Source organism: Mya arenaria, chromosome 15 (assembly GCF_026914265.1).
Source record: "Mya arenaria isolate MELC-2E11 chromosome 15, ASM2691426v1".
Taxonomy (NCBI): Eukaryota; Metazoa; Mollusca; class Bivalvia; order Myida; family Myidae; genus Mya; species Mya arenaria.
In genome coordinates, this window is record NC_069136.1 from 6,593,657 (window position 1) to 6,737,835 (window position 144,179).

At 37.1% G+C, this 144,179-nt stretch overlaps 8 protein-coding genes across 12 annotated transcripts in view; 5 read left to right on the plus strand and 3 right to left on the minus strand.

Annotated features, from left to right (window-relative positions):
* The first annotated feature begins 18,678 nt into the window (after nt 1-18,678).
* LOC128220615 (uncharacterized) lies at nt 18,679-31,779 on the plus strand. Its single transcript, XM_052929082.1, has 11 exons — nt 18,679-18,764; nt 22,286-23,494; nt 24,047-24,160; nt 24,666-24,779; nt 25,029-25,114; nt 25,524-25,580; nt 27,064-27,157; nt 27,884-27,984; nt 29,073-29,141; nt 31,000-31,135; nt 31,676-31,779. The coding sequence occupies exons 1-11, from the start codon at nt 18,707-18,709 to the stop codon at nt 31,678-31,680; spliced, it is 2,043 nt and encodes a 680-aa protein (XP_052785042.1). The 5' UTR covers nt 18,679-18,706; the 3' UTR covers nt 31,681-31,779.
* A 372-nt stretch (nt 31,780-32,151) lies between these two features.
* Nucleotides 32,152-40,416, minus strand: LOC128219568 (uncharacterized). Of its 2 annotated transcripts, XM_052927391.1 has the most exons (8): nt 40,293-40,416; nt 39,790-39,902; nt 38,243-38,330; nt 37,899-37,952; nt 34,284-34,427; nt 33,849-33,878; nt 33,624-33,713; nt 32,152-32,895 (listed from the first exon to the last, which is right to left on the minus strand). In XM_052927391.1, the coding sequence occupies exons 1-8, from the start codon at nt 40,303-40,305 to the stop codon at nt 32,882-32,884; spliced, it is 546 nt and encodes a 181-aa protein (XP_052783351.1). In that variant the 5' UTR covers nt 40,306-40,416; the 3' UTR covers nt 32,152-32,881. The 2 variants fall into 2 exon arrangements, with proteins under 2 accessions (XP_052783351.1, XP_052783349.1); XM_052927389.1 differs by lacking the exons at nt 32,152-32,895; nt 33,624-33,713; nt 33,849-33,878; nt 34,284-34,427 and adding exons at nt 35,632-36,215; nt 36,431-37,517.
* Nucleotides 40,417-44,672: 4,256 nt separating this feature from the next.
* Nucleotides 44,673-58,769, plus strand: LOC128220494 (phospholipid scramblase 1-like). Of its 2 annotated transcripts, none has more exons than XM_052928915.1 (8): nt 44,673-44,783; nt 50,823-50,924; nt 51,198-51,359; nt 51,808-51,885; nt 52,540-52,679; nt 53,282-53,446; nt 53,953-54,114; nt 55,627-58,769. In XM_052928915.1, the coding sequence occupies exons 2-8, from the start codon at nt 50,843-50,845 to the stop codon at nt 55,690-55,692; spliced, it is 855 nt and encodes a 284-aa protein (XP_052784875.1). In that variant the 5' UTR covers nt 44,673-44,783; nt 50,823-50,842; the 3' UTR covers nt 55,693-58,769. The 2 variants fall into 2 exon arrangements, with proteins under 2 accessions (XP_052784875.1, XP_052784876.1); XM_052928916.1 differs by lacking the exon at nt 44,673-44,783 and adding an exon at nt 49,299-49,435.
* A 15,794-nt stretch (nt 58,770-74,563) lies between these two features.
* On the minus strand, nt 74,564-79,010 carry LOC128218711 (uncharacterized). Its single transcript, XM_052926388.1, has 4 exons — nt 78,887-79,010; nt 77,408-77,478; nt 77,105-77,241; nt 74,564-75,652 (listed from the first exon to the last, which is right to left on the minus strand). The coding sequence occupies exons 1-4, from the start codon at nt 78,954-78,956 to the stop codon at nt 75,589-75,591; spliced, it is 342 nt and encodes a 113-aa protein (XP_052782348.1). The 5' UTR covers nt 78,957-79,010; the 3' UTR covers nt 74,564-75,588.
* A 2,475-nt stretch (nt 79,011-81,485) lies between these two features.
* On the minus strand, nt 81,486-82,682 carry LOC128220125 (uncharacterized). Its single transcript, XM_052928390.1, has one exon. The coding sequence runs from the start codon at nt 82,680-82,682 to the stop codon at nt 81,486-81,488; it is 1,197 nt and encodes a 398-aa protein (XP_052784350.1).
* A 7,318-nt stretch (nt 82,683-90,000) lies between these two features.
* LOC128220459 (acetylcholine receptor subunit beta-like) lies at nt 90,001-92,264 on the plus strand. Its single transcript, XM_052928867.1, has one exon. It carries the CDS (start codon nt 90,282-90,284, stop codon nt 91,536-91,538), a length of 1,257 nt encoding a protein of 418 aa, XP_052784827.1. The 5' UTR covers nt 90,001-90,281; the 3' UTR covers nt 91,539-92,264.
* Nucleotides 92,265-94,236: 1,972 nt separating this feature from the next.
* LOC128220077 (receptor for retinol uptake stra6-like) overlaps nt 94,237-144,179 on the plus strand; it is a 58,462-nt gene continuing 8,519 nt past the window's right edge. Inside the window, exons 1-11 of one of the 3 annotated variants that reach the window (XM_052928332.1) lie at nt 94,237-94,374; nt 132,860-133,047; nt 134,159-134,219; nt 134,693-134,778; nt 135,813-135,946; nt 136,618-136,781; nt 137,411-137,634; nt 140,591-140,673; nt 142,191-142,252; nt 143,388-143,559; nt 143,976-144,051. In XM_052928332.1, coding sequence (XP_052784292.1) covers nt 132,980-133,047; nt 134,159-134,219; nt 134,693-134,778; nt 135,813-135,946; nt 136,618-136,781; nt 137,411-137,634; nt 140,591-140,673; nt 142,191-142,252; nt 143,388-143,559; nt 143,976-144,051 — 1,130 coding nt within the window. In that variant the 5' untranslated portion in view covers nt 94,237-94,374; nt 132,860-132,979. Of the gene's footprint in view, nt 94,375-117,061; nt 117,199-129,906; nt 129,999-132,859; nt 133,048-134,158; nt 134,220-134,692; nt 134,779-135,812; nt 135,947-136,617; nt 136,782-137,410; nt 137,635-140,590; nt 140,674-142,190; nt 142,253-143,387; nt 143,560-143,975; nt 144,052-144,179 lie in introns of those variants that run through there. The other 2 variants (XM_052928331.1, XM_052928333.1) reach the window with 2 other exon arrangements.
* LOC128220127 (acetylcholine receptor subunit beta-like) lies at nt 106,260-107,411 on the plus strand. The gene has a single exon (XM_052928392.1). The coding sequence runs from the start codon at nt 106,260-106,262 to the stop codon at nt 107,409-107,411; it is 1,152 nt and encodes a 383-aa protein (XP_052784352.1).

Sequence of the window (144,179 nt, forward strand, 5' to 3'; positions counted from 1 at the left end):
CAATAAAAGCATAGTAAACAGATTTATCTAGATGGCCACAGGGTTTATAAACGATGCATGACTTGTTTCCGTCTAAGTAGACAATAGCAAAAAGATACTGATATTGTACTTTATCTTTCGAGACTGAATAAAAGGGGGCTTAGTCAAGGTCTGGCTGATTGAACAACAATGAATGCAGAATTTGCGTTTCCAAACTTTTCCTTTTTCAAATCGGAACAAAAGTATCTTCAGAAGCCCAACTATCAGACAAACTTTTACAAACTTATATCTTACAAAAAACATACATACCAGACATATTGTGCAAAATCTCTTTAATGTATTGTAACACTATCATATCCATATTTTTATTGTATGAAAAAGAATATACTCCTAGATTGTTACAGTTAAGTATTCAACTGCTTCGTGAATATGCTGCGTTCTAGTTGGTATGAGAAAATGCAATTGCCTTGTTACGTTGAACCCATCATTTGTTTCATAAGCGGTTGTATAAACAGTTCATTCCCTTACATTTCAGAGTGTAAACTTGCTAGTAATTATTTATTTGAAATGTCAACAATGGTGCTTCTTGAATTTCAGTTGATATATTATATAACGCAATAGAAATGCCTTGTATTCCGCCACATATCTGTCTTGTGTTTTCGTTTTCGTGCAAGGTCGATCCCATGTTGGCTAAATATTTAGAATTAAAATAAAGTATTTATTTCATTTATGATGTTTCAACAATCACTACGCGATGCATATTTTTGTCATATCTGTTCAAGTTTGGTCTTTGCATGGCACCCTTTGTCAGTATATTTATAGAAACCTAGAAAATATTCACTCAAAATAAAATATTTTTCACTGGCAAAAAAACCACTAGTCTATTTGTCACATGTTTAAAATGTTGCTTATGTCAGAAAATTGTAAATAAGTGATATTTATTAGTATGTTGGAATTTCACTGTAAAATGTGTATGTATTGTTTAAACTCTTCAGAAATGGAAGAATAAAATAAATAGAAAAGATATATATGGTTATTAACGGCGTTGTATTTACAGTTCATTTCTCGGCTGTCTCGATGCTAAATGCAATTTCCTGTTGCGAGACCCGTGTCGTGGCTTGACGACCGACTTTTCAATTAGTATTCCAGTGATTTGAACCAATCTATGTGTATTTACAATCACAGGGGTTTACAACGCCATTGTCAACGGATTAATTCAGATTCAGATACTGTGCTCCAAGGTATGGCAATTACCACTAAAGTTATTGGTCCAGTGATTTAAACCAATGTTTGTGTATTTACAATGCCATTGGTCAACACATTAATTCAGATACTGTGTTCCAAGGTATGACGATTACAATAATAATTATTGGTCCAGTGGTTTGAATCAATGTATGTGTCGGTATATAAGGACATTTTAAACTCATTTGGGTACTTGTAAACTTATCACCTTAAACCAAATACTTAGCAACCATACTGATAAGAAAATAATGATGTTCAAAAAGTTTTATCATACGTTGGTTTATTTATTTTTATGTATGAGATATGCTGAGGGAAATAGCGACGAAATTGCGAAGCTGGTCATGGACTACCACGAGTTTTGTCCTCACACAGACACGTGTAACTTTTCCGCTTCCATTAGACAATGGGAAACTGGTATGATGCCTTGCTGCGGAATATGTGATTGTGAGAACTGTGAAAACAATTGCTGTCCCGATGCTATAAACATTACCGTTACAGATGAAAAAATGGAACAAATTAAAAACGACGAAAAAACGTGCGTGTTTGCCCAAGTTCGAATATTTGACCAAGGAAAAACTAACGGGATGTCTTTTATGATGTTGAGTAGGTGTCCTAACGGTTTTAATGATTCGGCTATCGTTAAGAAATGTGAGCGTGAATATGACGAATTTGAGTTTGAAGGCAATGCACCAAACCTATTGTTTTGGAACCCAGTAACTTCGTTACAAACAAATGACACATACAAAAACGCATTCTGTGCTATATGTCACGAAGTAGATATAAACAGCTTACGTAACTGGCCAATTGCACTTGCCTGCAAAACAGGTAACAGAGTAGTTCCGAAAATCACACATGTTCAACACATTTCTCATGTATTGGAAAAAAGCGATGGCTGTAACATCATTTTCAACCCAAGACCTGATGTCCAACTCCCTCAGCGTTGCGAAAGTGGAATAGACCGTTGCAATATCACTGGAAAATGGACACACTACGACAGATTCACCGAAAAGGCATGCATGTCTTATAAATCTATTTATAATAATACATTCAAGAACATACACTGTGCATTGTGTAACGGGATTAACGGAATAAATGGAACTGAGATGTGTGAAAGACCTGTATTTGGTTCTTCGTATTCGTATCTAGCGTACTTGGATTTCAATGACCTTGAAAAGGACGGACCACAAGGAGGAGAGCAGTGCTCTGCTGGGACTGTCTTTGATCCGTATCAGGTAAACTTTCAACTAAATCATGGCACCATCATATCATCATCATCATCATCATCATCATCATCATCATCATCATCATCATTATCATCATCATAATCATCATCATCATTGTCATCATCTATATCGCCTTTATCATCATCATCATCATCATCGTCATCGTCATCGTCGTCGTCGTCGTCGTCGTCGTCGTCATCATCATCATCATCATTATCATCATCATCATTATCATCATCATCATTATCATCATCATCATTTAGTACAATTTAGATATATATTGATATATTAATATGTTTTGTAAATGAACTCATAATTTGCACTACCGAGTATTCCTGTTGTTTTTAGCGTTAATATGTTTTTAATATTATCTAATGATTTGCTCTACTGAGATTCCCAATATCTTTGCATTTGATTGACAGAAAAGATGCAGATCGTTCATATGTCCCCAAACTTGGAGACCGAAAAACGATTGTTGCGAGCCGGCCATTCCGATTGAGCAAAATGTGGGCGGATTCACAACGTGTTTCGATGTGGCGTTTACCGTTAAACCTTCTGAAGGCGTCGATAAGCCATCCATGTCTACCTGAATGTATTTTGCCGGTGAATTTCTTCGAGTTGACACTTTCAACAGGTTGAACGTTCTGAACAATGAATATCATAATGATTCGATTCACATTGAATTGAACGAATTCGCATCTTTCCTTAAGCTTAATTCAAATATAAGTGATCTTTTAGAAGACATGACCAAATCGACAGACCCGGTTTTCCATAGTCATATATCTTATTTGGGTGTTAGAATTAAACTACGCGTTCACTACAGAGATTCTGTTTTTGAAAGCATTTTTGCGAGTGTCAAAAATGCCTTTATCAATTTTAAATCATTGGACCACATGGAAGTCGTTTTTCAGGAATTGTTAAAAGATAACTTTAATAATGGTTTGCATAGAATAAGGAGGCCAAACGCCGAACAACAGGAACATATCCCCAATCTAAATGCATCGAAACTAATCAAAGACAAATTAACAGTCAGCTTTAATGACATGACAGATGGAAGTGTTATTGTCCCCATGGAAATGTTGAAACAAGTAGACAATTGTTCACCGTTCATTAACATTTACCCGAAGGGAGATTGTCCTTTACTAGCAATTCCTGTTGGGAGTGTGCGCAAGTCACGTGGTAATGCCAACAAGTGGTTAGAAGTTGAAATCAATGATTTTCTGATGCATTTTGAAACGTGGATACTATCATTTGATGGCAGAAGTGTGTATGTTTGCTGGTTCGACTATCTGGACAATATGGAGGAAATGCAAGGTTACTATGGCAATAGAAAACAGCAAGAAACACAACTAGAAAACGAAATGTGGGTTCTTACCGTCGTATGCCTCTGTGTCTCACTGATATCTTTAGTCATTACATTCATCGTGTACTGTTTGATCCCTTCTTTACGATCTCTTCCAGGCTTGAACAACATGGCTCTTGTTGGGTTTTTGTTTCTTTCACAAACCCTTTCCCTCATAAATAGTGTAACAGATGTCACTAACACTCATCTTTGCTCGGCAATCGGCCTAATTCTCCATTGGTCGCTTGTGAGTGGGTTTGCCTGGATGTTTGTGTGCACATTTCACATGTTAAAAGTTTTTGTAAGAATCAGAGATAAATCTGTCTCTATGCACAAAGTTTGCAAGTTTGTTAAATATTTCATATTTGCAGAAACTGTCTCTACAAGTATCGTAGTGATATCCATTGTCTCTTCATACATCCACACACGTTCAATGGGTTACGGTGGAAAGCCATGTTACCTACAAGGACCAGAAAACATTCTATGTTTTGTAGGCATCCCATTGGCCGTAGCTGTTGTCTTGAACATTACAATGTTCTTTTATGTTGTTTTCAAGGTATTAAAAATGCCAAATATGGCAAAGAGCAGTAGCACACATAACCGTAACTTTATTGTAATATTTGCAAAGCTATCAACGCTCACAGGCATTTCGTGGGTGTTTGGGTTTTTATACGAATTTACGGCAAGTCAGTTGTGTGCTTACTTGTTTATCATCTTGAACGCAGGACAGGGTGTGTTTGTAATGCTGTCCTTTGTTGTGAACGAGCGTGTGTACACGGGACTCCGGGCTGTATGCGGGAACAGCGTCTACACAACTAGCAGCCACCTAAAGCAAGTACATTATAATACCAACACACACACTGACTCCCATTCACATTCTAATACCACCACGCATATTAGCCGCCAAGCACATTCTTATACCACCAAGCATACTGACTCCCAAACACATGCTAATACCGCAACCCATACTGATTGTCAAGCACATTCGAATACCACCACGCATACTGACTGTCAAACACATAACACTACCACCAAGCAAACTGACTCCCAAACACATTCTAATACCACCCCGCATACTAATTGCCAAGCGCATTCTAATTCTAACACGCATTCTGACCGTAAAGTACATTCTAATACCACCACGCATTCTGACCGTTAAGCACATTCCAATATCACCACGCATTCTGACCGTTAAGCACATCCTAATACCACCACGCATTCTGACCGTTAAGCGCTTTCTAATACCACCACGCATTCTGACCGTTAAGCACATTCTAATACCACCACGCATTCTGACCGGTAAGCGTATTCTAATACCACCACGCATTCTGACCGGTAAGCGTATTCTAATACCACGACGCATTCTGACCGTTAAGCACATTCTAATACCACCACGCATTCTGACCGGTAAGCGTATTCTAATACCACCACGCTTTCTTACCGTTTAGCACATTCTAATACTACCACGCATTCTGACCAATAAGCGCATTCTCATAACACCAAACATACTCCCCGCCAGAAGATTCTAACACCACCTTGCATACTCACCGCCAGTGACATTTTAATACCACAACGCGTACTGACCCCAGCTCCAATTTAATATCACCACGCAAACTGACCACCAGTCCCATTCTAATACCACCACGCAAACTGACCACCAGTCCCATTCTAATACCACCACGCATACTGACCACCAGTCTCATTCTAATACCACCACGCATACTGACCACAAGTTCCATTCTAACACCACCATGCGTACTGACCACCAGACCCATTATAATACCACCATGCGCACTGACCACCAGTCTCATTCTAATACCACCACGCATACTGACTACAAGTTGCATTCTAACACCACCATGCGTACTGACCACCAGACCCATTATAATACCACCATGCGCACTGACCACCAGTCTCATTCTAATACCACCACGCATACTGACTACAAGTTGCATTCTAACACCACCATGCGTACTGACCACCAGACCCATTATAATACCACCATGCGCACTGACCACCAGTCTCATTCTAATACCACCACGCATACTGACCACAAGTTCCATTATAACACCACCATGCGTACTGACCACCAGACCCATTATAATACCACCATGCGCACTGACCACCAGTCTCATTCTAATACCACCACGCATACTGACTACAAGTTGCATTCTAACACCACCATGCGTACTGACCACCAGACCCATTATAATACAACCATGCGCACTGACCACCAGTCTCATTATAATACCACCAAGCGCACTGACCACCAGTCTCATTTTATTACCACCACGCATACTGACCACCAGACCCATTATAATACCACCATGCGCACTGACCACCAGACCCATTATAATACCACCATGCGCACTGACCACCAGTCTCATTCTAACACCACCACGCATACTGACCACAAGTTCCATTCTAACACCACCATGCGTACTGACCACCAGACCCATTATAATACCACCATGCGCACTGACCACCAGTCTCATTCAAATACCACCACGCATACTGACCACCAGTCTCATTCTAATACCACCACGCATACTGACCACCAGTCTCATTCTAATACCACCACGCATACTGACCACCAGTCTCATTCTAATACCACCACGCGTACTGACCACCAGTCCCATTCTAATACCACCACGCATACTGACCACCAGTCTCATTCTAATACCACCACGCATACTGACCACCAGTCTCATTCTAATACCACCACGCATACTGACCACCAGTCTCATTCTAATACCACCACGCGTACTGACCACAAGTTGCATTCTAACACCACCATGCGTACTGACCACCAGTCCCATTCTAATACCACCACGCATACTGACCACCAGTCTCATTCTAATACCACCACGCGTACTGACCACAAGTTGCATTCTAACACCACCATGCGTACTGACCACCAGTCCCATTCTAATACCACCACGCATACTGACCACCAGTCTCATTCTAATACCACCACGCATACTGACCACAAGTTGCATTCTAACACCACCATGCGTACTGACCACCAGTCCCATTCTAATACCACCATGCGCACTGACCACCAGTCTCATTCTAATACCACCACGCATACTGACCACAAGTTGCATTCTAACACCACCATGCGTACTGACCACCAGACACATTATAATACCACCATGCGTACTGACCACCAGTCCCATTCTAATACCACCATGCATACTGACCACCAGTCTCATTCTAATACCACCACGCATACTGACCACCAGTCTCATTCTAATACCACCACGCGTACTGACCACAAGTTGCATTCTAACACCACCATGCGTACTGACCACCAGTCCCATTCTAATACCACCACGCATACTGACCACCAGTCTCATTCTAATACCACCACGCATACTGACCACAAGTTGCATTCTAACACCACCATGCGTACTGACCACCAGTCCCATTTATATACCACCACGCGGACTTACCACAAGTCTCATTAACCTCAGTTTAAAAAAAACCTGCAAAAATGTATTTGTTTCGCTGGAACTCTTTTGTGCGTAGTGAAAATAATTCGCGTACAGATGTTTGATGGTTTGTGGTTGCCATAGATATGCGCGTAGTGATATAAAATATGTAGATAGTCAAATCGTTCTTTAAATAATTCTGAGGAGAGTACAGCATTATCTCTTGAATGCAGCGTGAACACTTTTTATGGTGCCATTATCAAGCGATAAATAATTGATTTACATTTTAAATATTACACAAGACAAGGTTTCCATGATACTACAGACGACGATCTTCAACAAGGGCGGTAATTGTGTTATGGCAATAAAAAGGAATTCCATTTTCAATACTGGCCGAATTTCAATTCACTCAAATATAGAGGAAAATAATGAAATATGACACTTAGATGATTTCAGTTTACGACTAAGATAGACTAAGATCTATATTGAAATCTTGACGCTGTGAGTATTAAATGACTGTGTGTTGGTGAAGGATAGAAGACTGGCTAAGTTTGGATAATTACATGAGAATCTAGAATCAGTGTGCCTGAATACATGTACTAATGTACTCGTATTGGTTTCTTTGAACTTTGAGGATTATGTAAAATTTGTCCATTTTGTTTTTTTCATGGACTAGTGCATCGTTGTTGTATTTTGTATTCGTAATAAAATTGCCTGTGATGCTATGTCGTTGTTTACATTACTTTATATATCTTCACATGAATAAATACAGTAAAAAAGGTCTCAAATGGTGATGTTTGCAGGTTTTCTCAGCACCCCTGACCAGCACACCCTTTCCGCAGCCCCAATTTTCTTTTTTTTCCGACGTGGGTGATTTTTTTAAAATTATTTTATTAATTTATTAATACCCAAATTTATAAGTAGATTTTTGTTATAATATTTAAATCAACCTTATATGCAGGCCCCCTTTATTGCAGATACATCAGGTGGCGGCACCAGGATATGCCGTTAGAGGGGGCATACATTAGGGGTATAACCTTTTTACTTGCGCCCCACCATCAGAACCTTTTTTTAAGTCTACTCCGTCAAGAACATTTTTACTAAGTTCTTGCCCGAAAGGGTACATTTTGGGCGGTATTTAATCCTTTTTTTCTTTTATATTGAAGTAAAAGTTAACTTAGACGAATTAAGGGGGCGCGCCCCGGGTGCCCCTCAGCTCCCGTTCCACTAATCATATTAATGCACATAATATACCAAAAAATATATAAACTATATACAAGCTAAATACAAAATATTTGTTTAATAATTTTAAAATATTTAGTCAATAAAAATGTCTATGGACTAGATCTTAAAAAAAATACTTCTAAAAAAATATTGACCCAAACAATAATAATTGCGAACATAAAAATATATACCATCGGAGACATGGTGAAAAATACTTGTTCAATACACTATTGATATCAGTATATTTTATGCAGTTGAATTTATGTGAGGTAAAAACATTTGGTATAATTTGCATGGTGGGAAATCGGGTTTATTGCAACAAGGAATTATTGACTAGCTGAATTTAATATGGCAGCTTCCATGATTACAAAGTGATTCCAGGAAACCATATCACAGTGGCTTTTATTAGTCCATCTAACCATAATAAACCAGTTAAACTAGCCAAATTGATGGTTTTATTTAAGGAATGAATTGCGGGGTTGATGTCATTATCGGGGTATGATCGCAATTAGGCTGGTCTAAGTGTGTCCGAAGGGCTCCACGCGTACTTTGACCAGCCCAATTGCGTTCATATCCCCGATAATGACATCAACCCCGCAAATCATTCCTTATATTTACACCAATAGTTCATTATTTCATTCAAGAAACGTTAAAAAATACTTTATTTCATTTAGGATAACCTTTCAGTAATCCTGTTTTACCCATTCTGTAAATAGAACGACCCGACTGTAACCGGAAACATTTTTTCAAATGACGTCACAATAACGCGGGAAAAGATGAACCACTTGAAATCACTTTTAAACGTAAAATTGAAACCCTTTTGGCAACAATACATTTGAAATATATTAACTTAACACTTTCTAAAATATTGATTTATATTTTACGGGACCTACTGACACAATACAAACAATATCAAGATCAAGATTACCAAAAGACGTTAAAAATTGGTACAAGTAGCTCCCTTGCCTGGCGCTTGGCATTTAAAGGGTAGTGCTTGGAAAAGTGGTGTACTCAGTACTGGTTTAACCCAGGAAAGTTGTACCCCGTGTATTGGTGCTTTACACCGAGCACGTAAAAGAACCAAGGGGTCTCTTCGAAAAAGAGCTAGGGTATCGCACCCGGACTTCCTTGTATCCCACCACTGTCTCTTCAGCGTGCTGTCCCTTCAGCAAAAACAAAGGACCCCGTTGGAAATAAGTGCTTGCACTTTCACGGGTTATCCTTGACCGCAAGGTCTGAAGAAATACATACATACAAGAATTTACATGTATATTGTTATGCGATGAATTGCGATCCGAACATATCCGAAGATGTTGCGTTCATCGATTGATAAACGCAATTGCCGAAAGGCAATTCATTTAAGGAATGGATGTTGAGGTGTAAATATATCGTTGTAAACTGATTCGCATTTTCCAATGTTTGATGAACAGGTAAATGGAATTTCACTCAAATTTATTCCAATTACCAGGAATGATAATGCGATAACCTCGTATCAAACCTCTTAACCGTTTATACAATATTAATCAGTGTAATTGTTAATAGCTTACAGGCTAATTGCTGGCGAGCATTTAATTCACATGACAGTTCTGGTACCGATCCAATATGTCGTATAAACATTTACCATACATATATTAAGCGAGCTATCATTTTAAGAAGGATTTTGTGAAACAAATATATGCATCAATTGTTCTTGAATATTAATGAAAACATGGGATTTCATAAAACTCATAGTTTGTTTTTGTTTTATTTACTCAACGCGCTACAATATCCTGTGAGCACCGATGGCAATTTTACAGAAAATGTTGTCACAGACTTTCTCACGCTTTGTCCCCATTCAGAAATATGCACAGACTCATCGAATAACGGTGAACATCGTTACGTGCGACCCGGCGGACTTACGCCGTGCTGCGGACCGTGCTTGTGCCGGAACTGCGACAAGGACTGCTGTCCGGGTGTGTCCACATCGCCAATAACCGAAGAAGAGATAGAAGGGATCAGAAATCGTACTGTGGAATGCGTATATCCCCAAGTGCGTTTATTCAATACATTTAAGTACAATGCAAATCCTGTTGAAATGGTAGTGCGGTGCCATGAAGGCTACAACGACAACGCAGTGAAGACAAAATGTGAGACGAATTATAACGATAATTATTTAAGTTCCGATTTCAAGCGACTTCACAATTATATTCCAATAAGTTTAAACATGAATCAGACTGTGTTTAAAAACTCTCATTGTGCGAAATGTCATGGTATCTCAGAAGCAAATATGATCAACTGGAAAGCGGTCATTGTGTGCACTCGAAAGTCCAAAATAACACCACACATAGGACGAATGGAAGACATTCCTAAACTACTTGATGATGATTTTTGCAATGTAATATTTGAACCCGAGAATCAATCCGCTAAAAGTTCTCTAACAAAATGCGAATTTGGAATCTCTCGGTGTAACCAGACGGGTGAATGGATCACCTACGACAGTTTCTTGGAACAAGCGTGCTTGTCCTACACCGCAATATACAGGAACCAGTACAAGAACATCCACTGTGCTCTTTGTAACACTCACGGGAGAGCAGATGTGCTAGAAACTTGCAAAGTAGGATCGCGATTTGACAGTTTAATATCTTTTATTGCGGTGCTAGATTTCAGAGACCTCGAGAAAAGCTCAAGCTATGACAATGGGCGTAAATGTATGCGTGGGCACGTTTATGACAGATATCAGGTAATATTATGTTATATTAGGTTAACATATCGAGGGGTGAAAGCGAAAAGGTTATATCTGCTTCTTTATTTAATGTCACTTAGAACCTTTTCGCATTCACCCCTCGATATATTCATCAGTAAAATAAATTCTGAGTTCCAAATCAAACGTCAGCATGATCATGACAGGGCCACAATTTCAACGACGTCATTTCCGAAATAACGTTACGTGCGCATACAAATTGGCAGGTTTTTCTAAAAAAAAGTGTAATTCATATATCTATATATGTGTTAATAAATGACTTTTAACTCCAACTTTTGGCATAAAATAAAAAAAGATAAAATTGTTTGGTTCAGTGTAAAATAGCAATACATAAAGTGAATATTGAATTGGGGTTGATATAATTTGAGTTGTTTTGATTGACTGATTGATAAATTGATTAAATAATTGATTGAATTATTGATTTAATAATAAAAAAAGTTGTTTTTTCAATCACTTCTTCAATTATTCACTGAATGTGTATGTTTTATTCAATTTGGATTTAAAGTGATTTAAGTTATTTATTCGTATTTTTATATTTCAGAACACATGTCACCAGCTGATGTGTCCTAAAAGCTACTACCTGTCTGGAGACGAATGCCGTGCAATAGTTGGAGCAGATAACTTTTTAAGATCAGAAAACGCGAAACGCAGTATAGAGATCACATTCAGAGTACAATCTAAGACAGGTTCAATGTTTTCTCTTGCAGGATTGGAATATATTTCTAAAGTGTATGTTAACAATGACTTACATAATAAATTCAATTTCCCGCATCTTACCAGCATAGCTAGAGAGTTTAGACTGTGCAGTTTCAAGTCCATAATAAAGCTATTTAAAAATATAAATGATACCCTAAACGAATTGAAACAGACAAACAGTTCGCTAAGTGAGTATGTTAACTATGTTGGATTTCAACTTCAGTTTGATGTTACTGATTTGGTAAATTTTAGGACGTTAATTGAGTACGTTTCTTCAACATTCACGTCTTTAAATACACTGTTCAAGTATTTTCAAGTGGTATACCAAGATTTAGATGTCACTGACTTTAAAGACACGAAAAATATAGTTGGAAATGACATAGACATGACTTTAAAAGTGTTAGCATTAAATATTTCCGAGTATGAACACCGTTTATTACTTAACAGCTTTGATGGTGCCAATGATCAAGTTGTTATACCTGTATTAAGAGAGTCCGCTCAGAGTATATGCCTCCCGTCTGTGAATGTATTTCCGACCGGGATGTGTCCGATCGTTGCGCTCCCTTATGCGAATGCAACATTAGCGGAATACGATCCTGGAATTGACATAGCAATTATGGATAAAACCATTCATTTTTATCGTTGGTTTTTGTCGAGCGATGGTCAGCAAGTTTATGTTTGCTGTGAAGATTATTTCCACCAAACGGAATATTTTCAAGGTAACCTGAAGGATGACAAGGGCGTAAACGGCATTGATAATTTAACTATTGTTGTTCTGTCACTTTCTCTGGGCTCTCTGTCGATCACGTTTATGGTATTCTGTCTTTTACCCTCGCTTCGAAACCTCCCCGGATTGAATAACATGGCTCTTGTAGTGTCGTTGTTTTTCTCTAATTTCCTAGTTCTTATAAACGCTCTTACCGCTGTGCGCAACACTGTTTTATGTCAAATTATAGGCTTATTACTGCACTGGACCATAATATGTAGTTTTTCATGGATGTTTTTATGTACCTATCACATGATGAAAGTCTTTCTAACGATAACTGACTATTTCGCTTTCAAGAAACGAAATATACAGTTTCGTAAATATATTCTGTTTGCAATAACTGCATCAACATGTTTGATACTGACGCAAATCCTTGCATCCTTCTTGCGAACAGAGACCATCGGCTATGGAGGAAGGCCTTGTTATATAGTCAAGCCTAAAAGTATTCTTTATTATGTAGCAATTCCTGCTGGTATTGTGGTCATTGTAAATATTGCAATGTTTGGGAGCGTTGTCTACAGAGTTAGCTCCCTGCCTGAGATAGAGAAAGGAAGCAGTAACCATGACCGTAACAATCTGACCATCTTTGTCAAGCTCTCTACCATAACTGGCATGACCTGGATCTTTGGTTTCCTCTACCAGCTCATTGAGTTCGACCTGTTCGCCTACCTGTTTGTAATACTGACCGCTGGTCAAGGTGTATTCATTATGATCTCCTTTGTAATGAACGAACGTGTGTTCCGTGGGCTTTGCGTTTTAGCTGGTAAGCATGATAATGCAACTTCTTCAGCACAAACAACGCTAACTCCCAAGTCGAATGGTAAGCATGCTTCGCTATTCAAACGGAATTAATGCATTCGGGTCTCACGTATGTGAATTTGAAACCAAGGTGAAATTGACTGAGGCACAGCTGATGTCGAAACGATTTTCTGCCTCCTAGTCAACAAATGTTCAATATATATTAAGGCTACTTTTATTTCATTTGTACTTTCGGTGAAAATTATGTTATTTTCACTGCTGTTATGTCAAATCTTTGTCATTTTGTTTTTGAAAGTAGTATGTCCTCTGATAGAAGATGTAAATAGTATACATAGCTTTATCATATGCCTTCTTGTGTATTAAAGAAATTTAGCATCGCGAATCATATCGCGAGCTGTAAGCGCCCAGTTGACGTAGGACATTCGATCGGGGGTATTGTTTGGTCTTTTTTAGTTTGAATAATCGTCCCCTTTACTTTTTGGACCGTTTTATATATGTAATCATACAATAGATAATAAGTTATGTATTTATGCATTGTATTGCGCATATCATTTGTATGTATTGTATTGCGCATATCACTTATATGCATTGTATTGCGCATATCATTTGTATGCATTGCATTGCGCATATCATTTGTATGCATTGTTTTGAGCATATCATTTGTATGCATTGTATTGTGCATATCACTTATATGCATTGTATTGCGCATATCATTTGCATGCATTGTTTTGCGCATATCATTTATATGCATTGTATTGAACATATCATTTATGCATTGTATTGCGCATATCATTTGTATGCATTGTTTTGCGCATATCATTTGTATACATTGTATTGCGCATATCATTTATATGCATTGTATTGCGCATATCATTTGTATTGGGCATATCATTTGTATGCATTCTATTGCGCATATCATTTATATGCATTGTATTGCGCATATCATTTGTATGCATTGTATTGCACATATCATTTGTATGCATTGTGTTGGGCATATCATTTGTATGCATTGTAGTGCGCATATCATTTGTATGCATTGTGTTGGGCATATCATTTGTATGCATTGTATTGCGCATTTCATTTGTATGCATTGTATTGCGCATATAATTTATATGCATTGTTGTGCGCATATAATTTGTATGCATTGTATTGCACATATCATTTATATGCATTATTTTGTGCTTATCGTTTGTACATTGTATTGCACATGTCATTTGTAATACCTTATATAGTGTAGTAATAAAGTAAACAACTGTTGTGGTTTAAGATGTCAAAACTATTCATAAGTTTATCACATGTTTTCTGTCGTTTGTTTCAGTGTGTGGTCGTAATAAATTTCACCTCGTTAACACCAAACGTAAATATTTTACTCATGGCTACGCCACTCACGAAGTTATAGCGTTTGGTGCTCACTCGGAGAACTATTTTGCGATCTTACACTAAAACAAACAATTTCCCAATTTCTCTCTTTATTTTATAGACGTTGACCTAATATGTATAAAGTGATAAATGTATGACAATTTTAACTAACTAATGTGATTCGAGTAAGAATAGTACTATAATGAATCTAAATAATTTCCTTAAGCTCCCTATATTTTGTTACAGGTTGGTCAAGTGTTTGACTTACTGTATACTAGTTAGGAGCTATCTTTTAAGAAAGAAATGTTGTAGCTATAGTTTTACTATATATCTTCAAAAAGTAAAATAATGGACTACATCAATCTTCAATTGTCAGATATTGAACTTAGATATCGTAACTTAATTGATACAATATCATATGCAAATATAAAGTATCTGATTCTAAATATATGTGCACATAGGAAATTTATTTTACTCGAAATTCCTATTATTCTATCTAATTGTTTAACCTTAATTGACAATTGTTTACTTTGTATGAAATATGAATTGTTTCATCTGTAAGTGTATGTTCTGTAATGTATTTGTTCACATGGGCCTTGGCCTTCTGTATGTTATGTAAATAAATATTGAATCATTATGTTAATTTATATGCGGACAATGGAAATTAAAGGGCTGCATGGATATTTTTAGGCTGTTGGCCGGTAGGCCTGCTTACTTTTATAACCGTATCTCGGAAATTACAATCGGCAGATCGACATTACATTTTAACTCTTGACGAATTGATGCGAGCACGGGCGTATCAACCCCAGCGCTGTCAAAGCTACGGTGGTAAACGACCTAACTTACATAAATATTTACATCTAAATTACCCACATGTAGTTACTTATCTGCTCTCAGAGCTACGGACTGCGTTCTGCATATTAAGTAGCTTGCTAAAAGTAACACTGTAATGGAGTATTCATAATATGTTATGCGGTCAATACAGGGGAACTAGATACTATCGGTTAAATATAGGGCGTATTTGTTGGTAATAAACTGGTTTCGGTTTATATCGGTTTCACGAACTGTGTATTTGTTATTACAGTTACAAATAAAACCAAAATCAGTTTAATCATTTTTTTAATGAAAACCAAAACCGGTTTTTGATACTATCGAAACCCCCACTTGAGGCGGTTTCATCGGTTCGTTCCATCCGAAAACTAGTTTACTTTGAAAACAACATGGCGGAAAGTGATCAACCACGTTTGTTGAAACTCGATCTTTTTTATAACAGTGCCTTACAATGGGCAATTGAGCTAAATGAAAAAGGTAATATCATTAATTAGAAATAATGGCTACATGCAGTAGCTCCGCCATGTTGTTCAAACTGTATACTGCTTTGAAACAGCTGAAACCATTGAAACCAAAACTGAAACTGGTTTGGTATCAACAAAAACGCCCATAGAATTCGGACAGGTTTATTCCCCGCAAATAACCCCGGAGAGCTCGTTAAAACCCGGGTAAAATGGAACGTATTGAAGATGCATTTAAATGCTTATCTGGCGTAGGATATCAAACTAAAATCTTTTTAATGAAATTATAATATTTTTTGGTGATTGTAGTTTGTAAAATAGCCTAAATCGGCTCTTACTTGACATTTTTTATTAAGATTGTAAGTATGTACTTACAAAAAATAAATGTGTAACATCAAACCATTTACTTGTGCAAGTACATACTAACAAACTTTAACCATTACTAAATGCATATTATACATTTAACCATTAAAATCAAAGCGCGTAAAGCGATGACAGGCTTTCGACCTGCAACAATTTGTGAGCATAGTCCCGTATGGCTAATGGAACGGAGAGTATGCAAAGATTTTTCTGTATGTCGTAGTAATTTCAGCCAATAGTCTTGAGCATGTTGCATATGCATATTTGTAAACCACTGATAAAAATATGTTAATTTTGTCCACGAGTGACATAGGTTGAAAGTAATATTAAGTAACATCAATACGTAAAGGGAATAAGTAGTATGTTGGTGATTCGATCCAAGGAAAATGTTGCGCGAGGATCATGTCATTGTAGAAAAAAAACCTTAAACATAAACCTAAGTAACATGTCCGATGCATTATGTTGGACGCATTTGGTTTAGCGGTCATACACTTGTACACGACTCAGTCATGTTTGAAGTGTATAGTAGATTTTACTTAAAAATTTATGTTCCAGATAAGGTTTCATTTGCAATTGAGTACACTAATTCATATAAATTCAAGATTCAGATTCAACACAAAATAGAATCAAATTCTAAACGTTATAGCATTATCTAAGTGAAATTGAAACAATATTAACAATGCTATGACGACTTTCGAATCTTTTAGTAATAAATTTGCACAAATTAAGTTGAAAGAAATAGTTCGCATTTTGCAAGGTCAATGTATTTCATCATGTCTAAAAAAATATTGTCGTTTAAAATACGTTCTACGTTAATCATCAAATACATTACAAACACAGACAGTGAAACTCATCCTCAATATCATCACTACTATATATGGTGCAATGGCGAGTATTATGAGCAATTCTATTGTTACCATAACGCTATGTTTCAATACGTAACTGGTGAGACGTAAGTCTCAATTTAGTAAAAGGTATTCGATACTTTAAAACAAATTTATTCAGATATTCGGCGCATTCAAGAAAAAGTTTTGAAGTACACGAAACGGGGCTGTTACTGATCGAGTTGTACCAAGCTCTTTTAAACTGATTTATGAGTCGTTTATTAAAAATACTAAATAGAACGGTTTCATATCGACACAGCTAGGATAAATCCAGCAACAATTTTACATTACTTACACAATTAGACTTTCCTTTAGTAGAGTCTGCTACAAGACCATTATGTGTTGACTTTAATAGTATCGCTATTGAGTGTTTTACACCAACATTTCATAATTCTTGTATACCTTGTTATATTCATTGGGCATCTACCAAGTTCACCATATATTGACGTTGTCGATGTGACACATCATGTGGGTTGTTTTACATTCAATGATAATTTACAAAACTCTCAATTTCTTTATTCTTTCCAAACCCCCAAGCTTCACAACCATAATTCAAAACTGGTGATACAAATGCGTCAAATAAATGACATATCGTACTTGGTTATAGAGGGTTTTTATAATTTGAAAGAAGAACATTAAGAGTCTTTACGCCTTTTCACACTAGTCTCGTTTGGTTCAGTATAAAACTTCCAGTATATTTAAAACAGTCCCAATGTAATTGTGGTTGTCAACAGCTTTTAAGTTAAAATCATTGTGTGACAACTTTTCAGCATTTTTCGCAGGACCTTGTTTAAACACGACAATCTTACTTTTATCATGGTTAACTTCTTATCTCCAACTTTTACAAAATGAATCTAACATATTAAAATTATTTTGCAAGTCTTCGGGTGAATGCCCCATTTTTTCCATGTCATCTGCATATAACATACATATAAAATACATTTCGTCTAAGGTTATACCCGAATTAACACTATCCATTATAAACAACTCCAGATAGTCCAAAAATAGAGAAAATAATATCGGGTACATATCAAGGTTTTTCATGTTTTGCCACGTACACATAGATTATATAATTTTAACCATAGACCATTTCTATATATATTGTCAAATGCCTTCTTAAAACCTATAATGCACAGGCTAAGCGCTTATTTTCATTAAAAATACTTAATTATAAAGTTTTAATCGACGCGTTTGTGTTCCAGATACAAGTTAAACAAATAGCAAAATGTGCGTCCTTTAAAAACTTAATAGGTGACATATCGTTTGCACTAAGTTAAACTTAGATTATCTTGTTTACTGCACGTACATTGGTCACCTGCAATTTTATCTCAAGTGTGTTCTTTGTAGCGAGTTGAGTCAAACTTATGAAATAATTATTCAGTAATCGTGAAAAGTGTTGTAGAAAAATGCTTCTTCTTTTGTGTTTTCTCGTACCTCTTTTTCTGGGACCCGTCTTTGGACAGTGTAAGTATTTGTTATATTCTGTGTTCTTTTTACATGTAGACTTAATGCACATTCTACAACTAAACATAACCTTTTTGGAAAAACAAAAGCGCATGGGAAATGCCATTTCTAGCCCGCCTACTGCACAAGTTGGACCACTACGGTGTTAGGGGAAACGTCAAGAGATGGGTACAGTCATTCCTAAGAAACCGAAAACAACACTTCGTTCTTGATGGTGCCAAGTCAGGAACAGCAGATGTACTCTCCGGCGTTCCGCAAGGGACAGTCCTTGGTCCTCTGTTGTTTTTAGCCTTCATCAATGACCTCCAGGACGTGATCAAATCATCATCATCTAAGTTATTTGCTGACGACAGTGCAGTCTTTAAGGTGATCGAGAACGACCATGATGCACAACTCCTCCAGGAAGACCTCGCGGCACTGGAAAAGTGGAAAGAAAAGTGGCAAATGAGCTTTAACCCCACTAAGTGTACTGTCATCAGAATCGCCCCTCGTTGTCGAAAAATCATAGACACCAAATACAGTCTCCATGGCCACACACATGAAGTAGTTGACGCCAGCAAATACCCTGGAGTCACCATCACCGAAAGCCTCACCTGGGAGAAGCACATAGTCAACATCACAAGCAAGGCCAACGGGACACTGGGATTTCTACGCAGAAACCTGAGGGAATGAACGCCACCTGTCAAGGAAACTTCATACAAGGCCATGGTCCGCCCCTCACTTGAAAATGCAGCAACCGTCTGGGACCCACACCAGCAAAACCACATCAAAGCCATTGAGCAGGTCCAGCGTAGAGCAGCCCGCTTTGTCTTCAACGACTATTCTACAAAGACCACAGGATGCGTCTCCAACATGATAAAATACCTTAACTGGGAGTCCCTCGAACAGCGTCGAAAACACAGCCGGTTGTCCATGATGTACAAGATGCGCAACAACATTGTCGACATCAACGCAGACAGGTACCTCCAAAGTGGCGATGCCCGAACCAGGGCCAACACCGGCTATTCCAGGAGCGAATAACAGACCAGGTACTGGCAAACTCCTTCTTCCCACGGACAGTGCGTGAATGGAACCTCTTACCAGCTAGCACAGTATCTGCGCCCACCATAGATGCATTCAGGTTGTTCTTAGCGGAGTAACCTGACACTTCTTCACCAGACATGACACTGTATATAGTTTTTAAAAATCTTAACAGTTAAGACACTGTGCGAATTTTAACATTTGAGACACTGTGCGCCACCACCACGCCTAGTCTCGTTGAGCTACTTACGCTCTTTGAAGAGCCCAGCTCAATATATGGAAGAAGAAGAAGAAGTAATGTCATTCCAAGAATGAGACGTTAGAGTTTATTTTAGGCTTGTCCGCGCCGCTCCTATAAGCTGCATTATGGCTTGACCCTATTATTGATCATTCCAAGGAGGAACTGTTAGAGCCTTTTAAGGACTGCCCACGCCTATTGGCTGCATTTTGGCTTGACCCCACCGCCGCCCTCGGGCAGTCAAAAGAGGTTTCTAGAAGCCAATGGGGGATTTGCATTCACCGTCTATATATGGTTAGCCTCAGAGATTTAGCGGATACGTGGTATAGTGGTTACACTATTGACTGTCAATCCAGGGGTCGCAGGTTCGATTCCCTGCCGCACCACTAAATGTATTAATTTTCTTCCGGGGTGGGTTCTAGCGTGACATTGCTATACACTGATCCAGGTTAAAGAACCATGGTAGCTCTTATTAGGGTTACATTCTGTCTGTGCACTATGCTCCATAACCCCTAAAATGAAATACAATCTTATCGGAGCACTCGCTGAAGGGGCCTTGCACGAATGCGAGTATAAATAAGCTTACACACACCCCACAGCGTGATTGTGTAACAACGATTGATAGCGTATAAAACTTTACACAACGCGCGAATAGAAACGAGAGGGTTCAGCCCCGGTATCATGGGTCGACCAGTCTCTGGGTGGATCACTTTAGTTTGGTTACAATAAATCAACCATAGAAAGGCCAAGAGCTTCGCCTTAGTCTAGTATATATCAATAATTACAACATTGCGCATTTGTGCTTAAAAGTCACAATGTGGTTGGATTAAACCACCCATGAAACCCTTATTTTATTTCCCGTTGGAGCAGTTGTGTATACCAGATCATAATGTCATGGCATGGCAAAGTATGTGTCACAAGCAGCGCGCAGAGCTCTGGGGCTGGTAATTGCAAAATAAAAGGCAATTAGGGGAATGACTCTTTATGTTTATTAAAAACTGTTTGACTCGTTGGTATGTCCGGTGATTGCATATGCTGCAGCCATATGGGGAATATAACAATGTTTCTGCATTGATACCATTCATAATAGAGCAATGCGTTTCTACATGGGAATAAGCAAATATACCCCTAGTAATGCCATTGCCGGTGACATGAGTTCGAAGCTAACATCTTGTAGGCAGCTGAAGTGTGTTGTTAGTCAATACTGTGGATTTTCTGAAATGTGTGATACCAGGATTAATAAGGCGGTGTGTTAGCACTGTGATAATAAAGCTGATAGACATTGCAGAATTGAAATTATATTGTGAAACAAATTTTGCATGCACACCAATGTGATCAATTTATACATGTTAACCTTCAAAAAAAGCTCTACTATAAAACGGGTACAAGACAATGTCATGTATAAAAATGTACTAAATTGGATATCATATTTATACTATGTTGGCAGTGTTGGCAGTCGTGAAAATAATAAGTTAAGAACTTTTAAGCTCTAAAACTGAAAATTATGTGAAAATAAATGATGAATTTTAAACATAGTGCTGCTATGGCAAAGTTCAGGTGCGGTGGAGACACCAATTTAACTTGAAACTGGTAGATATGAGAGATTGAATGTATGTGAGAGAATATGCCCCATTTGTAGCAATGCACTTAAAACTGAGTTACAATTCCCCATTCAATGGCCGTACTTTGAGGAAATTAGAAATAATGTGTTTGTAAAAGCATATGCTGTTAAAGCAGGGTTTCAAATGTTAAGTGATGGTAACAAGCGGTATTTTATCCTTTCAAGTGAGAGATTCTGCAAAATCCTGTTTCTTAATTTGTGAAAAAGGTTTAAAATATTTGTATTTTACATATATTGTAAGTTTAACAATTTTTATGATTACTTCATCATCATCATCATCATCATCGTCGTCGTCGTCGTCGTCGTCGTCGTCGTCTTCATCTTCATCATCATCGTCATCATCATCATCATGAGAAAACAATCTCGCTTCTTATCTAAATCTATGACATTTTAATACTATCTATGTGCGTTTGCATTCCCGGACACCATTTGTATCGAAGTGTTTTCGGAAACTATGCAAACATGAATGGTGACCAATACACCGATCGAAAGACAAAACCATGCATTCTTTTTTTTGCTTTACATTTGTGGTCACGTGACTTTTTTGTTCATCACACGTGATTATGTTGAAAACATTGCTGTTGTTTTATTTGATTTAACATAATTTTATGTGTCCCAAAATAGTTTGCATTGCATTTTCAGCTACTTATGGAAGAGAGTTTTACGTTGGATTTGCGGATCATTTTGGCCATGAAAGTGATATAAACCTACAGTTGGACATCGCTGCTAAATCAAACGGAACAATAAACATTACGGACGTATATGAACAAACGAAAACGACATATATTTATACTCGTACTAAAGCCTTTAGTGTGAACTTCAGTCGAAATCGCATTTTATTCTCCAGTGGAGAAAGTAACTTTACCGGACTTTACATAGCATCTACCATGGATATAGCTGTTTACCTGACAAGTTATGACAGATGGATGGAAAGTGCAGACACTTACGCAGCCCTCCCTCTACCCATGCTAGGAAATAGATATTCAGTTGCAAGTTATACGCCTGTAATTTCCAGTTCAATATTCATTGTTATTTCCTCTTCCAATAACACAAAAATAAATATTACACTCCCTGACGGAACATTCAAAACGGAAACTTTGAATGCGATGGAGGTTTACCAAGAAAAATCTGATTTAGATCTAACGGGAACTTTGATAGAGGCAAATAAACCGGTTGCGGCTGTTAGTGGATTGATGTTCTCATACATTAGCAAATTAGGAAACAGTGGGGGAAACGACCATTATATGACCCAGCTTGTACCAGCGCATGTGGAGACTAGTTCTCACGTAATCGTTCCATATATTTACCCACGATGCGAGTTTATCATTCGAATTATTAAAAGTTCAGCGAAACAACCAGTAGATATATGTTTACATTACAATTCATCATCAGATTGTTCCAGTTTGAAAAGGAATGGATGGATGGAATCTCCTATTTTGAATAAAACAATTGTTGTGACAAGTACGGACACCTTTTCTGTCATGCAATACAAAGGTTTATCCGGATTCCTGTCCTATATACCAGGCGTAAACCAATACCTGTCTGAATATGTATTTGTTATACCAACGATATACACATATGCACAGAATAACTACCTTGCCATAATTATACCTGTGGATGAGCAACGAGGTCTTCTACTTGATGACTCTCAGATACCGGCATTGGTTAGTTCGGAAAATGTCCCTCGACCTCTAGACAATTACATTGTGCTAGCACTGCGCATATGGCCGGGTTTTCATCACATCCGACATACTAGAAACGTCAAATTTGGTGTTTTTTGCTACGGCAATAACTACACTGGTACTTATCCACCCTTCGCGTCTTACGGTTTCCCCGCTGGATTTGCAATTGGTAAGATTTATTTTAGTCACTTTCCGCCATAATTGAAATTCCGTCAAATGTTAAGATTAAACATTTTAGCACATTCCATTAAGAAACTGACTACTTTCTCGGGAAGGTCTTGCCGAGACGTCACCATATGTTTTACCAGATATACAAAACGCTACATTGGCCGACCTAGTTGAGACCAGATCAAACACAAGAAAAACTACTCACAGCAGCTATGTATTGCGTTTGCATATGATTTTTTTCTAGAAACGTAATCAAATTAAATAACAATGCAGTTTTGGCACGTGATACGTGAACACCCATACTGGTGGTATTTTGATGTTCCCGAAACTTGGTTCCTTTAAAAGGCAGTAAAAGCGTTGGAGTGGAGTAAATACGAAACTTGTATGCCACTGCAAATAGTTGTAAAGTACAGTATCAAACTGGTGATATTTGGAAAGGTTCTTGTGAAGCTTATCTGTTTGTATTAAAATACCTCTATCGAGCGAATCGAGCTTGTATGTCAAGCTGTTGTATCTCGTAAAATACATTGTCTACAGGAATATAATTATCTAGGTGTAGACGAATGTCAGTCGAATCCCTGTCTCAATGGCGCTACGTGTATTCGTGGCGTCGCCGGATATACATGTTCCTGTCTCGTGGGCTATTCTGGAAATAATTGTGAACATGGTAAGTAGATTGCATTCCATTTAAAAAAAAGTGTTACGACCACCAAACACAACAAAGAATGAGGCACCAACAACACAATTTATTCACTCACAGGTTTTGCAAAAGAAATTAAATACGTAATTCTAAAATTAAACTACCTAAAAGAAAGAATAATGTACAAAGTTCAAACGTTCACGAAATATCTTCACCGATGCTTATATTTTAGTGTCTTCAGTATTAGATCCACATAAAATAATAAAGACACTATATGAACATTTTTTATATCTAAAACACTATTTTTTTTAAAAATAAGTGGAAGAAAAAGTGACTTTGTAGCTGCGTCACTCTTACTTATTTTTGTGAACAAAATCACACGCCAGTTTGTACTTAAACCACAAAACACACTGTTTTGAGTTTACCTTTAGACGAAGAAGACGTCTATTTAATTTTCTTCCACGAAAGAGTGTGCCTGTTTGTTTTCCAGTATAAAAAATGCATTAGGAACGCAAAATGTGTTTTATTATAGACGTAAACGAATGCGAGTCGAATCCTTGTCTTAATGGAGCCACGTGTGGCGATGGAGTCAGCGCATACACATGTACATGTCGACCTGGGTTTCACGGTGTGCATTGTGAACACAGTAAGCGTATTTTGTTTTTAACTTAATTTACTTTAAATAGAAGGTTGGCCTGTATTTTAAATAAAATGGCTATTTTTCGAAATCGATTTCGAAATTGAACACAAGCGCATGCCCTACTGCATATTTTGGAGCCAACGGTAAAAATAGTAGGTATATTGCGTTCGATTTTTTTTTCCTATTGAGCGAATTTGCTCATTTCCTATAATTGTAAACGTGGTTCATGAAACTTTTCACCCAAATTTCCTACAGTGATGCGAAGAAGAATGTGTTTTGCTTGTGACGACATGTCACATCCCGGACTTTGTGACAGAGTTCAAGAATGTGCAAATGGCCAGGTAGGAAAATGTATTTCCGAACAATCTGAGCATAGATAAGCGTACTTTATTGTAAATGTATTTAATTCAATTATCCATTGACATCATTGACATCAATATTAAACGTAGTGAAGGGAATTATTTGTTTAGCATCAATTTGACTAACTGTTTTTATTCGTTCTTACGCGAAAACTCGATATTTTTTCAGGCAAAATAAAGACCGTAAAATGACATATATCAGCCCACTTATTATTTGATTCACATTCAAGTAAAACGGTTTTACTCTTAAAGTTTATTTTCTTGTATTTCTAATTATATTGTCATTTTCTCATGTTCATCAAAATAAGACCTTTATACACTATTTGAATATTGTTTGCGATAGAAACCTTACCAAATACCAAATTAAAGCTTGTCAATGTACACTTTCCAGCAGTGTATGGTACAACGAAGTCACGGGAAATATAGATCCGGTTGTGCTAATTCGAAGGTAATAGGTCATAGATAATTGATTGACACATTTCAGTTTGAATAGTTGTGGAATCTAACTTTGATTTGGGATATAATTTACAAATTTGTATAAAGTTTACGTAAGCAAAAAGAGCATTTCTTTATCCTAATTTCTGTTAAAATATTTCAACGGTTTGCTAGGATTACTTAAGGTATTAAGTTTGTTTTATATTTACAGTGTAATGTGTTTAATATGAAAATTGAAGACGTACAATCAATATGAATTGCATTGACGTTTTATTATATATTTTTTTATTTATTTACTGCTATCTTAAGTATTGTTTTTATCATTTTCGTTTATATGTTACACAGAACACAATCTGTGTTCGGAACAGAATGACGTGACTCAAAGAGCTATTATGGCCAGTGATATATAACCTACAAATTATTTGTAACTAATCACCCTGTTGTGTCCTCTTAACAAAATGTGTCAAGCGGTTCATGCTTTATATCCTAATGTTTCACAGCTGTGTTCGACACTGCATAATGTGTTCCAAGAGAGCTACATATCCTTATCTTTCCTCAGTTGTGTTCGACACCCCATAACTTAGGCGTCGAGAGCTACGGTGTCCTGTTACTGACGATTTATCGTTATCTTTCCTCAGCTGTGTTTGACACCGGATAACTAGGTCTTTGAGAGCTACCGTGTCCAGTTATTTACGAGATATCGTTATCTTGCCTCAGTGGTGTTTGATACCGCATAACTAGGTCTTGAAGAGCTACCGTGTCCAGTTATTTACGAGATTATAAGTATCTTCCATGGCCGAGAGTGTAAGATAGGTTCATTCTGACCCGAGCGTAGGGTGTTTTGCGGAAACGAGGTTTACCGAGTTTCCGCAAAACACCCTGCGCGAGAGTCGGGATGAAACTATCTTACACGAGCGGCTATGGTAGATGCTTTTTCTCCCACCTCAGTTAAACAAAATTATTTAAAAATGTATTTTTTGCTGGAACTCTTTTGTGCTTAGTGAAAATAATTGCGTATGTATATGCGATAGAACGTGGTTGTCATGGATACGCGCGCAGTGATCCAGTTAATGTAATTAGTCAAATCGGTCTTTTTAAATAGTTCTAAGGTAAATGAAGCATTATTTCTTGAATGGTGCGTGAAAACTGTTTTTTGGGGACATTTGAAGCGAGAAATAATTAATTAGCGTTCTAAATATTACCATAAGACAATATTTCCTTGATGCTACTGACGACAGTCTTCTACAAGGGAGGTAATTATAATGTGGTGACCGTTAAAAAGGAGTTCCATACGGGCATTTTATCTTCGCCCGTGGGCAAGATAAGAATATCTAGCATGGTTAAATTATTGGATCTACTTGTCTGAGGTGGGAGAAATCGTTATCTTGCCTCAGTTGTGTTTGACACCACATATCGTGTCATCGGAAAGTTACCTTGTCAGATATTTACAATATACAAGTATTGATTCTTTATGATATATAGTTATATTACCTCAGCTGTGTTCGACACCCCCCAATGTGTCCTCAGAGAGTAACTGTGTCCAATGTTGTGGGGCCGACTATTGTAACAGCCACGGCTGCGGAATGCAAGGTTAACTTTAACTACCTCATAAGACTAATTGCACAGTAAAAATCTAACTACATAAGGTAAACAACATATATTGAATAGAAAATGTGGGTACTATTATAAAACTTATTTTAAACATTTCGATATAAAGCTTGTGGTCTAAACCAGGATTTCTTTGAAATTCAATCCAAAATCCCGTTAAAGGCCTAGTTGAAGACTTCCATAAGTGACCCCCCCCCCCCGAAAAAAAAAACAACCAAAAAAACAACAACTGTGTATAGTACACAACCTCTGTTTATTGATCTTAATGTACTTGCCCTGATCCCTCTTATCAGATCACTGATCTAAGTATTCTGCTATGTAGTTTTGAAAGTTTTATTATAGAAATGGATCCTAAATGGCCCTGAGCCAAAAAACGAATACACAGGAAATCGGCCCCTACTGTGACACCAGTGCAATTAGCAGGAGATGCCCAGCATGCGATTATCATGTCAAACATTCCTTAAACTAGGCCTAGTTAAAGAAATGTTTGGCATGATAATCGCATTTTTTTTTTTTTTTTTTGGGGGGGTCACTTATAGAAGGCTTAAACTAGGCCTTTAAGTATAGTTTTTTTCTATTGTAAATTGGTCCTGGATAGTTAATGCTAAAAAGGAGTATACGCAATATTTTAGTTTCGGGCATTCAAGAACGCCATGTATATTTTTAGCCACCATTGTTTCTTGAACAAATGACTTATAATGAACACAGAGCTTATACCGCGAGAAGACAGAGGGCCTTTTTGTTTCGATTGCAACCACGTGTTATCTGGACAGGAATGTGACTCTGTAAAGCCATGCTTCAAGGACCAGGTCAGTTCAAATACACATTCGTATACACTATAAATATATTCATTAGATTATTTACCTATTGACAGTATTATGTTCACAATAAAATCGGAATACCTTTCAACAGGATCTGTAAGTCTTAGTCTTTTGACACATACGTTGCCTGATTCAAATGCGTGTAGTACCCCGCCCCCTTGACCCCAAATACTGCTTACTGTGTTAGCGAGTCCTGAATATTCAACTGTTTTTTTAAGCCAGTCCTGATACTTTTGAAAATATATCGGTACATAATGAAAACACCAAATTCATAATATCGTGAAATTGACCAGTCGTTAAGGCAATTAATGCAACGTGTCGACATTTGGTATGGGATTTCAGTTCGCCCTTAAGGAAATGCGCCTTGTGCTGTTATTTATTTAATAAAAATAATGTTATAATTAATTAATTTTCAATTGGCCAATTGCTTGACAACTGACGACAGAGCAAATAACGATAACATATATATTTTGCTGGGGACACGAGTGTCCATTGGACACATTTGTAGTTTTGTAATTCTACTGTTTGCAAATAAACTTTGCGAAACGTCTTGTCAATTAATTTTACTAGGGACGTCCGCAATGCAATTTTGCACAGATGATACGGTCAATTTATACCGCACAAAACTAACAGCGTCTGCTAACAGTTAGTTTTCATCTTCAGAGTCCCGCTTGTCACTGATTCGTTCATGTAAACGTTATTAAAAGCTATAATTTAATATACGATTGAAGTTCAACCGTAGGAAACTGTACATGGATGGATACTATGCGAGTCATGAGCTCGGCTCGTCAGCAGTTAATTCCCACGTCAGCATATATGTAAAAACGCTGACGACTGCAGTTGGTTCCTTCGTGTGAGAAAAGAATTGACATACCATACATGCTTCACTTGATTTGAACTACATTGGATGTATAAGGGATGTCTTAAAACCACGATCATTGAATTCCTCAAGAACTTTAATTTCTTTACTCATTTGCAGACAGTGGTATTAAATTCATTTTAAAGGATTTACCAGGATGTAACAATACTTATTATGAAACTTCTTTCTCTAAAAGCTGTTTTATGGATATTTTCAGATATGTGGGATTGAAAGTTTTGACTGGGCTGGCCTCTTCCATTTTAAACTTGGCTGCTTTGACGTGTTGGTGTGTATCAACTTATCTTTATTTTAGATAAGGACTGGCCTGCACTCATTTAAAAAACTCGCTTCATAGGCAGGCATTAAAAGATGTGCAGGTGTTTGTAAGCATTTGAGTAATAAATATATCAATATATGCGTATCATTCTTTACAAAAATGTTTTGTATCTTAAATTAATACAGGTATTACAAAGTTACTGATCGAATTGTACTCGAGCACGCACCAGTATTTGTTTTCACCGTAAATTTGTTGTCTGTTATTATGAACTGAGTTTTCGTATAAACTTTTATACTTGTTAACCTTTCTTGCTAAACTTGAAATATTCTACCTTCTTCCCTATCATATCTCTAAGAATGTCCATATCAACTTCATGGGATTAATCCACATTCGCTCTCCCCCCCTGCTGCTACACCACAATCACTTTTTTTAATTTAGACATTGTCTCTTAGCTCCCTTGACTTGGCGATTTCTTTGTGTTGTTCGCTTGAATCAAATTTCTGACCTATTAGTCTTGCATTTTGCAATTAATTTATCAGCATGTTGGCCTAGAAATAATCAAATGACTCCTCTGATCCTCGTCCATCCAACTTTTTCTTGGCAAGTCTCTGACTGGTTTAACACTGCGCATCAGCATGATCAGGACCGTAGATAACCTAGCCAAATATATGTCAGATTGCGACACAGAATGCATATCTTCTGGTAAACAAGCTTCTTATTCAGATTAATGTAAGTAGATTTGGCATATGCATTGTTGCCAGTCGCTGCACAGAATGGGAGCAATTTCTAATAAGGGTTGTAAGTGAAGCAGCAAGTCGCCAGTACGCTCGCCTTTTATGAACCGTTTCAGAATATCTAGCAATTCGAGATATTGAAACCATAACCTGGCAGTTCTACTTCCCTTCATGTTTAATACCGCATTATGCATTGCCACTTCAACTTGCCTAACTATTTTGTATATTAATACACAGTTCAATTCTACTTCTGCAGCTAACAGGCTATCAAAATCTTAATGCTGCTTTTAGCTGTTGGTTGCTATCAACCCTATCATTTCGACTCTTTGTGTCTGATATAATGCCAGCTATATCTTGGTTTCCATTATCGTTATGTGATGCTGGCCTTTTCATCTTTGAACCCCTTTCACAGCAATGTTTGCCATGTCTTCAGTATCAACTACATCTAATATGTTACCTTAATCTTCACCAGCAGTATCATCTAGCCTCTTACTGAAGTGTGTTTTAGTGTTTATATTCATCAATGTAAAACATGGTGGGACGAAAATGCGACAATGCGCCAATTTGCGGTGAGAAAATGTACCAACTGGCGGGGCGAAAATGAGTCGAGTGGCGGGGCAAAACTGAGCCGGATAATTATTTCGCATTTACCTTGCCATTTGGCAGATGTTCGGTCATTTAGTGTTTTTGCGGTGAAGGTGCGAAAACACGTCAACCAATTTTGGTGCTACTAATAAAGAAGCAGATATTCACTCTTCTATATTTAAGTTAAAACTGTAGATGTTTTTGCATATTAATGTCAATTTTTTATTATTAATGTTACGTTAAAATAATCCATTAAAATGAATTTGCCGGTGCAAAATCAACAAGCTGAGACAAAATCTGAATAAGTTAGGACACACATATCAGTTTACGCTAGCGTAGTTCTCAACCCTGTGCAGTTCTATTTTAATGTAATAGAAAGATAAAACAAAAAAGAACAACTACCAATAACTGTAAAGAAGCGACAAAATATCAGGCACCACTTGTATTTGTTCCAACATTACAGTTTGCAAACGCCCATCAAGCATTATAAAGTAGTCGAAAATGATTTGATTTTATAGCGCAAAAACAACTAACTGTCATTGTTCTAGTGTGGCACACTGGCAGAAAGTCCAGCGTTTGCCGTCGACATGAAGAGGTCAACACCATTTTGTAAATCCTGCTGCACCGAGGACTTTTGCAACAGAAACTGTACGAGGCATTCTCCCAACCACGGTGTAATTATAGGTGAGGTTGAATTCCTTCTCTTGTTTCTTCCACTGGAGTTGCAAGAAATATGGCTTTGATATTATCGAGAATAGTGGTGTCTTTACTTTGCTTTACTGATGATATCTAAAACTTATGGATTTGTACTTTTAAGATTTTGTTTGGTCCGTATTAGTGTATGCTGTAAGTTACCAGCAGGGTGTTGGTGCCTTTGGACATTACATATATTTTACAGTTCGATTTTGGTTTTCTACAAAAAGCCACGATCGTAATCATAAGGCCGAGAAAATTCGCTCCATTTCAAGTAGAGCGTCAGTATTAACTCTAACTTATTCAGTGCTTACTTTTATCTGACCCTCTGACTATCCCCACCCAAGGCCCTGTGTAGTCAATTGTTTAATTAAAAGACATGAGCAAATCAGAATAAATTTCGCTTTTAAAAGTTATGAACACTGTCGTAAACAACCATGTTCACGTTAACAAAGTTGTGAAATATCGGCGCAATGTTATTGCAATATAACGCGGACTTGGACAAAGTATTGTGTGTGTTCTTTATTTCAGGCTAATGGTCAAATGCTCGGACTGAAAATCTTTGGTGGTGCCAGGTGGTGGTAACAATTTAGTTCGAAAAATGTATGATTGTGCTTATAAACAAATAAATACGTTAATGTATCTGGCGTCAATTTGTTATTTTTTCGAACTTTTTCTTTCAAATTTGAAGTAATTTGTATAAAAAACTATTGCGTTATCATTAAATTTTTGTAATTTGAACGCAAGAAGCGAGATTTTACATTTTCTTCGGTGCATCTTTCTTAACAAATCCATCTGGAGAAAAAAGTTGCATCTGTGCATCATTTTTCATTGACTACATAAATATTTTGCTGTATAAAGTACTATACAAATTGAGAAAAAGGTGCGACATTTTAGTAAACAAATATGGCTTTATTTCTTGTACATTTTCAAAAGGCGATGCCATAATAGGATTCTGCAATTTTCAGCTTGTGATATTACACATTAATAAAAAACACAAACTCTGATGAAACCCTTCACCGTGATGCTTTATTGCTTTCTACCTAATACGTTTGGACATTTATTGGGTACGTTCAATTACATTCGGTACCGGTAAAACATAACTAGGTCAAATCAAAATGGCGGTCACAGGTTGTCAACAAATGTTAGTTAAGCTTAATAAACAGTAAAAGGTACCTTCAGAAAAGGAACTGAATTGAAATAATACTACATTTTCTACAACATCATCCATTTTATTGAAAGTCATAATTATTCTAACAGATGCTTATTAGAAGTAAGGTTACTGCACATTTTAAAGGTAAGGTAATGCCAATACCTTTACGTTTATATTCAAAATGATATCAAATCAAGAATCAGAAATGTATATCGACTCCTAAATTGGTTGACACTGCCTCTGTAAAAGCAATAAGCATGCACAATTTTTTTGGCTTGCCGCTGAAAAAATGAACATGTTCAAATGTTTGCATATTTAAAGGATATCAATACCTGCATATATGATAATACTTATTTTTGGCAAACACAACTTGTACAACTTAAGTTGCATACAGGTGTGAAATGTTTTTCGAATTAAATATTTGGAGACATAAAATAATTTTTCAAAATGTTCTTAAATAATCGAATCGCCATTCCCTTGCATCTTAAGAAACTCGACAATGCCATACTACTATGAAATATTCCTAAACTTAGTCCAATTTGTAAGCGTCTAGTCTTGTGCAGGAGTTCACTATCGCTGTCTTCCTACGCCTTTGCCTCTGCAAGAGAAAACACTTTTGAAGCTTTGGTGACAAAATAACAACAATGTTGCATTTTACTAAATATCAAAGAGATAAGTTTCGCCTTTTCCCCTTTCAAAATGGACTCAAGCACTGAAGTGCATGTCTTCTTTTTTAAATCGAGTTAAATAAATAAGCAATATCACCAAGTGTAAACCTATCCGTGGAAATATCTGTGTGTACATGCATTCGTCGCTAGAATTATGATCCTGATGTGTCATGCAATTACCAAAAAAAGATGTTGCTCCAGTGAACATACCTTGTTCATGTAAGACACCTCTGAATATGCGTGTGACAGTGGTTATGCATTATATTGACATTTTTATTTGATATCTTCATAAACTGTACGTAGCAAGGTTTTCTGCCATTCTGATAAAGCAAATATATATGCAATATAGGGTTATTATATATTCTTCTTTTAAGTTAAATCAGAATCTGCCAAAACTAGCCCCGTAGCAAATCGTACGTTAGTACGCTAATACCCACTTTGTTATATACATAGCTGGTTTAACTAACTTTCTTCATAAGAAATGACATTTTAAAAGCACTTTTCGTTTCATGACGTCATTTTATCATCGCACAATGATTCTTACGTGACATCAGCAGAGTAGAATACGGACAAGCGCATTTTGCGATATGAATTCTTGCAGATTTAAGATGCATATACAATAAAATAAATCGTAAAATACTATATAGTATATACCTACCATACATGTCCCATGAGGGAATGTATCTTGTAAAGTTTGTATGTGGTTGCTGTAGTCTATCTCTATAAGCCGGTGGCTGGCTGCTCCACACTGGAAATAACGAATGTGAGTAATAGAGTAATATGCATATAAGAATGTAACATATTTCATACACCAGTATGTATATAGTGTTAACCACATTATCCCTATGTCCTGTTTTTTTTTTTTTGTATTTTAGTCACTTACCATATCTGTTTTTCTTTGCCTTCGGTAACTCTGAAATATTTGCAAATATTGGTAGAAGTTAATGTTTAAAATATATAGAACATTCAACGAGTCAATCATAATGTTCCACCAATTGATTTGGAAAAAACTTCAGTTGAAAGAATTGTTTTTCGCTTTTAAAATTCTTAATCGTCTTCATTTTAAGATATTACTACCTTTGTATCGAAACTGCCAGCTTATAGAATGATTTTCGGTGATAACAGTAATTGCCGGTCGTCTATTGCACGTACTGGTATCTGCACATACAGTCACAATCAGACGTTCACGTTTATCAAAAGGTTTTTATATATAGTATATATTTGTGTGTATTTGTGTTCCATTTACTACAGTAAATATAAATGTGTGTTTATATATAAGGGAATATACATAGAGATTATTCCACTCAGGAGCAATTACCAATGTTCGCTGATTTCCAGCTCAACTGACGTTTGCGGTTTTCACAAGCTCTGTCACAGAATAAGGCGTCGGTGAAGTAGAGTTGTCTGCAGCAAAAATGACAGTAACCCACCTCGTCTGCCTCTCGAGCCGAGTACTGGAGACCTGTGATAGGAATTGGAATACAACGCGTATTTGGCGATGACTGCCCGAAAGTGTTGTACTATTACTGATTGGTAGGTTTGCCATTAATAGTTGGTGACCAGTCTCTTCATATGTTGATCATAATAATTTACTGGTATAATTCGTCACTCTGATATTATAAGAGTAAAGAAGGGCTGTTTAAATGATGATAATACATTAGTTGATTAAATACGGTTCGTTTGTCATTGATATTAACATATCATTAGGACAACATACTGATCCCAAAGTATATTAGACGTGTTTAGAATGTAAGCCACGTGTCAAGGACGTAAGTCGCATGTTAAGGACGTAAATCACATATTAAGGACGTAAGTCACATCTTAAGGAGGTAAGCAACGTGTTAAGGACGTAAATAACAAGTAAAGGAGCTAAGTAGCGTGTTAAGGACGTAAGCCATGTGTTTAGCATGTAAGTCGCGTGCCAAGGACGTCAGCCAATTGTTAAGGATGCAGGTGACGTCTTAATGACGCAAGCCACGAGTTAAGGACGTAAGCCATGTGTTAAGGATGTAGATCAAGTGTTAATGACGTAAGCCATGTGTAAAGGACGTAAGCCATGTGTTAAGGATGCAGGTGACGTGTAAATGACGCAAGCCACGTGTAAAGGACGTAAGCCATTTGTTAAGGATGAAGATCACGTGTTAATGACATAAGACCCGTGTTAAGGACGTACGCCACGTGTTGAGGATATTAGTCACGTTTTAAGGACGTAAGCCACGTGCTAAGGACGTAAGCCACGTGCTAAGGACGTAAGCCGCTAGTTAAGGATTTTAGTCATGTGTAAATGACGTTAACCGCGTGTTAATAAGTCACGTGTTACGGTCGGTAAAGTAAGTAAGTTCTTCTACATTGGGCACGTTACAAGTGCATATCTACTTACCATACATTTGCAGAGTACAATCAAACTCCCTTTTATTTCTGCTTAAGTATGTCACTATCCCATATAAGAGCAGTCTTACAAGTCACGTGTTACGGTCGTTAAATTAAGTAAGATCTTCTACAGTGGGCACGTTACAAGTGCATATCTTTTTACCATACATTTGCAGAGTACAATCAAACTCTGTTTTATTTCAGCTTAAGTATGTCACTATCCCATATAAGAGCAGTCTATTACATGTCCGTCTGTTTATCACAAATAAACAACCAGGAAGTACGTGAAACAACTTTATTTTGTAAAAGACAATTCTATGGAAAACAAAGGACTATTTTCGGGCACGAGGCATCACAAGTACTAAAACAAATTTAAAAGTTTATCAACATTCTCGACGAACAGCGTGTCTTTTAGCATAACGTATGATTTCCAAACGAACTTACTACTCTCGAACCTGTGTTAGCTAGTTTCGAACTTCATTCAACTAGTTACTGTACCATGTTTTGAGGTGTTTTAAGTTCTTCGTCTATATACATGATAGCTCCCATTAATTAACTCCCCTGTCGGAGAAGTACAAGACTTCGGAGCTTAACTATCATGCAGATACAGTACAACACGTCATATCCACGTACTAGCATGCTAGTTGTTTAACCTTGTCCTTGAAACATAGTACGAAACAGTTCTTTCAGATTGTAGGTGCTGTAACTATAACTCAATATCCACAAAATAAAAACAGAATAAGTGTAATTTCCTAACAAATTCAAAAGAGATGGTCAGTTTCTGAACTGTTTTGAGATCTTGGTAATGTTTGATCTAGCCGAATTACGTGACGTTTTTGTTCTGTTCAATACATCACGATCCGTTGTCAGGTCAAGGGTGCTGAAAGAAAACACGGAAAAAAGTTGATAGTTGTTATAACAATGGTATGTTACACTCATACTAGAAGCGAAAAAACAGTACTTGGTTAAATTCCAAGTCTTTCCGAGTGAATCCCTTCAAAACATATAATTGGTGAACGGTACAGTAGAGAAACGCCAAATAAAATAATTGTACAATAGGCCAATACGCGTTAATCCAATATAACGTATTCTTACCTATCAAGAAACGATGCATCCAGATCGCTTCCAAACGATGATCGGCTGTCTCTTCCTCGTTTCTTTACCTCCACCTTCCGTTTAATCGAGCTTAACCGAATCTCTAGTTCGGTTTTACCTGGCACAACGCTGGTAGCCGATCCTTCCCTTTCAATCTCCCGAATCTGGGTCAGTCCCAAACGGTTTGTCATCCTAGGTGTTGGAACTTCGTCTTCTAAAGATTTATTCAGATTACCAGTAGCTGATTGTTCGTGTTTTGGCGGCTCTTCGATAATGGTTGTAGGAACTAACTCCCATTGTGAGTCATTCTTTTCATTGCCGATCAAACGCTTGTCTGCTTTGCGCGCGGATAGTGGAATACTGTCAGTGTCAGATTTGTTGGACCTCGCACTTATCTGTCGTTGCTCTCGTTGGAGTTTAGAGCTTGATATGACAACAGATGCACTTTTAGGCTTTAAAGCTAGTGGTCGCAGTCTCGGGTTTATGGGATTACCGTAACCGGATGAACGAACGTTTTTCTCATAATCGTGTGTCAGCTTCGACTTCTGTCTCTCTTTAGCTTCTTTAATGATATCCAAATCAGTTAAACCCTTTGTTGCCGTGAGTTTTATGCGATCGTTTAGGTTGGTAAGTTTACGCGTCTTCAGATCCTGTTTAATTTTCTTATCGTCTGAACTGATGTTATTGGCTTGAGCCGTCATGGCAGAAGCATCTATGCTTTTGTTTAACAAAGATTTATCGGCTACAGGGATTTTCAAACCATTTTTATGAATAAGGAGCGTCTGTGTTTTTGATTTGTCTATGGATAAATCGCCCTTGGCTTTAGACCGGGGACTTTTCTTAATATCCTTGTACCTTGGTTTTGTTTTAAGGTCTGTTTTAGCTTTGTCAACAGGTTTGATATTTTCATCAGGTTTAAGTTTTTGTTTATCGCTCCCCTTTCTTGTGTTTTCATCGTTATTGGTTTTAACTGTAGTTAGATCGAGTTTAGGTATTGGAAGACTATCAGTCTGAAGGTTTTTATCACTCCTTGGTGTTGTTTGACTACCCTCTGTGGCGGGCGAGGATACGTTTGGATTACCATCAACTGTATGAAACAAATAATTTTATTAGCATTTCTCATTCTGTAAAACTATTATCAAACTATATAACCACATTTTAACAGACCTGAGAATTGCTAGTAAAATCAATTGTCTTTCATACGTTGGCAAGAAAGCGTTTTCGGAAAACTGCATGGGGAGTCATATTCAATGGATTGCATCTGGGGATTAGTTTTGGGTCAATGTTAATACAACACAATAACTTGTTAGCAACACTCTAGCAAAACTCAAATCTGCAAAACATAGTTTTGTAATTAAGTTTGTAACACACATATTTAAACTAGCACGCACATATTATAAAGCAAGCACATGCACTAAGGAACAAACTCATACAAATCACAAACACATGTACGTAAAAATAAACTTACGTCGTCTGTCTCTTTCTGGTGATGGCTTTTCGGTTTCAACCGCTGTGATTACATCTAAAATGAATAAGTGAAGTGTTCCAATATTGTTTAAAGATCCTACAGATATGTTCAGACATGTATTTTCGTGCCTATAAACGTAATTGAATGAATAATAACAATTGGTAGGCACAAGGTACTTAAACAGTTTTGACGACACCACTTGGTCAAAAATGTAAACTAAACGAAAAACAACGACGTCATTACTTCTGATAGTAACGTAAAAGGCACTTATTACACCGTCATAACGACAAAATAGAATCTAGGATTGGCTGCGAATCATTTCACTTATCAAACAGACTATTCACCTTCAAGGAACTTGCGTGAAGGGGCAGTATTATGGGACCTCGGAGACTCGTACTCGCGATCTGCATGGGGCCCTGACGAATGTGCAGGCTGGAATACAGGAACGCAACGGGTTAATAAACATAGTTTAATGATATTTTATATGAGGTCTTGGTTGCCTATTATAAACAACAAATACAGTGAATACAGTAAAGTAGCACATGGATATATACTGCTTAAACACTACACTGAAAACTTCAGGGACACGCGCAGTTGTCAACAAATAAAGTATAGACCTTGTTTAGTGACACAGGGTTAGGGCCGAAGTAACACGCACGCACGCACGCACGCACGCACACACGCACACACACACACACACACACACACACACAAGAAATAGACCACGTGAGATGAATAACAGACCATTAAATGTTAAGTCCGAAACCATTTAAGTTTTGTGAAACCATCGTCTGAAAACTTCACATTTTCGTTGGTGTTCTGGTATAAATATGCATAGTTATTATTTTAAGTATATTTTCAAGAGACCTATATAATTTTAGTGAGGTATTCTTTATATCCAACGTTGCGTATAAATGAAATGCTTAGAAAGAATTAGCCTTAAGTCAAAAGCCGTATCTCCGTTTAAATGTGTACACCGTCATTTGTAATGTAAACCTTTTCGGCACGTCGGTGTTGTGCCTGTCAAGAGCAGGGATCAACCACGTAGCCCAAACCCTGATCTATATCATGTTTAAAGGCTCATTCGAAAAAGGCAAAACGACCATTACATTAGAAACACACAGAATCACAAGACAACAAACTACTCCAGTTACAGTACTAACCCGCTTGAATGCCAGTTTCATCCTCTTGCTGCGGGTGTAGCGAGACTCACAGAATCACAAGACAACAAACTACTCCAGTTACAGTACTAACCCGCTTGAATGCCAGTTTCCTCCTCTTGCTGCGGGTGTAGCGGGACTCACAGAATCACAAGACAACAAACTACTCCAGTTACAGTACTAACCCGCTTGAATGCCAGTTTCCTCCTCTTGCTGCGGGTGTAGCGAGACTCACAGAATCACAAGACAACAAACTACTCCAGTTACAGTACTAACCCGCTTGAATGCCAGTTTCCTCCTCTTGCTGCGGGTGTAGCGGGACTCACAGAATCACAAGACAACAAACTACTCCAGTTACAGTACTAACCCGCTTGAATGCCAGTTTCCTCCTCTTGCTGCGGGTGTAGCGAGACTCACAGAATCACAAGACAACAAACTACTCCAGTTACAGTACTAACCCGCTTGAACGCCAGTTTCCTCCTCTTGCTGCGGGTGTAGCGGGACTCACAGAATCACAAGACAACAAACTACTCCAGTAACAGTACTAACCCGCTTGAACGCCAGTTTCCTCCTCTTGCTGCGGGTGTAGCGGGACTCACAAAATCACAAGACAACAAACTACTCCAGTAACAGTACTAACCCGCTTGAACGCCAGTTTCCTCCTCTTGCTGCGGGTGTAGCGGGACTCACAAAATCACAAGACAACAAACTACTCCAGTTACAGTACTAACCCGCTTGAACGCCAGTTTCCTCCTCTTGCTGCGGGTGTAGCGAGACTCGCAGAAGATACTGCAGAACTTCTTATCCTTCCCGACAAACGTACTGCACCATTTACAAAGAAGATCTGCAACACGTTTACATGTCAAAGACAGTTGTCGGAATGTTTTTTTCCTTGAAAAAGGTTTGTAATAAGTAAGTTATTTAATGTCTGCTAAATCAAATTGATTGCACACATACTAGATTGTATATCTTAGTTTATGATTCACAAAACACTCATTATAAATGAAAATAAATATATATATATATTTATCTTTATTATCATTCAGAGGCTTTTCTCGCTCGTGATGTGTACACGATTTCATTATTCGTTATCACTTTAAGTATTAATTAATGCCTACATAACTACTTACTAGTTAAATTTGGTATGTACTATTGTATCATGACTGATCAGAGCTTTTAAAATATTATATTATCATATATAATTTTTAATAAATTTGTAATTCAACAAACTTACCAGCAGGTCCCATATTATCAACTTGTGTTATAAAACATGCGTTAAATAAACAAAATATTAGATCATTTAAAACTCCGTGAGGTACGGTTGCTAATAAAATCTTAACGGAACATGAACACTCATAGTATCGCGTAGCTCTGCTGGATTTAAGATATCATGTTCTTAATTAAACAAAAGAATAATTGACTATTGTAAAGTTTACTAACTCACTGATTTGCTTGATTAAGCGCAGACTGTTAATTGCTTTTTAATCCTGCCAAATACAACGTGTATCCATTTCAAACACACTGTTTTGTAAAACTTGACAGAATATTAAGTTCATATAATTGAAAATTGCTCATATGTCCGACTTTATTTCATGATCGATGTAATAATGTGCTAGGCATGGCTATTTGGTGATCGATGTAATAGAAAATGTTTCATATGTGCTAGGCATGGCTATTTGGTGATTGATGTGATAGTAAATGTATCATATGTGTGAGGCATGGCTATTTGGTGATCGATGTTACAGTAAATGTTTCATATGTGCTAGGCAAGGCTATTTGGTGATTGATGTGATAGTAAATGTCTCGTATGTGTGATGCATGGCTATTTGGTGATCGATGTTACAGTAAATGTTTCATATGTGCTAGGCAAGGCTATTTGATGATCGATGTGATAGTAAATGTCTCGTATGTGTGATGCATGGCTATTTGGTGATCGATGTAATAGAAAATGTCTCATATGTGCTAGGCATGGCTATTTGATGATCGATGTAATAGAAAATGTCTCATATGTGCGAGGCATGGCTATTTGATGATCGATGTAATAGAAAATGTCTTACATGTGCTAGGCAAGGCTATTTGATGATCGATGTAATAGTAAATGTCTCATATGTGCTAGGCATGGCTATTGGATAATCGATGTCCCATAATTATGAGCGGGGCATGACTATTTGGTGATGGATGTCTCATATGAGCGGGGCATGGCTATTTGATGATGGATGTCTCATATGTGCGGGCATGGCTATTTGATGATCGATGTCTCCTATGTGTGGGGCATGGCTATTAGATGACCGATGTCACCTATGTGCTAGGCATGGCTATTTGTCTCATGTGTGCGGGGCATGGCTATTTGATGATGGATGTTTCATATATGCGGGGCATGGCTATTTGATGATCGATGTCTCCTATGTGCGGGGCATGGCTATTAGTTGACCGATGTCACCTATGAGCGGGGCATGGCTATTTGATGATCGATGTCTGACATGTGCGCGGCAGGGCTTTTTGACGATCGATGTCTCATATGTGCGGGACCTGGCTATTTGGTGACCGATGTCTCATATGGGCGGGGCATGACTATTTGATGATCGATGTCTCATATGTGCTAGGCATGGCTATTTGATGATGGAATTCTCATATGTGTGGGGCATGGCTATTTGATGATCGATGTCTCATATGTGCGGGACATGGCTATTTGATGATCGATGTCTCATATGTGCTAGGCATGGCTATTTGATGATGGAATTCTCATATGTGTGGGGCATGGCTATTTGATGATCGATGTCTCATATGTGCGGGACATGGCTATTTGATGATCGATGTCTCATATGTGCGGGACATGGCTATTTGACGATCGATGTCTCATATGTGCGGGACCTGGCTATTTGGTGACCGATGTCTCATATGGGCGGGGCATGACTATTTGATGATCGATGTCTCATATGTGCTAGGCATGGCTATTTGATGATGGAATTCTCATATGTGTGGGGCATGGCTATTTGATGATCGATGTCTCATATGTGCGGGACATGGCTATTTGATGATCGATGTCTCATTTGTGCGGGACATGGCTATTTGATGATCGATGTCTCATATGTGCGCGGAAAGGCTATCTGATGATGGATGTAATAGAAAATGTCTCTTATGTGCTAGGCAAGGCTTTTTGATGATCGATGTAATAGTAAATGTCTCGTATGTACTAGGCATGGCCGATGTCACCTATGTGCGGGGCATGGCTATTTGATGATCGATGTCTCATATGAGCGGGGCAAGGCTATTTGATGATGGATGTCTCATATGTGCGGGGCATGGCTATTTGATAATAGATGTCTCATATGTGCGGGGCATGGCTATTTGGTGATGGATATCTCATATGTGCGAATCATGGCTATTTGATGATGGATGTCTCATATGAGCGGGGCATGGCTTTTTGATGACCGATGTCTCCAATGTGCGGGGCATGGCTATTTGATGATCGATGTCTCATATGCGCGGGACATGGCTATTTGATGATCGATGTCTCATATGTGCGCGGCATGGCAATTTGATGATCGATGTGATAGTAAATGTCTCGTATGTGTGATGCATGGCTATTTGATGATCGATGTAATAGAAAATGTCTTATATGTGCTAGACATGGCTGTTTGATGATCGATGTAATAGAAAATGTCTTATATGTGCTAGGCAAGGCTATTTGATGATCGAAGTAATAGAAAATGTCTCATATGTGCTAGGCATGGCTATTGGATAATCGATGTCTCATAATTATGAGCGGGGCATGGCTATTTGATGATGGATGTCTCATATGTACGGGGCATGGCTATTTGATGATCGATGTCTCCTATATTTGGGGCATGGCTATTAGATGACCGATGTCACCTATGTGCGAGGCATGGCTATTTGATGATCGATGTCTCATATGTGCGAGGCAGGGCTTTTTGACGATCGATGTCTCATATGTGCGGGACCAGGCTATTTGATGATCGATGTCTCCTATGTTCGGGTCATGGCTATTTGATGATCGATGTGAAAGAGACTACAGAAACAGGCTTATACATAAACCCCAGAACTAAGTCTTAATTGATACGTCGCAAAACTATCACAAATAGCCGAGATCATTACTGTACACAAGATGATACACATGTGTACACAAACGTGCAATTAAAGGCATCGATAGTGTTATTGTTGAATGCTATTATTTTGAAACAATCAGAGACACCACAAAGGAAGTCACTCAGGAAATAATGCACTAGAAACCATTTCCGCCCTCTTTTATTTCAAGAATCAAGAAGCATCTTAAACAAGAAACTAGCTATTACACTACACTGTCCAGTGGACAACATCAAACTGGTCGCACTCGCCTTTCAGCAATGCGTACCGAATTCAATTCCGAGCCTGTGAGCGTAATAATATGTTTGGTGAACATAGAACATTGTAGTTGTTGTCCTTCAGGTACTTTCGTTACCCACAGTACGAGAAAACCCTCTCCAAACACTGGGCGTCATGCTTAAAAGATCATGGTCTAAAGTTTTTGTTCACAGTCGTCATAAACAATAAATTAATCGATGAACAAATTTGACACAGCCTTTGATAATTTAACATGAATTACAATTTGGGCAATGCTATTTCCGCAGAAAAACACATTTGCAATTATGCAATCACTGGGGGATCGAGGACCAATTTTGTTAATAGTACAATGTAAATGTAGAGTTTCAGCTAAAGGGTTATGGAAGAGTGCTGAACCCTGTCCTTTTTGGTAGAATCATTTTGTCCACATGGAAACGAACACGGGCACGCTTTAAATTTAAAGGCCTTCATAGAAATGAATGCTTAAGACTGTCATTTTTTGTTTTGGTTAAAACTTGTATAATTTAAGATATACTAAAACAATAACATTGATTTTGTTCAGTGGCACACGGCTCAATGAGACAACAGACATAAGTTAAGTATGCATTGAAATATATATATAAATATATATATATTACATTCGCACTTGATTTTCTGTAGGATATAAATGTGGTCTATTTTGCATGAACTGGTCTACCTGTCGTGACCTTTTGTAGGCGGAGTTAGCAAGAAAGACCATATAAAACACGAACTAAAAAATCTAATTTTCTTAATAAACGCGAAAATCATGACACCTAAACCAATATAATCACAAAAAAATAAAGTTATGAAAGGGGAACTACAAATACTGCATGAACGCACGACGGAAACTCTCATGAAGTTTTTAGTAACTGACTTTTGAACGGTCAGCGGACCTGGAGTTTACTGACGGGTTGAAAACTCTTCACGGGCCAGCACTAACATGAAGACAATATAAGATAAAGTAATACGAATCAAATATATGTACATATATTTAATAATATTTTCCAGGAAACAAACGATCAATATTTGTACAGTATGCATCACTTGCAAATAAATTATCCAACCGGAGCAACAGTCATACACAGACATATTCATGACATAGCTCGCCTTAGTACACATAAATGTTAAAATCTATGTGTTCACATAATCTATTGTAATAATTTTACCTCATAAAATACTATTTCTAAATAACAAGTTTAAACTAAACTATAAAAAGAGTGGAACATAACCTTTTCTTTGGGTTCAAATATAAATCCTAATGCGCGAGCGTATGTCAAAGTAAACACTTCCGGTTAAAAAGGGTGGAGTACTTTTGCGAAATAGCAGAGTGTAAATAACATAATTTCTCAGTTTTAAAGTGAAGGTAAGCTTGCAATTTCTATCACTAACAACGCATGTCACCCTAAAAAAAGCGGTTTAAACGCATTCTAATGTGTGTTGATAGATTATTATTGTGATTTCGAAAACATTTATCATAAAATATACATTAAACTTGTACAACTGTTGTACGCAAACAACTAATTGGTATCTACTAATCTAGAAATATATTATCTTAGTTGTCACTCAACACTTATTCACTTCCTTTCATCTTATTCAGGGGTCGACACTAACCATTTTCCCAAGGGATCCCGAAGGGACACCAGCATCTGAAATCAGGTGTCCCTTCCTGAAATTAAGAGTCCCCTCCATTTTTTACATTTTTTTCATTAATGAGCCTGTTTTAATATTAAATTGAACATACAAATCCAGTGCCTTTTACTTTTCAATGGTAACAACTTGATGGTTGCATCATTAAGGCATCAAAGTCAGCAGTTTTGGCATCTTTTTGGGCGGTTCTGACACATGAGCAAACTAGTTCACCATAATTATTGTACCGATTATAAAAGTCTGTCACCTCTGACAACATAATTATTGTACCGATTATTGAAGTCCGTCACCTCTGACCTTGTTGATAATGTAAACAACAAAGCGGAAGCGTTAACCTGCATGCGCACTGTGAAATGACCTGTTTATTTATAGATTCATGACATAATTATAGTGAAAAGGTCAGCCATACTTTCACTTTAGTGTGTGCGACGTATATATATTAATATCTTATTTACATGCACTGTCAAGAAAGTTAGGGGGACCCAAATTTAGGTAATTAATTAATGAAACGCTATTTATTTATTGATATTTAGCTTTTATCGGTCAAATTTAAGTGTCCCGACGGAATACCGGACTTTGAAGTTCAGGTGTTCCTCCCGACAAATTGGTGTCCTCGGGATCCCGGGACCCCGTTAGTGTCGAACACTGTTATCAGTTAATTTGCATATAATCGTTTTCATCTTACTGAGTTGCTCTCGTTATAGCACAGAAATGGCTTTCAATTTTTTTCATTTTCTTGTTTAGCAGTTATATATACGTTACCTGATAGACCTGTTCAATTGCTACTTTATTCAGCGCACCAGGTACCAGCAGGCTGTGTACTTGATTTACCCAGGACTTTTTTCAATAAGCAGGCGCTACTTTATGAAAACATCAAGTTACTGTCAACAAATGAAAGAGAAATAGCATAAATTAATGAATACTATATGGCAATCTTCAGCAACAAATATAACACCTTGATAGCATGTGGTTGTTTTTTTATCATCGTTTCCTCATTCTCTTTTGAGACCTGAAGTGGATAATGACGGTGTTCATAACAGCGCTTGTGGGAAGAAATTTTCTGTAATAATTTCTAAAGTTGTGATACCTGTGTTTCCGCATTCTACAGAATAGTTTGCTTGCACAGTCTCATTGAAATATTTGAATGTAATGATTAAACGTTTAATACTGTGCATGAATAAAACTACAATTCAGGTTCTATCTAGTATTTTTAAAATCCGATTGTACTATCGCTAATCGGTTACTTGAGTGGAACCGATTCCGAACACTACTTAGCGGTAGTTAGTCAATCCCACATTGATATTTGACATCACAAAACATCAACAATTACAAAAGTCTACCATTTCCGTTATGAAATCAAGATGTTGATTGCTGGAGATAAACGAGTAATAACTATCTGTAATGGCATTTGATTACAACTGTTTTGATTGGTTCTTAGTTTGCAACAAGGCACAATCCAAATCATCAGCACTGAATATGATTCGGCTTTTGTGTCAAATGATGACGAACTTGAAATTATTTGAAAATGCCAAACCCGAAAAGAAGAGAAAATGCTCTGATATGAAAAAAGTGCCAATTTCAAATTTGACTAAAAGTGAAATGAGTTAAATGAACATTGTAGTGATGCATTAAAATTAAAATATCATAATGGGCAGCAGCTTATATTGTGCTCTTATAAAGGGTAACCAGTCATACTTTGTGCAAGTGAGTCTGAAAAATATTGAAACAACAAGGTGTGAGCAAATAAGTAAAACAAATTTATATTAAGTGAGGTTCTTATCAGTTTCCGCATTGTTTACACCTGAGTAACACAGCATTTGTAATTCTTCAGTCCACTGATAGGCTGCATTGGGTGAAAAAATGTAAACGCTGAAAAAGCAGATACATGTAGTTTTAAATTACAAGTCATGTCCGCAGAGTAAAATGAAAATTAGTATTTTTTCAAGGTGTTTACTGTAGGTCAACAAGGGCACTTTTGATGCACATTGAATGAGCCTTCAAGCATTTGCAACCTTGGGTTAATATTCAACTCATATTGTGTAAGTGTTGTAACTGGTTTCAATAATAATAGTTTGTTATGAATATTTTAGCTGGTATCTTTACTGAAGTGTCAAAATTATGTTTATTTATTATTTTTATACTTATTTATGAAAATTGAAATGACAATATGTCCAATAGCTATCAAATAGCAGCTCTGTCAAACAAAAGGGCACAGCAGAGCATAGTAAAAAGGCAGCAGGGTGCCGAAAAGGCACTCCCCCCTGCTGTTAAGGGCCAGCTGGATCACTGAAGATAAAGACAGACACTGCACAGCTAAGAAGAATGCTTGCAGGAATATTTCCAGGCATGATCATACTATGAAAAATGCCGACAAGAGAATCAAAAGTGATGGCAGTCACATGAAATATGACTAGAGGAACAATGACAGACACTTGAGTGAAGTTAAATACGGTGACAGGAGCACCGTCTGACAGTGGCAGTGACTTTAATTACAAGACAGAAACAAAGACAAACACTAATGCACTAGTCAATCGTAACCTTTCAGGTGGCCCCTGCAGTGTCGGGTGAATGCGGTGGTTTTGGCTTTGCGCAAAATAAAGCGGGGAATGGGCCTTACCTAGGCTCCCTGGGGGCGGGATTTGACCAACAGTTCATCCCCGCAGGGCGGGGATTTTACCCGGGGTTAGCTAGACCGAAAGTAAAAGTCCCCACTATTCCCCGGACCTGGGGGGGACGTGGTTACAATTGACTGGTGCATAAGTGTTAAGTAATATTTTGATAGGAGGTTGATTGACCAGCTGCTAAGTGAAATGGGATGACATGAGCATTGACAGACACAGTAAAGTCACTATAGTCAAATATTAAATGATGATGACAGCACCAACGGGCACGTGAATGACATCGAAAACGACAACAGAAACTCTGAAAGTAACATGAAATACTACGAAAAGAGCACTGAAGACACATCAGAAACAACAGACGACAACTGACAACTATGGACACTGCATAAATACATGTCATAATGGAATCATGTAGTTACAAGAAATACAGTGAAAGATACAATGACAGCGATATAAAAAACGATGACAAGAGCTACTTTGAATACCGAATATTTAATAAAATGTTACTTTATCTCATCTCTTATTTCATGTTTGATCTGTGCTATTTCACTCAAGCGCTTACTTCATTTATGTTAACAAGTGCTTGTATTTTGTTGATGATTCTTACTTCACTTTGTGTTCCATAATCTAATATAAATATTTGGATTTAAATTATTTTATAAGCTTTTCTTTATTATCAGATTTTACATTTATATTTAATATTAATGACTAGCGTTGGTTTGAAGATTTGACTTGATATGCCCTCTTCCCTTTAGCCAAATAATATAGGTTTATTATATAATGTGGTGCGAGGGCTGGGGAGCTCTCCCCTCTTTGAAAATGATGCCATATTGACAATTTATTTGTTTGTGAAACAGAAAGTCAGTTTATTATTTTTTTAAGTTTGCTTGTTTTCTTCTGGAGTTGGAAGACAGCTTGTTCTTAATATTGAATAAAAGGCACCTTAAGCCTCTGCATTTTAAAAACCCTAAATGGTCCGTAATCTTGCATGACAAAAGGGAGATGATTAGATTATATATCATAATATGAGAAGAACAATAGCATTATACTGTCTCATAAGATATTTAAAGTCCAATCCAGAGCCATATCTGTTCATAATTATTTCATTGGTGGTCTGGCATATGTTGCCGCAAAACGCCATTCGTGCAGAACATGTTAAAGTGAAATTTCAATAAACACATTAAAACTCAACTAGCAACATGTGCAGCTTGAGATTGGCAACCTCTCTTATATTACTGTAAGTGCATCGGTTCTAAACAAAATTTGATATTGTATTGTACTATTTTAACTCAAAAAACTGGATTACATGTCTTGAGAATAATAAAAGTCGAGACTTGATTATCTGAATGTGGATTATGGCTTAACCCTAATTTAGAAGTATTATTGAGCACCTTAAAGAATGTGGTTCTTGTAATGTTTGATTAAGGCTGTTAAATGTAGATAATTCAGCTTGAATTAAAAGAAAATCAATACAATTGTTCAGTACATTTTAGCTAAAAAGTAAACACTGTTTTCAATCAATACAATATATTTAACATCACATGTACACTAGTAAAACAAGTTTTCGTCATCTTTTTATAGATCATTGTAATATTAGATTTGATAGAGTCCTTGAATTTAAACTTACAGTTTCTTGTGTACTTGGAGGTTAAATTGATTCAAATACTTGTAAGGAGCCCAAACGAGATTAATTGTAAGGCTTAAACATTCCGTAAAAGTTGGATCCTGAAAATAGATTTAATACAAGGTATGGTATCATTTGTTTTGTCGGTATTTAAATATTATTTGGTGTTTAGTGTAGTGTTTAAAACACGTTGGTTACCATGAGAGTTTTTTGTTAAAGGAACTCTATCAAGGTTTATAGTGTTGAGATCAGGTGGTCCTGTTTAATTAAAGGATCCAAGTTGTAACTTCAAAAATCTTAAATCTCTCCGAACATCACGGAATGCAGTAAGTTTATTACATGTACTTGCATTTTCTAAACTTAGTCTTCAGTTTAGGTACTGGCTTAAGTTTAATTTACTCATATCTATCGCAAAATAACAAAAATGAAACACTTTGATCATTTCAAAATGATTTATTTTCAATTAAAATGCAATAGATTTAAGATTGGCAGATGTCTAAAGATAATATTTAAAGCCTTTTAAAATCAAAACTGCTTCTGCCATATGAATCAAGATCAGGTTTAACATTTATAAGCCTATTTTGGTAATGTTTGAGCAAAACACATCAAAATTATCACCATAAACATTACTGTTGTCATCCAGTATATAAAACACACAATACAATATTAAAACAGAATTTGGTTTATGGAGCAATACACCTTGAAATGATATGCATTTAAAAAACTTATGTGATGAGGAATGATAAAAAAAAGAAGAATTCTTCAATGATTGTGTAACTTCCACATTTCAATGCTGTAGACTGTAGTGATTAATTGTAGCCCTGAGGTAAAGTGGTCAAAATAATCACATCAGCCTACACTCACCGAATGTTTGCCATTCATACTCAAAATCTTAATTTTAGGCAACTATTAATTAATTGCTAGATCCCCCACTCTCTTTTTTCCACCTTCTCTCAGATTTTATTGACTCAAATGAAAAGTTGAGCTAGAATTGTTAGATCTGTCTTTGCGCATTGGTTCAGTATTGTCTGGGAACGGCAATTATTCATACTTATGGTGTCGAGGTATTATATTCGCATGTAAAAAAGGAGAATTGTTATGATCGTGTTTGTCTAGGAACATATGTATATGGTCCATTATGTAAAAAGAAAGAGCATGAATAAATCTTGAAAGGTGAAACAGTCATATAAAAAATAAAATAAAAAATTGTCAAACATCGTGATCGTGGCCTTACTGTTACATACAATGTATGGCACTCCTGGGTATATAAAAGAAATCAATTCAATACCCCCTTGATAGGAATTTGAACTGATTGATATGTAAGTCTTATTTCAATGGGTCAGATATACATGTAGATGTACACGTGTGACTGAAGCATACTTTAATGCATGCTTGGTCTTCTTATCATTTTCTATCCCAAGAACAGTTTTAACTGATCGTGGACAGCTCAGTATAATTGGCAGAGTCATGATTTTATACCTGAAAGATTCAGAAACTTTTTGTGCTTCAGGTTGATCCAGATTGCTTGTTATGGCTGACTATCCCAAGGCGCAGAGTGGGGAAAAGGGTGGGGAGCCTGGTGCCCCTGTTGCTATGCAACCAATGCCTTCAGGTAACATTCAACAGTTTCTTACTTATGATAATGGAATAGAAATTGATTCATTTATTGCTCGTTAACCTTTGTTTCAAAGTGGCACTCAACATTTTCTTTAAGAAATTTACATTCATAAAACTGTTCAATGCTTTGCAGAAGACACTTAATATGTAACTTTTAACATTTGTGAGTAAAAACATTTGTATAAAAAAAATAGTATAAGGTTTTTGTTTGACTTTTTTGTGACCTTCTTTGCTCTTTGCATGTCATGCATTTATTTGTCTCTTGCAGCCCCTCCAGGTACGGCCCCTGTCCCCGGGGCACAAGGAATGGTCCCAGCAGGAGCAGGGTGGATGCCTGCACCTCAGGCCCCAGCCAATTGTCCACCAGGCCTGGAGTATCTGGCACAGGTTGACCAACTGCTTATTAAACAGAAAGTGGAGGGCTTAGAAGGTAAGTGCTGGAGTAGATTTTGTTGTCATTCACTTTACACTTAAGTATAATTTGCCCTTGGTGATTGAGACCTTTTTTGATGCAAAAATCTGTAGAATTGGAGTCAACAACAATAGTGCAATTATGTTTGTCCAGGAATGTCACATTAAAACTCTCGTTTCAATGTTTCAAGCATTCAAAGTTATTAATAATATGTTTACAGTAATGTTTTGGATTATATGAACACGGATTTCAGAGTTTTTAATAACAATACAGACTATTTCACATTTTTTTTTTTTGCTGGATCTTTGATGAAATAATGAAGAAGTATCTTGAAAAGTACATGTATATAAACAGCTTGGCAAACAACTTAAGTAGTGTTCTTAGATGGGCTCAAAACTGTTGGTGTTATACGAGTTAACAAGAATTTGAGAGGCTTATTTTGAAACATCATGTTCTTTCTTTACAGCATTTACTGGTTATGAGACTAACAACAAATATGAGATCCTGAACTCACTAGGACAGAGAGTGTTCTACGCTGTCGAAGGTAAGAGTGGCTTGTCATTGCTTTTTTCCATATAATAGATGCTACATCCCACTTGGCTCTTTTGACAAAGCTATTAAATATATGTGGTCCACAATGAAAATGTAAATGATGTATTAATACAAAGAGGATGAGATGATTCTTTTCTGATCTCCTGTATACACCAAACAGACATGAATTGGGTCTTTACAAAAATTTCCTTGTTTTTCTGCACTCTTTGTGGTATTAAAGTGACATGTTCTTATTTAAATCAATACATAAACATGTATAACAAACATTAAAGTTTTGCTAAACCTTTTACTTCTTACTAAATGATGCATTTATGAAAATATGAATTACTGATAACAAGATTAAAACTGTGTATTTAATGGCTGAAAACGCACAAATATTTAATGACTGGTGAGTCCTAAAAGATGTACAGTCATCAACTATAGTCTCATAAGGTAGAAATATCATGTTATCTGCACCTTTATTTCAAATTACACACAGAATCCTTCATAAGAACCATTGTTTTCGATATTGATTCATCCCTTTCAGTAAATTAATCCAATTGCATTAATTGTAGTACATCTTATTTAGAAGTAGGAGTGCATCTTTAACCAAAGAAACTGCACTTAGCATTTACACATTATATTCTTGAATTTGCATTTTCTACAGATACATGCTGCTGCACAAGAAACTGCTGTGGTCACCACCGACCCTGGGATATCAAAATCCTCAACAACCAGTCTAAGGAGGTGATGCACCTCTCACGGGGCCTCCGATGTAACTGCTGCATGTGTCCTTGCTGTCTACAGGTATGTCTGGCATGTTATAAACTCTATTCATCTGTTCAGTTAGTGTTTACATTCAGTTATGTTTTTCAATTATTTTTTATTTATTTATCTTTTTGACTGAAATCAGGAATTCCACATTTGTCTAGACTTGAACATGAATACTTTAAAAAATATAAAGAAAACATAAAAAAAGATGTCATTAAGTTACTACCTTTAAAAAATACACCAACTCTTCAATACCAAGTTAGTTTTGGTGTCCAAAATTTAGATGAAATACTGAATAAAATAGGGATTTTCTTTTTACATTATGGTTTAAATTCGGAATGGGCCTGACTGCACTCACTTTTAACATGGTAACCAGGATTGCATGTATGGTTGTTAGATGTGCAATATTGTCGACGGAATTTGAAATTCTGAAGCAGTCACAACGTCAAAGGTGTGGTTTTCAAGTATTCTGTTTCAGCTAATAACTAGGAGATACAGTTATAAATAGTGTCAGATTATCTCAATGAACCTAAAGTTCATAATGAAATGAACAGTTAACATGTGTTAGAATTATTCGCAGTATTATCAAAATTACATGTACATTCTTCAGAATTACTAACAAATATTATTTTTTCCAGAAAGTGACAGTGGAGGCACCAGCTGGTCACACTATTGGGTATGTGTCACAGGCGTGGAGCATGTGTAAGCCTCAGTTCAAGATCCAGACAGCAAATGAAGACACAGTGTTGAGAATTAAGGGGCCATGCTGCACGTGGAACCTATGTGGAGAAATCGAATTTGATGTAAGGCTGTTTAAATTATGTTATATGATTATTCTTGGGCTGTTACAAATACACTGACAATAGAATTTGTGACGATTTATTTTAATTTTCAAACAAAAACATTGTCAATGGCAATAGTAATTATTACATGTTGGTTAGTTCTATGTATATAACTGTTTGCTCTGTTTTAATCTGTTATAATATTCATACCATGATATATGTTCTGGTAAAGTCTAGTTGACATTTGGGTTTATAGAAATTTAATGTTTAGTTTTATATTTATAATTTAGTGCTAAAAAGTCCAATACAATTACTCAAGTACATTTCTGCTCCAAAGTTAGTTTTCTTTCAATGTTGATAAAAGGTATTTATTAACACATTCTTTGAGACAATACATTTTAAAACAGTAAAAACATTCAAGATTTGAAATCATACTATACTTGATATACATTTTATAAAATGAGTTGTCCGCTTGAGTATATTTGTGTATTTGGGGGCATGACTTTTATTGCTTCCTTCATCCCTAGGTGTCAACTGCTGACGAGACATCGTTCTGTGGCCGTATTACCAAGCAGTGGTCTGGACTGGCAAAGGAAGCCTTCACAGATGCAGACAACTATGGAATCTCCTTCCCGATTGATCTGGACGTCAATGTTAAGGCCGTTCTCATAGGAGCCGTGTTCCTCATTGTAAGTCTGTGCTTGTTGTTTTGACTCATTTGAGGTTTAAAGGTATTATAGTACTGTATGATTTATTTGTAAGTAGATGAAATTGTTAAAAAAACTTTGAAATTGTATAGCTCTTGCTTAAAGTAAGACATTTGTAAAAGCAACACTACTGCTAGTAAAGCCTATAGTAAGAGGAATATTATATTAAACTTATTTTGTTTAAAGAAATAAAAAAAATTTATTGGCGTCATTGTCTTCATCTGTGTGCAAAAACATAAACCATGATAATAACTGGAAAAATTGAACACAGTGACAGTATACACATGTGTACCAAGGGCTCTAACTCTGACTTTAATAGTTTGAAATTATTCCCCTCGTAAATCAATACCATTCCTACATTCTATACACAAACATTTCCAGCATTAAAAATCATGTTTAAATATAAATCCATTAAGATGATCATGTTCCAAAAAAGCTTTTTCATTGTCATTTGAACGAGGACACTAGTACCAGAAACCATATTCATCTATATCAGAATATTTTTTTAGCTCAGAAAAAAATATTGCTGCAAAGTTTACACAGCCAATGTCAATTAAAATATGATGCATGTGAACAATTTAGGATTTATGACATTTTATGCTTTTTTGCTGTAGGACCACAGTAATGCATTTGAGCAAATTTTATGATCTTGGTCCTTTCCTCGCTTGCCCTACTGTGTTCATACAGCACAAATGCAAGAAAAAAACGCCCTCAAAACTTATATTTACAAATAATTAAATACAAATAAAAATTAGCAGTATCTTCTGCCAATGAGTATTTAAAAAAAAAGTAACTGAAAACATATGTTTGAATAAAGAATAGCTGATTTTTGTAATGTTTTATATCATTGGTTAAATAATGTTGCCCTAATCCAATCAGAGCGCAATATTGAAATAAACAATTTAGGAATGAATTGCGGGGTTGATGTCATTATCTGGGTATGAACATTATTGGGCTTGTCAAAGTGTGTGGAGTTTGAAGGACTCCACGCTTACTTTGACCAGCCCAATTGCATTCATATCCCCGATAATTACATCAATCCTGCAATTCATTACTATATTTACACCAATAGTTCATTATTTCATTCAATAATTGTTAAAAAAATACTTCATTTCATTTAAGAAAACCTTTCAGTAATCCTTTCTTAACCATTCTGTAAATAGAACAACCTGATTGTAACCGGAAACATTTTTTCAATTGACGTCACAATTATGTGTGTAAAGATCAACCAGATTTGCGATTGATTGATAAATGCAATTACAGAAAGGCAGTTCAATTAAGGAGTGGAAGTTGAGGTGTAAATATTGAGGTCATAACTCCTTGCATGTTATACAATATGAACGTTAAGTTTTATCTATACAAAGGTCTAGGCAATATGAATAATAGATCCGTTTTTGTGTACCATGTTATAAAACTTCCTATCTTGCTGTTAGAATATACAAATATTTCTAAAGGTATCGAAGCTTGAAGATTTTTGACTTATATCTATTACAGGACTTCATGTACTTTGAGAACAACACGAAGAAAGACAAGGACAAGATAAGCAAGGCTGTTCACTAAGGGAGACAAATGATTAGAAAACTTCAGTACAAGGGAGGAAACCCATGAACTCTGTATTCTAAGGGATGTGATTTTACACTCCTCCCTGCTTTGAAAATGGTTTATATCACCGCTGAGGTTGAGTTTTTGACTATCATTCTGGGGCCAGTAAAGTTTATAAATGTGCTTGCACATCTTTCAGATGTACTTTCAAGTTCACTGAAAGTGTGGCTATAATACTATGAATAACAGACATTCAAGTTTAAATTTTAAAAGAAACTCAAAGAAGTATTTTTGCCTGTGGATTTTTACAATTATTAAATATTTAAGGTCTCAGTTATAACTCAATCTTCTTCAATTTGTCCCACAGATGTTTGCTTTGCTGATTGGGTTGTTATGCCATTTTATCACAAAGTTAAATGTTTGATACAGCTATCGTTTTTTTATGAGTTACAATATTGTTTTGCAATACACAGTGATACATGATTTTCATCATGTGAATTTTATACTGTATTTGTACAAAAAATTGTTGTTATATGGTATTTTTCTTGTGACTATTTAACAAGTGGCCTCTTGGTCCAAATTTCCTTGACAAGCAATAAGTGTTTTATTTACTTACTTAAAATGAGTTAAACAGAGTAAAAAATAGTTAATCCTTATTACCATGATAAAATAGTTTCTTTTCCAGTTTTAGAACACTTCAAAATAAGATTACTACACAAATTATATCAAATGAAAAAAGTGAGTTTAACTTAATCCTAAAAGAGATTTATCCTTTTCTGAGAAATAAAGCCCTGAGCTGGTATTCATAAAGCATTAATTAATTTCCTAACTTAATTCAATTATTTCTTTTATTAAAGTAACTCATTGGTTTTATGATATAAAATCTTGATTATTTCGGAAATAAATTATTTTCATTGACCATATTGAAGAAAACTTCATGTTCAAAGCATTTATGCATTTCTTTAATTTGACTTTTAATTAGACTGAAAAATTAAAGAAAACGCCTTATGTTAGGAAATGGCTTAAGATGCTTTAAGAATACTGCCCCTGATGTTAGTGAAGGAAGGACTAATTTTTGTGTTGTGAGTTTTTTACATTGCTTAATAGTTGGTCAGCCGTATATTTCATACAGACACAGGTGATAGTATATTGAATAACGCTTAGATGATGGTTGTTAGTCAGTTACACTTTGTTTTACAAATGAATGTATTGGGCTTACTGCTGTGAAAGGGGCAGGGGCGGCAATGAGGTAGATACTGATTTGCTGCCCACATGTATAAAGGTAATATATATAGATATTTTAATTAGGCTAATGGGATAACGGCCTTGATCGGTACCTTACACCAATTATGGCTGTGCTTTGCCTGTGCAGTATACATGTAGTATAGATCTGTATTCTTATAACTTTAAAGAGGTATTTAAGGGTACATGGCCTACTCTCTTGTGATTTCTATACTGATAGATAACTTGTCTGTTTAGATAGACTCTGTATTTCGTTTTGTGTTTGTATCTGTTAGTTTGTTCTTAAGCTATATTTTGCACACCAATACCTCTTTTTGTCCTTAAGTTTACAACAGTTTGATATTAAGCTACTGCTTCACATTAATTGTAGTGGTGTTGATTTTTTCCTCAAACATTGAGACTTTCATGTATAATAGGATTCGTGTTATTATGGTTTTAAATCAAAGTTCAGTTTTAATGGGGATATAATGTGTTTCTTACTTATTCTTTAAAACTTTTTCACTTCTTATTATCTTTATTTTTTCACTTACTTTTAGGATGACTATATATTATATATGAATGTATTCTCGATTGTACAATTGTTACATGTAGTATTAATACTAATGATATACTTTATAAAATAACATCACATTTAAACATAGGAATGGATGTCAGTTTGAAACATTTTATCTTAAGACAGGTACATTAACATTGTAAATTAGTACATGTATCATTTGTTAAATATAATGCTATATGGTTCAATTTATTTCTGCGTCTATTTTGCCTAACTATACATGTACACTATAATATTTATTGTACACTTTACTTTTTCTGCTGTTTCATATTAATTAAGTACTTAAGAATTACAACCACCTACACAAGTTTTATGAAGATAATGTGGCCGTCTAATTGAACCAGTGTATGGCAAAATATAGTAGGATCAATGATTTAATTGAAAAGTTATGTTAAGGAAACTAAATTAATACAAAATAACCAATATAATTGTTTGGACTAGCTGTAATTTTGTATTCTAAGATTATATTTATTCTTTCTCTATATATATTTATGAGTTATTACTTATATTTGCTATAAGCATTGTAGGTACCGTATCAAAGATGAATGTCAAAATTGGTAGGGGCAATGAACTTGTTTGATCAATTTTTTTCACAGATTGAAATGACAATTTTATATTCAAATGAAAAAACGATTGGCCTAGTATTAACAATCAAATATGTTATTTGGAAATATCCAATACTTGAAGTGAAAGCAAGAAGTACTGATCTAAAAATGCCAGCCTATAATATGCTCTCATTGGTAAAATTGGGACATAGTTATTTTATATGTAGTTATCAACACTTATATTTGATATATCGTCTATTTTTATGTGCCTTTAGCATACTCACTGGTTTGAGTGGTACCTGCTTTTTTGATGTAAAACAAGAATGGTTAGATGTTTTTATAATTGTTGGTATCACTCTATGTTTTTTTTTCTAGTGTTGTTATCATATAAATTTAGCTTTTAATAATCTAGAAAAAAAAGATTCATTCTTTGACTATAAATAACATGCTTTATTTAAAACTCTTAAAAACCATTTTATTTGTTACTGTTTAGATTCCAGTAGAAATTTTTCATATTTTTATTTTTCTACTTTAAGAGTATTTATATTTTACAAAATATACTCTAATATAATTTTGAATGTGTTCTTTATTCTGTTCTTTACTGGAATGGGTTTTATACACAATCGTTCATGATATTTGAATGTTATTTTTTATTTTCAAGTCTTTCTTTTTTAGTCGCTATGACGGCATTTTATTTCATTTTACCTTGGCTTACAATATGACTATTATTTGAGTTATAAATATACAAAACAGAATCTTGCACTTTCATTATTTATGCAAAAAGAAAGAATCTATCTTGACAAAGTTTGATCAACAGACAGCTTGCATAATTTACTCTGGAATTTTAACCTTTGAATTTTCAAATTTTAATCACCTTCACTTTAGAAGTTCTTATCCAATCTTTACGAAACTTATTATAATGGAGCTGAGTATGTCACATCACATAACCTTCGTCATGTCACAAAACTTTCTGTGGCATGTAGCTTCAAAAGTATTGCATCTACACACATGGAACTTCATAGGAATGTTGGTCAGCATGGGAAATGCTGTACGTGTGACATTTCACCTCTTCTCAATGAGTTATGGCACTAACCTTAGTAAGAATTGGTTGTAAGTTAATATTGAGTGAATGTCCTCAGAGTTATTCATCAACACTTATCAAATTTTATTATAATGCAATTGTGAACCTGAAATTCAAGTGACATTTCACGATGACTAACAAGAGTTATGGCCCATGACCTTGAACATAGTAGTCTGTAAATTTTTGTGTCACATTTAGTTAAATCTAGTTTTACATGTTGTTTCAAAAGTATTCCGCCTACACCAATAACCATTTCATTGGAATAACATTGTGCATCTGCAATGAGATGGACGTCGTTTCACATCGTGATAAAAGAGTTATAGCTCCTCACTAACAACGCTAAGAACACCGTGGATCTGTGTCACATGTCCTAAAATAATTTGTCCACCTACACACACGGAACTTAAAACGAATATTGGTAAGCATGGGAAGTTGAACACCTGCAATTTAAGTGACGTTTAAAGAGTTATGGCCCTTGACAATCCTGTGTCACATGTTGTTAAATCTTTTGTCGTAAGGGGCTTAACATGTTTTGCACCTACACACATGACACTTCATTGGAATGTTGGTAAGCATGGGTAATTGAACTCCTGCAATTAAAGTGACATTTCACTTCGTCTAAAAAGAGTTATGAACCTTGACTTAGTAAAGCATGGTCTAAAACAATTGTGTCGCATGTGGCTCCATAGGTGTTTCTCATTCACTAAGAAAACTTCATAAACAAGTTGGTCAGCATAAGAAATAGAGTAAATGCAATTTCTTGGACATTTCACCCCTTCTAACAAGATTTATGGTCCTTGACATAGTAAAAACATATCTGAGAAATATCGCATCGCATTTAGTATCAACTTTATTGGTAGAACGTTGGTCAGTTTTAAAGTACACATGTTCATGTTGTTCATTCCAGAACACGACATTTATTCATTCTGTGTCCATGAAGCGTCTGGGGATATTAATCAGCTTGGTGCTAACTTTGTTAGTTTACAATGTTTATCGCCAAGATTTATCAACAACCAGATTTCAATATACCTTGAAGGTATGACCCTTGAATTGTCAAAAATTGATCATGTTCACTTTTGTTTTCTTGCTTAAGTATTTCTTATCCAAACTTTACAAACTGGGATGACAATTGTTATGCATCGGTCCGTCGAACGGTATACCAAACCATGTCCGATTGAAAACTGGTTGAACCTAAGGTCGTTGTACTTTAGGTTTAGGAAGATTGGCCATGACCAGCAGATGACCCCTAAATATTTTAAGGTCAATACATCAACGGCCATGGTCGCAAACACAAAAAAAGTTTTCCAATTTATGATTAAGAGTATGATTGGTATTCCGTCCCTCAAGGGAGGGTAAGGAATTTTGATATGACCAGCAGATGACCCATGCTGATTTTGAGATTGGTAAGTCAAAGGTCATGGTCGCGGTGACCTTGAACATAAAAATATATTGTCAGATTGATAACTAGTGTATGCTTGGGTCTACGTTCATCGATCTTGGTAGAGAGGTAGGTCTTGACCAGCAGATGATCCCTAATTGATTTTAAGGTAAGTAGACAAATTACCATTACGGTCGCGGTGACATTGAACACATACACCTTGTTGGATTATAAAAGAGAACAGGCAAACTATCGGCAAGCTTGTAGGGATGTTGTTCATAACCTTAAATTACCCAACAAACATAGTTAAAGTGCAATGACTAATAGGCTAGTATTAGAGGGTATACATGTTTTATTTACTTCAGATTTATGGCCAATACAATATCAAAACTTAACTGAACTCACTTTGTCTAATAAACAATTCTTTATTCATGGAATACAACCCTTTAATTTTTCAAACTTTGACCAAATTCAGTTGGTATTCTCCTTTCCCAATATTTTATTTGCCAATCTTCATCAGAATTGAAAGCAATATGTATAGCCAAACCTTATCCCACATGTTTGATATCCTACTTGTCAGATTGCAACATCCGCTTAGGAGTTATCTTCCTTGACCATCTCTATACAACCCAGTGCCACATGTTTTCCTTCTTTGTCTGCTTTGTGCTGTTACACTTCGCTCTATTTCAACTGCTTTTCTTCATAGGATCTAACCAAATATTAAGGGAAATCACTCTTGTAATCCCCAAAATATCCAACCCACAACAGTTGCTTCCTATTACCTACTGCTGCAAAAATAGGGTCGGTATGTCGGATTTCTTTTTAACGTATACATGCATTATAATTATTCTGTTAATGGAAGAATTCTTTTTCAACAAAGAAAGTTGCACGTCGATGTTGCGCAAAGATGGGACATAAATACAGAACACAACTATATTCACACAAAAAGTCAGAAAAACAACGTTAATTGAATTGAATGACTGAAACCATTACTCTTCCTTCGAAAACATATCCAACAGCGAACTTGTTTATCATAACTATATATTTATTTAATGAATGTTGAGTTAAACAACTAGTTTTAAAAATCTATGCAACTTAAAGTTAAATTACAAAACATGTATCAACAATCTAGATCTTGACTCATAGTATTTTTTTAACAACAAAAGCTATTAATACAGTATTGATAATTTCAAATAAGTCACAAAGTGTAACACAGTGACACAAGGGAGTTAATAAGAAAGACAACCCTGATAATTATTGAGCGATCACTCTGTCAGCCGTAATATTTAAGCTGTTTGAAACTGTCGTGCTTACAAGATCTAAACACCAAATCAAGGATATAATCAATAAGAAGGTTTTCAAGACGGACTCGGTTGCCTGATGGCGTCGTTTACATTGCGTGAAAGTATGTTTAATACACGTGAATGTCACTCTAAAGTATACTTGTGTTTCATGGATGGCCGTAGATAGATAGCTTTATTTCGGCATAGGAAGCATATACATAGTTCACAACATAACAAAGGATAAAATAATGAGCATTATTAAATACTATATCACATACGAGTAAAATATGACATACACACCAACACCAAGGATAACACAAAAAAGGGCAAGCCCTTATTTCCATTGTGGTCCTTTGTATTGGCGGCATGACATAGAGGCGGACCTAAATATAATCATGTTTAAAAGTACTATTGAGTCATAAAAATGTATATCACAGTCAAATCTTGATTTAGTGACACTCCTGTTTGCAGCTAGGATTTAAAACTCATTACTAAAATTGTAAAAAGATATTAGCAAACAATTTAAAATCCTGAGCCGAAATAGGTAAAAACAATTTTAAATACTGTTCATAAGATGGCTTTTGATGGAAACCTTAAAACTTTGTAACCTGTTGATCTCCGTTAACTCTACAGGTAAATCATTCCATAGTTTAATTCCAGAGAAAGCAAAGGACTTAGAACCATGACTTTTGACTTTAGGTAGACAATACCCAACCCTTTGACTAAGTCTTGTACTATAATTATGTACGGAATCTTGCGAAATAAAGTGTTCACCCATGTTATCCGGAGACAGGCCATTTTTTATCTTAAAAACATGACACAACATTATCTGTTCAACTCTTCTAAGGCTAAGGGACTCAAAGTGGGATGGGTCAATATGGGCTCTGGAATCCAAGTCAAGTACAAATCTCATTATTTTATTTTGACAAGTTTGTAACTTATTTTTAAAGACTGTGTCAAGCTATTATATCAAACAGAGCATGCGTAGTCATAGTGACACTGAATTAGAGACATAACCAGAAGATTATTGGTATGCTGAGTAAGAAACTCTTTCTTGCGGTAAAGAAATTTTAACCGAGAGTTGGCCTTCTTAAGAACAGACCGTAAAGCTTTTGATACGGTTTGGCACGACGGCATCATGTACAAACTGTTCACAGAGTGCAATCTAGACCCAACAGCACTTCTTGTCTACTCAGAAATGTATAAAAACGTGAAAGGTTGTGTTAAAAACCAAGGTCTATTTTCTCCCTACTTTGATATACTACAAGGAACGCGCCAGGGCGGGTGGAGTGTCCCGATTTTGTACCTACTATATATCAACGGTCTCATTAAACAGCTAGAAGCCAGTGGGCATGGTATATGTTTATATCGAATGAAAGTTGGCAACATCACTGGTGCAGATGACATGATTTTAGCTTCTTTTTATGTTAACGGACTGAATTATAAGGATATGTAAGTCTTACTCTAAAAGGTGGCGTTATGAATATAATGCATCTAAGTGTTCCGTAATTGTTTTCAACAAACGATGACGTGCTAAAATGAATCGATGCTTTAAACTTGGTAATACTATAATATCTGTTAATAGCTATAAGCACCTTGTACTGTTGTGTGATGCATCATCCCTATCAACCTCAAAACTTATCGATGACTCATGTCGAAAACTGCGTGGTATACTCTTAGAAATTTGTAACAGCGGGCTTAACCCATATTCACTAAATGCGATTACCCTTAGAACTATATACAATAGCGTTGTTATACCCAAAGGACTATTTGGCAGTGAGTTATGGACAGACATATGCTAAAACGATTTTGTCAAACTGAAGAGATCTCATATGGTATGTGTTAAATTAATACAGTCCTATAAGCAGTACACAGTAAGCAACACGGACTTTGCGCTATGTGCAATTGATATTACATCAGTGGAGCTTTGTATTGACAAGAGGAAATTACTATTCCTAGGACAGCTATGCCGCTTGCCATATGCGCATCTCGCTAAAATAGTTTAATCATAGGTTGGTGATATTCATTTAATATGACCAACAGAGCCTTGGATTCATACCTGAAATATATAGACCCTTACAGAAGTATAATCTCATAAAATATATTAGCGATTATATATTCTATGGTAAATTCCCGTCAAAATCATGTTGGAATATCATATTGAACAAACATGTAATCCATGCTCATGATGCTGAGAAACGGCGACAGTTGATGTCCTTGTGCTCACGTGAGGACGTTGGAGAGTTAATGTCGAAACTTTTATATGACAATAAACAAGCATATCTTTGGTCGCTGGACAACAAAGGCAATCATATTGTGATGTTTAATAGTTGTGCATCGAATTTGCATCTGTAGTGCTCATAATGCGAAACGGCTAGTATATCATAGCTGATATATCGTTATGACTATTAATATATATTATTTATCTGTAGAAATAATATGATATCCATTGAGCAATTTTATCTTGATATTTCGTCTAGGAAATGCATGCAATGTGGATATTGTGTTTATATAATGTTGGTCTCTAAATTGTGCTTAATGTTTACTTATACAGTTAAGTAGCTATTGATAAAGCAATATGAAATATACACAGGCCTGGTAATACCATTTTTGTGGAATTCGAATATATGAACTCAAAAATGAATGATATAAGTGTGAATGTTGTTTAAATATTTCCTTAATTGTATACTGTCATGTGGTAAACGTGTTTGTTGCATATTTATAAACTGCTAGTTTTGCTCTTCATAGCATTATGGAGGAAATAAAAGTATATATTAAAAATTGATTTAGTGTCGGAAAAATTACACCTCGTTCGTTTCTACTGCAATTAAGCAGACAATTAAACTGCAATTTCTGAAATAGATACTTAAATGACTTGCCTCGCGTTTGACGTTGGTTCAGGAGACAAGGATAAAACGCAAAAGATATAATCTACAAGATTATACAGAGCGCTTAAAAAGTTTCTATAAATGAAATGATTAAAAAAGGCCCAAAACATCCAAACTTAGTTTGTTGAATCAGCTCTTAACTTTGCAGAACAGTTCTTTGTATAATTATTTTTATATATAAGAAATTAACTGAAATATAAAAATCTGCGATCTGATCGTCTGTCAGCAGTCTTTTATCACTGGTTTGCAGATATTTACGCAGCAAATGGCTCATTCCAAGACAAAAAATAGAAAAAAGTTGTCAAAACGGTTAAGAGTTAACGGTCCGTGAGAGTGCAGGTTATAAGGGACTCTCTCATGATTTTGTTTAAAGGAATTTTATTTTTAATGACGAAATAAAATTTGCAAAATCTTTAGGAATGTAAAACTAAGATATTGACGGCTGGAACTCTTCAACATATGCTCAAATATTGTCTTTGAAGTCCACGATTTTAAATTGCTTTGGTATGTTAGTAATTAGTAAAGGCTTAAGAGTTAAGTTACCTTTACGTTAGTATTTGTGTCCATGTGGGCGTGAGGTTTTATTGTCAGTTTCGTAATATTTCCTTGAATGTACCGGCATGGGTTCGCACCCTTCTAAAAGCAAAATACTTGTTATAAATTAAATGTATATTTTCTGCAATTTCGGTATCAAAGAGTTAACTAATTATAATATAAGGGATTTCAGATGCATTATCGGGAAAAATATTTTGGTGCCAAAACATGTTCAATTCCCTTTAACTAATCAAATCATAAAAAAAAATCAAACTAACTAAGCAAGTTGTATACAAATGGCTGCGGATAATTATTATAACTGTCTAATAGCAGAACAGAACAGGACAGAACATATACAGTTCATCGTTGTTACAATAACATAAACCCATGGTAATACGATTGTAAACGGCAAACTATTTACTCGTCTTATTTAACACCAGGTTATGTTTTTGTACGAAGACGGATCTAGAATTCTTTGCAGACCTTCTCAGGTGCACTGAAAGATCGTCCCACGATATTTTGTTTCATTTATATTAGCTGATAGAAACCAACCCGGTCATTTTGTGATAGCATGATTGCACACTCGTTAATAACAAAGGAAACCTACGCAAATTTAAGAGGTGACATTTCATGCAATTTAGCAGTCCTGCAACATTTTAAATCTAAAAAAAGAAATACAGCTTACTTGTTCCCATGATCATGAAGAATGATTGGATACCATGACCATGACATTGTCGTCTGCACATTGCGACAAAGCGAGCTAAGTAAATGTGTCATTTACAAAAAAAATGAATGAAACGTACCATAACAAAATGTATGGTATTCTAAAGTCAAGCTTAAACCTAACCTGACCTGAAGTTGCTAGAGTAGTGCAGGCGGCTCTTTACCTGTTGTCGTCAGGAAATTCAGATTTAAAGACGAAAGTGGCAAGCCTGGCGACACCAGTACGCACAGCTGCACCGGGTCAATTGCATTTTATGTCGCCAGCAGATTTCTGCTCGAAAAAATCCCCTACTGCGCTTTGCTGACGCAGATGATAACGCAAAGGAGGTCTCTCCTGGCGCTAGCACCGCGAATGGGGCAAAAAGTGGCTCATTGGCTTTCTTGCGCAATTAGCCGAAGAACCTCACATATGATGGTTTGACTATTTGGGATGCATTTCATTTCAAGTTTACAAACTATGCAGATTGTGCAGGGTAGACGAATGCAGGACGGCTCAATGCTCTCTGCTGATGCCTAACAGGCAAAGCAGCAGACCACTATGCTCTGCATTGTAAACAAAAGGGGTCTATTTCATATCCCCCCCTTGTTGGGAAGTTTTGGGGACAAGGAGGGCTCAGATAAGCTTCCGGCAATCTTTCCAATTGGGGCACGAGACGATGGAAGAGTTGGTAGATCTGTTTATGACCCCGAGAATCCGTGCGTTCAGTAATTTGAATGAAAAGTTCATGACTACTCAAATAGTATACATGTTTTGCCAGAGACTGCTGTATAAAGATGTCGGGCATGCTATATGTACGACAGAACCCAGTACAATCCAGATTGCCATACAGTTAGTACGCAAATACCAGCACGTTCATTCGGCTGTGTACGGTAAGAGCAAACCTGCTCTTACGAAACGTACGAAGGAGAACGAGCGGGTATTTGCTGTCGGCCCCACTGTAAGCAAGGCGCCGGGTGTAAAAAGTGTTAATACACCGGACGCGCATAATTTCATGAAAGCCTTAGCTGACTTGGAGGGGAGGTTTACAAAGCATTTCTGTCTCGTCAGCAAGACAGGGGATGTGGTAGGGGGCGTGGTGGAAATGACGGTTTCTATGTGGGGAAGTTGGTCATTTCCAGTGGGAATGCCCAAATAAAAAAAACATTGAACTGCCAAGGTGTTAGGCATGCCGTATCCCGGCCCATCTGGTGGTATATTTTATGCCGATAAAAGGGACGCCGTATTCGAGCCCACCTGGTTATATGATTTATGCCGATGTGATGTACGCCTATTCCGACCGAACTCAATGTATTCTTGATGCCAATATAAGGTACGACGTACTCCGGTCCATCTTTTGGTATTATTGATTCCGATGTTAGGTACGCCGTATTACGGCCTTTGTGGTCGTATTCTTGATGCCTATGTTACATACGCCGTATTCCGGCCAATCTGGTGGTATTCTTGCTACCGATGTTAGTTACGCCGTATTCCGGCCCATCTGGTGGTATTCTTGCTACCGATGTTAGTTACGCCGTATTCCGTCCCATCTGGTTATATGATTGATGCCTATGTTACGTACGCCGTTTTCCTGCCCATCTGGTGGTATAATTGGTGCTGATGTTAGGTAAGCCGTATTCCGGCCCTTATGGTTATATGATTATGCCGATGTTAGGTACGCCGTATTCCGGCCCATCTGGTGCTATAATTGATGCCGACGTTTGGTACGCCGTATTCCGGCCCATGTGGTGATGTTCATGATGCCGATGTAAGATTTGCCATTTTTCGGCCAATCTGGTGGTATTCTTGATGCCGATGTTAGTTATGGCGTATTCCGGCCCACCTGGTGGTATTCTTGTTGCCGATGTTAGTTGTGGCGTATTCCTGCTCATAAGGTGGTATGTTTGATGCCGATGCTAGGTACGCTGGCTTCCGGCAAATAATGGTGGTAATTTTTGTTGTCAATATTAGGTACGCCGTATTTCAGTTAACATGGTGGTATTCTTAATACCGAAGTTATGAACAGCGTATTTCGGCCCATGTTGTGGAATTCCTGATGCCAATGTTAGGCACGCCATATTCTGGCCCATGTGGAGGTATTCTTGATGCCAATGTTATGTACGCCGAAATTCGGCCCATCTGGTGGTATTCTTGCTGCCGATGTTAGGTTCGCCGTATTCCGGCCCATGAGGTGGTATTCTTTATGCCACTGCTAGGTACGACGTTTTCCGACATATCTAGTGGTAATCTTGATGCCAATGTAAGGTACGCCGTGTTCTCGCCCATATGGTGGTATTCTTGATGTCAATGTTAAGCCCTATTAGTGGTTATATTGATGCCGATTTTAGGTACAACGTATTCCGGCCCACAAGGTGGTATTCTTGATGCCAATGTTATGTTCGCCGTATTCCGACCCAGGTGGTGCACATGGTATTCTTGATGTTTAGTAGGCCGTATTCCGGCCCATGTGGAAATATTCTTAATGCATATATTAGGTACGTCGTATTCAGGCCCTTGTAGTGGTTATATTGATGCCGATGTTTGGTACAACGTATTCCGGCCCATCTGGTGGTATTCTTGATGCCAATTTCATGTACGGCGTATTCCGGCCCAGGTGGAGGTATTCTTGTTGCCTGTGTCAGGTTCCCTATACTTCAGCCCATGTTGAAGTATTCTTGATGTCAATGTTACGTACGTCGTATTCCAGCCCATATGGTTGATAATTTTGATACCGATGTTAGGTACGCTGTATTTCGGCCCATCTGGTGGAGTTAATGATGCCGTATTTCAATTTAGTGTGACATTAAACTAAGCATTTGACATCATTAGATGAAAGGGATAATGTGAAAAAAATGAGAAAAAAATGTAGACAAAGAGTTCAATAAAATTGTCCTTCCAGCAGTAAGGCCACGGTTAACACAAATATTACAAGTTTAAAGTGTGTAGGTTGAACATTTAGAGTCACTGTGACTAACAAACAGGTAATGATTTTATTTAATCAACATATTATATATGCCAATACAAATTCAACTATGAGTCACGTATTGCGAGCAAAATCAACACAATAAGAGACTTCAGTAAAACAAATGGGATGTAAAGTGTAAACCTTTATAGTGGAAACAGTAATAGTAATTGTCCATAGCAAAATTTAGCATTATATAAAACAGTGTGTGTAAACCACGTAAAAAATTGCGTCTTGTATGCTACGTCGGAAGGCAACATTTTGCTTCGAATAAAGACTTTAAACGAAGATAACTTTCCTATTTTGTTACCATTTTAAATGAAACAAAGCGCATTCTATGCTTTTACTAGAGTTTGATAGAGAGTTTAGTTTCTAAAAAAAACTTCGACAAACCTTTTCACAATACGGCCGTCTGACGGAGCACTGTCAAAACATTATTTTGGAAACAGGTTTGTCGAAGTGTTTGATGAAACTCATCACGTTATCAAACTCCGAATATAAAACGAAAGCAGGGCTCTTTAAACAGCATAGACTGCCCTTTGTTCCATTAAAAATGGTGTAGTAAAAGAAAAGTTATCTTTGGTTTTAATCTTCATTTTAAGCAAAATATTGCCTTCCGACGTAGCATTTATGACGTAATTTATCAGATGGTATACACACTGTAAAAGTAGAACGGCAACATACGAAGGTTTAGAACAACTTCGTACATGCATAATAACGGTGACTATGTCAAGGTCGTAATCGGTTGCACGTTTCAGCCGTATGTGCGCATGTGCTAAACAGGTATTTTGAATGACATAGCTTTATCTAAAAGTAGAACGCCTTTATCCGAACGTTTATAATATGTTCGTACATGCACAATGTCGGTAACTTGGTCAAGGTCATCATCGTGTGCACGTTTCCGCCAAATATGCAAAGTTGCTTAAAAAATTCCAACCATTAAGTAATTGTACCATACCCTTAAAACCTGTCTTAAAGAACCTCTTCCTAATGTATTACATTCAACTGCAATATGTATGACGAATTGGTGTGTCATATTACATGTAATGGGCAGTTTCAAGGCAAGATCATACATTATTGCAGATCTTGCCTTTGTTGCTGTACTCGATGTTTATTACTATCTGAGGATCAGTTCGTTTTCCAATTTTAAGTGCTCCTTTTTTATTTCTTTAAACGCATAGCTTGCTTGTTAAACTATTACTTAATTAACTATGAAGTTTGCATTGCGAAAACAAATTATAAGAAAACTGCGTTCGCTATTTAGTAGGTTTAGCATTCTAGAAACATTTGCTTTTAGGCATAATGTCAATTGATACATTTATTTGGATAAAACTATGTATACAATTGTATCCAAATTTCTGTTTTTCCGGCAAATTTTGTTATGCGTACTGCAATATTTACTTTGATTAAAAATGTTTTAGAACTCTCACACAATTTGTATATAAGTAATACAAATTACATTCTTTTCATTTTTGCTTAACACATTAATTTTAGTAAAGCCCGATTAATCCAAACGATGAGCGCCGTTTCCCACCCATCTGTTCGTTGACGTGATATGGTGGTTTTGACCCAAACTGGTATTTCAATGGCTGCTCCATCGTGTAGCTGTACTTGTCGGTCACGTTCAATTGCTCTGGTTCAGGTTTTACCAATCTTCCCAATGGCAACGCTTGCAGGAAATAACGTGCTCCACTTTGGACGACCAGCATGTGGCTTAATTTATCAATGTGCGAGCATTCGTGAATGTTTCTGCTTATATAATAGGTGTATCCTAAAGAATGTTGTTTCTTTTAAAAGTGACTTATGGTTAAAAAATACACATGTAAATATATAAGGTAACATTTTACTATAGAAATTCGTTCCCGCAAAAATGAATATCGTTTCCACCCGTGAAATCAAGACGTCAGGTGGGGGCGATGATGGCATAATTGCCCGACGAAGACGAGCCCATGACATCAATCCCGCGATTCATTCCTTAAATGAACGTCAAAATCAGCCAGCCGATGTTAACACAAAACAATATTTTAAGGATGGAAATATTTCCGTCTTTTCCCGAAAACTCGTGAGAAAAAGGTCTTGTATTGGAATTTCCAATTACTTGTTATTTTCAAAAGTGAATGCCATTCAAAACCAATTTGTTTTGTCTCCTTGTTTAACGTTGCAGACATCCTGTTAATCAAGGTTGTTCCAAAAATTAAATTTCAAACCCGGTTGCCAATGACAAAACACATGTAAGAAGCCAAGAAAACATCCAAACGTTCGACCTGACTTGCCTGGGTAGGGAAATACATCATTTTCCGAGGTCACGGCGTCATCAACAGGCGTCGCTATTGTGTAAGATAGTGACCCCCCCCCCCCCTCGATAAAATGAACTTAACGAAGATTTACCAGAAAAACAACAACATCATTTACTGGACTTTTACGGCATAACACTAAATACATTATTACAGGAAGTAACATTAGCGACATCGATTTTGGACAACCACTATCGATTGTCGCCGACATTACCTTGTCAGCAACGATTTATCGATTGTACTCGATTATCGTTTCATCACTAATTTGCACTGATGCCTTCGTTGTATAAATTATTTTCATGCAATATCTTTTTTATTAAATTAAAACTTGTATGAAGGCCTCTTATTTAGTGACAGTAAGGTCACCAAAGATGACCTCGTTCAGGTTAGCTTCAGATCAAATGGCAGAGTGTATGATAGGACATGATTTTATTCCGTTTGGGTACGTACACAATCTAGATCGAGAACAAAAGAAGGGGAAAAAGGAGTAACAGTTATTTCCAACATCAACGATGATTCGTATTACTCACAAAAATCGGTCATCACACTATAGTTGATATACTTCTTTTTAAAGATTTATTCCTCCAAATGAGGACATCCTACTGAGTGAAGCCAAATCGTAACAACTCATCCATATCCGGCAAACTTCGATATAGACCTCGTAAACAGTAGCAAGGATATACGAAAACGTGATGAGGCCGCCACCATTTTTAATCCGCGCAAAGAAGGCGGAGTGAAGTAGGCGGAGAACCACGTACAAGGTATTGTAGAGGATACATACAACTACCACCCCATATAGGTCCCCATACTTGGGAAGCTCGTTAACTCGTTTAAACCACTTGCAAAGCTGGCCAAAATTCCACAAAAATCGATACAAAAAGCGGCTAAGTCTGGTACTCACTAGGGTGAAGAAGGCGGAGTAATACTTAGTGAGTCACAACTGTGGAAAAACTCGTTAACTCGTTTAAGGCTCGCGGAATGTTGGCGCTTCAACCGTATTCCTGCAGCGTCTAGTACTCGCTAGGGTGACGTAAGCAGAGTTCCACCTGCACGCTAAACTGGTCATCACCCTTGTAAAACTGGTGAACACGTATACAACATTCAGGAAGTTGACCGCAAAACGATAATAAACCCATTTTCTTGCAGAGTTCGGCACTCTATAAGATTTAGAAGAACGAGTTCAACCTAGAAAATGCAAATGTATGAACGTCCTCCTTCCACCTCATATAGGTCATCACTCAAGGAAACTCGTTTACTCGCTAAAAACATGCTCATGGGTTGCCACCAAATGATAAAAATACCGTATCACGGCTGTGCTCGGTATAGTACCCACACTATTGGAATAGGCTGGGTGTTGTAGGGAACACGCCCCCTTACCACTTCATATAGTGCACCATTCTTGGAAAAAAACGTGAAAAGCACTTGCAAAGTTTGCCCAAAACGATACTAATAGGTAAACGTTTGTTACTGAATCAAATTGGGCGTTGGAATACAACAATTGCGATAAATATACCATCACAAAGCATATTTAGTAAGTACTTTTAATTCGAAACCCATTGTTTAATCGCATGTTATGCTAGACAGAGACAGCGCGCTCGACTATTCCGCCGCTTTTCAGTGTGAGGATCACTGTTAGTTTAGATTTCAATGCAATACATGATGTGCCTAGATATTAACATAAATGTGGTTACTTGCAAAATTTTAAACAGAATGTCTGAGTCTAATAATGAAGGGCCATTTTTGCAAAATACAGTTATTTAACTTGGTTATTCAAGTAGGTTGGGTGGTTGAATACCATTTTATAAAGTCTCAATGCGATACATCAAGTAGTTGCTGAGATATTATCCTATGTGTGCTAACATGCAAGGCCTTAACCAAAATTGCTAAGTCGCATAATAAAGGGGCAAAAATTATATAATACGAAAGATAGAGTTATCTTACTTGATTAAATAGGCAGGTTAAATGGGTCGGAGCCTGTGTGTAAAGTTTCAATGCAATTAATCGCTTAGGTATTGGCTTAAAAGTGGTAACATGCAAAACCTTAACCAGAATTTTTATGTCGAATAAAAAGGGGCCATTATTTGAATTTATTGCAAACTAGAGTTATCTTACTTGGTTAATTAAGTAGGTCGGATGGCATTATATTCAAATAAGTGTTATCTAACTTCATTAATTTAGTATGAAAGATAGTGTGGAATACATATCCAAAGTTTCAATGCAATAAATGATGCATTTACTGAGAAAATAACTAAAAGGTGCTTGCATGCAAACCCTTGTGATGGCGACGCCGACGCCATGGTGAGTAGTATAGCTCTCCTTATTCTTCGAATAGTCGAGCTAAAAACGATATTGTCTGAGAAAGTTTTACTATTATCAGTACAAAAAGTAAGATCTTTCCACTGTTCTGCGCAATTATCCATAATCAATATTATATATTCCCCTCGGTTCTTAACCAAGACTTATTGAAGATGATTCGGCTTTCTTTTAAATTGTCATTGACGTTGTAAACTGAACGTGCTTAACTAAAGAAGTCTTTCAGTTACCACTGTTTATAACCGCATAACATTTTACGTCCCATTGTGAAGCCCCGGCGCCTTAATTCTTTAACATGTCATGCCAAAAAGAAGATCCGACGATACCTGATTTCGATTTGCGGTACCAATGTCTGTAGGCCTGCGGTCTTAAAATTAAATTTGTCGGCCAATAACGTCATATTTTGACGTCGCCCTGTATACAATGAGACGGTATGCCTAAATCGATGTAACATCACGAGAACTTTACGACTGGAAAACTATACCTGAATATAAGTAATGTATTCACTGTACACACATAATAGCCGAGAACAAACAAAAACATTTTCATGAAATCCATTTGCAACTCATTGTCACCAATGTAACCATAAAGCTTTGATGGCATGACGGTCAGAAACGTTTTTAATGCAATTGATGTAACGGCGTACCCAGAATTTTCACAGAAGAACACACCATTAGTTCTGAAAGTATCTGAAGTATCAATACCTAGTAAACCCTATTGATTAACCAGCCTACAAACACGATTCATCCGCCTGAAACGAATTTGTTTTCAAGTCTGAGAAACATATTTGTAGCTCATTGTAACACTTGTAATGTAAAACTAAATTAATTCAACAGCAACTCTTTATACAGTAACAACTTGACTCACATAGCTCTGGTGATATGCCGGTCTGAATATTTGAATTCGATGGGCCTTTTGCTTTTGTAACCATTTTTTGTAAACGGGTTAACCATACCGTAAAAGAGTTACAAATTTTAAAGCTTTCATTTTTTTGGGCCGTTTTGGTGCACTTAAACCGATACAATCTTGCACAGAAATATCCCAGACCTTTTCCTACAATACCGCTGAACATCCAGGTCTATAAGGAGGAACAAACATATAATACAGGTAGTTTTCAGAATTTATTTTACAAGATAGGGACAGGGTTATTACGGGAAAAAGAAATGCTAATATAAATATTACACGTATAATAAGTACACAAGCGGGTGTTGCTTTCTTTAATCAAATATACGATGTTGTAAAATTTATCTAAACATGCTCATTGCAAGAAACTTTCTTTATTTTGGAGTATGCTCATATCATCAACTTAACAGTTAAAAAGCTAGCACTAGTGATATGCAATACCAGATGTAACACCTCTATTGTTAACATACATTCCATTTAAGAGCTTTGCTCGAAAAACAATCGTTTTCATAATCTTCATACTCGTATCTTAAACAAATGTTTGCTGCCATAATTTATTCATTTTCACAAACTTAGTGATGATTATAGAATATTCAGGATTATGTTTTGCTGTTTCTCTTAAAGACAGTCAGACAGACAGACATACGGACATACGGACAAACAGACCGATAGGCAGACATGTACAATGTACATCGTCAACAACACATATGTTTATAATGACCAATGACATATTTATGCATAGTAACAATGTAGTAAAAACGAGCATATATACATAAAAAGGTTCCACGTTACAACAAACTGGTTAACTATTATAATTGTTATAATCTTTTTAAATAAGAGGATGAAAACTATTTGCTACAGCGAGTTCTAACATCAATTATAGAGGATCTTACTTTTTAAGAGACATAGTTTAATAAACTCAGTTTTATGATTTTATTGCATCAATTGTAACAATTTAAATACCGACGGCCTTATATAAAACATTTCTTAAAATAATTCTTTTTTAATTGGTTACAAAGATATATGCAAAAAACAACAAAAAACAATAACCCATTTTCGCATCAAGCTATATCGTGGCCCTTTACTAATATTTACTTTAAATACCAAATTTTAAATTTCGACAGGTAACTAATTAACATTTATCGTAAGCACTTTTTTATCGTTAGTAAAACTCCTTGTCATGCTTTGTTTATTTTATAGCCTTTCTGTTACAGCAAGACACGCTTTGGTGACACAGGTTATCCAACTGGATTGCCGTTTTTATGATTATAATGCCACCATCTTCTTCTTGTCTCCTTTTTACTGAAATTTGATTGAGAAAACAAAGGTTGTTAAAGATTTACTCTGTTGAGTCTGAATATCATTTCTTACTATGTTGTACTGCTTCTTCAGAACTTAGAGAATTAAGTATAACTGGCCAAATAGTGATACATTTGAATATTTGATGTCAGAAAAGTAGAAACAAAAAGACGATATGCAACTTCATAAACATGCGTTGAAACTAGGACATGTAAGGCTGGACATTAGCTGGTTCTATTTGTTATTATAGTTAAGTTTGGCATTAGTTGTGTATGTAACAAATATATATGATATTGTACATAGCATATAACATGAGCCACATCACGCGAATTTTGACCTTTAAGACGTGCTTTTATTTAGATATTAATTGAACTATCACTGAGGAAGTAATACGGAAAATAGCATGATGATGTTTTCAACATTGCGTAAGAAACGTGTAAGTAAGACCATGCATTTTAAATTTCGAATTCTATATTAGACGTCAAACACAATATGTCATAGCAAAAGTAAGTCATTTGTTGAAATAAAAAGAATTACTCGCGTATCCATACCAGAATTAGCGTATACTAATTTCAGTTTAGCACTGAATCCTTATGGAACAGAAATTGAGAAAAGTAATGACAAAAGTGATGATCCATTGAGTATTTTTAAACAATCAGGCTGTTTTAAACGTACACTATGAATGCAGTTGAAACAAGTATGGACGAACACCGCGGTTGCTACGGAAACATGAGTTAAGTAAATTTCATAAATCGCCAAGATAATAATGCGCAAATGACAATCCCTTTAAAAGAAAGAAGTTTGGAAGGAACGAATAAACGTAGAAAAAAATCTTTTTTTGGCATTTTTTATTAATGATTATTTCATTAATTTTTGTTATCATAATGTCCGAAGGCCGAAAACTGCAATTATTTCACCAACGTACAGATAATAGGTTTTGGCATGATTTTAACATTGACCACTACAAACAACGACAAAACTATATGAACAAGAGAAAAATGGTTTGTTTCATTATAAGTGGAAAATTCTTGGCTAAGTGCTAACACAATGGACTGGCAAATTAGTGTTGCAGGTTCGATTCCCCCCCTACCCACTTAAACACTAGTTAACAGTGGTCCCATGTGACCATGCTATACGCTGATGCACGTTAAAGAACCAGTGTAACTCTTACTAGTGTTACACTTCTGTCTGTGCACTGTGTGCAAAACTAACATCACTTGGGCCGAAGCCTATAAAAAGATCAGAATCTGCGTTAAATAAACAAATATTCACCCGTTCCAGTGTAATTTTGCAATAGTTTCACCTAATTTGCACCAAGAGTTGTACTTCGAATGGATATTTACTTTTGGTGTTGACGGTGTGAAATTCATTGCGATCTTAAACTGAAACAAATATTTGTCTTCGCAAGCTGGAACGGAAAGCAACAAATATACATAATGACGTGTAATTATTGACCTTTCTTGGTTGTCTTCATCATCTTTAAGTATGCAGTTGAGTGAACAGTTCAGATCACCGTCACATTGGTGAAAACAACATTCAACTTCTCCACCACAGTCGACTGTATTGGAATCGGTGTCATCAGTTTGCTGGACCTTAACAACGGTATAGAAACAAAACCAGTTACAATACGACGAAAATATTTGTTAACGGTTGTGATTAACCTACTATCATTTTTGAATAATTTTCGAAGCTTTGCTTACGAAATCGGAATAGAACGAAACTGGAAGCAAACCATTAGCTAGTTAGTTCTTGTCTTACTTCTCTATCCTTGAGTTGTCGATCTAGCGCTCTTTCAACAGCTTCCAGGATCTTTTGATCGGTAAGTTCATCTGTAATAGACAAAGAGACATAATCGAGCAGTTTCCGACAAACGTCAAGTATATATATTTAAGCAATTCTTCGGCGATTGATAGTAGCAATATGTTATATGAGTATCGACGTTCAACCTGGCCTTGGTTGTCTGAAATATGTAGCTGTTAAAATATTCGGATGTTATGGGTTAATTCTTTTAATTTCATTGAATTATCACAATGGAACAAATTGCAGCCAATAAGACATCACATTCTAGCACACCGGATAGGCATTTCCGGTGATTTCAGCCGTGCTGGAAAACTCCATCTGGCATCCCCCCATGCCAGATGAGTCACGCACCTTGACGTAATACTTTCAATTTCTTTTATTAAACACTTAATGTAACCATAGTTATGAGATTTCAATAGATGAGTTCCATTAACATTAACTTTACAAAAATAAACCTTAAAAACAAAACAAAATAACCCTTAAAAGACGTGATAGCGAAGGAACTTATTGACGTATGCAGTGAATACAAATTACTGCGCGTCATGACGTCAGTAAACGTCATCGCACGCACTTTTTGTTGAAATGTACAAAAATGCACTTTCTTATGTATTTTCTGCACAAAAAATGTAATTTAAGGTATGCTAGAAAAATATCTATCATGTGTGTCTGTTCCGGATAGAAAAATCTGACCCTCGGGCACGCTGCGTAGCCGGTAACTCGGCAAGCCTCGTTACCTGGCAACGCAGGTGCCCTCGAGTCGGATTTTTCTATCCGGAACGGGAACACATGACAAATATTATTAGTCACCATACCAAAAACAATGGAACCGTTTTATTCAGAGTCATACGAGCGGCTTCGTATCTCGGAGAGATTTTCGAAAGTGCAGTTCGAAACTTTACGAATAATAGTTCCTTATTTTATCATACAACTTTGAACAGCCAGTGGTTCTGGAGAACAAAACATAGGAATAGATTCGAACCCGGGCTTGTAGCTGCTTGGAATAGAGTAGGTGCACGAAGGTTCAAAATGCTGTTTAAACATGGTTAGCAACAACGAAACGTCTGTTTATTTTTTATTTATTTATTATTATTATTATTATTATTATTATTATTATTATTATTATTATTATTATTATTATTATGTATCACATAGAATAGGAGTTGAAAATAAAACAATGTATATTATACTAATAAATTAGTATATGATTCTTATGCAGTCGTCGCACCATCCATAATTTAAACACCAATGATCTCTTAGTAAAAAAAATACAACAAACTAAAATAAATGTTGTAATTATAACATTCTCCTTTGAAATTGCATGACATTTATAACTGTAATTTGAGATCGATATTGACAAATTGTCACTGGTGTTAGTATTATAATGCGGTCAAGAAATAGTTTTCATTGCTAAAGAAGACAACAAAATAAGAAACATACCGTCGGCCTTAACAGAAGGAAGCAAAACAAACACTGACACGCATAGTCCCAGAAGAAGGAAACGAAGCATTCTGACAAGTCTGGGTGAATAAGCCAAGCGATCGCTCACACCGCTTTATATGCGATGGTCTTATAGGTAAGATTGATATGGCTGGGTGCGTTTTTATCAGTATTAAGCGATTTGCGCGGGCGCGAAGGATGACGTCACAGCGGTTATTTTCAAATTATTTTATATGAGAGATGGTTCGCATTGGTATTGCTATTTTTAGGCTATTTTCTATTATCACGTGGTACGGTGGGCAACCTTCACCTTGCACTTCCAGCGATATGAATATAATGGCTACTACTGTTAAATATGCTTGAAAAGGGGTACTATTTACTGGAGTTAGCGATCGAATAGCAACGTAAGCTTAATATCTGTGCATGAGTTAGCTTTAATAGTGTACATAAAAGTAATAAATGAATCGACATCGATGCTCCAGGGGACAATTGTATAAAACTGGTTAAGTCCTTGGTTTGGCTAACGTTGGCAAAACTATTTATTGTCAATATGTATCCGAATATTGATATTGACCAATGAAATCATTTAAATGTGAAAACTAACTAAAATATAACCTTTGGGCAACTTATCCAAGTTTTATACAATTGGCTTCAGGTGATTATTTTTTCAAAATTGTAGTTTATATTACCCATTTACCCAACTTTTTTCTGTACTGTAAGCACTTATTCACCCGTACCAATTACTCAACCACTCTGTAAAACCCTAGGTTTACACATTCTGCATTATCAATTGACGGTGTTCATACAAATGATAGTCGAACAAGGTGTTAAAATGACGTTTGACTTAAACTAATAAATAAGCAATTTTTCAGAAATTTGATCTTAATTTCTGGTCAAACTTTTTGGTCATTCAATGATTCTCACTGATTGATGGAACAAATATGAACAGGATACAAATCCCGAACACCTGTTAAAACACGCGTCTGTTTCAGGTGATCGATAATTCGATTATCTAGATCAAAACAGGGGCTAGCCACAATAATGTGTAGGGATTTTTTTTAACATTTGGACATTCATTTTGTTACCTTTTCATAGAGTCGCCAAAAAATAATCGTCAAAGACTCTGAAGCGGCTATTTATATTGACTTTACCGAGGCATGCATAAGCAGCACCTGCACGGTTTCCTTTTCGTTTAGCATTTTGCTAAAATGCCATTTAATGTTCGTATATGCTTCAAGATCAAAATGTAGCACGTGGAGGAATGACGAGCGCATCTTTGAGACATCCAGTCATTTTGACCTATATTCAAGACAATTATAAATACGTAGAAATCAAGCTTTACATTTACGAATCGCGTGTTTTGAATCACAGCGAGAACAAATTATAACTTGGCAGCTTAGTGTTACTCTTATTCAAAACCTTTACATAAACATGTATAACAAACATAAATTTTGAGCGATAAACCTTTAACTACTTACTAAATAATGCATTTACGGAAATTATTAATAACTGAAAACAAGATTGTGTTTTACAAGATTAACCGTGTTTTCATTAGCTGAAAACACAACAAAATAAATGATTGGTGAGTGCTAAAAGATTAACTGTGACCTACCGTGGTTTCATAAGTTAGAAATACCGTGTTTTCTGCAGCTTTCGTTCTAATTACATGTAAACTCGTTATTCTTCGTAAGAACTATTCTTTTCGAGAAGAATTTCATCGTTTAAGGTATATTAAAACATTTTTATTAATTGTGGTAAATCTTATTTGGGCGTAAAAGTGCATCTTTTAATTAGAATAGCAAACTTATTAACCAGAATTTCATGCGCATATATTTTTGCAAGGCAAGGTTGTGAACCTGAACTTCGACAGATGTTGACACATTCACCAGTAATGTGTCAAACAAAATTTCAACTTTCTACAAATAAAACTCACAAAGATAATTGTAAAAAGTGTTCGGATTTGTGACATTAGTCATTTTATGTTGTATTTATCGATGAAAATATCGTTTGGTTTGATTGACCTAAGACTGAGAAACATTATTATGTAAAATGACAAAATTGAATGGGTATGTCTGCAAATGCTGATTTGAAATTCAGAATGCTGGCGTTTTAGGTTGATTTTAGTCAAGGGCAGTAACTGTGTTTTAAAGTGGTTGTAAATATGTCTTGCACAGTGGAAAGTCTCCCTTAGTTGATTTTATTTGCAGTATTACAATGCATATAGATAGTGCCGCATGCTAGACTGTTATATGTCAACTAGACAGGCATATGCGACACTGCCTTCCACGAATCTCAGAAACTTTTAAGCCTCATGTAAAGGATGTAAACATATATTGCCTTTACTCTTTAAGATTAGGCGGTGCTACTGTTTCTGCAGACGATGACATTTAAGACAGACTGTTTAAAAGACATGGGCGTTTGGTCAGTAATAGTGCAAAGGTTAGTTATATCAGACAGCTTACCTAAACAACTGGTCCGACAGGTGATGCATGTGCGGGTAAAGGGCCAGCTTTCCATTTTTCTTTGAACGACTGGTCCGACAGGTGCTGCATGTACGGGTAAAGGGCCAGCTTTCCATGAACGACTGGTCCGACAGGTGCTACATGTACGGGTAAAGGGCCAGCTTTCCGTAAACGACTGGTCCGACAGGTGCTGCATGTACGGGTAAAGGGCCAGCTTTCCGTGAACGACTGGTCCGACAGGTGCTGCATGTACGGGTAAAGGGCCAGCTTTCCTTGAACGTCTGGTCCGACAGGTGCTGCATGTACGGGTAAAGGGCCAGCTTTCCTTGAACGACTAGTCCGACAGGTGCTGCATGAACGGGTAAAGGGCCAGCTTTCCATGAACGACTGGTCCGACAGGTGCTGCATGTACGGGTAAAGGCCAGCTTTCCATGAACGACTGGTCCGACAGGTGCTACATGTACGGGTAAAGGGCCAGCTTTCCGTAAACGACTGGTCCGACAGGTGCTGCATGTACGGGTAAAGGGCCAGCTTTCCGTGAACGACTGGTCCGACAGGTGCTGCATGTACGGGTAAAGGGCCAGCTTTCCTTGAACGTCTGGTCCGACAGGTGCTGCATGTACGGGTAAAGGGCCAGCTTTCCTTGAACGACTAGTCCGACAGGTGCTGCATGAACGGGTAAAGGGCCAGTTTTCCATGAACGACTGGTCCGACAGGTGCTGCATGTACGGGTAAAGGGCCAGTTTTCCTTGAACGACTGGTCCGACAGGTGCTGCATGTACGGGTAAAGGGCCAGTTTTCCTTGAACGACTGGTCCGACAGGTGCTACATGTACGGGTAAAGGGCCAGCTTTCCATGAACGACTGGTCCCACAGGTGCTGCATGTACGGGTAAAGGGCCAGCTTTCCATGAACGACTGGTCCGACAGGTGCTGCATGTACGGGTAAAGGGCCAGCTTTCCATGAACGACTGGTCCGACAGGTGCTGCATGTACGGGTAAAGGGCCAGCTTTCCATGAACGACTGGTCCGACAGGTGCTGCATGTACGGGTAAAGGGCCAGCTTTCCATGAACGACTGGTCCGACAGGTGCTACATGTACGGGTAAAGGGCCAGTTTTCCGTGAACGACTGGTCCGACAGGTGCTACATGTACGGGTAAAGGGCAAGCTTACTCTGAACGACTGGTCCGACAGTTGCTGCATGTACGGGTAAAGGGCCAGTTTTCCGTGAACGACTGGTCCGACAGGTGCTGCATGTACGGGTAAAGGGCCAGTTTTCCATGAACGACTGGTCCGACAGGTGCTGCATGTACGGGTAAAGGGCCAGCTTTCCATGAACTACTGGTCCGACAGGTGCTACATGTACGGGTAAAGGGCCAGTTTTCCATGAACGACTGGTCCGACAGGTGCTGCATGTAAGGGTAAAGGGCCAGTTTTCCATGAACGACTGGTCCGACAGGTGCTGCATGTAAGGGTAAAGGGCCAGTTTTCCATGAACGACTGGTCCGACAGGTGCTGCATGTACGGGTAAAGGGCCAGCTTTCCATGAACGACTGGTCCGACAGGTGCTGCATGTACGGGTAAAGGGCCAGCTTTTCATGAACGATTGGTCCGACAGGTGCTACATGTACGGGTAAAGGGCCAGCTTTCCTTGAACAACTGGTCCGACAGGTGCTGCATGTACGGGTAAAGGGCCAGCTTTCCATGAACGACTGGTCCGACAGGTGCTACATGTACGGGTAAAGGGCCAGCTTTTCATGAACGTCTTGTCCGACAGGTGCTGCATGTACGGGTAAAGGGCCAGCTTTCCATGAACGACTGGTCCGACAGGTGCTGCATGTACGGGTAAAGGGCAAGCTTTCCATGAACGTCTGGTCCGACAGGTGCTACATGTACGGGTAAAGGGCCAGCTTTCCATGAACGTCTGGTCCGTCCGACAGGTGCTACATGTACAGGTAAAGGGCCAGCTTTCCATGAACGTCTGGTCCGACAGGTGCTGCATGTACGGGTAAAGGGCCAGTTTTCCTTGAACGTCCGGTCCGACAGGTGCTTCATGTACGGGTAAAGGGCCAGCTTTCCATGAACGACTGGTCCGACAGGTGCTGCATGTACGGGTAAAGGGCCAGCTTTCCATGAACGACTGGTCCGACAGGTGCTGCATGTACGGGTAAAGGGCCAGCTTTCCATGTACGACTGGTCCGACAGGTGCTGCATGTACGGGTAAAGGGCCAGCTTTCCTTGAACGACTGGTCCGACAGGTGCTTCATGTACGGGTAAAGGGCCAGCTTTCCATAAACGACTAGTCCGACAGGTGCTGCATGTACGGGTAAAGGGCCAGCTTTCCATGTACGACTGGTGCGACAGGTGCTACATGTACGGGTAAAGGGCCACCTTTCCATGAACGACGCGTCCGACAGGTGCTGCATGTACGGGTAAAGGGCCAGCTTTCCATGAACGACTGGTCCCACAGGTGCTGCATGTACGGGTAAAGGGCCAGCTTTCCATGAACGTCTGGTCCGACAGGTGCTACATGTACGGGTAAAGGGCCAGCTTTCCTTGAACTACTGGTTCGACAGGTGCTGCATGTACGGGTAAAGGGCCAGCTTTCCATGAACGACTGGTCCGACAGGTGCTGCATGTACGGGTAAAGGGCCAGCTTTCCATGAACGACGCGTCCGACAGGTGCTTCATGTACGGGTAAAGGGCCAGCTTTCCATGAACGACTGGTCCGACAGGTGCTGCATGTACGGGTAAAGGGCCAGCTTTCCATGAACGTCTGGTCCGACAGGTGCTTCATGTACGGGTAAAGGACCAGTTTTCCATGAACGTCTGGTCCGACAGGTGCTGCATGTACGGGTAAAGGGCCAGCTTTCCATGAACGTCTGGTCCGACAGGTGCTACATGTACGGGTAAAGGGCCAGCTTTCCATGAACGTCTGGTCCGACAGGTGCTACATGTACGGGTAAAGGGCCAGCTTTCCATGAACGTCTGGTCCGACAGGTGCTGCATGTACGGGTAAAGGGCCAGCTTTCCATGAACGACTGGTCCGACAGGTGCTGCATGTACGGGTAAAGGGCCAGCTTTCCATGAACGACTGGTCCGACAGGTGCTACATGTACGGGTAAAGGGCCAGCTTTCCTTGAACAACTGGTCCGACAGGTGCTGCATGTACGGGTAAAGGGCCAGCTTTCCATGAACGACTGGTCCGACAGGTGCTACATGTACGGGTAAAGGGCCAGCTTTCCATGAACGACTGGTCCGACAGGTGCTACATGTACGGGTAAAGGGCCAGCTTTCCATGAACGACTGGTCCGACAGGTGCTTCATGTAAGGGTAAAGGGCCAGCTTTCCATGAACAACTGGTCCGACAGGTGCTACATGTACGGGTAAAGGGACAGCTTTCCTTGAACGACTGGTCCGACAGGTGCTACATGTACGGGTAAAGGGCCAGCTTTCCATGAACGACTGGTCCGACAGGTGCTACATGTACGGGTAAAGGGCCAGCTTTCCATGAACGACTGGTCCGACATGTACGGGTAAAGGGCCAGCTTTCCATGAACGACTGGTCCGACAGGTGCTTCATGTACGGGTAAAGGGCCAGTTTTCCATGAACAACTTGTCTGACAGGTGCTACCTGTACGGGTAAAGGGCCAGCTTTCCTTGAACGACTGGTCCGACAGGTGCTACCTGTACGGGTAAAGGGCCAGTTTTCCATGAACGTCTGGTCCGACAGGTGCTACATGTACGGGTAAAGGGCCAGCTTTCCATGAACGACTGGTCCGACAGGTGCTGCATGTACGGGTAAAGGGCAAGCTTTCCTTGAACGACTGGTCCGACAGGTGCTGCATGTACGGGTAAAGGGCAAGCTTTCCATGAACGACTGGTCCGACAGGTGCTACATGTACGGGTAAAGGGCCAGTTTTCCATGAACGACTGGTCCCACAGGTGCTGCATGTACGGGTAAAGGGCCAGCTTTCCTTGAACGACTGGTCCGACAGGTGCTGCATGTACGGGTAAAGGGCCAGCTTTCCATGAACGACTGGTCCGACAGGTGCTGCATGTACGGGTAAAGGGCCAGCTTTCCGTGAACGACTGGTCCGACAGGTGCTACATGTACGGGTAAAGGGTCAGCTTTCCATGAACGTCTGGTCCGACACGTGCTACATGTACGGTAAAGGGTCAGCTTTCCATGAACGTCTGGTCCGACACGTGCTACATGTACGGGTAAAGGGCCAGCTTTCCATGAACAACTGGTCCGACAGGTGCTGCATGTACGGGTAAAGGGCCAGCTTTCCTTGAACGACTGGTCCGACAGGTGCTGCATGTACGGGTAAAGGGCAAGCTTTCCATGAACGACTGGTCCGACAGGTGCTGCATGTACGGGTAAAGGGCCAGTTTTCCATGAACGACTGGTCCGACAGGTGCTGCATGTACGGGTAAAGGGCCAGCTTTCCTTGAACGACTAGTCCGACAGGTGCTGCATGTACGGGTAAAGGGCCAGCTTTCCTTGAACGACTGGTCCGACAGGTGCTGCATGTACGGGTAAAGGGCCAGCTTTCCTTGAACGACTGGTCCGACAGGTGCTACATGTACGGGTAAAGGGCCAGCTTTCCGTGAACGACTGGTCCGACAGGTGCTGCATGTGCGGGTAAAGGGCCAGCTTTCCTTGAACGACTGGTCCGACAGGTGCTACATGTACGGGTAAAGGGCCAGTTTTCCAAGAACGTCTGGTCCGACAGGTGCTACATGTACGGGTAAAGGGTCAGCTTTCCATAAACAACTGGTCCGACGGGTGCTGCATGTACGGGTAAAGGGCCAGCTTTCCTTGAACGACTGGTCCGACAGGTGCTGCATGTACGGGTAAAGGGCCAGTTTTCCTTGAACGACTGGTCCGACAGGTGCTACATGTACGGGTAAAGGGCCAGCTTTCCTTGAACGACTGGTCCGACAGGTGCCGCATGAACGGGTAAAGGACCTGCTTTCAATGAACGACTGGCCCGACAGTTGCCGCATGTACGGGTAAAAGGCCAGCTTACTCTGAACGACTGGTCTGATAGGTGCTGCAAGCACGAGTAAAGGGCCAGCTTTTCATGAACGACTGGTCCGACAGGTGCTGAATGCACGGGTTAAGGACCAGCTTTCCCTGAACGACTTGTCCTACAGGTCTTGCTTATGCGGGTAAAGAACTAGGTTTATTGGAAAAGAATAGTCAGACAGGTGGTACATGCACGGGTACAGAGCCATCTTTACTGTGAACGACTGGATAGACAGGTGCTGCGTGCACGGGTAAAGGGCCAGCTTTATTGTGAACGACTGGTCAGACAGGTTTTGCGTACACGGATAAAGTGCCAGCTATATTGTGAACGACTGGCCAGACAGGTGCTACGTGCACGGGTAAAATGCCAGCTTTATTATGAACGACTGGCCAGACAGGTGCTGCGTGCACGGGTAAAGGGCCAGCTTTATTGTGAACGACTGGCCAGAAATATGCTGACCAAGTTTCTGTGAACGACTGGTCCGACAGTTGCTGCATGAATAGATAAAGGGACAGCTTTGTGTACACGAATGGTCCGACGTTTTTTAAAGGAAGGACATGATTAAAGACAACGCAAAATTTGAAAGGTGAAAGTCCACATTATGAACGTAGAAAGTGTTAATAAACGTACATATATGTGTTTCTACAGTGCCAACATAGTGCAACATAGAAAATGAGTTAAGTGAATTTTTTACACATTATACATTACATAGTTCAAAGACAACACATATCAACCTTCAATACATACGAAACAAAGAATACATTTTCAAATACATAAAATGTAAACTTAACGCAACATTATAAAAACAAACTGACAAATTAAAGGGCTTTATCTTTGTAAACTAGTTCTTAATTAAAAAGCTTTATACGTATGTACTGAACTTTCTAAATGTAGAAATATTAGTACTTTCAAGGAGTTGTTTCAGGTTATTCATACTAGGATTGGACCGGTAAAATTTAGACTGTATCTTTTACGGAATTCAGTACATAAATTACATTATATCACAAAGTGGTATTCGTCTCCCAGTGTATTGCATATTATACACTTCATGTCTTCACGGGGGGCTACAGTTTGGACGTTGCCATCGACCGGTTTCAATAGACAGATTATGAGATGAAAGAAGTAACCTAAACATTGCTACAGTTAAATTATTACACAGGTAACATTTCAAATAATACTGAAAGCCAAAGGAAAAAAATAGATTTAAAGAAAGAACCGCCTGGTGATTTTCAATTCTGGCATTCCAGTTTTGTACATTTGTATTACATTAAAGTTGTTTAAAAATACGAACAAAAATATTTGCATTACCAACACCCTGAGCCATACTTCATAAAATCCTGATTACAAAAATGTTGAACTAATGTAACCCATGACACTTTATGTGGAGGCAAATCCGCATCAGTTTTTAAAACTTAAATAATTTTACAAGTGCTTTACAATTTTGATATATCTGTTGTAGGCTAAATCAAATTTACCGAGTACACTAAATATGAAATTATTTTGAGAACAATGTTTAACCTGAAGGATGCATTTGCAATACTGTATTTGAATACGTTCGATATTATTTGCTTTATGAAAACCCCTAACTTCAATAGAGTAATTCAAAATAGGTAACATAAGCTTGCCAAAAAGGTCGAGTCGATGTTTCACACTTACATTACGAAAATGGTATAAATATTGTGAAGCTTAAAAATAGCTTTTTTTTGCTTTACCAGCAATAGTTCCTTCTGTTTTATTGAAAGAACCACTCGAGAAAAAGGCAACACCTAAATAAGACAGAGACCTGACTTTTTCAAGACAATCCCCGTAAAAGGTAAACTGTAGATTCCTTTCCACCTTTTCTGAAAACAATTATTAATTTTCACGACATTTATTTTGAGTTTAAATCTACGACAATACTCACATATAAACTATCTAAACCCTTTTGCTAGCCATCCGCCGAATTAGAAAATACAATGTCGTCAGCGTATAATACAATAATCATTTTTGTCGTGTACATCTCAATACCATTAATACCATTCAGTACAAGACGCTCTTCAATTTCATTGAAAACCATTGAAAACAAGAAAGGAGACAACGATTCACTTTGACGAACACTTAAAAAGCAAAAAAAAACTCGTCGCTCAACCTATTGTTGAACCTAATACGAGATTTAGACCTTGAGTACATACTTGTAAGAAGTGTCATCATTTACTGCGAAAACCAAGTTTTTTCAGTTCAAACCAAAGACTATTGCGTTCAACACAGTCAATAGCTTTACTGAAATCTATGAAACTACAATACAGTTACTTACCCTGGTTTATCGTATAAGTAATTTTACCATGTACGACGAAACTATTATCAGAAGGGCTCATTCCACTGCGAAAACTTGCCTGAGCCTCAATGTAAACACTGTTATTATCAGCCCATGATGTCAATCAGTTATTTTTAAGAATGCGGGAAAAACTTTACCAAATACACTCAATAAAGTCAAAATGTAATAAAGCATGTTAGCCTAATTTTCACACATTTACCAACAATGGTGCCATTATATAAATGAGCGTGACAAAATATCGTCATCGTGATTTTCATTTGAATACAATGCGAGTGTTAGAAATAGAATTAAAACAGTTACATGAAAATCTCAAAAATCGTAAAGTAGTATTTAAATAATACATTGAAAAAATACAGGGACAAGCCCTGAAGACGAACATTTAAAGATAAACCCTGATTAGGGGCACAAGGCAAGCCAAACTATTTGTTTTTAACATTACATATATATAAGTGGAATAATTAATGATAATAAAAAAGGCAAAGCCACATAAAACCTAATCAAAACATGGACGTATCCCAGATCCTGTTCTCCAGTGAAAATACCCCGTCTACTTCCATGCAAAGTTCATTATAGGCAGCTCGCCAGCAATTCTTAAGTTTACACAGTCACTGATTCCACATGCAATCTAATATTTTCTGGTGAACTTTACAACATTCTATGTGCTCCAATTCATAGAGGTAATATCCATGTGAACATCAATCAAAATGACAAAAATCCACGCTGTAATACACCAGCTACATAGCGAAATCGCACTATTGAAAACGACTGTGACGCTGACTAACGTTCTTATCAAACTTCAACCACAACATGGTATGTACATACTCCCGGTTTATTTATGACGTCACGCATTAATGGCTTGATTTGCCTGATTTAAATGGATTGAAATGTTATTTTTGTTTTGTCTTTGAGTTAAACTTTTGAAAAGCGGTTGACAATTGAGACATGATTTATGTTTTTATTGTAAATTAAATGTTTTAATGTCGGTCTATTTTCTTTTCTGTGGATGAAGCATCCTAATAACACACAATGTGAATTATTTGCACTAGATTTCGACCGTTATTGAGTCATGCTATAAGAGAAACAAAAAGATTGTTTTTTGTATCATATTTATTAAACTGTACATTTGAAAACGATAATAATCGACAGAGCCTCTTTTTTTCGTCTCGTTATAAGCTCGTTAAATAAATTCGATAAAAATATGTAGTTTCTCTACCCAAAATTACACTGAAATCACTTTCAGAAATAATGAAAACGATTTCCCTGTTGAATTGAACCTCACATTCAGAAAGGATGGAAGCGATTTCCCTGTTGATTTGGACATATATACACGAATCAGTGATTTTTAATTGTAATTGATTTTATCTGCGTTTTTAATGGACGTTCTACTTCCATGAAAGGCCATCATTCGGATATTAATGGAATATCTGATGTTTACAAGTTAATATTTGAGTGGAAACGTGATTAATTTTAGCGGTGTATTGAGTGGTTCCCGTTACTGCTGGAGTATATATTAAATATAAAGCGCCATCAACTCGTTTAAACATAATCTCTTGTATACGGCTTCTACAAGTGATAGAACCAACGATGGACATCTTTGGATTATTTTTGACATTTCTTATACTAACAACACAAAACATAAGACCTGTTTCCTGCGCGGCGAACAAAAGTTCGGCTCATTTACTACACGACACTTTGATGAAAATTGATGACTACAACAAAAAGATTCGTCCGGTTCTTGACGTCACGAAACCAACAGTTATTAACGTAAGTCTCGCACTTCTAAGTCTCGTGGAATTCAACGAAGTTGTGGAGAGGCTGACTGTAACCGGAAAATTGAAGATTTCGTGGACTGATGACTATCTAATGTGGGACCCGCGCGCGTTCGGCGGCGTGACTTCAATCAGCATCCCGCAGGACGACATCTGGCGACCGGACCTCGCCCTGGAGAACTCAATCACAAAGTTCCGGGATCTAGGCGCTCCCTCCATGTTTATCCGCGTAACGCATGATGGCACGTGCCTTTGGAAGCCCATGGAAGTGTTCCAATCCACGTGCTCCGCGAACGTTGTGCATTACCCATACGACATGCACACGTGTTGCCTGACGTTCGAGTCCTGGACCCACTCGGACGGTGAGCTGCAATTGATTAACACGCTTCAGGAAATAGACCTTCAAGAGTACGAGGGACAGCCGCAGTGGACAGTGATATACACCAAGGCAGAGAGAATGGTTCTTGGCAAAGATGAATATGTGGTTTTCTGCCTTTCACTAAAACGACAAGCGTTGCAGATAATGTTGAACGTGATACTTCCTATAGCTTTACTTTCATTCCTTAGTAGCTGTGTGTTTATACTTCCAGCTTCGTGTGGAGAAAAGGCCTCGTTTTCTGTGACGGTTTTCCTATCTCTCTGCGTGTTTCTCACCATTGTGAGCGAGCAACTTCCAAAAACCGCTGACAAGTTGTCAATATTTAACGTTTACGTATTCACGCAGGTGATCATAGCGACGTTGGTCACCCTTTCAACGCTCATTCAAATACGCCTTTACCACCGTGACGACCACCGCAAGGTGCACTCTTGGTTCCAATGCTTATTCATTCGCCGACCAGCAACACCCAACACAAATATGGTAGAAGATTTTAAACCCTATGCGCATAGTGATTCAACGGAAGACATTGCAGACATGGACGCCGACAGCGTAAAGAACTGTCCGCACGAGCATGTTACGTGGCGGGAAGTTGCGCGGCGCCTCGATCCAGTGCTCTTCGTGACATACACGAGCGCAAACGTTGGCATTAGCTTAGCCCTCATAGTTTGGTCGATCGCGGCACCACGAGGCTAATGTGACTTTTTGGACAAATAAATGAACTTGTAAACATATGAAGCTATATTTACGCATGGATCGTCACACCAATGGACTGTATGAGAGCAGAGCAGAACATAATTTTTATTTGACTTAAACTCATCGTCACAACGTTATGTATAGAAACAACTACAATATATATTTGTATAAAACACGACGTCATCAAACGTCTTAGAAATGTGTTTGTTTTCATTTTCGAAAAAAAAACCCAAATCATATTCATTTACTTAATCAAATATATTTTATTTCAGTGAAGCTTATTTGATATTTTGCATACTTAAAACAGAGATGTAGCAAATTGAATAAAAGTGGATTTTATTATCTGGTTCCGCAAAAGCTAGCCGAAAAATGTATTGATTGGTCAAAATTATTCCATTAACGACTATTATCCAACCAAATTATTTTAGTGTGGAAACAAACCGAATGATAAACTGTGGAAAACTACCGGTTATGAACCAATTGGGTGCTGAAGTTAACTTTTCCGGAAGAAATATCCGATATGTCTTATCACAATTCAGGGAAAATATCACGAAGAACTGTAGTGTGTCATATATCTCAATATTCGTAATGGTACAGCATGTGATAGAATTAGAAGATACTTGTACTATTGTTTCATATAATGAAACTAACTGTATATATATGTTAAACTCCCGCATTGGCATGGTCCAACAGACAGGTGTGATTCCAAAAACAGGCAGGTTTAAAACATACATGATGATTTGGAATGAACAGACACATTTTTATGTAAAACAGATCTCTTATAACAATAAAGTTCCACAATAAAACGAACCAATTGGCAGAACATGCCTGTTTGTGGGAAAGCGTCTTAAATTAGACTATCATGATTGTGGAATCATCGAATTGTTATGTGGACAACAAAATATTCACATCAAGTTATCGATTTCGTACTGTTCTATATACGTTTGCAAACACTGAAACAATGCTATAATGCATTATGGTATATTATGATATAATTTATTTGTCGTAATTGAAGGTATTATAAATTTGCGAGAATATAAACATGGCAACATAAATACAGCAGTCATTTCCACTCTGTTTAAATAGAATGCAAATAGTATGTCAATAAAACGCAAATTGTTTGTACAATTTCGATATGTTTTCTAGGTGATTTAAAGAAGCAATATTATAGAATTTTGAAAGGGTCAACCTTTTGTTTTATTTTAAGAGTTATATTAAGTGTCCGTTAAAGATAAATGAGTCATTAATGGTGTATAATAGGGAAAAAATGACATTTCTGTATTATTGGAAAGTCAAGTTGTGGCATGGTAATAAATGGGCCATACGCTCTGATGAACTTTTTTGTTCAAATTTCAATGAAACTCTTTGTTATTGTTTTATTCATTAAATATCAACAGTAAAATGGGGGAAAACTATGACATGATTTTTAGATAACTTTCAAGAACTACAACTGTCACACTATGATTTAACCCCATTTGCTCACATATTTTAGAACAAAGATTTGTGGTTTAATTTTAGTTATTTTTTCATATTTCTTACTTGAAAGGTGGTGAAATTCATGTCACTTATTAGAAAAAAATATTACTTACCTCAAGATATCAATTCTGATAAAGATCTCAGACAAAAGGAGTTGTACATTAAAAAAAAAGTGTCATATTTTTATTCTTAACAAACAATTAAACCAAGTTGAGGAAATAAAAAGTCAATATGATGCATTTTTTGACATTGAAACATATTTAAAGTTGCACTCTTATTCCCAAAAAAGATTTATCACAACTACAAAATGGTTTTAAGATACCATTAAAGGATGAAGAAAAGTCGAAAACAATGTTTCTTATGAAGGATGCCGAGTTTATTTTGAAAGAAATGTGCTGAAAACACGGTATTTCTACCTTATAATATGATAGTAAATCACAGTAAATCTTTTAGCATTCAGCAATCAATTACTATTTTTGCGTTTTCAGCTATTAAATACACGGTTACAATTTTGATATCAGTAATGAATATTTTCAATTTATGCCTTATTTAGTATGTAGTTAAAGGTTTATCACTCAAAATGTATATTTGTTTACATGTGTATTTATTGATTTTGAATAAGAGTGTCACTTTAATATTACTAATGTTACGACGTAAATCCCATATTGAGACGGCCCCTTGCAAGTGTCCGAGATCTACACCCCTGTTGGAATATGTAATAAGTACTGCCGTTTGATTCTCTAGCTTATATTCGATATTAAATTTTATGGATATTCAACTCAGGACAAATACAATATCATATATTATATCACAAAACATTGTATGAATTTTTTTACTCTTGAATTTATTTTTGAAAACGCTAGTAACTAATATTAGCATTATTTTGCGACATAATTTCCTTTTATGAGCCCTTGGTAAAACACGTTCAACAATTACAATAAAAAACATGTTCTGCTTATGGTTGACACAACTCATGTCAATATGAATTTACTTTATGACATTGGATTATTTGCAGAAGCTCAAGCTCCAGTTTTATCAGCAAATGCATCTTCCGTTACTAAAGGACACCCATTGAAATTGGTATGTACATTATCAGCCGAAACACTTTCAGTGACATGGTTAAGGACAGACACAGGCACGACAACAGAACACACAATTGTAACTGTCGGTTTATCAGGTGGTTCATGTATATCAGTTTCAAGTACTCCTCTAGATGCTTTAGTGGTAACATGCAGTACATTGGATTATGGATGTACAATCCCATCTTTGAATATTTCTGATGATGGAGATGTTTGGCGTTGTTCAGTTCCGAATCAAGTGGTCACCACATACAGCAACTCCCTGAGAATAAATGTAACAGGTAAATTATTTCTTGTATATACAGATATTACTTTTGACACCACTATGGATGAGATTGGTGGGGTTAGTAAAACCTTGTACAGATAAATAATATTAAGTATTTATTATCGATCTTGATGATTTTTGACAGAGTTTCTGGAGTCAGCATCCCTAGGCTATATATTGTGTTTCTGTTCACTCAGAATGACATTTTTAGTACAATGGTCATGCTACGACAGTTTTCATATCTATATAAAGATACATAATAATCCTGCGATTATTAACTGAATTTGAACATGCAGTCGCTTCGTTTCTTTTGGTTCAAGATAAAGTAACCTTTGACCTTTGACCGGCATAAAACTATTATGTCAAAGTATAATTATATAACTACTCATTTTGGACACTATATCTCTTTGGCTTGTATTTTTAAAAACAAATGCAAGTGAACAAAAAAAATATTTTATAAATATTTACAAATTTAAAACCTACTAGTGCACCTATTCGACCTTTGACCTACACTTATGGATTTTGACCAGGCTAAGTATGTACAAGTTGCAGAGTATATATTGAACAAGTATATTTATGTTGCGTTTATATGCTAAACATATGCCCAGGGGCCGAATTTGTCCCTATGGGTAAATATATCCACGTGGACATGACTGCCTTTGGTTAGTTATAAACGTGTATATGGCAATTGAGAAAATGAATATATTTTTCAAATGCCTATAATATGTTGCAAAAACACATTAGAAAAATAACGATTAACCTAATTTAACTAGCGTATGATATACATATCTGCATAAAATACTTATCGTATTCACAATGTGATATTATGTTGCAGTAATTTTGGAAATATATAATAAGAAAATATGTGTGTCTCTTAAAACAAAATTGTTTTACTGTCAGAAAGCTTTAATACTGCACAAGTGTTCATGTTTGTTTTATTCTGAAACCACACTTAAAATCAATAATGTGTGTAAAATTGTTATTTTGACAATTATCAGCTAAACAAGGAGTGCGATAGCTGTTAATTAATTGATTTTTTATGGTTAAGCACTCCATTTTAGTAGCATATGAGTCTCAAAGAATGAACATATAGCCAAACTTCAAAACAAATAGTTCAGTCACACATAAACATTGTATCTAAAACAATTTAGTCCTTTGTAGAAAGTGTATTCCGAAAAGTTTCAAAACAAAAGTTTGATAACTAAATTAATAATTAAAGTTGCCTTTAAAACAATTTCCTTCATTTATAATATATATATGATGTCTCTTTGTCAAAAAGTTACTAAAGACTTAACTGTAAAACCCTGCCAGAATAGAAATATCCCAGGGGTGTGTGTGTGGGGGGGGGGGGGGCAAATCAATTGCCGTGTTTATGCATTGACATGAAAATTCACGAGGAAAAACTTTACCCATTTCCAGAATAAGGCAATATTTGCACCCGAGGGTAAATCTCGTCATATAAATGGCGTAATAGACGTTGCTTTTATGACTCAATTATTCGTTGCCTGTTATGTTCATGATTGTTGGCAAATAATTGCTTATTTTACAGATACTTGAAAACCAACACTATAGATATCATCGGTCCTGCAAAAAGCTACTAAGAGCTCATAAGAAAAACTGAAACATACTTAGATGATCTATGAAATGTTATAATGTAATAAATGATCAAACCAATATTAAGAATTCAGAGGGGAAGTTTATTCTTAAGTGGCACATGAGTGGCCTTCGCTACACTTACTCACAGTGTTGCGTTACAGGACGTTGTTTATCTTAAAATGCACTTAAGTTAAGCGTTCTTCGCTTAAACAGTCGTGCTGTAATGAATTTCATTTTCCTTTCCGTCAAGTAGTTTTGTGTTTATCACTTAAATCCTCACAAATTGGTGCAATGTTAGTTTTCACTTTCCTCTTAATAGTGCATTGGTATTAAGATATACTATTATTATATGTTTTATCAATTTATGATTATTGAAGATACACAATTGCATTGTTGTTCAAAATATAAGTTGTATGACTGTGAATGAGAGATTTGTCCATCAATGAATGATCCTAGTGGCTGCAGCACCTGAAGTTATATGAGCGATGGAGACCATCACACTTGCTATTATTGTTTAACGTTAAAGTCAAATATGAAAACAGAATAATTGAGGTAGAAATTACATCATTTAAAAAAAACTCCGAGAAAACTGCCAAACTAGAACTATAATTGACTAATTTAGGATGTTTCTAATTTAGGATACGGTTTAAGCATACCCCTTACGTGTTTTATATTGTACGATAATCTGTCTATCACCGATAAGGAGGTTTCTATCTTTGAACTATATTAGTAGGGTTCACATGCATCCACTTGTCATCTAAATGGTATCGGCAAGATATACCTTTGATATACCTTTTCATTTTCATGAAGCACATATCGGGACTTAGAAATACATTTTTAAAGACTTCTAAAGGCAACCAATTATCTAAGTTAAAACAATGCATAAGCTAAGTATATTTAATAAGTTTTCATTTTTGCGCCACATCAAAATGAGATATACAAATGTATTATTCTGGCGTCCGTAGCGGCGTCTGTGTCGGCGGCGTAAACTAAACCTCGTGACGACAATGTTTTAAGTACATGTATCTATCATCAACTCATTATGAAATTTGGTGACAAAATTTGTGGGCATAATGTCTCGAGTAAGTTCATTGCATTTATCGTATTATTTACCCCGGAGTTATGAATCTTTAACATTTAAAAATAGTAGGTTTATATATGTAAACGAAGGCATTGATAGCATAACCATTATGGAATTCGGCGGAAGTGTTTGTGGTCACAATGTCCATGTCAACAGAAGGGCTGAATAGGCAACTTTCTCCATTACAAGCCGAGTCAAGTCTAATACTGTTTATTTACTCATACCATAAAACATGGCATATGAGGTTATATACATGACAAAAGTATGCAAAAACAGGTGTTTAGTTATACAATGTACATGAAAATACCAAGTTGAGAATCGGAACCATTCATTATGAACTGAACAATAAAGACGTTCAAATCACTACTCAACTAGGTTATAATTATATTCTTTTATAATACAGAAAACTGTGTACACCAATTATATTCATATACGTATGAACTTGCTGAACAAACTGTAATTTGTGTACAATTATATTATTATATTAGTTGATATTTATTAAATGAATTAATAGATACTTCTAATTTTACAACGGCAATAATGTATTTAAGATGTGTGCAGATTAAGACATTGAGAATACCAGTGTGTGTATACCACGTGACAAATTACGTCATATATGTTACGTCGGAAGGCAATATTTTGCTCAAAATGAGGACTGAAAACAAAGGTAACTTTTCTTTTACTTCACCTTTTTAAATGAAACAGAAGACAGTCTATGCCGCTTAAAGAGCCCCGCCTTCGTTTTATTACCGAAGTTTAATAAAGTGATTAGTTTCATCAAACACTTCGACAAACCTGTTTCCAAAATAATGTTTTGACAGTGCTCCGTCAGACGGCCGTTTTTTGTGAAAAGGTTTGTCGAAGAGTGTTAAGAAACTAAACACTCAATCAAACTCTGGTAAAAGGCCGATGGCGGGGCTCCGTAAGCAGCGTAGACTGTGCTATGTTACATTTAAAATGGTGAAGAAATAGTGAAGTTATCTCTGTTTTAAGTCTTCTTTCGAAGCAAATTGTTGCTTCCGACGTAGCATATATGACGCAATTGTCACGTGGTATACAATCACTGAAGACAGACGAACAGGCAAGCTAAGAGAAAACTAATTCTAGCGCACCGGATAGGCATTTCCGGTGAAATGAGCCGTGCTGGGAAACTCCATCTGCTCCCCCCCATGCCAGATGAGTCACGCGCTGTGACGTAATACTTTTCATTTCTTTTAAATTACACTTTATGTAACCATAATTAAAGATCTCAATAGATGAGGTACATTGAAATTAACTTTACAAAAATATACCTTAAAAACAAAACAAAATAACCCTTGAAAGACGTGATATTAAAGGAACTTCATGACGTATGCAGTGAAAAAAAATAACTGCGCGTCATGACGTCAGTAAACATCATTGCACACGCCTATTAGTGAAATGTACAAAAAATGCGCTTTGCTATGTATTTTTTCACAAAAAATGGAATTTAATGTGTGCTAGAAAAAATACCAATCATGTGTTTCCGTTCTGGCAAGCCTCGGTACCGGGCAAAGCAGGTGCCACCGGGTCGAATAGTTTTATCCGGAACGGAAACACATGACAGATATTATTAATTCGTACCGGAAACACATGGTAGATACTGATATGATTATGAAGTAATTAAACGTATACTCTAACTTTTACACGTACATATATTTCTTAAATCGGAAACTTGGCATTGAACTTATACCATTGGTACAAACAAGCAATCGTTCAGCTGATACACTCAATAACCTTTTTATTAAGGCCTCTAGAAACATAGGTTAAAAACTGAGAGAAGCTTACACGTATTACATTTATATTGCGAGATAAGTTACAAAACTTACTAAACAGGTGAAAGTATCCTCCTAAAACACAAAATTCCCTTCGAACACCGCCATTTCATTCCGCATCACATATTTCCCTCATTTAAAATTCGGAAAACACAAAACTGGTTGGACCCCCTGAATATTTTTCCTTTTATGAACATCTACTCGTTTTGTTTAGAACAATTATTTTCATATTATTAACAACTACAGCAATAGTTCATTTCAAAATGCAGAACTTATCAGATAGTCGTTGAGACCTATTCCAGTTCCGTTTATGGCAAGTTGATTGTTTTGAAGGTGGGCAGAAATTTCAAGATTTTTGCAATTTCTCAGTGCATTTTACTTATAAAAACAATGGATTACAGTGTTTATTACTTTTTGTGTTGAATATACAGGTTGGACCTTAATATAACGTTTTGGAGCTTAATTCCCTTCTTCACCTGCATTTTACCTGATTTCGTCAAAGTATTCTGACTCGATCTAGTTTCAAAGATATCTACATTTTTGCACGTGGAAATCTGGTAGTTCTCATGCCGAAAAAGCTTTCAACTATACTGATGTTTATTGTAAGAGTAACGAGAGATGTTCAATTGTACAATTACATCTCAACCTCTCCACTTGACAAATCCGACTTAAAGAAGACAAAAGCTACCTCAACTAACCATGTCCTCCATCAATGAAGCGTCTGGCGAAGTCAACATCAACAGTGCGTTCGAACCGGTGACAAGCATCGGCCTAAGCGAATCCGACTTTGCCAAAATTGATACCATGCTCAACAAACGCTGGCTACTTCATTTGAAATCCAGATTTACATTGTAAGTGTCCAACGTTGTTGAATAAGTAATGTAAGGGGTTTTACCAACAAACAGTGCATAAGAAGAGGACAAAACTTAGCTCAATGTATAAGTCAGTGAGATCGAGAAAAGGCTGACGTAGCCAAGCAGAATAGTCGCAGAAATTGTTTGAGAATCTCAGGTATCCCTGAAACCCCAAGTGAGGTCACAGACGTCAAAATACTTGACATCGTCAAGGGACAATTGATGTCGACCTGTCCCTTGATGATATAGACGGGAGCCATTGTCTTAGATACACGATACAAAAATACTTTATTAAAAGTCGGGTATATGCTTAAAAGAAACATTAGCTCAATGAGCTATTTTCCGACATGAAACCAGCGAACTTAGCAAACCAGTGTCATTTGCAACAGGCGGTCGCTTGTGGAAGATCAGCTCAGTCGCGTCCAAGAAACATCGTTGTCAAATTCCCCACGTATAAAGCCCGTCAGAAACTGTAGTTGAACAAAAAAACAGCGCAGCTCAATCTTTAATCATGCCCGCAGCCAAAGAACGTCACTAGTATTTGGACCGCCGTTGGTAGCATCCTCGTGAGAGAGAACGACGTGACGGTCGGTCTCATTAACACCACTGACTCCTTCAACGAACTCAAACGTCGCTTGGCGCCGCAGTCACATAACACATTTCTTGAATATACTAGTATCTGTATACACCTACTGACCTGTACCTAGTTATTGCTACTCGATAAACATTATTTGGCCCTATCTTCACTGAAAATGAACTACACATATTTACGAGTTACTGCTCGTTTGTATTGTGTCATGTATTTATGCGACTCCCTTTTCCAGCCAATGTGCGAGTGATCTCTTTAATTCTTCACCATCGTGTTCCCAAACCAGAATTAAAGCCGAAACTTTGTTTGTAAAACAAGTATCGTAACGTTATAGCTTCCAGCTTAACATAGCAATAGCTTCCAGCTTAACATAGCATGCATTTTATCATGAATAATGTCTGTATAGCCATCCTCGTATTCTCACGTAATCTTCCATTTAAAATGCCTCACTGTATGTCAATGTTGTTTTCTACACCCTCAACCATTATTATGACACCATTACGTATATGTGTTTCAAATCACCATTTTTTCAGTCAAGATAGGTCGGGACCTTTACCATTATCTTTCCGCGTACGGTCCTGGCTGAGGTGTCATCTATATATGGCGCACGGACTGAATAACTACTTAAAGTGACCCTTTATGCAGTAATCGCGCTCCTTTATACTTGGCATATCGACTACCGTCATATTCACTACATTATAATAGTATTACTTGTTTCTAGAGCTGACCCTACATGTGTAACCGGCTCCGTCGCCACCTCTCTTTCCCTTTTAAATAGCTCTCTTGCATTCACCGCCCTTTCAAAACGCTGCAGAACAATTGCATTGGATACGTATTACGATAACTACTTTTTCACTCAAAAAGTTTTGTTATGTTTCTAAGTTGCTGTTACTCTTTTCTTTTTCGTAATATTACTAACCTTAGCAAGTGATGTTCATCAAGAATTTTGCACATCATCAACGACATCAAGCGTGCCCGTGACCTAAGTTTTAGATCTCATCGACCCTGATCTCAGTGTTATGCACCTAAATATTATGAGAATCTTACCTAAACTTGATTGTGTACACTGATATCTTCATTTTTACAGAAACCTGGCTCCATGACCCCACTGAAAGAATCCTTATTCAAAATTCTGACCCGCCCCCCTCCACCCGCTTTCGAAACGACCGTCTAGGTAGACAAGGTGGCGATGTTGCAATCTACATCCGTTCTGGTATTTAGTGTTCTCGTAGGTCTGATCTCGAAGGTATAGGTCTTGATTCTCTCTGGGTTGACCTCATCGAACAGCACCGAAAACTCATCGCAGGCTTTTACAGACCCCGAACACTATGAACAACTACTGATCACTCTTAGAACAGAGCATCGATAATTTAAACATTACAATGTCAATGTTTAAGAACCACATTCAAACAAACTTTCTAGACTTTTTAAATGTTAGAACGCACATCAACTTTACTGAAACAACCCACTGCACTGAACATTTGTCGCCTTAATATGCACGTGAACCATCCTGAACATGTTTTGTCTAGATTCACAGCGGACCCTTTTATACCTTACCTAGTGCGCTTCCATCCAATGGTTACTTATTAAGGTTATAAACCCACAAATCTCCACAAAAGCTAAGTATGGAGATACGAACTTGTAAATGTTGGTTTTAGCAAAATTATTAACATGAACAATTTAGACCGAGCTTCCTATGGAAAAATGAGAGCTTACTAAATTCAGCCTTATAAACAATTCCGTCAAAAATTGTTAATATTTTCCCAAAGTCATTCCTTGGTTCACTTCTTACCTCCGCAAATGAGCTTAATTGACAACATCTGAAGACGCATGGTTATATAAGTATCTATCATGTGTTTCCGGTACGGATAGAAAAATCCGACCCGAGGGCACGCGCGTAAGCCGGTAACGAGGCTTGCCGAGTTACCGGCCACGCAGCGTGCCCGAGGGTCGGATTTTTCGATCCGGACAGGAAAAGCATGAATGGTTTTTTTTCTGGCATATCTACAATTATCAATTTGTGGAAAAAATGACGTAGAAAACGCACTTTTGTACATTTCACCAAAAAGCGCGTGCGACGTTGTTTACCAGTGAAGTCATAAAGCGCAGTAATTTTAAATTACTCAAAAACCAAAAACACTCACTTCCCATCCTAAAAGCTAATGTAAACACAGCAAAAATGACTTAGAAAAGGTAAAACACACGAATGCGTACTTTTGCCATCAATACACTGTCTATGATGAACACCATCGTCTTCCTCATACATTCCCCCATGCAGATTGCAACCTGTCACCAATTGTCATCTCCCCACAATACATCAAAGACGACATTGCCACGATGAATGTTAATTGTGTGGCCCGGACATGATAAGCCCGAACTCCTTAAAAATGTTCTGATTCTCTTGCGATTCCCCTATCGTTGCTCTTTTCAAAGTTGATTTCGTCATAAAAAAATCCCCTTCATATTGAAATCTTGCAAAATGTATCTCCGATGTTAAAGAAATCTGACCCGTCTGCTCCCAAAATCTACCGGCCTATCTCAATTCTTAGCTGTGTTGGGAACCTAATGGAACGATGTGTGCACAAACACCTTTACAACTATGTCATCCCTAACCATCTTCTCACACCCTGCCAATCTAACTTCATTAGCGGAGTTTCGACGGTAAATAAACTCAACTTTTTTCATGCATATCGGTGAAAGAATGAAAAATATTGATGAATGATAACTTGATCATTTCACTCTGGCTCGAGTGAAATGATAACATTTGATCATTCCACTCTGTACAAACAACTCGGGACTATTTTGTCCATCTTTTATAAGATTTGCTTCCCTTGACTTGGAAAAGTACATGTATGTAACAAGTTGAGTACATGTTCGCTGTCGTCTGTAGTGCATTAATATACACATTGGCCGAATCGTATAGAATTCGATTGATTATGACTATTTAAAAAGAACAAACTTACCAATTTATGTATGAACTATATCATGGAACATACTGTTAAAATTAACCCGCTTGGTAGGTATCGGTTGAATATTTACTTGGCCACATGTGCTAGTAATAGAGTTGATAGATCATTTTTTCCTGCAATCTCTAACCGCGTACATGTATGCACAAGCATTTTGATTAATTTCCTTCAATTGTTTACCTTCATCAGTTCAACAATTCATTTTTCTTTTTAAAAATAATGATTAGAAAAGGCTTATCCAAAAGCTAAACGATAAAGGAGACCAGCTTTATCAAATAGCTCAGATCATCGGCCATAAACACCTGTACATTTATAGCAGATTGAAAACCAACTAGCCTTACTAGGCCATGGTGTTTTCCGACATCATGTCGAGAAAACTTTCAAAAGTCTGCGCTCCATCTTTCTCAAACGCATCCTCGACATTTCCTCTGCGGTTTTCGTAAACCCCAAATTTAACGGAAACGTGACTTTCAACTTTATTGGATATGAAACTAATTCGCTGTCTCAACAACAAAACATACTTCGGCTGCACTGAACATGAATTCACTCCGAAAAAATACCGCAAGATCCAGAGTCTGAGAGCGACAGTGAATTGATCTATATACACTACGAAAACCACTATAATACCCCGGCTTCCGTTGCTTCTACGGATACACACTTTTTAAGTCCGTCTTTGTTAATTAAAATATGTTGAAATTGTTCTTGAATGTACAAAAAATGCCACATGCTCACGTTTCATTGAATATTATTTCTACTCGATATATTCTTTTATTTCCGAAATGCTTTTGATTAAATACTTGTTTTGTACCTCAATAAATGTTAACAATGATAGGTTTCGTTGATGGAAGTAGGGTTTTATCTAAAAATAATTTCAATTCCAACAACCATTTCCATAAAGAGTGGAACTAATTTTTAGTGGACGGACTGCTCGCTCGAATAGGAGGTAACCATGACATAGCGGTTATGCCGCGGTCACTCCCCTTCGCAAAGAGGCCACAGAAAGGCCTCTATTACAACTACAATGACATTTGACAAATGGCAAAAGTAAGGAGGTCATTGCTTTTTTCTGCGATATATCCAAGGCTTTTGACCGTGTATGGCGGATGGGTCTTCTTTTTCAAACTACATTATCTCTGTATCCAAGGTAGTGTCCACTAACTTTCACTCACGCTGGTCTTACTGTTCATACGGGGCCCCCTAAGGATCCATCCTAGGCCCCTTACTCTTCGTATTCTATATTAACGACAAAGTCACCCACATCCTTTCCCATGTCAGACTTTTTGCTGGTGACACCAGCATGTGCCTGTATATAATAGAATATAATCCTGCTGGCGCAAACGAAAACTTTCTGAATTGTATAAAATGAATCATAATCTGACACCAACATATTTATCGAAATTGCATCCTGACCAACCCAATCATAGATACACTTTCGGAAACAATTCCATCCCACCTATCGCCTGCAAATCCCAACTTTACCAAACATCATTCCTTCCTACTGCCATTCGTGAATGGAATTCACTTTCTCCTACCTGTTCCATGTCTCAAATATACCCGCTTTCCAATGTTGGTCTGAGAAAAATAAAATCCTTCACGCCCGGCTTCGTCTTTCATGCAGCTCACTAAAACAAGACCTCTATTGGCGTGCTATCATCGACTTACTCTTACCCATGTGGCCAATACTTTCAATACCCCCTCACCTTTAATATGGCGATGATCATTTAACCCATAAATCAAATAAAGACGTCATCTTAAAAGTAGTAATGCGCAAAACTGCGAAAGAAACATATGTGTCGTAGGCGATGTGATACATCAGGAAGATTCAAAGCGGTGTACACAACGATATCAATTTTATGTAAGTGTTTGACTTTTTTTCTAATTTTTTCTTGCAATAGTATCACTTGGTGTCTATTGCCATAAAAACATTTTAAGTGGTGAATATTATACGCTCTGGTCTCAGGTGTTGTTAATTCCAAAACACGACATTTTACGATTTCTGTGTCCAGGCGGCGTCTTAGGGTATTAATCATTTCTGTGATAGTTTTCCTTTACAATGTTAATGGCCAATATTGATCAACAATCAGATTCCAAAATTAACTTTGGAGTCATGGCTTGAATTGTAGAAATTAAACCACATTCACTTTGTCCCTTATGGTGAAGTATTTTTATTCAGTTAGAATGATAATGATTATATTTCGATCACTTTCGATAATAATCCAAAATGCATTTTTATTATACGTCGGTCTGTCGAACAATTGCTCAAACCATGCCGGATTGATTATTCGAAAATGCTTGGTAGGAAGGGTGGCAATGACAAGAAAATGATCAGTATATGACCACAATTGATTTTCGAGGTCAGTATACCAACGGCATGGTTGCGGTGACATTTAACACGAAAAGCTTGTCCAATTTAAAAGCAGGCACATTTCGAATAAAGTTATAGAGCATGTCTATGCCCTTTGTCAAATATAAACATCTTTGACCATTTCCACATATCTACGAACAATGAACCTCAGAACACGTGCCGTTACCGTGTGCAGTTTGGTTAGCTTAACGTGCAAAACAAAATGTTTAATTGCCCTATGAAATGTAAGCGATTATATCTCAAAGGATGGAAGCGATTCCTTTGTTGATTTTGACCCATCTACGTGCATGCTTATAATTGTCATTGCTTTTATCTGCTCTTGATAATGGACTGTTTAATTCAATGAAAGGCCGTCACTCAGATGTTCACAAATTCTGTGATGTTTACCAGTTAAAATCTAATTGAAAGTGTGATTATTATTTTGGAAATCACGACTATTTATTGTTCAGGGATGGTTTCCTTAGATGGAGTATATAAATGGTACAAAATCCCATCAACTTCATTTTACTTAATATCTTGTATAGCTCTACAAGTGGAGAACCAATAATGGACAAATTTGGAATTGTTTTGACAGTTCTTGTACTGACAACCCAAAATGTAAGAACTATTTCCGGCACTGCGAACAAAAGTTCGGCTCATCTATTACACGATACGTTGATGAAAAGTAATGAATATAACAAAAAGATTCGTCCTGTTCGTGACGTCACCAAACCAACAGTTATCAACGTAAGTCTCGCACTTCTAAGTCTCGTGGAATTCAACGAAGTTGTCGAGAGGCTGACTGTTACCGGAATACTGAAAATCTCCTGGACTGATGAATACCTCACGTGGGACCCGCGATCGTTCGTGGGCGTGACGTCATTAGGCATCCCACAGGACGACATCTGGAGGCCAGACCTTGTCCTGGAGAACTCGAATACCAAGTTCCGGGATTTGGGTGCGCCCTCCACATTGGTTCGGGTAACGCATGATGGCACGTGCCTTTGGAAGCCCATGGAAGTGTTCCAATCCATGTGTTCCGCGAACGTTGTGCGTTTCCCATACGACATGCACACGTGTTGTCTGGCGTTCGAGTCCTGGACTAACTCGGACGGTGAGCTGCAATTGATCAACACGCTTCAGGAAATAGAGCTTTACGAATACGAGGGACAGCCGCAGTGGACAGTGATATACACCAAGGCAGAGAGAATGGTTCTTGGCAAAGATGAATATGTGGTATTTTGCATCTCACTAAAACGACAAGCATTGCAGATAATGTTGAACGTGATACTTCCAATAACGTTACTTTCATTCCTTAATAACTGTGTGTTTATACTTCCAGCTTCGTGTGGAGAAAAGGCCTCGTTTTCTGTGACGGTTTTCCTAGCTCTCTGCGTATTTCTCACGGTTGTGAGCGAGCAACTACCCAAAACCGCTGACAAATTGTCAATATTTAACGTTTACGTATTCACGCAGGTGATCATAGCGACGTTGGTCACCCTTTCAACGCTCATTCAGATACGCCTTTACCACTGTGACGACCACCCCGAGAAAAACTCGTGGCTCCAAGACCGCCTTATACACCGACCAGCAACACACAACACAAGCACAGCGGACGGTGTTAAACCCAATCCGCATAACGATTCAATGGAAGACATTGCAAACAAGGACATGGACGACGATTGCGTGAAGCACTATCCGCAACAGCGTATCACGTGGAAAGAGGTCGCGCGGCGCCTGGATCCAGTGCTCTTCGTGACGTACACGAGCGCGAACGTGTGCATAAGCTGCGCCCTCTTAGTGTGGTCGACCGTCGCAGCAGAAGACTAATATGTCGTTTTTGACAATCAAATGAATTTATAAAAAATGCAGCAATATTTGCATTATGTTCCGTCTCATCGACGAACCTACTGTACGAGAGCTGGATTTATGGATTTGTCTGAATACTATCACGTTCAAAAACAAGAACCTAAATTGACTAGTTAAGACTGTTTCTAATTTGGGATACGGCTGAGGTTCCCCCTCGACATCCGAATTACTTGATCTTACGGTAATATAATGCGAGATGAGGTCCCGTTTTCCTTAATATATTAGTAGCGCTTCAGACGAAAATGTCATGAAATTGGTAAAGGCAATATACACCTTTTATTTATTTCTTTAATACATCGGATAATGAGAATGCATATCTTTTAAAAAAAATAATAATCCATGTTTCTTCATCTTCATATATTAGTATACAGGAATTTTCCTATTAAGTTGTCATGTCTTTAAATGTACATGTTTTTTGGAAGGGGTTAGGTTTCTTCCTCTACGTATTAAGGCATAAAAAGGAAATGGGAAACGTGTTTAAATAATTTTCAATTGAGCTTATGTTCTTTGTGTTTAAAAATTAAAAATGAAGCCTCATTTACATATATTGAATATGTAACTTTATTTTTTCATTTTTTTTCTGCAATATGTTGACTGTTATTTATATGTCGTAAAACATGAGTAATTAGGGGTTTGTCACGTGTGGCTTGCACAAGGAGTTGGTGATATTTCAAGTTTTATGTAATATTTGAAGCAAAAAATACGAGACCTTTGTGTTAAAAATTTAAACAGCAGATTATCAGGCTCCTCAGGGGAAATTGCTACAGTTTTTTCACAATTCGTTTCCTAATAAATTACTACTATTCATCAGCACCACAACCTATTCATTGGCACCACAACGTTCAGAAAATCAAGAATAGTGCAGCAAGTATAACATATAAAGTTCTAAAATTTGTAACGCGGCAACCTTTTGTCAATAAAAAAGCCACACACATGTAAAATTGCTTAAATCTAAGGTACGGGAACAATTCTCACGAAAATCCAGATTTTCACGTTGTCAACACTAACGTCTAGCAAGTTATGCAAGTTCTAGATGATCATATATTAAATTTTATTCAGGACTTTTACATTTAGAACAGCTCATGGCCATTCCATTGTGGAACTACATTCTCCAAATTTTTAAATTTAATCGTATAAACCTATAAAAAATAAAAACTAAGAAACCATACTCACTGTTTACATCCATATTCCACTCATTGGCACTACAACGGAAGACGCGTTGGAGCATTTTCAACACATAACAAAATGTTATGGCTCCAATGATTACCCGGCGTGAACATCTTAGAACGCACACCAACTTATTACTGAACTAACCCACTTCAATATACATTCATCGTCCCTCATTGATCTTATGATCAGGTACCATCCGGAACATGTTTTGTGTAGCTTCACAGCGGACCTTTTTATACCTGGCCTAGTGCGCTTCCGCTGTCAAACGGTTACCTTGTTAAAATATAATGCTCCTTAAATAATACTTTCCAAAGGACAGTATGGAGATACTACCAGGCTGATTTTGACAGTTTCAGAATCGAACTTGTAACTATTAAACAGAGAAAAACATAAATATTACAGAAGTGTTCAAGAAATTCACTTCAAAGCCTAATAGCTAATGGTATCTCTGCAAATCATGACTTAGAAAAGGTAAATCTCAAGAATGCTTACTTGTCTTCTGTAAGCAATCCACTGTCTACGATGAACAGCATCCCCTTCCTGATACACTCTTGCAGAGTTGCAACCTGTCATCATATAAGTATCTATTGGTACGGATAGAAAATCCGACCCAATGGCACGCGCGTAAGCCGGTAATGAGGCTTGCCGAGTTACCGGCCACACAGCGTGCCCGAGTGTCGGATTTTTCGATCTTGCATATCTACAATATTTGATCTTGCATATATCTACAATATTCAATTTGTGGAAAAAATTGACGTTGAAAACGCACTTTTGTACATTTCACCAAAAAGCGCGTGCAACGTTGTTTACTGACGTCATAAAGCGCAGTAATTTTAAATCACTATTGACCTCAAATAGTTCCTTTAAAATCGCGTTTTAACGATTGCTTATTACAACTTTAATTAATAGTCTTGCATACGTATACTATTATATCTGATTGCGCTTTATTGAAATGGCATAATATACTTTTCATAAACCATACAATAAAAATTTAAGTGGCACGTTGTTGCACGTGACTCATTTTGCATGGGGGTTGTAAGACGGGTTTTTCAAGCACTTGTTACATGACCGGAAACACACGTCCGGAATGGAATAAATTGTCATCTTCCTAAAGACGCAATTGCCAGAGTCAATCCATCTAAATCATGTGGCCCAGGAATGATCAGTTCGAAACTACTCACTTTCTGATCAGAAGTTTCTGATGCTTTTGCGATTTCCCCACTGTCGCTCTTTCCAAAGATGATTTCGTCATCACACTTCCCTTTACATTGGAAACTTGCAATCTTTAAGAAATCTTTTTTTTATTCAAACGTATACAAAAAGCACTTCATACAGTTATACGTAGACATGTATCAAAAAAAAAATATCTTTCAAATGAAGAAACCAGTTGTTTTGCAATTTTCTGATATCGAAAATAAAGGGGGGATTAGACTTAAAAAAATAAAAAAAATAAAGAAAATGCCCATAATAGGATTTAAATAAAAGAAAAGAGACAAACTGGCTTTCTAAAATGTATTATATATCTGATGATTATAAAAGAAAAGCCCATTTTTGCAAATGCTTATCTTTCATAATAGCTATCTCACGCTTAATATTGATTCGAATATATAAGTATTTTTCAAAATTTCGGAAGTAAGGAATTGTTCCTCTGTTTTTTTTTTTAACAGAAAATGTGGTATTTTAGAAGTATAACTATGAAGTTAATGCAGCTATAGTTTCTTTCAACGTTTATTCCTAATAAAACATTTTATTTTTTTAAATTTAGTTCAATTCTAATATTTTTTGAGTGGAGAAAGCGTTTCAATTCATTCCACGGGTCTTGTATGATATAACACTCCCAGAACATGTGGTTTATTGTTTCCTCAAAGCTGGAACACAAATTGCATATGCTAGAATTGGATAATTTGCATTTAAAAAGATATTTATTTGTTGGTATAATTCTGTTGATTATCTTAAACTGAAAGGCTCGTATACATGTGTCAATTGTTGCTATATATGGCGGTGAATATACTTCCTTCCAATTAAGTGTTTCGTTTAAAGAGTTTTCCCACATATATTTATGTTTTATCTTAATAGTGTTATTTTGAATATGTTTAGTATACAGAAACTGTGTAATCTTTTTTTGGGTCTTGATTTTTTCCAACATCGAATTTTTTTCAGCCAAAACAGTAATATCTGATATTTTTAGTTCATGTTTCATATATTTCGGTATATTATTGATAAGTCTTTAAGAAATCTTGTGTTAAACCCGTCTGCTTCCAAATACTATCCTCTAAGCTATGTTGTCAATCCGCGGAGGTGTACCAGTAAATCGTCTCAATAACATCTATAATGACATTTGTCAATTGAAGAAGGTAATGGGGTTCTTCATATTTTCTGCGATATGTTCAAGGCTTTTGACCATGTTTGGGAGAAGTGTCTTTTTAACAATCTCGGCATCAAAGGAAGTCTCCTTAACTGCTTTAATTAGTGCTTGTTTTCGAGTAAAAATGGAGTTGTTCCGCTAACGTTCACTCAGGTTGGTTTTACAGCTCATCCGTGGGCCCCTTAGAGTGTATCCTTGGTCCCTAACTCTGCCTAATTTATAGCGATTACAAAGTCAACCACATCAGTTCCCATGTCAGACTTTTTGTTGATATCACTCGCATGTACATGTGTATTTTATAATATAGTCCTACTGATTTTGCTAAAATTTTAAACCGTAAACTCCACGCTGTGCACGATTGCGCCAATGCATGGCTGGTCTCCCTTAGTTCTGCTCAAACGGAAACCCTTACTTTCTCCAGAAAGATAAACAAACACACCGTCCTGAGTTATTCTTCGATAATACCAAATTACCCACCGTTTCTGAACACATAAATTTAGAATTAACCCTTTTAGTGGAAGTCATATATTACCTTATTAGTAGAAATGGACTGGCAACGGTTCGGTTGTCTTCGAACACTTAATATCTTCTTAAAAGAAACTGTCGTAAAACACTCTATCATACAAACATTCGCACCGGCTAAAACTTGAAGCCGAAAGAATAATAACTTGTGCAACAAAATACTGTAGTATAAGTATATTCTACTGTGAAGTTAACTTTGAATCTTACAAAACAAAATCCGCAAACGTAAACTTACTGAATTGTATGGGGGTGTCAGATAATGTTGCATTTCATACAGATTCAAAGGCGATTCCAGAGGCAAAACCTGAAAACCATACATTTTTTTCATGTTTCTTTCATGTTTAACAACAGCGAAAATATCAATTTTCATAGTTTCACTGCAAAAGGAGTGAACATCCCAACTTTTAGAACTTTTTTTTAAAATCCTGTGTAGTAACTTCTCCTTGATCAAAACAAAACATTCACTTTGAACAAGAAAATGTTGTCCAAAAATAAAATTTAAAAAAATAGGTAACACAATTTTAAATAAAGATATATTTGGAAATAAGCAACTAACCAATTAGAAAAATGGTAGTCCCGTCTTTCAAATGTTTTTTTTTTAATTTTGTGACTGAATGTGCTTTCATATCAAACTGATTACAGACGAAAACAACGGTTTGAACATAAATAGAACGTTTCTGGCATACCGAACGTATGTTTCAGGTCATGTGATAAGTGCTGAAAAAACCCATCTTACACCCCATGTAAGATGAGTCACGTGCAACAACCCGCCACTTCTTATTTCTTTTATTGCTCGGGCACGCTGGGTGGCCGGTTACTCGGCAAGCCTCGTTACCGGCATACGTGCGCGTCCTCGGGTCGGCTTTTTCTATCCGTACCGGAAACACATGATAGATACTTATAATGTCATTGTTCAAATATAATTTGAACTGTTTGTCGTTGTAATTCGTTTTACAAATCCGAAAAACACGACAATTAAGAGATAAACTGATAATTTTACCTCACCCACGCCTCAATTATTTTTACAACCTAGTGTGGTCTTTACTCTTTACCTGGAAATCGACCTGTCTTCAACAGAATCACACTGGTCTCTGACAGTGAGATTACTGAAAACCCTCGATCATGAAACAAACTCTTATACTCGGAAAATGTTTATATCCAATGATTATTTTGCTAACATGTTCAACCTTTCAAATGTTCATTCAATAATTGGCGGCGTAGTAAATTGTTTATGTGCTCATGCCCGTTTAATATAAACGTGCTTAGTTATATTTTGATACATAGATGCACTAATATTACTTAATTGATTTATGTTCATAAATGTTTGCACTAAAAACGAGCGAATAATATCTAGCGAGTATAAGTATCTATCATGTGTTTCCGGTACGGATCGAAAAATCCGACCCGAGGGCACGTGCGTAAGCCAGTAACGTGGCTTGCCGAGTTACTGGAATTGCAGCGTGCCCGAGGGTTCGATTTTTCGACCGGAAAAACATGATTGATTTTTTTCTTGCATATCTTAAAATATCAATTCGTGGAAAAATTATATATTTTTTTCTTGCATATTTCAATTTATCAATTTGTGGAAAAAATGACGTAGAAAACGGACTTTTGTACAATTATACCAAAAAGCGCGTCCTACGTTGTTTAATGACGTCATAGAGCGCAGTCATTTTAAATAACTAAAAATAGCGTTTTTTGCGATTAATTATTTTCTATTTTAATTAAAAGTCTTACAAATATATATATATATATATATTTGATTGCGCTTTATCAAAATGGCATAATATAGTTTTTCATAAACCATACAATAAATGAAATAAGAATTGGCGCGTTGTTGCGCGTGACTCATCGGTAAACCTCGTTTCCGCAAAACACCCTACGCTCCGGTCGAAATGAACCTATCTTACACTCTCGGCCATGGAAGATACTTCTATTATTGCATACCGGACGTACGTTTCCGGTCATGTAACCTGTGCTGGAAAAGACCGTCTTACACACCCTATGAACGATGAGTCACGAGCATCCACGCGCCGGTACGGATCGAAATATCCGACCCGAGGGCACGCGCGTAATCCGGTAACGTGGCTTGCCGAGTTACTGGAATTGCAGCGTGCCCGAGGGTTCGATTTTTCGACCGGAAAAACATGATTGATTTTTTTCTTGCATATCTTAAAATATCAATTCGTGGAAAAATTGACGTAAAAAACGCATATATGTACATTTTAATTCTTAAATCACTATTGACGTCAATAAGTTCCTCTAAAAGAGCGTTTTACAGTTATTTTTATTTTTAATTAAAAGTCTTTATATATTTGATTGGGCTTTATTGAAATGGCATACTATACTTTTCGATGCAATAAAAGAAATAATAACCGGCGCGTTGTTGCGCGTGACTCAACTAACATGGGGGTGTAAGACGGGGTTTTCTTGCATACCGTGTGTTTCCAGAAATGTGACCAGTGATGGCAAGCCTCGTTACCGGCTTACGCGCGTGCCCTCGTGTCGGATGTTTCTATCCGTACCGGAAACACATAATAGATTAATGAAATCGGATTTTTCGATTCGGAAGAGGAAGAAAACACATGAATTGCTTTTTTTGTACATTTCACCAAAGAAGTGCGTGATTTGATGTTTACTGACGTCATGACGCGCAGTTATTTGTATTCACTGCATACGTCAATAAGTTCCTTCGAAATCACGTCTTTTAAGGGTTATTTTGTTTTGTTTTGAATGTATATTTTGTAAAGTTAATGTTAATGGAACTTATCTACTGAAATCTCATAATTATACATAAAGTATATAATAAAAGAAATTGAAAGTAAAACGTCACAGCGCGTGAGTTATCTGGCATGGTGTGTGCCAGATGGAGTTTCCCAGCACGGCTGATTTCACCGGAAATGCCGATCCGGTGTGCTAGAAACTTATTTTCCAGCACTGGTCACTTGACCGGAAACACACGACCGGTATGCAAAAAAAATGAATTCACCACCAATTATATGCAATTTATCATGATTATATTACATATTGTTTTGTAGTTTCATAAATTACTACGGATCGTTTTTACTGGGACCGTAAACATTCACTAATTTAACTCGAAAACGTTCAAATTGATGTATCGAAAACAATAATAATTCGTCTTTATATAAATTCCGTTTTGTTGGATATTTCCATTGAACTAAAGGCCTCACAACTTGGGCATCTAACGTTAAATGTTAACTTGAGGAGAAATGATTTTAAGACGTCTGGGTTAATCCGGGGAAATAATTTTTATAATGTCGAACTCTTTGCTCCAGTCTTTAAACAACGTTTAATCGATAGTTTTCTACAAAAGTGACCTGCTGATATTGCCAACAGTACGAAACTTAATATTCTATACTTGCATCTGCATAGTACGTTTGGTATGGCAGAATATTTTGATTTATTATATTATAAAAATAACAGAAAATACCACACTCAATTACGTGTATCAGCGCACAGTGTACGTGTTGAAACTGGTAGGTAGGGACAAAACTGAGAAATGAAAGATTATGTTTATTATGTCATATACAGGAAATTGAGGATGAATTTCATTTTGTTATAAGATGTAATTGTTTCGATGACCTCCGATCAATTTTTATTTAAAAGTATTTTTATGTAAAAAAACATCATGTTTAAATTTACTCAAATAGTTAGTAGTAATAACAAAACAACTATTATTAAAACTAAAACTAAAATTTATGTAAATATTTGGTACAGGAAAATAATAGAAGAAACCTATTAATCAATGATATTGTTTAAGTCGTAATCGTATATTCACTGTTGTAACCTCTTACCATCTGCATTTCCATAATGTATCTAATTAACTAGATAAACAGCTTCTTATATCTATCATTATTCACAACATTGTTATGCATAAACATTCTTCATATTTCTTAAGCTATTCTTCAATTGTTATTTAAATTTGGCTACCTTGTAACGATGATCACATGCATGAACAATTTGTTTACTTGTATATATTTGATTGACGAGATGTTTTGTTGCAACTTTATAGTAAAAACAATATAGTTGTATGACATGCCTGTTTACGTACTCGGAATTTGTGCCAGCTTGTTTCTCACTATTAAATAATTGAGTGACTCTCCACGTATTAATTTATATGAAATGAATAAAACTTAAAGGATTACATAAGCAATTTACTATTAATGAAATATATTGTCAAAAATGTTTTGGCTATCTATAAATCAATTCTTTATATGTCTGCATTTACTCCTTCAACCCTCTTTGATATCCATCTGTTTCATATGATATAACCTCATTTTTCCATATTTTTATAGAACGAATGAAATAAAGAAAACTTGAAAGAAAAAGCTTGACTAGATTGACTAGATTGTTAACTTCTTGTGGTCCAATATGCCCTTAATGAAAGCTTTTGTAAGTTTGAAACTGGTCAAAATCTAGGTTACTTTGTCAAATCTAATGTTATATTATTTCAAACATTTGCACAGAAATTCATATCTCATAACGATTATGAGTTCGAAATTGGTCAAACTATAGGTTACTTTGTCAAATCTAAATGTTACATTATTTGAATCAATTGTAAAACAAATCATATATCATAATGGTTGTGAGTTCGAAACTGGTCAAAATCTAGGTTACTTTGTCAAATCTAAATGTTACATTATTTTAAACATTTGCAATGAAATTCATATATCATAATGGTTGTGAGTTTGAAACAGCTCAAAATCTAGGAAACTTTGTCAAATCTAAATGTAACATTATTTCAAACATTTGCAAAGAAATGCATATATCATAATGGTTGTGAGTTTGAAACAGTCAAAATCAAGGTTACTTTATCAAATCTAAATGTTACATTATTTCAAACATTTGCAAAGAAATTCATATCTCATAATGATTATGAGTTTGAAACTGCTCAAAATCTAGGTAACTTTGTCAAATCTAAATGTTACATTATTTCAAACATTTGTACAGAAATTCATATCTCATAATGATTATGAATGAGAGTCCATAACTCTGCAGCCGTATATATTTCATTGGAATATTTTACCAACACATGTTTTCCTTGTCATCTACTTTATCTAATCTGGCGGGGATCTTAAATCAATGTATTCGCTTGTTTTAATTGCTTTACTGCAGTTTTCAGCTTCATAGATTGCCAAAAGTTTCCCTTCAATTTCATTGAAAAAAGTAGTTCCGTTGTAAATATTCCCAATGACATGACAGAAGTATCGAACAAAATCACGCAATTTCGATAGGAAATATCATTTCACTAAATACAGAAATAATATAAAATGGATACACAATGTAAATATATTACTTCTATTAAGTTTTTTTCTATTTTTTAAAGGCTACGCTCGTAAAATAAAGGAACATTCTTGTTTTAGTATGAGGTCAATTGTTTTCATTAAATGAATATCTTAATAATCACAAGAAAGCATATAATGAGTATTTCGTCTGTGTACACATTGACGCCTCAGGGAGTTGAACTCAAAACAAAATGTCAAATATACAGTTATCGAGAGTTCATATGTATGCTTTGAAGTAGGACATTCTCAGCAATATTCAACGATCGAAAGTCATCCCTGTCGTCTGCTGTTGATGAAGGTCAATTGCGGATTATTTGGCGCGAAAATTATAGCATGCAGCTGCAGATGTCGCTGCTGAACACGTCCTGAAACCGGAAATCACGAGGTTTGGTTATTTAAAGTTACATTGAGGTTAAAAATTAAAAACATATTTAAAATTAAAGACACTTTTCTTAGGTCCTATGCCTATGGTCACGTGATTTGCATGGTCAGTGTTTGTATACCACGTGATAATTTGCGTCATAAACGCTACGTCGGAAGGCAACATTTTTCTTCGAATGTAGACTTTAAACAAAGATAATTCTATTATTTCTGCACCATTTTAAATGAACCGTCTTCGCCGCTAACGGAGTCCCGCCTTTGGTCTTTGATCAGAATTTGATTAAGAGTTAAGTTTCTTAAAACACTTTTTTTCTAAAAACGGCTATCTGACGGAGCACTGTCAAAACATTATTTTGAAAACAGGTTTGTCAAAGTGTTTGATGAAACTAATCACCTTATTGAACTCCGGTTATAAAACGAAGGCGAGGCTCTTTAAGCGCCATAGACTGCCCCTTGGTTCATTTAAAATGGTGTAGTACAAGAAAAGCTATCTTTGTTTTAAGTCTTCATTTTAAACAAAATGTTGCCTTATGACGTACCATATATGACGTAGATTATCACGTGGTATACACACACTGATGGTGGCAGTGATAACTGTACTGAACGTGAAGTAAAACTTCGTGGAGTTTGATAGACATTTACTTAGAGGTTTCGTTGTAGACTTTAAATACAGAAGGTGTATATAGTTGATGTAATGCACAAGTTAACTGTTACCCCCGGGGGGTATACCGGGGATAGCGGGGGGAAAGGACCGTGTGTGTTACCTTCAAGGTTGCCCCGCAGTGCCGAGTGAATGCGATGAGGTTTTTTTCGCGCCGAAAATAGCAGGGAATGGGCCTTACCTAGGATGTCCTCGGGATGCGGGTGCATTTCGCGGGGATTTAACAAACAGTTTGTTCTCGCAGGGCGGGGATTTTACCTACGATTGGCTGGACCGAAAGTTAAAGTTCGCGCTATTCCCCGGACTTGAGGGCGTAGTGGGGTGGTGGTGGGTGGGGGGTTACAATTGACTTGTGCTTAATTACAATTGAAACGATTTGCTGCTCCCCGTTCGGAAATAATACGCTTTATTGGTCTACACAAGTCCTTTGTCTAAAACAGAGAAGGGATTTCATAATCCAACTTTGTATGATATAAACAATTCCTACCGTGAATAATAATCAGAATCAGCGTTACCCAGGATGTCGCTATAACGAGGCTTGCAATAACTGGAAAAAAAAAACACCATTTAAACAAACTTGTTGAAAAAAAAAATGTCATTTTCTCGTCCACTTTCTACAGTCACATATTTCAAAGAAAAAATGTAAAGGTTTAAATAAGATCTACACTCTATTTGATGTATATTTCTAGAAGGCCTTCTACGATACTTTTCTCAAGCTTATAAATATTGAATTTCATAATTACTCTGTGATCATGTGTCTACTTTCTATCACTTGTGTTTTGAACTTATTATATGACCAATGATAAATACTTTTTGAACATGTGCACAGTTTGTTTAGAACAAAACATAAACTTACTTAAAATGATGTCATGAAGAGTTTCTATGGTAACAGTTTCGTCTGCTACTTTATTTATTTCTCGCCAAAACGCTGTATTTCGGTTCCGTGTCAGCTGATAACAGTCGGTGCACGTGCTGAGAGGAATGCTGCGTTGTGATTGGTCTAAAACGTTGGCCCGGAAATGGCGATGTATCTTTTCTGATGTCTTGGATCTTGATATAAAAATAAATAAAAAATAAACAGACGCATAAATATCATGCAGTTTTTAGTTAATGATTATCTCATGCCGATTTTCGTTTGAGATTTTATCAAAAGTGTTGTTTCACTTATCACGTGGTAAACACACCCTGATCACAGATTTACCATTTTGACAACTTTTGTATTCTTTTCTTGGAAAGAGGCAATTTTTGCGTAAATATCTAAAAACAAGTGATATAAGATAAGATTGCTGACAAAAAATCAGATCCTAGATTTTCACATTTCTGTTCGAAAATTCATGTTTAATGGCTTAAACCGTTACTAACGGTTTAAGAAAAATCCATAAAACATCAATTTTTGAACTTAAATATAAAAATCTGCGATCTATTTTTTTGTCAGCAGTCTTATATAACTGGTTACCATGGATTTTCGCAAAAAATGGCTCGTTCCAAGACAAAAAGTAAAACAGTTGTCAAAATCTTCAATCTGTGAGAGTGAAGCTTTAAAGTCAGTGAGTGTAATTAATGCTCCGTTCACACAGAGCTACGATCTCACCACGCTCATGTCGCTTATCCCGACATGAAAAAAAATCAGATCGGCGCGAGATCGGGTTAAAATCTTGAAAATCGTTTCATCCGCGGATCGCCTGATCTACGCTTGTACTACGATTTCTTCATTTCTTTTCCGATACGTTGCTTTCGCTCTTGTACCACGTTCCATCGCGACCATCACCGTGTTTCCATCGACACCATCACCGATCGTGTGCCGCTTCTACTACGTTGTCATCACGATGTACACGACCGTACTACGTTTGGAGAATGACACAAAAGACTGCTCCCAGATGTCGCCGCGTTATTGCCGACAACACCTTACGTCCTTCGCACGGGTTGATATTAAAATTGAGGGATTTCAAACAGATTTTCAGATCTCAAAAACGTTGAAAAATGAACAGGCCGGAATTGGTACAACTTGTTATCCTTCAGCAACAGCAGATGCTTGTCATATATCAGATGGAAAAGAATTCGGAGAGAGTTTGAAAGTATAAATGAAGGAGAAGAAGGCGAGAAAGAATATATGAGCTCCGACCATGATTTTCTCCCACCTCAGATAAGTAGATCCAATCATTTAACCATGCAAGTAATTCTTGTCTTGCCCACGGGCGAAGATAAAATGACCGTATGCAACTCCTTTTTACTGATCGCCACATTGCAATAACCTCCCTTGTTGAAGATTATCGTCTGTAGCATCATGGAAACCTTGTCTTGTGGCTATATTTAGAACGTTTCTCGCTTCAAATGGCACCATAAAACAGTTTTCACGCACCTTTCAAGAAATAATGCTTCACTCTCCTTAGAACTATTTAAAGACCGATTTGACTATTAACATAATCTGAATCACTGCGCGCATATCCATGACAACCACGAATTATCGCATATCCATACGCAATTATTTTCACTAAGCACAAAAGAGTTAAGCAATAAAAATCATTTTTACTTATTTTTTTTTAACTGAGGTGGGAGAAAAAGCATCTACCATAGCCGCTCGTGTAAGATTATAAGTATCTATCATGTGTTTCTGGTACAGATAGAAAAATCGGTCGGATTTACGATCCGGACCGGAAAAACATGATTGATATTTTTTCTACGATATCTAAAATTATCAATTTGTGGGGAAAATGACGTAGAAAACGCACTTCTGTACAATTTCACCAAAAAGCGCGTGCGACGTTATTTACTGACGTCAAAAAGCGCAGTCATTTTAAATAATCAAAAATGACGTTTTTTACGATTATTTATTTTCAATTTTAATTATATGTCTTGCAAGCATATATACTTGATTGCGCGTTAATGAAATGACATAACATACTTTTCGTAAACCATACACTAAAAGAAAGAAGTGGCGCGTTGTTGCGCGTGATTCATCTTACATGGGGGGTGTAAGATGGGTTTTTCCAGCACTGGCCACATGACCGGGAACACAAGTCCAGTATGCAAGAAAGGTTCATCCTGACCCTCGCGCAAGGTGTTTTGCGGAAACTCATTTAACCTCGTTTCCGCAAAACCCCCTACGCTCGGGTCGGAATGAACCTATCTTACACTCTCGGCCATGGAAGATACTTATAATCTGATCTGAAAGCTGTGTGAAGTTAGCTAAACATACGACATTGGACATTGGACATTCAAAAGTGAAAGTCGTGCTAGCACGACATTGGACATTGGACATTCAAAATCGAATGTTGTGCTGGCACGACATTGGACATTGGACATTCAAAAGTGAAAGTCGCGCTAGCACGACATTGGACATTGGACATTCAAAATCGAATGTTGTGCTGGCACGACATTGGACATTGGACATTCAAAATCGAATGTCGTGCTAGCACGACATTGGACATTGGACATTCAAAATCGAATGTTGTGCTGGCACGACATTGGACATTGGACATTCAAAATCGAATGTTGTGCTAGCACGACATTGGACATTGGACATTCAAAATCGAATGTTGTGCTGGCACGGCATTGGACATTCAAAATCGAATGTTGTGCTGGCACGACATTGGACATTGGACATTCAAAAGTGAAAGTCGTGCTAGCACGACATTGGACATTGGATATTCAAAATCGAATGTTGTGCTGGCACGACATTGGACATTGGACATTCAAAAGTAAAGGCGTGCTAGCACGACATTGGACATTGGACATTCAAAATCGAATGTTGTGCTGGCACGACATTGGACATTGGACATTCAAAAGTGAAAGTCGTGCTAGCACGACATTGGACATTCAAAATCGAATGTTGTGCTGGCACGACATTGGACATTGGACATTCAAAATCGAATGTTGTGCTGGCACGACATTGGACATTGGACATTCAAAGGTGAAAGTCGTGCTAGCACGACATTGGACATTGGACATTCAAAATCGAAAGTCGTGCTAGCACGACATTGGACATTGGACATTCAAAAGTGAAAGTCGTGCTAGCACGACATTGGACATTGGACATTCAAAAGTGAAAGTCGTGCTAGCACGACATTGGACATTGGACATTCAAAATCGATTGTCGTGCCGGCACGACATTGGACATTGGACATTCATAACCGAATGTCGTGCCGGCACGACATTGGACATTGGACATTCAAAAGTGAAAGTCGTGCTGGCACGACATTGGACATTGGACATTCAAAATCGAATGTTGTGCTGGCACGACATTGGACATTACATTCAAAATCGAATGTTGTGCTGGCACGACATTGGACATTGGACATTCAAAATCGAATGTCGTGCGGGCACGACATTGGACATTGGACATTCAAAATCGAATGTCGTGCTAGCACGACATTGGACATTGAACATTCAAAATCGAATGTTGTGCTGGCACGACATTGGACATTCAAAATCGAATGTTGTGCTAGCACGACATTGGACATTGGACATTCAAAATCGAATGTTGTGCTGGCACGACATTGGACATTGGACATTCAAAATCGAATGTCGTGCTAGCACGACATTGGACATTGGACATTCAAAATCGAATGTCGTGCTGGCACGACATTGGACATTGGACATTCAAAAGTGAAAGTCGTGCTAGCACGACATTGGACATTGGACATTCAAAAGTGAAAGTCGTGCTAGCACGACATTGGACATTCAAAAGTGAAAGTCTTGCTAGCACGACATTGGACATTCAAAATCGAATGTCGTGCTGGCACGACATTGGACATTGGACATTCAAAATCGAATGTCGTGCTGGCACGACATTGGACATTGGACATTCAAAATCGAATGTCGTGCTGGCACGACATTGGACATTTGACATTCAAACACGACATTGGACATTGGACATTCAAAAGTGAAAGTCGTGCCAGCACAACATTCGGTTATGAATGTCCAATGTCCAATGTCGTGCCGGCACGACAATCGTTTTTGAATGTCCAATGTCCAATGTCGGGCCAGCACAACATTCGATTTTGAATGTCCAATGTTCAATGTCGTGCCAGCACGACTTTCACTTTTGAATGCCCAATGTCCAATGTCGTGCCAGCACAACATTCGATTTTGAATGTCCAATGTCCAATGTCGTGCTAGCACGACTTTCACTTTTGAATGTCCAATGTCCAATGTCGTGCCAGCACAACATTCGATTTTGAATGTCCAATGTCCAATGTCGTGCCAGCACAACATTCGATTTTGAATGTCCAATGTCCAATGTCGTGCCAGCACAACATTCGATTTTGAATGTCCAATGTCCAATGTCGTGCTAGCACGACTTTCACTTTTGAATGTCCAATGTCCAATGTCGTGCCAGCACAACATTCGATTTTGAATGTCCAATGTCCAATGTCGTGCCAGCACAACATTCGATTTTGAATGTCCAATGTCCAATGTCGTGCCAGCACAACATTCGATTTTGAATGTCCAATGTCGTGCTAGCACGACTTTCACTTTTGAATGTCCAATGTCCAATGTCGTGCCAGCACAACATTCGATTTTGAATGTCCAATGTCCAATGTCGTGCCAGCACAACATTCGATTTTGAATGTCCAATGTCGTGCTAGCAACACATTCGATTTTTAATGTCCAATGTCGTGCCAGCACAACATTCGATTTTGAATGTCCAATGTCGTGCTAGCACGACTTTCACTTTTGAACGTCCAATGTCCAATGTCGTACCAGCACAACATTCGGTTATGAATGTCCAATGTCCAATGTCGTGCGGGCACGACAATCGTTTTTGAATGTCCAATGTCCAATGTCGTGCCAGCACAACATTCGATTTTGAATGTCCAATGTCCAATGTCGTGCCAGCACGACTTTTACTTTTGAATGTCCAATGTCCAATGTCCTACCAGCACAACATTCGATTTTGAATGTCCAATGTCCAATGTCGTGCTAGCACGACTTTAACTTTTGAATGTCCAATGTCCAATGCCGTGCCAGCACAACATTCGATTTTGAATGTCCAATGTCCAATGTCGTGCCAGCACAACATTCGATTTTGAATGTCCAATGTCCAATGTCGTGCTAGCACGACTTTCACTTTTGAATGTCCAATGTCCAATGTCGTGCCAGCACAACATTCGATTTTGAATGTCCAATGTCCAATGTCGTGCCAGCACAACATTCGATTTTGAATGTCCAATGTCCAATGTCGTATGTTTAGCTAACTTCACACAGCTTCTGCAGAAAGAATGCTTTAGTTTGGACATTACGATAGACTGGTCAGTGAGTTCAGATTGGAAGGCACGACGTCATTGCGTATAAACATAGTTCTATTATTTACCGAAATCAATGCATTACGATCTTATTATGATAATGAAGATTTTGCAAAGATGCTTCTGACGTTTCAACGCTTATTCCGATTGTATTACGTTCTTACAACGCTTTTATCCTGAATTATTTTAGCCACGCTCCTGCTAAGCTTGTTTTGAACATGTTCACCATCTTCGCGATTCTAAAACGACCTTACCACGTTCATGACGACCCTCACTTTATCGCATTGTGAACGGGGTTAACGTGTCAGTAGTTAAAGATAGCATTAGCGAAGAGCCCATTTGGAACGCCTCAGCCATTTTCATTCGAAAACAACCTCGATTGTATATGGACGGTTTACAATATAAGAATTCTTGACACTTGATTACGCTGCAAGAAGATCGCGTGATGATTTCAATTTTGCAGGTAATATTAATGACATTTAATTGGGAATCTTAATAATTTATACAAGTAAATTGATAGTGTCAATAATGCACCAGTCAATTGTACCCCCCATCCCCCTTCCTAGGTCCGAGGAATAGCGTGGACTTTGACTTTCGGGCCAGCCGATCCCGGGTAAAATCCTCGCCCTGCGGAGACAAACTGCTGGTAACATTTCCACCAAATGCCCCCACACCTTCGGGACTCTAGGTAAGGCCAATTCCCCGCTATTTTTGGCGCGAAGACAAAACCACCGCATTCGCCTGGCACTGCGGTGCCACATGGAAGATAAAAACACGGCCCATTTTTCCGGCTATCCCCGGTATACCTGGGGGGTGGGGGATTACAATTGACTGGTGCATAAAACACTTCAATGTCAATCAATATAAATTTAGTAAATCAAATTTCATCTTCACACACTTATTTACCACTAGTGTGTATAGTCTTTACGAACTACTTCTTCTGATGTACTAACATACTTCCGAGAATGGTATTGATTTGCCACCGCACCACTTTAAATACCAATCATCTTCCTGGAGGGGCGTTACAGCGGGGTCCCGTAAGACTCCGCTATACACTGATGCACGTTAAAGATGAGTGTAGTTGTTTGTTTATTTGAGTTTATCAAGGTATGTCTGCGCCCATTGGCTTGACCCCGCCGTGACGCCATCACGACTTAAATTGTGTTTAAATGCCATAAGGGACATGAGATTGAAGTGACATCAATTCTCAGTCAAATCCAGACATTGGAAGACTTGAAGAAACAGAGTGAGATACAAGAGATCCGGGTGCGATACCCTAGTTCTTTGCGAAGAGAGCTCTTGGTTCTTTAACGTGCTCGGTGTAAAGCACCGACACACGGGATACAACTTTCCTGGGTTAAACCAGTACTGAGTATGCCACTTATCCAAGCACTACCCTTTAAATGCCAAGCGCCAGGCAAGGGAGCTACTTGTACCAATTTTTAACGTATTTCGATATGACGCGGCCCGTGATCGAACCAACGACCTCCCTCTCCTTAGGCGGACGCCTTAACCACTTGGCCAAGGAGACGATGAACAGGGTAGCTCTTGCCTGGGTAGGAATTCACCCTTTATTTTCAGCCAATGAAATTACAGATAGGCAGTTATTAAGTTTTAGGCATAATCATTAAGAATATCAACTTTCTAGGGAATTCAAAAGTCCGCCTATTGGCACTCATCCTACAGAATATTGCCTTCACAGTGTGTCAGCCAATGAGGTTGTATTTGAAGTCAGTTAAATGACTGGAGTAATATCTTATTGATCAAGAAGGGATCGTTCGCTACACTCACTCCACCCATTCTTTATAACAAAGAACTCACTTCATGTCATCTTGTTTTTACTTTAATAATGTCTTTAAACGATGTTAAAAAAACTGAATTTGACTAAAAATAATCTTATGGGAGCACTTGCCGAGTGGGCCTTGTCGGAGTGCAAGTATAATTTAACATGCACATCCAACCCGTTATATCATACTGACTCTGCTATTTACCAAAAGCGTTATAACATTTCTGTATATTATATCTGAACAATAATAAAGTCCATTGAAATGCGCTAACTTAGAAATGTACAATTAAATTCTGAAACTAAGTATGAATAACATGAAGAAGTGATGCATTATTGTCAACATGCTTAAATAAATACCATTAGTTTAGAATTTTTTTTAGTGTTTGGCTATACAGTATCCGTTGCAAATAGGATGAAAAATAAAAATAAAAATTAAATAAATCTTAATTTTAGCTTTCAAAACGTGCAGCGTCCTTCAGAAATGTTTATTTATCTACATGTAAGAGCAAAATAATATCACAAATGACAAATTAAAAAACGGTATACGTTAACAATATCAAATTACGGTAAAATATTGTTTATGCAGCATGGTAAACATAAAAGAAGTTTTTTGACTTTGAGTATTCAAACATACTTACAAGTAATTTGTCCAAAGCAGGTCTGCCAGTATCCAGGCCACTACGCCCATAATCAAGCAGAGTAGAAGAGATAACCTTGTCACTCGCATGAAACACGGTACAACCACCGTGGGTCAAGGCATAGACATGTTGATTTCCGCCCTGCACCGTCACATTGTATTGATGTGAGACCCTTTCCAGACGCTGTGTATTTGTTTGGAAGTTTGTGACGTCGTCTTGACGTTGACAGACGTATCATAACAGTTGGCGCCATAACTGAGTTTCATTTAAGCGGGCTTGATGTCATTATCGGGGTATAAACGCAATTGGGCTGGTCAAAGTGTGTGGAGTCTGAATTTTCCCCGATAATGACATCAAACCTGCAATTCATTTCTTATATTTACACCAATTATTATTATTATTATTATTATTTATTTGTAATTACAAACATTGCTGATATGTTTCTTTGAAATGCTTTAGAAATTAGATATATATATTTGTACATATGTATGCATATCTCCTTTTAGGAGGAAATAAAGATTTTGATTGATTGATTGATTGACAGTCAAGCGGGAAAATATCAACCACTTTTTTTTAAAACACAACACAAACAATAACAAGATCAAAAGTTTTCGTGTATATTGTTATGCGATGAATTGCGATCAGAGCATATCCGAAGATGATGCGTTCAACGATTGATAAACGCAATTGCCGAAAGGCAGTTCATTGAAGGAATGGAAGTTGAGGAGAAAATATTTGCTGTTTATCGACAGAAAAGGGCAAAATTTGCATTTGCTGTTTTTTGATGAACAAATGATGTATTTTGGCACAACTGCTGTTTGCCGGCAGTAGTAGTATGTGGTAGTAGTAGTAGTAGTAGTAGTGGTAGTAGTAGTAGTAGTAGTAGTAGTAGTAGTAGTAGTAGTAGTAGTAGTAGTAGTAGTAGTAGTATTAGTAGTAGTAGTAGTAGTAGTAGTAGTAGTAGTAGTAGTAGTAGTAGTAGTAGTAGTAGCAGTGGTATGGTAGTGGTAGGTAGTAGTAGTAGTAGGAGGAGGAGGAGGAGGAGCAGCAGCAGCAGTAGCATTATTTTTATTAATAATAGTAGTGGTTGATGTAGTTAACCCTTAGTAGAAGTTGATAGTTTAAGGTATGCACTTTTAATCTCAGATATAAATCTATGTATATGTGCCATAAAAACAACTAAGTATGTGAAGAACTCTTTCCGCTTTGAGGCCAGTCAGGTGTGGAAAAGACTTCCAAAGTAAATAAGGCGGCTCTTAAAACTACCTTAACTTTAGAAGGCTGATCCGCACCTGGACATGTTCTGTTTGTAAATGCTTAATGTGCAAATAAACTTTCCAAATTATAAAGGGAATGAGAGATTGAGGATTATGAGGTGTTTGATTGAATATTTTTACCCTGTCGCTTAAGTTCCTACTAGTAATACTTCAAAAGTATTTTTCGAGCAAGCTAAGGTATTTTTTATAATATATATCATGTTTTTACCAACTACTCATTACTTTACCAAACTGTTATTCCCATGCACATAATGCTTACAGTTTGCTGTTTAAAATGTAAACTATTATTATTCTTCATTTATACTCTTGAAAGATCTAATTTAAAACATTTTACTAGCGGAAATGTGCGCGTGTGGACTAGCCGTACAGACGCGAAAACTAGATGTTGGTATCATTGTATAAAGTGCTATAATCCATATTACTGCTATTGACCATACTAAAATGACCTTAATTGAAAACGGCCTTTGCAAATACGTTTTCCAATGTGTAACCTATTTAAAACTTTATTCTTTTAAATCTAGGTCGCCAATTCATTTATATGTTGAGTTTTGTTATATAAGTGTGTTATTAATGTCAGAAAATAGCTCAATGGGCTAATGTTTCTTATTAATATATAGCCGACCTTCAACAAAGAGTGTTGTATCTTATATTGAACTATCATAAGCCAGCGCAGCCAAACCGGAACGCTTTCACAAAAGAATACCACCACATACCCTGTGATTTTGCTTCTATCGACCAAAATGTACCTTGCTTTAGCGAAAGGGTTAAAGATATTTAAAGGCAGATATCACATTCGTAGGGTCAAATGTTAGCAATGACTCCATTTAAAACCATTTCACTATTATACTTAGAGGTAGGATAAACCTAGTATTCATGATGTGTTATTGAATGTAAGACTAAACGTGTCTCCCTGGCCTCTTCATCCCCCCGCCCACCCCGCTATGAATATAAAAGTACATGTACATACGGTTCAAGTTAGTACATTAACTAGTACATTCGTAGTGAATGTACATGAACAGATGAACAGTACGTAAAAGGCGGCTGTGTTTTTAAGTTTTCTATCTCGTTCTTCAAAACAGCAAATAATGATGTATATGAATAACTTATGATTATCGCCAAAATTGTTTTGAGCAACGTTTTACTTAATATCCAAGGATAGTTTTATCATTGTTTTCAGGGTGTGCGTCAATTGACCCTGTGTCGTAATGTTTTTGCATAGTTTTAATTTGTTTGTCAAGTAATTGTTTTGTACTTGCCTTTTGTGATAAGATTATTTTGATAAAGACTTACGCTACTCAATATTTTGGAAATAATTTTTGACATTTGATTTAATTATTATCGTGCATTTGTTAGTGTTTATTTGGAGGTCTATACAAAGAACAAACGTTTTATTGTCATTAAGATCTCGAAACAAGTTTTCAACAAGTCTAGTTTTTTACCTATTGATTTCTTTTACAAGTGTGGTTTTAGCTGATATATGTTGTGATTGAAATAGTTTTTGATTAAAATTCAATTCAAATTTTTTAGATTGTGTGTTCGTTGTTTTTTTGTTTGCTTTTAAAAAAACACACTCGTTTAGTGGTCTACATTATAGTATGTAAACTACCCACTGACCTTTAAAGCTACTGTTTCACCTGATAAAAATAAAAATTAATAAATGAACGCGAATTAACCTATGGTAAAAACGGTTAAAAGTATTCTTTTTTCAAGATGCACCCTTACTCCAAAATAAGCAGTAACACAATAATTACAATCGTTCAAATTTAGCGAAAAAATGTATTAACATCAATATAAAGGTTCACTTGAAGGTAACCGAATTGTATTCGAAATAATGATGCAGAAACACGCCATTTCTACCTTATGAGACAGTCGTTGATCTCTGTAATTATTTTAGGGGCCACCAATCATTTAATATTTTTGTGTTTCAGCTATTAAACACACGGTTACAATCTTGTTATTAATATTGTTCATTTATGCATTATTTAGTAAGTAGTTAAAGGTTTATCACATAAATTTATGTTTGTTATATTGATTATAAATACGAGTGTTACTTTAAGGCTTAATCATCATAAGTATTGATTGTACCTTTAACTTCCCATGTACAGGCTATATATTGGCACACATCGAGCTTTCTTTAACAGGGTGGTGCTCTCTTTACTGTGGTTGGACTATAGTTTTTAACATTAAGGATTAAAAGGTTGGTTTATTTGTTGCCTTTTTGCTATTTTTGAAAGGTGTTAGTTTGCTTTATTCAAAGAGCATCTTATAAGTGAAGTGATTAACTGGTATGAAGTTTGGAAATTATTGACTGTGTTTATTCTAAATTCCATCTCTTGTTCATTCAGATGTATTCTTGTGAATTAAACATTCATAGCATATCTATACAGATTTTCATATTTGTGTTGTACAACATGTGTTGGTTTGCTCTAAATTTAGCTAAAAATGACATATTGCTAGTTGCTACTAAGTTTTACTAATCCAGCTTTTGAATTTTGAAAACGGCCCAGGGCACCGTTTCTATAAGGCTTAAGATAGTAAGTTACCAGTCAAAACATTGTTTCGGTAGTAAAGTCCATACGTTTCAAAAACTATATTTGTAAGAACGTGTATCGTACAGATTCTGGCCGTGACTATACGGGTGTCCTCAAGCACTCTTGAACAGAGGAAGGATTACGACTAAGATATGTTATTCAAACAGGGAGGCGAGGGAACCTTACTTAATCTTAAGACTTTACTAAATGTATTTCAATTTCCATCTACCTCCTAGTTAATGTATATACTCATAGTTTTGGATGAACATTTTGAAATAGCTCGACTATAGGGTGTGGCATGTCCTCCACAATGCTTTCAAAACGTGGGAAAAATTGTTGCATAACCAAGATACATGTACACACAATTCGTCACTTGGCAAACATATTTATGAAGACAATTGAGTTCCTATATATGCAAGTATATGATATAAAGGTTTAACTTCACTCAGCAAACAGGTATACGTCAATGAACTTTTTTTTTTTACTAAACCGGTTTAAATAGTTGTAGAGATAATTTAAATGATGTCATTGGCAAATAATGGGCTTAAGTTGAATGTTGTGACACATGTTTGTTTGCGTAACGTTACGAACTCACGGTAGGTCAACAGTGCTTAATGTTTACAAAAGTGAATTTGATAGTGAAATTCGTACACAATCGAGATTACCACTTTGTGCACTTTTACATAGTAAATGAATGGCATACATCCCTTAACCTCTTTACAAATAGAGCCAAAGTCTAGTGTCAAGATCTGTGACAAATCAATAAAATAGTTGTTAGGCGAATATAAATTAATTGCTTGGTTTTCATCACAGCCCCTTCTTTTTCCGCCGCCCCTTAAAATGTTATCGACTCAAATAAAAACAATAATGTTCAACTAGGAGCTGTATTTATATATATATATATATATATTCACCCCCGCACCACTTGAAAAAATGAATGAAAATCTAGCAATTAATTTATATTGTCCTTTTATTGGCCTTTTTAATAATTTGATAATTTCGTGTGAATTGTGAATAAAATGCTTGTAAGGGTGATTCACTATTATCCCACGTGCAAATAAGAGTGTTCACAGATGTTAAACATACAACATAAAAAAAAACTTTGCGGAAAAGCTTCAGTAACGCTTTGGAAAATTGCATGAGTTTATGGCCTATAAATTACAAAATTATGTTTGAATGAGTACCCGCCAGTCGCTGTTTGGTGTTTGTCAGTAAAAATGGTAGAATAAATCCATTTTAGGCCAATATAGATTAATTGCTAGATTTTTATTTAAAAATTTAAGGGGGCGGGATGACATTTTATTTTTTATTTTTCTTAGGTGACTGTTTCACTGTTGAATGTGTGTAAATGCTCTTTCGTATCGCATACTGGATACATGCCTGTATTAAATAAGACCCACGGACACGATCGTAACACATCGACGTCGTAACTTCGTAAAAAAACGCCGTTTTCGGACGGAACCGGACGGAAACGCAAATGCAGAACCTAGTTCAACATTTTTTATTCAAAAGTAAATTCAAATTAAGGCGCGATGGAAGAAGATGGGGAGGGCGGGGATGAGCATCTAGCAATTAACTTATAGTCGCCTTAACGAGGTTTGAATAGAAAACATGTTTGAACAAGCAACTTCAACGGCTGACCTTAAATGCCTTATAACAAAATCGTAATAAGGACAAAGAGGAGACACACGTATACAAGTATATATTGTTATTGTTAAAGTAAATCGATATAGGTCAGGTATTGAATATAAATGCTACAAATGTTAAATCCAACTAGTAGAAATAATATTTTTTTCCACATTGTTTCAACAATGTTGGTACAACAGATGCTATTGATATCCAATATCTAAGGTTTTCTTCATACATGTACACTATACCAGGTCGTTAGCGGGTATGTCGGTCGATTCATAGGCTATACGATATAAAAGACCTCTCAATGTAAAGGTGAAAGGCCGAAAACTGACCATTATACCAAACGAATAATAGTCAGAGTATACAGTGCCTAGGCTGTTTATTTCGCAGACATGATGGGCACTCTACTTCCATTTGTTTATGTATATAAGAGCCAAATTATTTTGATTTATTTTAGAGATTCACATGATTAGTATTATGTGAATAGTATTTTTTCAATGGGTGTGACAGTGCTCAATATGTTGACAATAGCGCAATGAAATTCTTGATAGGGACCTCGTTATTCACTTCATTTAAGAAGTATGTCAGCGAAAAAAACAGCCTGGGTACTGCGTGCCTCGGACTGTTCTTTCTCTGACGTAACGGACAGTTTTCGGCCTTTCACCCATACATAAGTGATTAACGCAAACCTAAGCGGGGTAAAAAGACCATATACTTTGAAAGGTATTGTAAAACAGTTGTACTGAAATACGATCAACACATTTGCACTCAGTTCCCTATCAGACGTAATTAAATTACATACATACATATGTACGAATTATCATTCTTAAGATGTCATGTTTTAAAAAACCCACTTTAGATAGTAAATAAGTGTTCTTTCTGTTTCTTTTTCCAGATAGTTTGCGAAATGTTTTAAATATACAGAGTGCAGACCACACACCACCCATTGCAATATCATCGAATACAAGACTACCCCGCCCGTTCGTCCGTCCGGACGTCCGACCGTAAAGACAAGATGGCAAGTTTTCTATCGGCCTTCAACGAGCTGTATTCAAACGCGAATAGTGATGACAATGAAACATAGTAGGTTTTATAACACTGTTATCAGAATAAATGAAACATAGTAGGTTTTATAACACTGTTATCAGAATAAATGAAACATATTAGGTTTTATAACACTGTTATCAGAATAAATTAAACATTTATTTTTTTATTTTTCATAATGCCCAAGCCCCTCAGCTATTTCTGTCTTAAGGTGCATCCGATTTATATGTGAATATACTGATGAAATCATGTATTTGAATATGATGATTGTATACTTTCTGAAAGTTTAAAAATAGCGCGTTAGCTGTCATACTTGGTTAAACATTTCTTATTTTTGATAATTTGTTTTAAAAGGACACTCTTTCCGACCGTATAAAAGCCAACATTTCTGACGAGACACATCAGGGACTTAAGATTGTTTATTAAAATTATTACATATGAGAACAGTGCATCTTTAAAGCTGCAGTTTTACAGTTTTGACTTTTATTTTATTGTTTGAATAAGCTGATTTTGGCATCGGGACCTTCAATTGAGTCATATATGATAACTCACAACAGAACAGATCTCAATTGTTATTAGCAAAACACTCTTTTTTTCAAGCGTTAGGAAGCTTTTAAACAAAAATCATCAATTTGCAGTTTTTATTATGAAAACCTGGAATCGGATATTTTTTAGCAGTAGGATATCACTTGTTAACAGACATTGTCGAAAGAATGGTTTTCAAGACAAAAGAAAGATGTTAAAAAGTGCATCTTTAAAAATAATTTTCAGAGACAAACCAATGGCTAGCCTGCAGCAAATTGTGTATAATTTGGATAAGTTGTCCACAGGTTATCTTTAATCCAGTTTGCACAACTAAATGATATGATTTGCTAAGTAACAAATACTGGATAAATATTGACCAATCAATAATCATTTAAGTCAACCCTGACACAATCAAACGTTTTACCAATTTTATACAATCGAATGCAGTTGTCAAATGGTCAATGATTGATTCCATAATAACTGCTCACCAATCAAGTTGTTTTAATGAGTCAACAAGCGAAGGATATCATGTGGAAAACTTATCACAGCTTCATACAATTGGCTACACATTATTATATCTTTCATAAAATGGTCATCTTACAATCTCTTTCATCTTGTTTTTCAGTGTAGAATGCGTGACCCGACTCCCCGACGACACATTTCATTATTGGCTTCTCTTGCCATCGGTAAGATTACTTAAAGGGGTGTCTAAGGTCTGCACGCGCAAATTGGCTGCATTAAAGCTTGGCACATTTGCAACCCCGTGTAAAGAATAATTTTAAATCAGAATTGAGAGTTGGATTTTCCCCTTTTTCTTGAAGAAAACAAGGAAAGGAAATAATTTAGCAACAAATAAGTGGCTATGTGACAAGGATTAATGGAATCTTATGAAGAAAGATTTGTCAACCCCTTGAAAATGGGTGCCGACCGGAGTCTGTGCGCGTCACGAGCATCTTGTTTCAGTTTCAATGAATCGCCCCATTCATTCTTCCTCCATTTGAAACTACATGTTCTTCAGTCCGAAATATGATTTATTTGCCATGTACACTACTGATCCTGCTCTGTTCGTTGTCTGTGGAAACTTTTCATTCTTTCTAATGATAAATGATGGCTTGTAGTAAATCAAGGACAATAATAATAGTCTGTTTTCCCCTTGCAGTCGCTGCTGACGCTGCTTCTGTCCTTCTCCTTCCGGCGACGGAACATGTGCCTCTCGTGTCTGGGTGGCCGCCCCGGCGCCGTTTTGTAAGTACAATGCTGATTTCCTATTTTCCTCAATATATCATACATTGTAGCCAATAGATGGCCAGATTGTTCTTTGCTTATCTTATCTTTTCCCACGAAGTATGAGCTGAAAATAATGTATTTATTATGTGTTTTATATCACCAGTGTTATTAAGTAGTGTTGCAGAGAATACTCGGCTCCTTCTGTAACTGACATCTAGGTTTGCTATAGGTATTTTATGATGGCATACTAGTTACATAACTAGTTAACAACTTAAATAACTAGTTAGTTATGTGGTTAACTAGTTACGTAACTAGTTATTTTTTTCACTAAAATAAAGATCATAACGGGAAATAAATGCATGTTAGTGCCTACAACTGCCATTCTTGTTTTATTTTACCAGCTTAATGTTAAGTGGTTAACTAGTTACGTAACTAGTTGTCTATTGAAGCCTCGTTGTTATTTTGTATTTCTTTTTCACCTCCTCATGCTGTCATGTTATATGAACTGAGTTTTTTTTAAAAATAAAACTTGAAACTTTAGTACGCAATCATAGGGCTATCATTAATTGAAAAAATATGATCGCTTGAATGGCTGAATGACATTCAGCGCCATGTCATTAAATTCATTGGTGTTCAAATACTGCACATAATTATATACTTTTAAGAAATCATCCTCCGTTTCTATATAAATTTGTATAAACTGAAGGCGGATCATGAATAAATTATTCCAACTCCCGATGTTTTTAAAAGAATCTTCACACCTATACTTAATTCAAGTCAACCTGGGGTGGTATTCAATATGCAATTTAAGTTATTCTTATGGTCATACATCATTGACTTCAATCACTCTATTGGTCAGTTATTAATAATTAGTAGTCCGATTAGCTACATTATCCTAAGATCAAGAAGAATATATTTGAAAAGGGTGTAACACGACCTTCATATACCGACACACATTTCAAAAGAAACTCTTGATATCTACCAGCAATCTCATATATGTATCTTATACGGCTGTCAATAGTGTGTACTTTGTTTTAACCCCCCTATTGCAGCCCCATGGATCTCCTGGGAAAATCAAACCGGACATCATACGCGGCCGCATGGGGCGCTATTTCATTTCTTGTAGCCCAAATGGTGTTCGGAAGTACCAATATCGTCAATCTAGAGGGACCTAACTACGTCACCAGTGAGTTTCAAATTGACCTGCACAGTGACCTCCCCTGACATGCAAACATTGCCACCAAAGCGAGAAAAACATGGTGTAATCTATTTAAAAAATGCGTTTTGTTTTTCTCTCTTTTTTTGGATTGTTTCACAACAATCAGTCAAGTTGCATGGAGGTTAAAAAACTAGAAATCTTTCAAAATCAAAAGATAATTTACAATCTTTATCAGTGATTTCTGTATTTTATGGAAAGTAATCCTGCCTGGAGTTTGTCAAATGGTCTGTATTACTCTCTGCAGGCTCAAATAAAAACAGAAATATTCGAATATTTTGATTTGCGTATACCAGTACGAAACCTGATTTCTGTCATTTTTGCATTCGAAATTGTTCTGATTGATCAAGACGAATACTATTCGAACATTTTGCGTTTTTATTGAGCATTTAAAGCAATATTAATTGGGATTGATACTGCCTGAAACAATTAATTATATCCATTGACTTGTCGGCAACATTAGTATTTGCTTTATACAGGGATCGCCTAAAAATAATTTGTTTGAATGACCAAAGCACAGCAGCAGTAGCTATTTGTTCAGCCTTTAAGGTCAAATCTTTGGCAAGCATAATACCATATAATCATTTCCTTGTGTTTATTTCAACAACACCCTCCACTCTGACCACAAACCCTACTTTTAGTCTGGAACAAGATTCTGTCGGTGATTGTGTTAGCCGTGGGTTATTTTCCCATGTTTGCTGCGCTGGCCCTTGAGTCTGTCGTCGGCTACATGGTGGCAACGCTTTATACCTGGGCGCTGTTTGGGATCGATATCTACAAAATCTTCGAGTGTGACCTTATACTGGTGGGTAGATCGGTTTACTAGTTTATATGATTTAGTGCTCTTGAATCACGCCAAAATCTCATCATAGTAGCGTCCATGTGAATGTGTTCAGGGGTGGCATTCAACATTTAACGTATGTCAATTTTATGGTCATACATCATTGAGTTCATTCGCTCTGTTGGACTGCTATTTATGACAAGTAATCCGATTAGCTACATCGTTCATAGATCCAAATAAGACCCATATTGAATATCAACACTGATTACTAGTTTATACGATTTAGCGCTCTTAAATTACGCACAAATATCATTATAAAACGATATAAAAACAATGATTTATAATGGATGAAATGACGTCCATGGACATGATTTTTGCCGGATTCATGGGAGTATCGAATTTAACCTCATGCACACGTATATAATCAAATCTTGTTATCCGGTTAATTGGTCAGTGAAACTTTTAAAAGTAGTGTTCAACAGCTCCATAATATTTCAATTCTGCCTTAATTATGGTCTCCACAGACTCTCGTGTAACCACAGTAACCCATAACATGTGAATCAGATATCAGCGTACCATTATGTATGGTGCATGCAGAAGGATGCCATATTTATACTATTATTTACGTTTATACAATACAACATTATTTACAGTCGGCCCGGATGCTCGTAATAGCCCGTGACCTGCCCAACCTGCTCTGTCTGGGTTACCTGTGTGTAAGTCTCCCCGTGCGCATCGTGCAGGCGCTCCGCCGGCGCTCTATTGGGTTTTACTCGTCAGCGGAAATGGTTTCCATTCTCAATATGGACAAAGATGTTGAGAACACAGCGGAAGCAGAACACGTCCGCGCACTGCTCCGTCCGCCAAAACCGGAAAGGTAACATAAGAGTTAAACATAACCATATTGAAACTGGATTATATCTTATTCATAGCGTGAAAAAGGTAAAGTCTCGAAGTATTTGGGTCGGTTCCTGCGATATCAATTTAACGGGATTCGATTCATGCAATTCAATACCCTTACGCTAAAAAAACGGTTAAGATATATAAAATATTACACAGCACCTTACCTTTCAGTTATAATAGCCAGTGGTTATAAATGATTTACATGTATCGTTTGTATTGACACTGATATGCTCTACTGCGGAAACTCTTTAATGTCACTGGCGTAGCTACATATATGCCTTGTCACTGGCGTAGCTACATATAGGCCTTGTCACTGGCGTAGCTACATATATGCCTTGTCACTGGCGTAGCTACATATAGGCCTTGTAGGCTTAAAAAATGATGAAATTTAAATAACCAAAAAATGCAATAAAAACTAATAGCTCCCCAAATTCTTTGAACAAAGTTTATTCTATTTCAACCCTGGACAATTTGGTGTTTATTCACACTACTTGCAGAGTGTTTTACTTGGTTCATTTTAATCATTGCAAGTATAATTTCGTGTATGTAATGTGCATAAAAAGTCCCAAACCTCACATAGAATCATTGGGCCTACAAGTTCTTTAGGCCCGAGCTACGCCCCTGAATGTGCTTGTGACCACAAAAACCGATATGTGCGTTTGGTGGAACACTTTAATGTGCTTGTGGCCAAACATCGATATGTGCGTACTGCGGAAACCCTAAATGTGCTTTTTGCCAAACACCGATATGTGCGTACTGCGGAAACACTTAAATGTGCTTGTGGCCAAACACCGATGCGTGCGTACTGCGGAAACACTTTCATGTGCTGCGTGCGTACTGCGGAAACACTTGAATGTGCTTTTTGTCAAACACCGATATGTGCGTACTGCGGAAACACTTGAATGTGCTTTTTACCAAACACCGATATGTGCGTACTGCGGAAACACTTGAATGTGCTTTTTGTCAAATATCGATTTGTGCGTACTGCGGAAACACTTTAATGTGCTTTTTGCCAAACACCGATTTGTGCGTACTGCGGAAACTCTTCAACGTGCTTTTTGCCAAACACCGATATGTGCGTACTGTGGAAACACTTTCATGTGCTTTTTGCCAAACACCGATATGTGCGTACTGCGGAAACACTTTAATGTGCTTTTTGCCAAACACCGATATGCGCGTACTGCGGAAACACTTTAATGTGCTTTTTGCCAAACACCGATATGCGCGTACTGCGGAAACACTTTAATGTGCTTTTTGCCAAACACCGATATGCGCGTACTGCGGAAATACTTTCATGTGCTTTTTGCCAAACACCGATATGCGCGTACTACGGAAATACTTCAATGTGCTTTTTGCCAAACACCGATATGTGCGTACTACGGAAACAATTTCATGTGCTTGTTGCCAAACACCGATATGTGCGTACTACGGAAACACTTTCATGTGCTTGTTGCCAAACACCGATATGTGCGTACTACGGAAACACTTTCATGTGCTTGTTGCCAAACACCGATATGTGCGTACTACGGAAACACTTTCATGTGCTTGTTGCCAAACACCGATATGTGCGTACTACGGAAACACTTTCATGTGCTTGTTGCCAAACACCGATATGTGCGTACTACGGAAACACTTTCATGTGCTTTTTGCCAAACACCGATATGTGCGTACTACGGAAACACTTTCATGTGCTTGTTGCCAAACACCGATATGTGCGTACTACGGAAACACTTTCATGTGCTTATTGCCAAACACCGATATGTGCGTACTACGGAAACACTTTCATGTGCTTTTTGCCAAACACCGATATGTGCGTACTACGGAAACACTTTCATGTGCTTGTTGCCAAACACCGATATGTGCGTACTACGGAAACACTTTCATGTGCTTGTTGCCAAACACCGATATGTGCGTACTACGGAAACACTTTCATGTGCTTGTTGCCAAACACCGATATGTGCGTACTACTGAAACACTTTCATGTGCTTGTTGCCAAACACCGATATGTGCGTACTACGGAAACACTTTCATGTGCTTGTTGCCAAGCACCGATATGTGCGTACTACGGAAACACTTTCATGTGCTTGTTGCCAAGCACCGATATGTGCGTACTACGGAAACACTTTCATGTGCTTGTTGCCAAACACCGATATGTGCGTACTACGGAAACACTTTCATGTGCTTGTTGCCAAACACCGATATGTGCGTACTACGGAAACACTTTCATGTGCTTGTTGCCAAACACCGATATGTGCGTACTACGGAAACACTTTCATGTGCTTGTTGCCAAACACCGATATGTGCGTACTACGGAAACACTTTCATGTGCTTGTTGCCAAACACCGATATGTGCGTACTACGGAAACACTTTCATGTGCTTGTTGCCAAACACGGATATGTGCGTACTACGGAAACACGTTCATGTGCTTGTTGCCAAACACTGATACGTGCGTACTACGGAAACACTTTCATGTGCTTGTTGCCAAACACCGATATGTGCGTACTACGGAAACACTTTCATGTGCTTGTTGCCAAACACCGATATGTGCGTACTGTGGAAACACTTTCATGTGCTTGTTGCCAAACACCGATACGTGCGTACTGCGGAAACACTTTCATGTGCTTGTTGGTGCGTACTACGGAAACACTTTCATGTGCTTGTTGTCAAACACTGATACGTGCGTACTACGGAAACACTTTCATGTGCTTGTTGCAAAACACTGATACGTGCGTACTACGGAAACACTTTCATGTGCTTGTTGCCAAACACTGATACGTGCGTTCTGCTAATTTTCTAATATGTGCGTAGTGGCAAACACTGATACGTGGGAGCTGAAAGAAAACACTGATATTTACATTCTACCGAAACACTAATATGTGCCTATTACGATGACACGATGTATGAATAACGAACATAATTTGTTTTGTAGGGAGCCACCAGTTGGAATAGGAGCCAAGGTCATGAACCTAGGGAAAGCAATCACCAAGAAACTCCTATACAGTAACAAACACAGTAAGATGCTTGTTTGCCAACAATTAAAGATGCACTCTATCTCCCAAACAGGCAATACCACAATGTATAAAAATCTTTTAATTTACCAAAATGGATGTATAAATTATATTGAAAATAATGATTCTTATAAAGGATACCGTGTTTAATATTGAGAAAGGCGCAGAAAACACGGTATTTCCAACTTAGTTGACGATACGTGATCACTATTAAAGGGACTGTACACCAGATTGGCACAAACAAGTTTTTTTCTGTAACGAATCTCAGGACAATCATTTAATAGAATGTGTTACGCTTTGATATCATAATTGTAAAAGAAGTACCAAAATGTGAAAAGAAAATTGTGTCGGAGACCGGGTTCGACCCCGTGTCGCCCAAATTGTAGTCCAGTGTTGTATCCAAAGTTGTGTTGTGCTACAAAGGCTTACTACAGACGAGGGGTTTATTTAAGCTATATACCTAACTTGGAAATATCACGTGATAACATCGACCAACCAATCACGCATAAGGAATGAATTCTACTAGGTAGACATACCCAGTAATCTTTGTAAATGGAAAAATACAAAATAACTGCTAAACTTAAATAACTTGTAAACATGTGGTACTTCAGTTAGTAAGATTCAATGCATTGTACACATTAATACCAAGTTTATGTCAGTTTTCGACATTTTTTCATGCAATTTAATCATCGGGTGCACAGTTGCTTTAATCTATTAGTACCCACCAGTCATTTTATATTTGTACGTTTCAGCTATTAAATACGCGGTTACAATCTTGTTACCATTAACCTATATTTTTCATAATTGCATTATTTAATAAGTAGTTAAAGGTTAATCACTCAACGTGTATGCTTAATATGCATGTGTATGTTTGATATGCATGTGTATGTTTGATATGCATTTGTATGTTTTATATGCATGTGTATGTTTGATATGCGTGTGTTTGATATGCATGTGTATGTTTGATATACATTTGTATGTTTGATTTACATGTGTATGTTTGATTTACATGTGTTTGTTTGATATGCATGTGTATGTTTGATATACATGTGTATGTTTGATATGCATGTGTATGTTTGATATGTATGTGTATGTTTGATATACATTTGTATGTTTGATATGCTTTTGTATGCTTGATATACATGTGTATGCTTGATATACATGTGTATGCTTGATATACATATGCATGTTTGATATGCATGTGTATGTTTGATATACATGTGCATGTTTGATATACATGTGTATGTTTTAATTTTGAAATACGAGTAACGTTACCACTTTAGGTGTACGAGTCTACCAAATGTCCCATGTATGTGCTTCAACACATACTTTATTTAATGTGAATATGTTAGTTTATTGATAGCTAGTAGGTGTGTTGAAAGACATATTTCCCTTGTGTTATGCATGCAAACGATTGTGGTATAATATGTTGTCACTAAACCATCAGAAAGCAAAATGATCTGTCCAGGAATCATTAAAGCTTAACTTTTTTGTTACGAAATGTAATGATTTCACTTTCAGAATTCCGTTACTCCTCCAGGATCCTGTCTGTTATGCTAATGGGGGTCCTGCTTGTATACAAGGTGCGTTACATACTTTTCTCTTACCAATTAGGTACTTTAAGTTACGGGATTAGTAGGTGAACCGATGTGGGATATACAGGGCAAACGAAATAATATCCGGTGAGAGCGAAGCCCCGTATATCCCATATCGGGTCACCTACTAGGCCACTAACATATATAGCACGTCGACAATCTGCTTACATGTTCGAATGTTTCATTTATTCATCAGAATATATTTCGGAATCATAAATTGAACGCCATTGTACGATTCTATTTTAGTGACCCAATATGGAAAAATATGGGGTCACCTCGGTACTAGTCTAGAACCAATGACGTTGCGTCATTTATGTTGAAAGTGTGATTTATAGTACTATATTAATATTTTTGGAACAAAGGAAATACATACAACCAAACTGTTTTACCCAGTGTTGCATCTTTGCACGATAGTGATAAGATATGTGTTTCGGTACCAAAACTGTGTTTGTCTTTTTAATGAAAATATGGGACTTTGATTAAAGCCCGACGAAGGGTAAGGAAGCAAAGAATAAGTTAATAGTAACATAACATTCATTCCAGGTCATTCGGGTATATGAGTAGTATTTGACTTTTTCAAGATTTTCGAGAGTTTTCGATGTATAATCAATTTACCCTTTAGCTCTATGTGGGGGATTTGTTCGTAGTGTCGTTGTTCACGTTTGTCGTATTTTAAAGTAGATCTCTGTTAAACCGATATTGTATGTGTATTGTGTTTCCAAAGTAGATCGCTTCAGCACGGCATTCAGAACTCATCAACCATTTTCGGAAACAACCTTGTATGTTTATCGACGGTTTACATTGTCTGAATTGGTTATATTTAACTACACAGCAAGTAGATCGCGTAGTTATATCAATTTAGCAGTTAAACTGCATGACTTTACTCTTGGAAATCTGAATAACTTATTCAATAAAACACTTTCCCGGCAATCAATTTCAAATTTGATGTACACAATAATCGCTAAACATTACAATTCATTAAAACTATCATTTACAATTTAACCAACTACTTTTGCCGTACAGCCTCGGTTGTTTTCAATTGAAATCATCCCAGGAGTTCCAAATGCCACCACAGCAATTTGTTTATCGGTTGCAATAAGCTATGTCTACGCGTTTATTTCAGGTTTCGCTAGAAGCCTTCGTCACGGGCTTGTCAACAATAGAAATGATTAAGCGAGGTTTTGATGTAACCATAGACACGATAGGGGAGGAGCCTTACCCTGGGGAGGAGGAATGGATAACCGATACCCGGGAGGGCATCTTCTTTTTAAACTTCCTTCTTTTCAACATAAGAAGTGAGTGATTGTATTGTATAAATATGATTGTATGCTTTCCGATGGTCAAATCCAACATCAGCTTTCACAGACCCTCGACATAAATTCAACAATGTAATTTTCGAAAAGTCGTTACGTTCGCATACAAATTCTGTGAGAGTGGCTTGGTTGTTTAGCTGAACGCCTCTCAACAAACAGGGTGTGGGTTCGATCCCCACCAGGGGGTACTTTCTCATGACTGTTCGTACTTACGAATATCTATACAACATTTTGCCAAAATTAACCATTTTTAAGCAGCTTAAACTTAGAGAGTCGATACAGAAAACTTTCTAAGAAGGAAACATACATAAAATAGACAATTTTTGAAATAATCAGTTCAATTTGATTTACAACATGTTTTATGAAAGAACTGATATCGTTTGTTTTGTCGTTTTCAGTCGTCTTCATCGTTTCCCTTACATTAACACTGGTGACAGGGCTTGTGACAATAATTCACATGCTGGCTTCATACAGGTATGTACTTGTGACAATTATTCACATGCTGGCTTCATACAGGTAAGTACTTGTGACAATTATTCACATGCTGGCTTCATACAGGTATGTACTTGTGACAATTATTCACATGCTGGCTTCATACAGGT

Excerpts from the sequence above, each read along its gene's own strand:
- LOC128220127 (XM_052928392.1), top strand. The coding sequence starts at position 106,260 with ATGAAAAGTAATGAATATAACAAAAAGATTCGTCCTGTTCGTGACGTC.
- LOC128220459 (XM_052928867.1), top strand. The coding sequence starts at position 90,282 with ATGGACATCTTTGGATTATTTTTGACATTTCTTATACTAACAACACAA.
- LOC128218711 (XM_052926388.1), bottom strand. The coding sequence starts at position 78,956 with ATGCTTCGTTTCCTTCTTCTGGGACTATGCGTGTCAGTGTTTGTTTTG. Across the intron at positions 77,479-78,886 it reads TCCTTCTGTTAAGGCCGACG|ATGAACTTACCGATCAAAAG; the intron begins GTATGTTTCTTA and ends TGTCTATTACAG. Across the intron at positions 77,242-77,407 it reads GACAACTCAAGGATAGAGAA|GTCCAGCAAACTGATGACAC; the intron begins GTAAGACAAGAA and ends ACCGTTGTTAAG.
- LOC128220615 (XM_052929082.1), top strand. The coding sequence starts at position 18,707 with ATGCTTCTTCTTTTGTGTTTTCTCGTACCTCTTTTTCTGGGACCCGTC. Across the intron at positions 25,581-27,063 it reads CCGGTTGTGCTAATTCGAAG|CTGTGTTCGACACCCCCCAA; the intron begins GTAATAGGTCAT and ends ATATTACCTCAG. Across the intron at positions 27,158-27,883 it reads CCACGGCTGCGGAATGCAAG|AGCTTATACCGCGAGAAGAC; the intron begins GTTAACTTTAAC and ends TAATGAACACAG.
- LOC128220494 (XM_052928915.1), top strand. The coding sequence starts at position 50,843 with ATGGCTGACTATCCCAAGGCGCAGAGTGGGGAAAAGGGTGGGGAGCCT. Across the intron at positions 51,360-51,807 it reads GAAAGTGGAGGGCTTAGAAG|CATTTACTGGTTATGAGACT; the intron begins GTAAGTGCTGGA and ends CTTTCTTTACAG. Across the intron at positions 51,886-52,539 it reads AGTGTTCTACGCTGTCGAAG|ATACATGCTGCTGCACAAGA; the intron begins GTAAGAGTGGCT and ends CATTTTCTACAG.
- LOC128220125 (XM_052928390.1), bottom strand. The coding sequence starts at position 82,682 with ATGGAAAGCTGGCCCTTTACCCGTACATGCAGCACCTGTCGGACCAGT.
- LOC128219568 (XM_052927389.1), bottom strand. Across the intron at positions 37,953-38,242 it reads TTCACGCAAGTTCCTTGAAG|ATGTAATCACAGCGGTTGAA; the intron begins GTGAATAGTCTG and ends TATTCATTTTAG. Across the intron at positions 36,216-36,430 it reads GATGCATCGTTTCTTGATAG|CACCCTTGACCTGACAACGG; the intron begins GTAAGAATACGT and ends GTTTTCTTTCAG.